At 35.6% G+C, this 144,179-nt stretch overlaps 4 protein-coding genes and 1 long non-coding RNA gene across 11 annotated transcripts; 1 reads left to right on the top strand and 4 right to left on the bottom strand.

Moving 5' to 3' along the window:
* Positions 1 to 4,204: 4,204 nt before the first annotated feature.
* On the bottom strand, positions 4,205 to 29,546 carry LOC115213211. The gene is made up of 9 exons (XM_029782146.2): positions 29,427 to 29,546; positions 24,265 to 24,324; positions 15,846 to 16,982; positions 14,674 to 14,853; positions 11,434 to 11,606; positions 9,942 to 10,160; positions 7,381 to 7,471; positions 5,766 to 5,893; positions 4,205 to 4,490 (listed from the first exon to the last, which is right to left on the bottom strand). Exons 1-9 carry the CDS (start codon positions 29,439 to 29,441, stop codon positions 4,283 to 4,285), a joined length of 2,211 nt encoding a protein of 736 aa, XP_029638006.1. The 5' UTR covers positions 29,442 to 29,546; the 3' UTR covers positions 4,205 to 4,282.
* An 11,553-nt stretch (positions 29,547 to 41,099) lies between these two features.
* Positions 41,100 to 74,038, bottom strand: LOC115212817 (syntaxin-16). 2 transcript variants are annotated; one of them, XM_029781550.2, is made up of 8 exons: positions 73,829 to 74,038; positions 63,704 to 63,798; positions 51,627 to 51,679; positions 49,781 to 49,887; positions 47,200 to 47,362; positions 45,289 to 45,398; positions 43,754 to 43,897; positions 41,100 to 43,164 (listed from the first exon to the last, which is right to left on the bottom strand). In XM_029781550.2, exons 1-8 carry the CDS (start codon positions 73,907 to 73,909, stop codon positions 42,982 to 42,984), a joined length of 936 nt encoding a protein of 311 aa, XP_029637410.1. In that variant the 5' UTR covers positions 73,910 to 74,038; the 3' UTR covers positions 41,100 to 42,981. The 2 variants fall into 2 exon arrangements, with proteins under 2 accessions (XP_029637410.1, XP_036359728.1); XM_036503835.1 differs by having other exon boundaries at positions 51,623 to 51,679; positions 73,829 to 74,026.
* Positions 74,039 to 78,867: 4,829 nt separating this feature from the next.
* Positions 78,868 to 81,518, bottom strand: LOC118763882. The gene is made up of 2 exons (XR_004999640.1): positions 80,392 to 81,518; positions 78,868 to 80,116 (listed from the first exon to the last, which is right to left on the bottom strand). It is a non-coding gene; the product is annotated as an uncharacterized LOC118763882 (long non-coding RNA).
* Positions 79,330 to 88,472, top strand: LOC115213494 (3-mercaptopyruvate sulfurtransferase). Its single transcript, XM_029782494.2, has 3 exons — positions 79,330 to 79,972; positions 85,806 to 85,964; positions 88,071 to 88,472. The coding sequence occupies exons 1-3, from the start codon at positions 79,390 to 79,392 to the stop codon at positions 88,196 to 88,198; spliced, it is 870 nt and encodes a 289-aa protein (XP_029638354.1). The 5' UTR covers positions 79,330 to 79,389; the 3' UTR covers positions 88,199 to 88,472.
* Positions 88,473 to 91,334: 2,862 nt separating this feature from the next.
* Positions 91,335 to 141,522, bottom strand: LOC115212758 (STE20-related kinase adapter protein alpha). Of its 6 annotated transcripts, XM_029781422.2 has the most exons (14): positions 122,944 to 122,992; positions 112,171 to 112,214; positions 108,185 to 108,240; positions 104,597 to 104,671; positions 104,228 to 104,324; positions 101,683 to 101,801; positions 101,360 to 101,468; positions 100,319 to 100,442; positions 98,168 to 98,339; positions 97,254 to 97,358; positions 96,215 to 96,302; positions 94,039 to 94,150; positions 92,727 to 92,851; positions 91,335 to 91,707 (listed from the first exon to the last, which is right to left on the bottom strand). In XM_029781422.2, exons 3-14 carry the CDS (start codon positions 108,194 to 108,196, stop codon positions 91,634 to 91,636), a joined length of 1,212 nt encoding a protein of 403 aa, XP_029637282.1. In that variant the 5' UTR covers positions 108,197 to 108,240; positions 112,171 to 112,214; positions 122,944 to 122,992; the 3' UTR covers positions 91,335 to 91,633. The 6 variants fall into 6 exon arrangements, with proteins under 6 accessions (XP_029637282.1, XP_029637281.1, XP_036359725.1 ...); XM_029781421.2 differs by lacking the exon at positions 108,185 to 108,240 and having other exon boundaries at positions 122,944 to 122,987; XM_036503832.1 differs by lacking the exon at positions 112,171 to 112,214 and having other exon boundaries at positions 122,944 to 122,961.
* Between the last annotated feature and the right edge of the window lie 2,657 nt (positions 141,523 to 144,179).

The following is a 144,179-nucleotide window of genomic DNA, read 5'->3' as shown; positions in this document are numbered from 1 at the left end:
GTGGTCCCTCGACCCGCGCGGAAGCCACACTGGCTCTCAGGGAGAAGGCCTTGCTCCAAGTGTTCCAGAAGGCAGTCAAGCAGGACTCGGGCCAGGATCTTGCCTGCTATGGAAAAGAGGGAGATTCCTCGGTGGTTGTTGCAGGACTGCCGATCTCCTTTCCGCTTATAAATGTGGACGATTGTTGCATCCCGGAAATCTTGAGGGAGTTATTCCCTGTCCCACATCGACTGGAACAGGCTGGTGAGCTGTTCGATACAGTCAGTCGGGAGGGACTCTGGAAGGTCATGGGAAAATTTGGTTGCCCCAGCAAATTTATTGCAATTGTCCGCCAGTTCCACGACGGAATGATAGCCAGAGTCCTTGAAGACGGCAACTCATCTGAAGTCTTCCAGGTGACCAACGGAGTCAGGCAGGGCTGTGTCCTGGCCCCAACACTGTTCAGCATCATGTTCTCAGCAATGCTGTCCAATGCCTTCAGGGACTGCAAGTCCGGTATCGACATCAAGTACAGGACGGACGGGAAATTTTTCAACTCCAGAAGATTGCAGGCCGTCACAAAGGTGAAGGAGACAGTCATCAGATACTTTCTCGTTGCTGACGACTGCGCCCTTAACGCAATCGATGAGCAGGAGATGCAGCACAGGATGGACAGGTTCTCATCAGCCTGTGACAACTTCGGTCTCACCATCAGTGTCAAGAAAACCGAAGTGATGTTTCAGCCAGCCCCCGGCAAACAATACCATGAGCCTCAGATAAAGGTGAACGGATGGATCCTACGAGCGGTGGAAAACTTCACCTACCTGGGCAGCACTCTCTCCTGCAATGCCAACATAGATGCTGAAATCATCAACAGAATCTCCAAGGCAAGCAGCATGTTTGGGAGACTGTGAAAGAAAGTCTGGGAGCAGAGAGGAATCAGCCTCAACACCAAGCTGAAAGTCTACCGGGCAGTCGTGCTTACCACCCTACTATACGGCTGCGAGACGTGGACTGCTTACCGAAGGCACGAGCGCCAGATAAACCACTTCCACCTCAGGTGTCTTCGGAACCTCCTTCACATCCGCTGGCAGGACAAAGTCCCAGACACGGAAGTTCTGAAGCAGGCAGATCTCCCTAGCACCATCACGATCATGCGCAAGGCCCAGCTGAGATGGGCAGGCCACGTCTCCTACATGTCCGACACTCGCATCCCAAAACAGCTCTTCTACGGTGAACTCAGCCAGGACAAACGCAAAGTCGGAGGGCAGAAGAAGCGCTTCAAGGACAGTTTCAAAGTCTCTCTCAATGACTTCTCCATCGGCACAGAGCCTTGGGAGACACTTGCTGCCGACCGCTCATCCTGGCGCAGCGCAATCACCACAGGAGCAAAGACAGCCGAGGAGAGACGGATTCAGTCAGCCGAACAGAAACGCCAGATGCGGAAAGCCAGAGCCACCTGCACCAATAGCACAGCCCCTACCCACTTCTGTGCCACCTGTGGGAGGGGCTTTCTTGCCCGGATAGGCCTCACCAGCCACCTCCGTCTCATAGCAGCAATTCCACCAAATGATGTCAATGGTCATCTTCGAACCCGAAGGACGAACATTATTATTATACAGTTGTACGACAACATCGACTCAATCGTTCGGGTGAATGGCTTCCTTTCGAAGCCGTTCCGCATCAAACGGTCAGCTCGTCAAGGGTGTCCGCTCTCCCCGCTTTTATATGTGATAGCTCTCGAGCCATTACTGCAAAAGCTGAGCACCATCCCGACGAATCCAGGAGGTGGAGGATCTGTTACAGCGTATGCGGACGACATCACCATCATCGTGACCAAGGTGGAACTCCTACAGAATGTGGGAGATACCATCAAGGCTTACGAGACGGTGACAGGAGCAAAAGTTAATCGGGAAAAGTCAGTCGGCTTGCAACTCGGCACCTGGAGGGGCATATCGATGCCTTCGAATAGCATCATGGGATGCTGGACGGAGGGCCCGGTTAAATTGCTAGGGATCTGGTTTGGTCCAGATCTCCAGATAGAAAAGAACTGGTCGGAGGTGACGAGCAAGGTGGCCCACGCGGTCAAGACTTGGTCTTGGCGGTGGCTATCCTTGAAAGGAGGGCAGAGGTGGCCAATGTGTTTATAGCATCAGTCATCACTTACCGCCTAACCGTCGTTCCTTGTCCGGATTCGTGGTTAAGCAACTTGGAGAGGCAAATCTTTCACTTTTTGTGGAAGGGTAACCCTCCTCTTGTGAGACGTTCTATTTGCTGTCAGAAGCTGTTAAAGGGTGGGCTAGGGATGCCTTGGCTGTTGATGCGCAGACATGCGCCGAGATTGAGGCATCTTTGGCTCTACCTGGATGGTGAACGGGTGTGGTCCCCGCTTGCGAGGCAGATGTTCCCCAGCTTTGCCAGTTTTGGTGGTAGAGAAACCTGGTATCGTCGCAGACATAGGTCGAGCATGTGGTATTCAGAGTGCCGTAAGGCCCTCTTCCACCTCCGCAAGTCGGGCAATGCCGGTGGCTTTGGTACCACCGCAGCCTTTGTAGTAGGTTGGTAGAGGCCGGAAATGACGATGCCCTGGGAAGGACTTTGGGTCTCGATAATAATCAGTTAGACAGCCTGTTCCAAAGGACATTCGGACCGAGGACACTGGATAACTTTCAGAAGTCTTTGGCCTGGCAATGTTACAGAGGAGCCTTACCCGTTCGGGATAAGCTCACAAGACATGGTCACGATGGACCATCGAACTGTCCAAGATGCGAGCGGGATGCAGAAACAGTCCCGCACGCTATTGTTCAGTGCCCGGAAATTTCGGACGTGTGGGTTTATGCAGAACACCTGTTGTCGGACGGAAGAGTACAGCTATCGGCTGAGACAATTCTAAAAATTGACTCGCCTAGTTTCTTGACAAATGAAGGTAAGCATTGCTTTCTCGTCATAGTAGCAGTCGCGAAAGAGATTATATGGAAGACCAGAACGAAAGGTATAATGACAGACACCATGATCTCTGGCCTCGCCTTGGTGAACTTCTTTAAGTTCCACCTAAAAAGAAAGGTTGAGTTAGAGAAAAGGTGTCTGTCAGTATGCAAGTTTCAAAAAAGATGGAAGTGTGTTGCACGATTGCTGGGAGTGAAAGTCACTGCATGAACATGCCATAAGTCAACTACCAAGGTTTCAGTGGGGAAAAACGGCTCGTGGAGTCGGCAATCCTGTTTTTTTCTGCTTCATGCGTCCTTTTTGTGTTATTTTGTCAAATGTGTAACATTCGATTTTCGATTTAATTGTAATTTCATTGTATTTTTACCATCATTTAATGTTTTACATCATCATTTTAACATGACTCCAATCATGTTGTACTGTCCCCCTCTATGTTGGCCCCTTGTGGGTAATAAAGAAATAAATAATTGTAAGATACCTCCCATCCCTTCCTCTTCCCCATACAATCTCGCAAATCACCCCATCCACTTCTCACCTCATACCTTAAGGGGCTACTGGGACATCTCATTGGCACTATCTCTCTGCACCTTCTACTGATCATTCTTTCCCTCCCCTACTGATTTACAAATTGGAGCAACTGACTGCTTTTTTCTACCTCAAAACACCCAGTCTAAGAGAATATATCAGGCCAGCAGACTGAGTCAAGTAGGGTTATATCTTGCTAAAGACACAACAAAACAAAACTCCACAGGCCATCCCTATGAAGATGCTCAACCTGCTAGAAATAACACCCAAATTTCCACCCAATCATTTCAAAGAATTAAAAAAAAAATTTTTTTTTTTTTAAATCATTGGACAAGTCCATGATATACCAAAAAAAAAAAAAAAAACTTATGATGGCTGGAATATCATTCATCATAAGACCGCTCAATCAAAATATAACCTGAATCTATACAACAAAATTGTTTTGTTTTTTTTAATGGTTCCTTAACAGTTTGAAATAATTACCAAATATTTGAATCTTTCTTAGTGATCATAATATTAAAGTTTTATTTAATTGTACTGGAACTACTGAAGATAAGTTCATTAGAAAACTAAAATTTCATGACACTAAAACAAAAACAAAAACTGTTCTAGGAGGAGGTGAAACTAACATTGCATTGCTGTTATATTTCATCCTCTGTTCTTTCTCCTCCACTTTCACTTACATATATCTCTATAAATAAATGATTTTATATATACAGAACTGAAATTCAGGAGAAATTGTAATGGTGAGTTCCTTTCTTTCTTGATAAAGAAAGAAAGTTTGCAATATCATATACCAGACACTTATGTCTTAAAACATTGTCAAAGTGTGCTATGAGCTATACCAGTGTATGCATCCTCCTTTCTGACTTGTTATAAGCCATAATTGATTGACAGAATGGAAAACTGTGACGCTAGAAATATTAGAACAATAAATAGATGCCATTAAATAACCAGAGAACAGGTCCCAAAGTCCAAGGATATTTTCATTAAATGACACAAATGTTTTGTCAAATACATGAGCTGACGTCATTTTCAAGCTAAAAAAAAAAGAAAAAAAGTATACTTTCATACTGAAGCAGACATTTTTAAGAGGATAAGAAATAAATTCAAGCAAAAATTATAAAGAAACAATGTGAATGTGCATAAGAAAATATCAGTTGAAATATACATTCTAATATGGGTCCATTTGGTAATGGCAGATAATCTGTCTAGGGCCGAGAGGAAGGGTGCAATGAAATGTACCCAGTCCAAACTGTAAAGTGGTTGACAATGGAAAGGTGGTAAAAAAAAAAAAAAAAACCCCATGTTAAAACATAACATGCAACAACATAAGTTAGCAGGTTTCTTTATTGTTATTGTGTGTAATGGAAGGCCACAACAAATGATGAAACCAGAACCAGATGGAGGAAATTAGGAATGATGAGAATATTTGCTGCCACCACCATCACCACTACTTTAATGTCTAATTTGTTTTTGCAATTCCTACATACCATATCTCCATTTAACCTCAACTTTTTCTCTTAATTTCTCCTGACGTCTCACATGATTTCAAATAACTACATTTCAAAATGCTAGTGGAAGAAGGGTGTGATCAAGCCTTATGACATCTCAATCTGATAAAAATAGGAGCTAAATTTCTCCCAAACCACAAACTGAAGTAAAAAATGTGTGTGTGTGTGTGTGTGTGTGTGTGTGTGTGTAAAATATGATCATATGATAAAGAATTTCACATTCAGATTCAGTTTCATTGAATGACAGCATGGTTGTATCTTGACCCCAGGTTGGCCAATAACTTGCTAATGGTAACTGGTTGATGGAAACAATGAGCACACCCATTCTGTGAGTGCATGCATGTACACACACACACACAAATATGAGCTCGAGAAACTGAATGACAAATTTTAAGATCTAAAAACCTACCAGAAATATTGATTGGTACATTCAAGAGGGACAGTTTACACTAAGTATGTATGTATCATCATCATGCTGGCATGGGTTGGACGGTTTGACTGGCCAACCCATATATGCATATTTTGCCAAATCAGTATCAAACAAAAAAATTGCTAATTAAGTTATATTCATTGATGTCAAGGTTGTATTAGCCAATCAATAAACAGAGTCCAATAAAAAACAAGAAGTACTAGAGAGGATTTAATTGACAAAAAGACTGAAAGTAGTGTTTCAGCAGTTGCTGTCTTAAGATCGAAACCGCAAAAGTCATGAAAATTTACATCAGCATCAACAAAAGAATAAAAATTGTAACATTTTAATTTTAGAGCAATGTAGTTGAAAGAAAAAGGTAGAATTCATACCTTGTATTGAAGTGTGGAATCTTTTCATATGAAAGTAGTTTGATGACCGTCGATGTTGTTGGATTCAAAGCAACAAAGCTTCCTAGTTGCAAGCCCTCTTTAAATAATACTGGAAATATTACATGACCCTTAAAAAAAAAAAAAAAAAAAAAAAAATTGTAAAAAATTTTGGTCAATATTCTATATGCACTTCATCATTTAACATCCGCTTTCCATGCTAGCATGGGTTGGACGATTCAACTGGGGTCTGGGAAGCCCGAAGGCTGCACCAGGCCAGTCAGATCTGGCGGTGTTTCTACAGCTGGATGCCCTTCCTAACGCCAACCACTCCATGAGTGTAGTGGGTGCTTTTTATGTGCCATCGACACAGGTGCCAGACAAGGCTGGTGAATGGCCACGCTCAGATGGTGCTTTTTTATGTGCCACCGGCACGGATAACTGTATATTTTGAAATAGATGGCTTATAGCTACATTGCAAATTCTTCCTGATGTAAGCTACAATTGCCATGGTGGACTAGTGCTTAAGGTGTTGAACGACTGAGCTTTGTCATCAATCCCCTTCCAAACACTAAACAGGCATTCAAGAAATTACATCAACATTATCCCACCATCAAACTGATCTCTCACTACATCTAATATAATGGGCTGTTCTTCATGATATATCAACCTGCACCTAAACCTAATGCACTTGACACATCTGTTCCCCAGCTTCCTCTTACCGCCAGGGTAAATCAACCTCCCTCTTTTACTTCAACAATCATAAAGAAGCTAGCCTCTACATGTTTGCACAACCTATTAGAAATAATAGCAAAATTTCCCCTAGCATCTTAAGATTTGTTAGATCATGTGGTCCTGAGTAGACTATTTTTAAATAGAAAGAAGGGGATGGTCAACAATTGAATTCATTTGAACAGAAGTTTGGTTACTCAGAAATAAATTGGGGCTAAATAGCAACAACTAATCACTGGACCAATCCTTTTTCTCTAGAAATTCATACTTTTGTTTTCTTCTCAGAAATTAAAGATTTAAAATATTAGTTGACAGACCCCAACTAAATAACACTATCTCCAGGTCATCTCTTCTGTTCAAACTATGTGAATTTTTATTAAACATTCTTCAAGTCAAAAGGTCAAAATGCATTGACAAAGATCACTCAAAAGTCACTTTATATGTCAAGTATACAATATATATATTTCTATTCCAACCCATATACAAACTGCTAATTTTGATGCTGTGTAGCCCTACATCAGCTCTGATAGAGCAAGCCTATGGCAGTCAGTCAGTCAGTCAGTAAACAAGGTGCAACACGCATACCTTCCAGATATAATTTCACCATGCTTTTGTGTAACTGAAAAACAATGCTGTTCACTCCAACATATAGTTGGTTTTTGAAAGGTATGCTCTCTCCCTTTTCCCGCACTGCTCTATTTCTGTACACCTGTACAAATTTGATGTGACCAAATCACAATAGCTGCTGTCCCACTACATTTATCAGACATACAGAGCTTTATATAACTATAGAGATAACAGGTAAGCCAGTACTTCACTATCAAACTGACAAAATTTTAAAATATAAAGTGTTTAATGCAAAATAGATTTTTTTTTTTTTACTTACTTCCAAATTCATAGCTGTTGGTATATTACAACAATTTTCGTTGATATCAGTCAAAGGTACTTTTATCAATAACAAGTTTGTGGTATGGTTCCTAGAAATAGAAAAAATCCCAACAATAATTATAGGTTATTGTATTATAAATTAGAAGTCATACACTATTTTAAATCAGGTATCATTAATACTATACATGGATTCTAGCACATGCAAAAATTTAAGGACAAGACAGCAAAATGACTTAGGATTCATTTGAGTTATAACAATATTAACATTCTACAAACATTAGTATTAGGATTATACAAAATACATATGTCATTAAGAAATTATTTATTTAGTCACCTGAATTTTCTGATTAAAATAAACATGACTGTACATAGCAATGTCTTATGTTACACTTTGATGAAAGTCGTAATCATGCTTACAATCAATCTAAGATAATGGCTTTTGTTCCTACAATCTTAATATTAGTAAATGATCATTCTCCAAGAACACACACCCATTGAATTCCAATGCCAAAATAATGTGTCCAACTATGATATTGCATACTAAACTGAAGTAAAATTATAACATTTTACCTAGACTTTATATTTTAAAGGAAGTTCTCTCCATAACCCTTAAAACCAAATAGTTGTATATTTCATTCTATCTTTATCATTAATAAAGGATAATATTCTAAATCATTAGAATTTTGTAAAATAAATTTACACCCTATGCCTACAGCAAGAAATTTTCTCCATGACAAAACACTGAGAATGGCTTGTTTACAAGTCCAAATATGCTTTTAGCATACTCAAACTGGTAAAAACATTGCATATTGTTTTTGATGTAAAATTCCCAAGTGAGGAGAGCTTGGTGACAAGATGCATTGTCTTGAAGAATCTAAACATTAGGATTGCTTGCATGAACCTATACAACAGACCAACATCAGCAATGTCATTGATTGTCCTCTGACAATCCTCATGTACAAGTTGTATTTTCTCCACATTACCAGGGGTGACACTTGTGGTGGGTCTTCCCCATTGTTCATTCTCTTCCAGAGATGTTCTTCCACTTTTGAAGTGCCCGTTCCACTTGTAACATTGTGTATAACACATTGCCTAGTTGCCTTAAGCTTGCCAAAACATGCTCAATATCTCTGTAGCAGACTTCCCAAGTTTAACTCAAAATTTCACATTGGCTCTTTGTTTCAACTTCCTGTCCATGACAAAAATCGCAGACTACAGCAGATGTGATCACAAAAACACATATTTCAAAACTTGTGAAGTAAACTCAGTAATGTCACTCAGGTACTATCTCATGAAGGTCACAGCTAGCTCTCATGATGCATGCAACCGTGTGCTATTATATGTTGGCACTCTACAGAACTAGTTCAGGAACTTTTTGATACCACCTCGTATCTGTTGCTCCCCTTCCATAAAAGGGGTAGACAATATTGAGATAACATGTTAATGGTCACAGTATCTCCACTGAGGATCATAATACCGAATATAAATGGATACAAAGGAGATAAGATTTTTTTAATCCTTCAATCAGCAATATTTAGTACCAGTGTCACAATAAATTGCACTCAGCCCCAACTACAAAATATCATGCTTTTTATGGTATCAAACTGTAAAAAAGTATGGCAAAAATGAAACTTAAGTGATCATTAATGCTGCCATCTGAATTGCAGGTAAACACAGTAACTTTGAGCAGTAATTGGTAGAGTAGAGAAGAACTTTTTAGTCTAGCTACAGACAACCTTCTTAAATGCTGATGGCACAAAATTCACCTAATCCATGTTGTAAGACACAGAACAAAATTGGACAGGTGAACTTTGTCTTGTTCTCATCAGCATTTCCTTGAACAGAGAAGAAAGCAGACAAATACTACCCACTGCAAGCCTAAGTACTATCTTTGGTTACATATCCTCTCTCATGGTATACAGTTCATCAAATGAGTGTAACCTGTTTATTTGACAGCCTCCTAATCTAAGAACAGACATAGGTTGCTTCTTATTTCTGGTTGAGATTTTTAGAAAATGGGAGAAGCAATTCCTAGCACTCTTATTTTCAGTGAGGCAGTTTAAGAATTCAAAGTTTAAAGGCCAAATTTCAGGAGCAAAAAGTAAAACACTACAAATGCAATAATTGAAGACTCCTTTAAAACTCACAGGTAGAGAGTTTCCAGAATTTCTCTCAAGTAAATTGAACACATGGTGAGGTGTTAACAGAATCCCTGAAATCTCCAGAGATAAGAGGCAATCATCTTTAGGGTCTTTACAGCTCATGATTTTTTCCTAAAATAAGTTTTACATACAATCTAAGAGTTTGGTTTCAGCTTACTCTACATACCAAAGCACCAATTTTGCATCTAATAATTTAAAGTGATAAAAGAAATAGGAACTATTACCAATATACATGCAACAAACATAACATGGTCATTTACTGGTAACCTTCTTTAGTTTGGTATCAAACATATTTACCCAGCTAAGCATCAGATAATGTTACCATATTAAGCTAATATAATTACCAGGACACTAGTATTGCCTAAATTTTTTTTAAAAAGTCAAGAGTTAAATTTACCATATCAATAAAACATTGGTAACTGTTAGTCCAATAAGACCAGCAGGCAATCTTTGAATAGTAGCTAATGAGAGAAGTTTTTCAGAAGTAGATTCTAAACTTTGTTCTTCTTTGACAGCAGTAAAATCTTCCAAAAGATATATTTTAGAGATTTTTGTATTCTCGTTGTTTGATGAAGCTACAGCAAGCTCAAAGCTGTTCAGAGAGCAGTAGATTATTCTGTAAAAAGTAAAAAAATCATTTATTAGCCACAAGAACTAGGATGAGAAAAAACATTTATAAGGATAAATTACATAAGCAATAGAGAGTTATACATAACTGGTTATGAAAAATAATGGTACATGAAAGGAATAAAATGAGACATTACAATAGGAAAACAGCAACTGAAGCCAATCAGAGAATACCACAGATCCAAGGTTAACCCTGACTATAAAGGGCAATTGTTTCTTCCAGCTGTGTACAGCCTGCAAGGTGCATGCTAAGAGTAAGGTGTTTACCTAATCCATTATTGCCCCTCACACCCACTCCACTACAAATTTACTAGAGGGATGAACTTCCATATCTCCCTTTACTTTCATCTCCAAGTAGAATCTGAAGTTTATGAAGACTTGGCCAAAGAAGAAACTGCCCTCAATCCTTTCAGTCTTGTCCACCATACAAACTCTTTTGTTATAGCTTTAAGCCAAAGGAAAACTGCTTGTCCTTTCTCAATAAAGGAAGGCAGCAGGTGATCTTCACAAAAGAATCAACAAATTGAAAAAATCTGTCTTTTATATGACTCCAATTGTTATACAACTCCGCAAGTCAACAATACTTGGATATTGAACAACTGCATGCACAAAAGGTTTTGTTGCTCTGCACAAATCTCAGCTGCAATTCTACCATGTCTGTAGGAATGCTTTTTACCCCAACATTTTTCAGAAGCGAAATTTTTGGAAATTGTCCCTAGGCTGAAAGTCTACCAAAATCAACTGACCTTCAATGCCCAAAGTCTCCCTATTAAATGGTTACCCTTGCCCACCATTAACCCACTACAAAATTCAACTGTTACCAAAATTTACATATTGCCTGATGTCATTAAAAAGAAAAATTTGATAACAAACCAGTAGACTCCCTTTTGGTTTATGTGGCCATTTAGTTTAACTTGTGCAACTAACCCAGAATAAGCTTTTTAATTTTCTGTTTTATATATTCAATAAATTATTGATTTCTAACATTGGGACAAGGATACCAGTTTTCAGGGAGGGTATTGTGGATTAAAAAAAAAAACAACACCAGTATTTGACTGGTAGTTTCTTTGATGATGATGACCCAAGAAAGATGAATAGCAAATTACTGAGCTCACTAATAACAGAAACAAATTAATAGGTTATGATATTTAATAAATCATTGCATCATCTACTTTATAGTTTATTTTTTTCTTTCTTACGAGATCAAAAACTACCAGAATATAAAAAATTGATAAATTAAAAAGAAAGTATTAGTAACATACTGATTGGTTGGAAGGGAGACAACCGATGTAACTACTACAGAAATGCTTCTTTTACTGAGGCCTTGGAATGTAGAAAGTATTAGACTGTGATGCATTTGAGCCTTCAACCCTAGAACAGCAACACACACAGCACTGTCATAAGGATGAAGACTTGCAGTGGAACATTCCTTGAGCTGAAAACAGAAGGTTTTTTTCAGTAATAACTAAATAAAATGAATAAGCAAATGGAATGGGAGAAATGGTGAAGTGCTGGATTAAATACTATACAACATTTAGTTATGCTTTTTTCTAGGTTCTAATTTCAAATCCATCAGGGCTGAATGTTATTCATCCCTCCAGGTCCCCAAAAAAGTACCAGTAAAGTGAATTGATTGATTCACCAACAACACCCTAAAAAATTGGTAGCCTTGTGCAAAACTGAGGACTACAAAAATGTAGATAAGTGGTTCCCAACTGATTTTTGGCCATGCCCCACTGAATCATTTCTAAAATCCTGATGCCCCCTTGTGATATCAAATTTTTGCTATTCAAAATTTTACTACTATTCACTTGGAGGAAGCTTAAAAGGCTATTAATTTGGTCTCTAAACAAGCTTCTAAAGAACATGGCATTCATGAAAGAGAAAAATAAAAAAAATACGGAAGGGCAGTTAAATAAAGTTTCTAAAGCAGTGTTGTGGAGGACACCCAAGCCAGAGAAGTGGCCTGTTCCACTACAAATAAATTGTTGACAGACATAACGAGTGGGGCAGTAAACAAGGACTTTACTTTTAAACTAAACTTGATAACACTAATCCACTGAGCCAGCAGTTCCCAACCCAGGGGTTCATGAAAATGGCACAAGGTTGGGTGGGAAGATCTAGGAACTGAGCTCAAAATTTGTCAAATTTATAGATTTTCCAAAAGCTTGGAGCCCCATGATGAAGTTCAGTGAAAATGTTGTGGGGCCACTGTGCTTGGTATATTCAGAAATAAGATACCTCATGACAATCAGAGATCTGTAAAATTTTAATTTATTAAACATTTTTCTATCACTAAAAAATGTTAATTATGGCACCCATTACACTCTCGGAGTAGTTGGTATTAGGAAGGGCATCCAACTGCAGAAACCATGCCAAATCAGACTGGTGTCTGGTGTAGACTTCCAACTTGCTGGCCCTGATCAAACCGTCCAACCCATGTCAGCATGGACAACGAATGATGTGTGTATGTGCACACACACGCAGCAAATGACTTAAAAACAGAGAATGTTAAAGTCAGCAGTCTATACAATATTTTCAAGCTCCCCACAAAAACTGTAAAATGTCATGAATGTGAAAAGATACAATCCCTAAAACATGAATTTAAAAACCAACATTTACTTACTCTGTGATATGACTTCTCAGTAAAAAACAAAACTATCAGAATATCTAATTTCAAGATAACTATTTCAAGGGTTAGTATGTACTTCTATAGATAAACAAACCATACCAGACAAGATGACAAAGGACTGAGATACTGTCACTTTGCTGTACTCAAGACCTGTCCTCCACAGCAGAAATGTTAGGGCTGCTCCTCCTTGTGAAGAGGACTGGCCTACTAGAGTCCTATGCCAGTGCCATGTAAAAAGCATTCGTGCTGGTATGTTAGAATCACCTAGCACAGATTATAAAGGGGTTGGCATTAGGAAGGGCCAAAGAAACCTAACCAAATAAGACTGGAACCTGGTGCAGCTTTCCAGCTTGCCAGTTCTGGTTAAACCGTCCAACTCATACCAGCATGGAAAATGGACATTAAAGGACAACGAAAAGGAAGGTTCTTGATGGAAAGTGATAAGTTTGCAATGCCCTTTAACTCAAAATACAATATAAAATTAAATGGGAATTGGTCTTGAATTACTACCCAATTACATATAAATGAATCAATAAGTACTATATAAAAATACTGAATTTTAAAAAATTTCTAATAGAACATGTATTAAGTTGTTTGATGCCGCAAACTATATTTATATCACAGCAGATTTCTTACCACTCAATCTTAATAGCATTTAGAATACCAAAACTTTCTCAAAATATTTGTTTTAATAGGTTATTAGATATGTTTCCTGCAAGCCAATACAATGTGTATAGTCAAACCGTTGAGGCCAAAACTGGCAGCCCCATCATGCTTGCTTAGTAGAAGGGTGGTTTTGGGACACCCTACAGGATAAAAATCAAAACTTATCAAAAAGGGACAAATGAATTCAGGAGTGTCAACAGCTGTGTATCTACTGGCCCATCACTAGTGATTGTAGAATCAATATGACTTGGCCTATCCTTGTCAGTTCTGCATACTATAGATGAGAAAGTGTTGCTACTAATTGCAAAAGCAACTAGTACTTAACCCTTTTGTTACCATATTTCTGTTGAGATACTCGGTTTCTTTCAATTAATTTTAAATATAATAAATTTAGTAAAATAACTTGGTTATCATTAAGCTAGTGTTAGGAACATAAATTGTGACTAAGGTATGGTGGAAGATTTTAATTTAGAACTTCTGTAAACAAGACATTTGTACTACAGAGCCAGAGGCAGTTTCGGGCAGGTTGGTATCAAACGGGTTAAAGCAATCCTATGAAATAATGCTGATAAGTCAAAAGTATATTAGATCTATTGCAACCTCAGTTAACAATGATTTCACCAGCTGTCTCCTGCTCTGAGCAACAGCAAAAAATTCACTTGGATGCAAGAAATCAAACCTAGCTCAATGTAATGTTAGAACATTAGAGGACAGCCTGATTAAACTAGAGAAGCATACTAGACTTATGGAAATATATATAACATCAATATAGCTGATCTTTGAACAACCAGACTGCCCAGTATCATCATCATCATCATCATAGAAAGAAAGGAGTAAATTGGGCTACACCACCCAACCACTGACTAAAAAGCAAATGGATAAACACAAAAAGATTGGACATTAATATCTGCAGCTGAGGACAGAGACCAGGAGAGAACAATCTCCTTTTATTACTACAACCAAGATATTTTCACATGGCAAATAATCATCAACCACCAACAGACTGCCTATGATAATGAGACATAGTTCGAAATATTTCCCTTATATTGAAATAACCTTGCATTACAGATACTTTTAAAGTGAATGAAGTATTGCAGCAAGTCAATGATAGTGTTTCAGAAAATAAATATGTCATTTTAAAGGCAAACGTGTGTAAACTGAAAGACTTCTCTTCCAGCTTCTTAAACTTAAAAATAACACTTACATAATCAGAAACTTTCCATTGATAAATTATGTGCCAGTCTTCATTTTTAGTATACGTCCAGAATAGAATTTCAGATTTGGTGACACCTACTAAATAATTCTCACATACAGTAAAGTCTCTATGAATGGAAACACTGCAACTTGTGTTCAAAAGACTAACAACTTCATTGTTATCAGGAATCTGTAAAAGTGAAACAATATGAAAATCAACATACACACCTTAAAAGAAACACGTTATTTATGAAATCAAAATATCCAGTTTTCTTTTTAAATGGAGTTTATAATTGTAATCATGCTTCAAACACTACTTTAGACTGATAATGAAAAGTGACTACTAAACTAATTAATGGCTTTGTACAGAACTAAACTGTAGTTAAAGTAAATATTTGTTCTAAGAAAGCTTTACATTGTATTTGATAGGATAAAATATGATTTGAAACATTTCAAGGAACCAATACACTGAGATATTTTCTCAACAAATGAACTAAGTCAACATTTTATTAAAAAGAAATTGTATTCCACAGTTACGGTATATATTTCCATATTGAGCCAATGAGGAGGCTCTACATTGTAACACGACTTGTTAGCAGTCAAATTTTACACTATCACAATAGAGCAATGGGGACAGTCATGGTTGGAATCCTTTTGATGATAGATCTGCTTGGTCAGGGCTAAACAAGAAACTTTTCAGCTTGATATTAAGTTTTTGAAAGAGAGCTACAAACATTTTGAAGTTTCAGATGGTATATAATCATATGCGCAGGAGTGGCTGTGTGGTAAGTAGCTTGCTTACCAACCACATGGTTCTGGGTCCAGTCCCACTGCATGGCACCTTGGGCAAGTGTCTTCCACTATAGCCTCAGGCCGACCAAAAACTTGAATAGATCTGGTAGACAAAAACTGAAAGAAGCCCATCGTATGTGTGTGTGTGTCCAACATCGCTTGACAACCGATGCTGGTGTGTTTACACCCCCATAACTTAGCGGTTCGGCAAAAGAGACCGATAGAATAAGTACAAGGCTTACAAAGAATAAGTCCTGGGGTCGATTTGCTCGCCTAAAGGCGGTGCTCCAGCATGGCCGCAGTCAAATGACTGAAACAAGTAAAAGAGAGAGTAAAAGAGATGTGTGTAGTTTTAGTGGGAAATAATACATGCAATAAAAATATAATTACCTTTTCAGTTCTCGTTAATTTTAAATCACAGATTGTTTGAAAATCACATACAGAAAAAGGATCTTTTTGAAACTGTTTTACATCTAGTTTATCCAGAATCTCAGTTTGCTCTTCTTTAGCATCAGAGTTTTTAGTATGATCTGAAGATAAACTACTCGTTATTTTAATGGGCTGATTCTCGCTACTTTGATTTAAGTGACAACATTGCAAAGACTGGGATGAAATTTTCTGATCCGAGTTGAAGAGAGAAGCTGAAGAGTTACTTATCTGGAAAGGGTCTGTATCATTATTTACCTCTTTCTGATTCAATAAAGCTGTTGGATTCTTTATGCAGTCATTACCAGTCTGTAAACCACTACTTACTTCCTGACACTTAAGTGGAATATTGACCTCACCACAACACAATGCTTCACTTGAAATTAGTTCCTCATCAGATTTTGAAATATGGTTGGAGTCAAAAGGATTTTCACTAGAATTTTTTAAACTGTTATCGGTTTCAAGTTGATTAGGTTTGAATTTATTTTGTTTTTCAATATATGATGATTCTTGTAATAAAGGAACTGCCAATCTTTCTTCATTAACTTGTTTTGAGGAACATACTAAATCAGAATTTTCCCTTACATTTGTAGAAATGGTTATTTGTGGTTTCATTGTTTCACTAGGAGTTATTTTCTGTGTAGATTCACCAGAAGCAAAAGAATTAGATAAACATGTTTTCCATTTATGTTGAGTGTCATTACTAGTTTTTAATAAGATTTTAGAGGTATTTAAAGATACAGATGAACACTCAGAATTCCCAGATGTCTGACAATCACTTTCAACTCTTTGAAATGACTTTGTGGGTAAAGGAAGACTAGTTTTGAAATCAGAAGTAATTTCAGTTTTAATGGGATCAGTTTTTTGCTCAAAAGAATTGAAAGGAATGTTCAGTAAATTTTTAGCTTTACATGAAAGTTTTAAACTGTCCTCAGAAACACAAATTTCATTTATCTTTTTAACCTGGGAACTATTAATTTTATCTTTTTTATCACAGAATTCTTTATTTCCCATTTCACAGGTGGCAGGGTGTGTTTTTAATTGTGTTGATATTTTTTTCCTCCATGGTACTTCTTGAGAATTCTTGGCTTGAATTGCAAGCTGCAAAAGAAATTTAAAAAAAAAGAATTTTAGTCGTCATTAAAATACAAAAAGAATTCCAATACTAAGTCAAAGGTTTTGCAATAATTGCTGGACCTTCTTACTTTGTTTTTTATTATTATAAGCTTAACGTACTGAGTCCAAATTCCAACCAGGTTGACTTTCCCTTTCATCCTTTCAGGGTTGATAAAGTACCAGTTGATCACAGGGATCAATGTAATCAACCATGAGGAGGTACTTAAAAATAACTGGAAATGTTCTATGAAACAAGCCCGTTGTAGTTCAGGATCCCACAGCTAGAAGCCACTTGATGCAACCCTCAGGCATCAATCTGCCAGCCAGTGGCATCATGTGTAGTCATACTGCCACATGGTGCATCTGTTTGGCAGTGATTCTCGCCTGTTCACTAATTTTGGGGTTGGGTGAAAGGAAGGGACAGCTTGCTTCCATGAAATTCTGTTTCCTGCTGGGGAAAATGGCAGCCAAAACAGGCTTACAAGTGGTTTTCACACTTTAGGAATGGTCACTTGAAGACCAACTTCCCAAACAAATGAAAACATCATGAAAATTCATGAACTGGTCTTAGAAGACTGTTGCTGAACAACTGACTAACTTGTTGATATAACTGGTGTGTCTTGGAGCTCCTGCCAATGAATTTTGAGCAAGGAATTTCAAATGAAAAGAGTTGCAGCAAAATTTGTACCTCACTTGCTCACGACAAAATGCAGGCCACGAACTGAAAGAACAGTTGGAAGTTGATCCAAACCATTTTTTTGAAAGTTATCACTGGTAACGAAAGCTGATGCTACAACTATGATCCAGAAACAAAGCAGCAATCAAGCCAATGGAAACATTCAATGTCACCATACCCCACCAAAAGTGCGTCAAGTGAAGTCCAGTATCAAGACAATGCTGATTTGTTTTATCAATAAAAAAGGAATTGTTCACACAGAATTTGTTTGTTCTGGTCAAACTATTAACCAGACATTTTACTTGGCAGTTCTGAAGTGTCTGCAAGATGAGGTGATATGAAATATGCCCCAATCAGTGGCAAAGTGGAGAGTGGTGATTTCATCACAACAATGCACCCGTGTACACTGCCTTGAGTGTGAGACTGTATTTGACCAAAACTGGCATGTGACCCCAATCCCGCTTACCCACCCTTCCTATTCACCTGATCTTGCTCCCTGCAACTTTCTTTTGTTCCCCCGAATGAAAGTCCTTAAAGGAAAATGCTTTGCATATGTGGAAGAGGCATTAAAAGGCATCACTTAGCAAAAGATCCAGAACTGCTTCGAACAGTGGAAAATGCTTCTGGGCCAAGGCATTGCTTCAAAAGGAGAATACTTTTAAGGTGATAAAAGTGTAAGCATACAAAACTAAGTGAATAAAATATTGCAACATTCCAGTTTCTTTCAGGTACTCCCTCCCACAACATTGCAGGACTAGTGCCTGTAGTAATAATAATAATAATAATAATAATAATAATAATAATTGTGTACAGTGCTCAGGTGCACTACAACTCATCTAAAGTGTATATATAATCAGGTGTAGTTTCGGCGGATTTCGGAAAGCATGAGGGCCTTAAAAGATGCAGTGTCATGGCAGTCAACAACTGACGCAGGCAGTTTATTCCATGCTTCAGCAACTCTGAGCGTGAAAAAATGTTTCCGAAAGTCATGGGAGCTGTATTGTTTTCTGACTTTGTAGGCATGTCCACGTGTGTTAGACACATGGAGATCAAAAAGGTGTTCAGTGTTGTTGTTGGTGAGGTGGTTGATAACTTTGTGGGTGTTTACCAAGTCCGTCGCCAAACGCCGGAGCTTCAGTGAATCCATGCCCAGGGAAACAAGGCGCTCAGAATATGGTAGGTGTCTGATGGAGGGTATGCGTTTGGTTGCACGTCTCTGGACAGATTCCAGGAGGTCAATGTTCTGTGCAAGATAGGGGTTCCAAACTGATGATGCGAATTCCAAGTGTGGTCGTACCATAGCTGTATACAGTTTTAAATAGATGGCTGGAGAGCGGCTAACAAAAGACCTGCTGAGTGATGCCAAGACACCCTCGGCCTTCCTGACAATCTTAGAGATATGCTTTGACCAACGCAAATCACTGCTGACAGTGATGCCTAGGTCACGCTCGCAAGAGGATTTCTTGATATCAGTGTTGTGGAGGGAGTAAGTGAACGCAGGGTTTTTTCTCCCAAAATGCATGGTGGTACACTTGTCCACAGCCAGTTTCAGTTGCCAGTCTGTGATCCATTGCTGCATTGTGTCTAGGTCTGATTGCAGGAAAGAGTTGTAGACATCAGGATCTGTCCTCTTGATTTCAAGGTACAGCTTGATGTCGTCTGCATATTTCAATACTGTGGCATTCTTTAAATTGGCATCTATGTCGTTAATGTATGCCACAAACAAGAGGGGACCAAGGACAGATCCCTGTGGTACACCCGATGACATCTCATATGGTGTAGAGTGCTGTCCTAGAACTGTGACTACCTCCTTTCGGCTGAGGATGAAGGATTTCAACCAGTTAAAAAGGTCATCCCCCACACCCATTGCAGAGAGTTTCACCATAAGCCTTTTGTGTGGCACAGAGTTGAAAGCCTTAGCAAAGTCAAGGTAGACAACATCCACCCATGAGCCACTGTCAGTAATCTGAGTAATGTCCTCAAGGAACTCGACAAGCTGGTCACTGCAGCTGGAGTTAGGGACAAATCCATATTGTGAGGGTCGGATGAGACTGTGAGAGCTCCAGAAGTTCCAGAGTGTTTCTCTGACACACGATTCCATCAGTTTTGCAATACAGCTAGTGAGACTGACTGGGCGATAGTTGACAGGTGATGTGCGGTCGCCCTTTTTGAACAGAGGAATGACACTGGCAGTTTTCCACTGCTCCGGAGTAGCACCATTGTTGAGACAGTACTGGAAGAAAATAGAAAGCTGGTGTAAAAGGAAGTGCCTGCCACGTTTGAGAAGCAGGTATGTAACTCCATCGAGACCAGGGGAGGCATAGTTGCGCTTATTTTGAAGGTGACGTCGCAGCATTGCAGGTGTAAATTCCATAGTTGTTTTGGAGTTTGCTGTTAGTGATGGTGAAGATGGTACATTTTGACTTTCAACAGTGAATATGTTTGCATAGCACTCGGCAATGAGTTCTGCGCATTCCTTGGGGTCGTCAGTGATCTGGTTTGTGTGAGGGTTGCGAAGAGGGCCCACTGGAGAGTGAGGTCTCTGCTTTGAGTGCACATATTTCCAGAAAACCTTGCTGTCAGGATTGGCTGCTATGCACTGTTCAAATTCAAGCACTGCTTTTTTTGTCACTTGCTTGAGATGGTTGGAGGATTTATTCCGCTTCTTCCTGTTGGTGTCTGATTTATGCAACCTGTATTCCCGTTCAGCAGTCCGACATTCCCTCCTGGCAAGTCGGACCGCTGAAGTTTCCCAAATTGCCCTTTTGGGGCGGTGGTTCTTTTTTTGTTTACGTGGCACTGATGCTGCACATGCTGCCCATATTGAGTCCAGGATACTCTGGAGTATAGTATTCACATCTCCAGAGTTGTAGAATTCACGCCAGTTTGGGTGCTGTGGTTCAGTGTGGTACAGGTTCCAATCTGCTCTCTTCCAATCGAAGGAAGCAGATTGTAGATGGTTCAGGTTTTCGTTGCCCGCAAGAGCCAGATTGGCGATGATCATAGCATGATCAGAGTCACCTAGAGGTTCCTCCGTAGTGCAATTGATAACCGCTTCAGGAGTTGTGGTGAAGAGCAGGTCCAAGGTGTTGTCGCCTCTTGTTGGAGAGGTGACTACTTGTGACCAGTTTGAGTCCAGCACAAGCTCAACAAAATCGTTTGCACTCTGTGGCCAATGGAAGGTCTCCCAATCGATCTCAGGATGATTGAAATCGCCTGCAATAAACACATAAGTGGCTGTTTTCCTGGCAGCAGCTCGGAGGACATTGCAAAGCTGTGTGTCCCGATGGTAACTTGGGGGACGATAAACAACGCCAAGCAGGAGTGTTGACATGGTCATACGCACGTCACAGAAAAAAACTTCTTGTGATTCGTTCAAATCGGCACAAGGAATTACCAAAAAATTTGAACGAACGTAGACCATCACACCACCACCACGGCGGTTAGTGCGGTCCTTACGGAAGAGGTTGTACCCCGTAATGTTGAAAACCCCATCACAGAGTAAGGAATGCGCCCATGTTTCCGTGACAGTGATGAAGTCAGGGTCAACACTTCTGACGTAGGCGTTGAACAAATGTATTTTGTTGCATAAACTGCGAGCATTTAAGGACAACAATTTGTACCCTGCTCGCAGTTTATGATGGTGTGTAGAGGATGGCAGGTTGTTCTGGCTTAGTTTCCCTGAGTTGCTGTAGTCTTTTTAGTTATTGTGGGTAGAGAGCACTCAGACCAGCTGGTATCTCTCTTCCACGTTTCAGCAGTCTTGACAAATCTCCAGATTTGTCCATCTTCCCGAAGACTGAAGCTTTCCTGTAGAGCTGAGTTCCTATTCAGGGCAGCCACTACACGTAGCTTCGGACATACATCGGACGGTAAGCCTGGGCGTGTTCGGAAGGTGGTCCGATTTTCCCGCCCAGCTTTAACTGAGGCCAGATGGTAAGAGGTTGCCTCAGTGGGGTCCGTAAAAGACAACTAGGTTTTGGGCCAGGTCGTCCAAGGCGGATAGCACCCGTTGGGGGAACGTAGCCTAGGTCTTTGGCTGAGTTGGCAGCAAAAGCCTGAAGATCAGCCATGTCTTCTGGTACCCCAATGGCAATGACTTCATGGGTGGCAGAATCCGCGGTCTTAAATGCGACAAGAGGTACAGGTACAGGGAGGTTCTTTAGCAGAGCATTCCGATAAGACCCCTCATTGTGGAGTCCAACCTGAATGGTTGCTTTTATTCCTGCTACTTCCCCTTTTAAAGCACAGATCGATTGTTGCAGTTCTGCAAGAACCGCACTGGTCAATTGGTGTTGTTGTAGTTGCTGCTGTTGCTCTGGTTGTGGTTGATTTTGTTGTTGTTGTTGTTGTTGATGTTGTTGCTGCTGCTGCTCTGGTTGTGGTTGATTTTGTTGTTGCTGCTGCTCTGGTTGTGGTTGATTTTGTTGTTGCTGCTGTTGCTGTTCCGCCTCCTCCCAGGGAGTGGCAGGGGGAGACAATCGTCGGTTGTGGAGGCACGCAGGCCTGACACTGAAAAGTCCAAGACTTAAGCTGAACCATCTTCCAGAGTCTATCCATCATAGCATTATGATGGCTCTTTTTTTGGCCTGGGATCTTCTGAAAGTCCGTGGCACATTGGAGGCAGACAGAGATGAGACATGTCCCACATTCGACCCAGCGATTACGGAACGTATTTTCGGGTTCCGTAGAAAGTATTATTGATATTATTAAGTGGTAGACAGGCAGTGTCAAACAAAATCCTTTGTGATATATGTTACACACATGCACCTTTAGATCCAAGAAAGGTAGTGTATCAATCCAATAACTAGGGGTGCTGAGGCTATTATGTGGCCATGGGTTGGGGGCTCAAAAGTTTGAGAATCTCTGAGCTATCACAGTAATGAAAACTTGGGAATCCAAAATTTCAGGATTGTGGGTCCAGATTATGCCTGGAATGTTTTCAATTTACTCACAGGGTGGGCCCAATTCCAAAAATGATATATGTTGGGCTAAAGCCTCTAAGAGTAAAGCTGGAAAAGCGTGACACACTGACATTCACATTTATTATATCATATTACTATATCATATTAAGGTGGCGAGCTGGCAGAATTGTCAGCATGCCAAGCAAAATGCTTAGTGGTATTTCGTCTGCCGCTATGTTCTGAGTTCAAATTCCGCCTTTCATCCTTTTGGGGTTGATTAAATAAGTACCAGTTATGCACTGGGGTCGATATAATTGAGTTAATCCATTTGTCCTTGTTTGTCCTCTCTGTGTTTAGCCCCTTGTGGGTAGTAAAGAAATAGGTATTTCGTCTGCTGTTAGGGTTTGAATGAATTCCACCGAGGTTGATTTTGCCTTTCATAGTCGATAAAATTAGTACCAGTTACATACTGGGGTCGATGTAATTGACTTAATTCCTTCCCAAAATTTGAGGCCTTGTGCTTCCAGTAGAAAGGATTTATTAATGTTGAAAAAGTGTGACACACTTGACATTCACATTTGTTATATTAAATATGTTTAATTTTAGGGAAACTTATTTCAATTAAAGTGTATTGGATGTGTATGTATTAAAGAAAGCAAAAGATAAAACAAAAATGATGGTGCTCAGTATATTGGCAACAGGAATTTCTGTCAAAGAGACATGGTTAAACAAAGTTGTACATCATCTCCCTCTCTCTCACATACCCACTCTTTCTTTTATTATCCCCCCCCCCACTGCTACCATCAATATACTACTTTTAATAAAACAACTTTCCCTAAATTTCTGCCTCCCTGTTTTCCTTTATCTGTTTTCACCACCACCCTCACCATCTCTGCCTACTATTACTCTTATCCCATCATGAGGAATAGAAGTGCCATTAAATAGTGAGAGAGGGATCTAAGTGTGACACACTGATACAGAAAAATAAATTCTTGCATTTATTATATTAGATTTCAACAATATAATTATTGGGATGACTAAACTGTATCCAGGGTCTTGATGAATGCAGAACCACTTCTTAGCCATGATTGTTCCCAGATCTACTCTGACCTGGAGTAGTAGCACTGCCAGGATCCCAACTCTAGAATAATTAGCATGTTATGAAAAAATCTCTAAACACACATCCTCCCTGCATTATGAGTGCCTTGGGAAAGGAAAAGGGGAGTTAACCTCAACAGCAAATCTAGGAGTGGAGAGTCCTTCAGATAGTTCTGTGCCCTCTGACACTCTTCCAGCAATTCCAGGTTATGTGAAGCTTTCCAGCCCTGCATGGCAACTCACCAAGGAGAGGAGCTCTCCAATGGAAAATCTAAAGCTCGCTGATCACTGCAGCAGTCTTAGCTTGCTGAACCACTGTGGTTAGATCTCCAAGTTTAAAGAGTGGGAACAAATTGCATAGACTGACTCACTTTAGAACTACTAAGTGCAGGTAGAAAGAAAAGGAATACAACATCAATGATTGGGTTACATAGGCACTTAAAAGTGTACTGATCTTCCTTATGATCTTTTGAAAGAAACAAACTATCATCATCATATAATCATTAACATAAATCTATTAAAAATCAATTCTTAAAAAAAAAAATCAGTCAAAATATAAATAAAAAGAAACAGGTTTCTGCTTGCTTACTTCAAGTCTCTTTTTCTTCCGGGCATACTCCTTTTTCATAAGTAATAGCTGTTTATAAAGCTGCAACAAGAAAAAGCATTGCAGGATTTGAAAAAGATTCATAGATAACAGAAGAAAACAATGTTAACAGAAACACTTCCTTTTTCTTAATTGGTAGTGAGAGTGAGGAAGACAGAATTGAACGCGATTCATTGCATATCAGAAGAGATCCAAAGAATCAATTGAGAATTAGGGTAGTTAAGAGAAGTCCTAACTGTGTACCCATATTAACCTGGCTGTCTATTAGCTTTCTAGCAGTACCCAAAATGGTTTGGAGGCACTGCCCTTCCTCTTCCAAGTAACTTTAAAATTTAAATTAGAGAAGCAATTATCACATCTTGGATATTAGTGACAATATGTGCTAGAAAAAAGTGCTACAAGCTGTTTATAAAGCATGCAGTGCAGATTGAACAAAAAATTCAAGTACAATGTAAATCTCTGATGAGTTAAGATTATAATTGGTCTATTAAGCTCAACTTTATGAATAAATTTACAGTATATTTACAAAATTTCCAACTGCCATCAAGTGTCCTCTTCATAGATATTATACACAATATCAGACAGGAACCAATTACATATTCAGAAACAAAATATTTGACAATGAACACAGTAAGTTAACATATATTAACCTTTTCAATACCAACCTATCCATGACCAACCTCTAGTTCTGGGATACAAAACCTCTCATTTTAAAATAGTATTTTAAATTAAAACTTTCCAGCATATGAATGGTGAATACAGGTGGAGGGAGGTGTTATGAAAATGAGTTGGGAGGAGGCAAGCCTTTGGTATTATTATACGGTGTCGGCATGAGGAGACGACGTCAGTCATCCTCTGTTTCAGCCTAGCCTCTTTATCTGTCATGAAGGAAGGTTGCGTGGGTGAATGATATCGTCTGCTAATACCGAAGGACTGTTGAGGACAGACATATACGTTGGGCCTCCATTTTATCAAGATGAACAGGTATTTTCAAGCATAGTAAATCGCCAATTTGATCATGAAAACAGTATGTGTTTCAAGTTTTTTTTTTAGTGAAATGTGTGGGAGTCTGATTGTAAAAATTTACCAAAAAGCATGCCCTTAATGATGCTAAAAAGGTTCCCCTAACGAGGTCTATCAACATGCTAGAAAGAGCAGCTAAATCTTTAACTTATACCAGTGGTTCTTAACCTTTTTACAACCATGCCTCCCTTAGGAATTTGTCCTCTCCACACCCCCTTGCATCTATGAATAAAATTCCTTCCCAGATTTTAAATATGAATTGGTCACATTATACAAAATATGTAGGATTTTATATATAATCACATTATACAAAATGTGGGGTACTTGACACTGCTTCTTAGCAAAAAAAAGTTGTTTTTTTTTATTGAATATGAATTAGTCACATTAGTGAGATACTGGACACCACTTCTTAGCAACAAGATCTTGAATGTGTGGTTGAATGCCAGAGAGTGCACCAATGTAAGTCCCTTTCAACGTTCAGCCTGTTTCTGTACTTGGTCTTGGCAGCAACGAGAATGGAAAATGCAGCTTTGAAGTCTTCCTTAGCTGGGGAGTTGAACTTCAGCTCAAGAAACTACTCTTGCACTTCATCCAAAACAGTCACTTCACACAAATGGGTTTCTGATGAATTTCCAAGCTTCACGCTTTTCATCTATATCTGGGAAGTATCTGATAAATTCCATTTTCAAGTCAGTTAGATGAGAGATTGTTTCTTAATCCAGAATCAAGAGAGTAGAATCCAAGTAACAAGTATTTCCCTGCTGAATTCGACATTTCTCGAGGTCAAGTTTGGCCATGAAGGTTCGAATGGTGTTGTGATGCATGAGAATGTTTATGTTCAAATTCCATATCTTTACACAACAGTTTGAAAAGATGACTGTTTAAGGCTCTGCCTTTAAAAGTTGACAACCTTGATAACACATTCAGGACATTTCTCATTTCAGTAGATAAGGTTCTGGATGCTGAGGCTTCGTAATGAAATATGCAGTGTGTACCTACAACAGATGGATTTTTTTTTCTTTCACCCTAGGCTCCATCAGAGCACACTCCTACCAGTGAATCCCACGAAAGTTGGTTTTCCTGAAAAAAGTTTGATACATCATGAAAAATAGCTGTTGCACAACTATCCATAGGGTGACAGAACAACATTTCCTCTTTTACCCAGTTGCCTGACACAAAATGAGCATATACCAGTAGCTGAAAACACTGAGCGATGTCAGTCGTTTCATCACACAGGATGGCAAAAAACAGGAGAATCTTATTTGGTCGAGAATTTGATCTTTAGTGTCTTGAGATAAGTCATCAATCCTTCCCTAGACTATATCGTTTGATGGTGAAATCTGAGAAAGCTTCTTTGCACTATCTTTCCCCAGAACAAGTTCTGCTACACTGAGTAGACTTGATTTTATGAGAGACTCTCCGATGTTATGGCTCTTCTTGCTCTTTGCAGTCAACATGGTGATCTCATAAGAAGTCTCAACAACCATTGAAGTTTGTTGCTGAAATGCCCCATTACTGTCCAACTCAGCTTGCTTCAAGGAATGTCTTTTTTGTTTCAAAGAATGCCTTGGGCTTGTCTGCAAGACCAGGAGGTGTTGTCCTCAAGTGGCATTCCAAGCGTGAGGGTTGCATTCTATCATTGCTAAAATTTTTGTAACACATCACACACTGGGGGACTTCTGTGTCACCCTTTTGGGGGGACATGAATCCAAATTGAATATATTCAAGATACTTGGATTTCTTTGTACTCATTGCAAATTAGTTGATGTGCAGTAGACAACACAAATCTGTGAACAAAAGCTGAGGCACGTGTAAGGTAATGTCAAGGCCCAAGTTAAAATGCTAGCCCCCAAAATTTTATAATTTAAAATAAAAGTTATATGAAAAATTTGTACAATAAAATATGGTATTTATTTGTACAAAATAAGAAACAAAGTTTCTTTAACCCATTCGTTACTGTATTTATTTTGAGATGCTCTGTGTTTCTTTCAATAACTTTAAATATAACAAAGAATTTAGTAAAATAACTTTATCATTCAGCTAGTGTTAGGAACATAAATTGTGACTTAGGTTTGGTGGAAGATTTTAATTCAGAACTTATGAAAACAAGACGTTTGTACTACAGAACCGGTTTCAGCCGGGTTGGTAATGAAAGGGTGAAAGAAAAGATTTTGCATAGCTTTAGTTTTTTTAGCTAGTGCTTTCTGGAATATTTAAAACTGAATTTTAGTTTAACATTTTTCTTACAAAAAAAAAATTTAAGAATAGTTTTCAATTTTTTAAATTAAGTTAATATTTCTGAGTATGTTACTATAATGATTTGATAATGCTTCAGCACGTTTCTTGATTTTTAAGAAACATTATTTCATATATATGAAAACTGTGGATCAAACTTGCTTATAATCTATTAAGTGAAAAAGATGTTTGTCTTTACACGATAATACATAAGCTTTTATACTGGTGGTTCTTAACCTGGGTCTTGCAACAAAAAAATAATAATAATTTCGTTAAACCGAAAAGATCCCAAAATAAAAGCAAATGTTAAAGCTACAATTCAGAATTTGTGAGGGTTTTGTGGGATATAAAGGAGGGGGGTCAATAAGTACAAAAAATGGTAAGCGGCACTAAGATAGCAGAATAAGAAAACTCAAGGTATAAGGCGATACTTTTGCATTTTTTTTTCATAAACTTATTTGACCATGCTCTCGTTAAGATAATAACAAATATAATTAGAAGTTACTGCTTTTTCTCAAGGGCTCGCGCATCACTTGGAAATTACTGATCCACCCCCACTTAAGTTAAGAACCACTGACTTAAAGTGGATAAGCATGTAGATAATGTGGCCACAAGTGTACTCTGCCTTGAGAAGAGAATGGTCACGGGTGAGTCCCTTAATTATAATTTTTTTTCAAGCAAAGATGACCTATGGTTACACATCTACAGTTTACACTCAACATGTCTGAGCGCTCGACCATCTCAAACTCAGCTCGTTTGTCAGTCTGACGTACTGACGTTTCACAGTATCTTTCTCACCATAAACACATTTATTGCTGTCGGACTGTAGGATTTAGAAAGAAAAATTCAAAAAAACTAACCAAAAAATTATTTTAAGTTTCGAAAAGTTTTTTTAATAATTCTTCATAGTCGTGTGAGCTCTGAAAATTAATTTTTTTTTTTTCAAGTTATGAGGGGCTATATGGCGTGCGTAAAGCAGAATTCCGCTCTTGCTTATTATTATATACAAATAATTAAAACTTAAATAACTATAGGCAACCTTTCAGAACAAAGCAAAAAGTTTTTTTTGATAATGCATAGCTACAAATTCCTAAAAACTAAAACTTATTGAGAACTGTTAATACAAGTCTATCGAACTCATTACAAACTCTAACAAGCATGTACTTGGGTTCGTTCATTTATTTATATTTTTTCGTGTTTTCTAACTCACCCACCCACAAATACACAAAAATTACTTAATGCATATCAGAAGAAATTCCATGCAACAAGATTCGTTCAATTAAGACTATTTCGAATTTCTACATATTCTTCGTAAGATGAACGTGGTCCAGTTCGACTGTATGTTTTTTTTTTTTGTTCTTTTGTTGGTTTTTTTTTGCAAGTTGGGTAAATAAATCAATTAAAAAGTTTGACATTAAAGAAAAAAATGTTTGAGCATATAAATATTAAGTCTCCTGGAATACTTCCTATCCTTTAAATTGAAATTTTAAAAAATTAATCTACTTTTTCACTAATTACATTTTCTTCGTTTTTATTATTTTTATGTTTATTCTCACAAACTGAAAAGCAGACTATAGACATTTGAGAGCCAGACGATATTTTTAAATTATTACAATTTACCAAATGCTATGATTGAAAAAAAAAAAAAGAATTTATATTAATAGTTATGTAGAAACTACTGACAAAATTAACAAATTAAAATAACTGTCAGAGTTTTTCAATGATACACGAGTTTTATTAAAAGTCAATATTGTGACAACGTGCGTAATGAAACAAGTGGTAAAAACAAACTTTATAGAAGTAAAGAAAAACCTACAAATCTTTAAAAAAAATATGAAAGACGAGAAGAATTCTGAAAATGAATTTCCTTATCTGAAATGACGTACCTCTTCTTTCTCCATAAGCACAGGTATATTTTTTTAAGCAAAGTTCATAATTCCATAAACTTCGAAGACGTTTCATTCAATACCGCCAATCCAACAGGAAGCGTTCATGTGGGACGGGTGTCAACACGATTTATATAGATATAGGGGGAGATAATTATGGAAGAATATACTTGAAACCTCGCCAGAGAAACACTCATTCATACTGTTCCATTGACAAACGAAGGCTATCTGTATGGGAGGCTCTACACTCGCCGATATTTGGGTACTATTTAAGAAGAGTGGTCCCGGTGCGCGTACTCGCGCATCCGCACTAGCTAGTCGTTACTAGTCGATCCTCACTTTGTGTTTTTGTATTTTATTTACTTTGTTTAAAAAACTTATTTACTGTGTTTTGTGTTTTATTTACTTTGTGTAAAAAAATTATTTATTTTGTGTTTTATTTACTTTGCTAGGTAGTCATAGGATTGACTAGTCAAGACTAGCTAGTGCGGATACGCGAGTGCGCGCACCGGGACCACTCTTCTTAAATAGTACCGATATTTGTACATTGGTGTGTTGTTTTTTTTATTATTTATTTTTCGAATGAATCAATTCATAGAGTTTCTTGAGTTTCTGAAACCTATTAAAGATTTCTAAACTGAAAAAAATTCCATAAATTTAAATAAAATGTTTTAAATTTATTGTTCATTAACTGACATCTTCAGGTGGATATTTCCAGGCCTGACTTTTAATTTCTTTATGTCTTAAAGCAAAAAAATCTTTCGGTCTTTGTGTTTTGAACAGTAGAGAAACGTTTACTTCATTCCTTAGAAACTTTCAGAGATTGTGGGCATCTGCATAAATTTTAAGCTCTGTTGCTTTGTGATACTTCTAATGTTTTAGTATTTCTCTAAGTTTGGTTTGACTTTAGTGTTTGAACTTTTGACAGCAAGTCTTTTTAAGTCTTGACCTTGGGTCTTGTTCAAATGATATCTGAGTATTTTGTTTTTAATGATGTATTGAACGATTCAATTGTTGTCATCAAACCAATCTTGGCTCATCCTTTTGGTGAAACTGTTGTGTAGGTTTGCTTGTCACTGGTCAGCGAAGATATACTTCAAAAGTATGAATTGCCAATGCAGAAGTGAATGGCTTTATTAACTTAATTGCCATGTATGTGTATAGATGTTATTGTTGCTTACATGAATAATAACTGAAGCAAACTCAAACATTTATCTGTAATATTTATTGCTGGATATGATGATATTTGATGTTGACAAATCACAGTGAATTATATTAATAATTGCCAAATGGGAGGAGAGAAAAACTGCTCTGAAAATAAAGAAAACTGAGTGACACCATGAGGGCAATCCAAAAAACCCCCAAAATGATCCACAAAAATTTTTGAGGAGATCTGTGGTGTCGGCAGTCAGTCGACTGTCTGCCCCTGAGTTACATGCCAAATGGTTTGATGATAAAATTGCAATGGACCGCTACCAAATTGGTTGTAGTCTTGAGCAGCACCTTCTTAGTGTGCCATCTGGCATTGACCTACCATCTAGTTCAAACATTATTGAGATCAAACTTTGGTGATGTCTACAACCAGTAGTTCATTCAGCCACTGAGGCCTTGAAGGATGGTTAGTCATGTTCAGTCTGGGACCTCTTCTTCAATGGTGCAACCATGATACATATCATCATCATCATCATCATCATTTAGCATCCGTTTTCCATGCTAGCATGGGTTGGACGGTTCAACTGGGATCTGTGAAGCTGGAAGGCTTCATCAGGCCCAGTCAGATCTGGCAGTGCTTCTACGACTGGATGCCCTTCCTAACGCCAACCACTCCGTGGTTATATATATATATAATCTGTATTGGATGTGTGCATTTTCAAACCGTGTGGTTTTGTATTCACCTTAGGTAAGTGCCTGCTGAGTAGTAGGAAACTGAAAAAGTTCATTATATATCATCATCATCATTATTATTTAATGTCTGGCATGGGTTGGATGGTTTGATGGCCAGGTAGAAGACTACACCAGGCTACCATATCTGTTTTGGCATTGTTTTTATGGTTCGTTGCCCTTCCTAACACCCAGCTGACTTGACTGAGTATTTTTTACGTGGCACCAGCACAGGCAAGGTCAGTCTTGGCATGGTTTTTACAGCTGGATGCCCTTCCAAATGCCAACCACTTTTCAGTGTGGACTGGATACTTTATACATGGCACCAGCACCAACAGGGTCACCAAGTAACTTGCAAGACACAAAAGTTTGAAAGGGGAGGGGACATTGGAGGAGGTGATCTTGTGTCAGATGAAGATAGATTTGAGTGTGACAGAGAGACAGAGAGGCAAAAACAGGTGCCTTGTTATGGAGGAGGAACATGGTTAACCAGCCAAGAGAGAGAGGGAAAGAAAAAGAGAGTGAGTGAGATGGAGAGAGAGGTAACAAGAAAGAGAACAAAAATAGATGTGCTGCTGTAAAGGAGAGACTTGGTTACCTAGCCAGAAAGAAAAGCAAGAGAAGGAGAGAGAAAGAAAGTGACCAAGAATGAGGGCAGAAACTGGTTTGCTGCTGTAGAGGAAATACATGGTTACCCATTCAGAGGGAAGAGCAAAGGAATGAGAAAGAGGGAAACAGCAAGAATGTAAAAGAAAGCAGGAGAGAGATGATGGTGAAGAGCCAGAATATATTCACAAAGAATGAGGTTCAGAGCATAGATGGGATGGGATGGTAGAGTAAGGAAGAGAGAGATAAATGGTGGAAATTACCAGGACATGCCCTCAGGATGCAGGATCAAAATATACGTGGCCAGGTTTTGCCAAGAAAGCATGAGTAGGGAGTGAGGAAGGAGATTGCAGTGACTAGTGAGAATCTGGGTTTAAAGAGGAGGATGGAGAAAGCAGGGATGGACAGTGGGAAATAATCATAGTATATGAGGAGGAGATGTAAGTATTATGCGACAGTACGATGCCTCCTGGCGAGAATGGACTGGACCCCTACAAATACATAGTAGCGGTCTGAGTAAGTTAGGTAGTTCGTGCTCGTTCCACAGTTCGTGAGTTGATAGTTCAAAGTGTGTTGTGAGTTGATAGTACAGTTCGAGTTAGCGTGTTGGAATGTTGGTTCTTAAAAGATTGTCGTTATGTTCCGTGTGGTTACTGCTATTTGTTTCAATTATATTGTTATTACACTGTTGTAGTGTATTCGTTTATCCATAAGGATATAACATTTGGTGACGAGGATCGTTTGAAACTCACATTGACAATTTCTGCATCATGGAAAACCGCAGTAGTACAGCTTCAAGAGAAACAACAGGAACAACTACAAGAGTTGCAAAAACAAATACTACAACAACAATTAACTGAGTTACAGTCGGCAAAGTCCGAAAATCCAGCAAGCTCATTTACACTAGACAGCATGGCAAATGCAATTTCTGAATTTATGTATAATCTGGAGGAGGGCATTACATTTTCCACGTGTTATAGAAGATACAAGGAAATTTTTAACAATGAGTGCAAGTCATGGTCAGAGGAGCAAAAAAGTAAGGCTTGTACTACACAAGGTAGCTCCTGCGGAACATGAGTGTTATTTTAACTTTATTCTGCCCAAAAGGTCAAGTGAGATTGGCTTCCAAGAAACCATAGAACTGCTTTCAAAACATTTTTGTGATACAAGTTCATTATTCAACACCAGAATGTTGGAACTTAACAAAAAATAAGTAGGAGGATTTTATCACCTATGCTGGAGTAGTCAACTAGATGTGTGAAAATTTCAAACTCCAGGATTTCACTCAGGATATGTTCAAATCACTTATCTTCGTGCAAGAATTTATAGCACCTGAAGATAGAGAAATTTGGGCAAGAATTCTCTTGAAAATGGAGTAAGCAAACCAGGATTTATCTCTCCAGACCATTGCAGAAGAATGCTGATAGCTGAACCTTCATGGACACCTACTTACACACTGATCTCATCATCAACTCTCATTTCGCTGACTGTATCTCTATACATTTCTTGCACTGCTTTCACAAGTCATTTATCTACTCCTAGTTTTCTTAGTGATCAACAAACTACAGATAGTGACAACTTGTCAAAAGCTTTCTGTCAATCAACAAATGCAAAGGTAGAAAAGTTGACTCTTAGCTAATCATCATTATTATTTTAATGTTCAATTTCCTTAATGTTCACATGTACAAAGGATGGAATTTGTTGAGGCAGATTTTCCACAGCTAGATGTCCTTGTTGCCAACCTTCACTTGTTTCCAAATCAGGTATTATTTCTCCATGACCAGACATGTTTCAGAAGATTGGAAATTAGGGAAGCCACTTGCATGATGGTAACATTTGCTTACACAATGTCACGGCAAATAGACAGTAACGTACACAATCATTTTGTATCAATGTTTTGAAATCTTAAGTTGGCTGGCTGAAATATTATATGGAATATTACAAATCAGGCGAGCTGGCAGAAACATTAGCACATTGGGCGAAATGCTTAGTGGTATTTTGTCTGTCTTTACGTCCTGAGTTCAAATTCCACTGAGGTTGACTTTGCCTTTCATCCTTTTGGAGTTGATAAATTAAGTACCAGTTGCATACTGGGGACAAGCTAATCGACTGGCCCCCTCCCCCAAAATTTCAGGCCTTCTGCCTAGAGTAGAAAAGAATATTACAAACCAGAGCCAGTATAAAAATTTAGCTCACTGCATAAATTATGATGCATTGTCTGTATGACAATAAGTCTGTTCGGACTTAAATGAAATGTAAGGAAATTAAAAAGGTTTGCAACTGAATAGTCAGTTTGATGGTGAAATAGGGGATTAATTTATAAAGGCAAGCCATAAAGTTAACAAAAGCATATGAAATAGTAATTTATAAATTATAAACTTAAAAAAATAAAATAATTTAGAATGTTATGTATGTTTTAGATTTCTCCTATGAATATAAAGCTAGATAACATTTCAGTCAATCATATAGACCAATTGGTATTGATAAAGTTTCACTGTAGGTTAGTCTTTATTGAGCAAACCTGTAATCAATGACATTCTAGCCTTGACCATTCTATCTTTTTTTATAGCCAGGGTAACATTATCCAGTCTCTATGACTAACCACATAGAAACCTCCTCTATTAGCTCAATTAATCAATGAAACCTTTCGTGGTAATAAAAAACTCAATGTCAAATACAGACTCATATTTGAATCCTTATCTCACTTATGTAACTAATCCTTAGTTTATTCATCTCAAGATATTGATAGATTGTGACTATCTTTTTATCTGAATTTCTGAGATAATGAATTATAATTATTATACACTAACATATTCAGACCTAATGTTCTCTCCTTAGTTGTTGTAGTCTGTTTTGACTATCATATTCTCTGGCCTTCTTCAAGTGCCTGTCTTATTCAGTAACATTCTCAGAATTTTGAACTAAACTCTTTATTAAATCCACAGATTGTTTTTATTCTATTGTTCATATCAGTTATTCTCCTACTTGCAATGTTGCTTGCTCGCTCTGACATAGAATTACATGTAGAAAGACTGACCTAGGAAGTTGAGCATATGCCTACAAGGTAATCAACACTTATATGCAATATCTCAATGGGACAGAGAATATCCCAGATATAGACAATGGAATGAGAGAAATCTACCCACAAATATCTAATTCAGTTTGAAATTCTGAAAACATTGCTAAATATGATAGGCATCTTAAGAAGATTGGATGGTACAATAACTGAAGCATGACAATAATAACCAAGATGAAAATGCTAGTTTGATTATATCAGTATACAATGATGGTGACTATCGTGTTAAATTGTTAAATTATGCAGCTGTCCTACATTTTTAATTGATTATTTCAGTTATAACTACTGACAGTATCTTGACTCGAATGAATTATGATGCTGCTTTAATTTTATGAGTAGATAGATATATTAATATGTCATGAATTGGCAAATTAATGAAAATGAACAATGTTAGTCTAATAGTCATTAAAAATAGTATATTTATTGGCTCTAGTTAGAATGACATTGATTTTTTTTTTTCATTCTTGTAACATTGGCAATTTGTTCCAATAGAGACATTCTCACAACACTTCTTTTTCTTTCATCTCAAACATGGAATTAATAACAACAAATAGGAATGGATTGAAATAAATAACAAAGAATTCTTAACAATAAGACTGAAGTGAAAAAAATATATGAAATGTTGGAAAAAAAAAATTTTTTTTTCAAAGTATCCCAGGCAAGTTTATGTAAAATCTCTAGAGAAATATTAGACATGCAATGCATATATGATAGTTTTGTGTGTGTGCGCATGCATGTATGTGTGTGTGTGTGCGAGAGAGAGAGAGAGAGAGAGACAGCCTGTTCAGGATGTACATATACACTGTTCAGGATGTATGTATACATTGCTTTCTGAAAGTAGTTTAAAAAAACAATATCTTATTGATTGTGAGGACTGGATTTCTGGCATTATATTCCAAGATTTTCATGAAATTTTCTACCACCAATTTAAGCCAAAACACTAATGTAATAATTTTAGATAAAAATTATACCAACATTTTTTATGAAGTTTGAAATTATATTTCAAAGCAAAGATTTCAGCTGTAGTCATTTAACTTTTTATTTTGTTCCCTATTCTTTTAGCTATTTCTTTTGCAAAGAAGAAACAAGCAGCCAGTTTAATAAAACAACGGTTTCATATAGATAAGTTCTAAAATGCAATGATAATAACAATGATAATAAATCCTTATTAAAGAAACAATGACAATGCATTAACCCTGTAGCTTTTAAACCACCCATATCTGGCCCAAATAATCTGTTTTATCTTCAAACTGAACATGTCCAGTTTCTTAATCTACCCTACTTTCATCATCATCATCATCATCATCATTTAGCGTCCATTGTAAAATTAAACAATCACATCATTGAAATCTCAAAGCTATGAGAAAATGCATGATTAATTCAAAACAATGTGAATAAACAAGCATTAAATTCAATAGAGAAAGCTGAATGCTAAAGAGTTAAAAGACCAACAAGACAACTAAAGGGTAGAGAAAGAAATAATAAAAGGATCACAACAGCCATAGCAAGGTATTATTTAAGGCAATCATAAAGACTGTTGTTAAAGTATAAAGGAAGAGTAGGGATGGTTATAGTGTAGACTTTAACAGTTTTGTTATTACTTATTATGTCCTACAGATGCTGTCAGTAGCCATGTTGTTTATATTTTCACATATAACAATTCTAATGAATTAAATCCTCTCACCAAGGAATTAAAATGCAAAGAATCACACAAAGAGAGAACTGAGAGAAAAGAATTTGTTGCTAATTGTTCTAGACTCTCCTTTACATTTAAAAAAATTTAGACCTTTAAAATGATAAGCTTACAATATAAGTGCATGTACAGCCATGTGGTTGAGAAACACACTTTGCAATCATGGTTTCTGGTTCAGTCTCACTATGTGGAAACTTGGGCAAATGTCTTCTACTGTAGCCCTGGGTTGTCCAATGCCTTGTGAAGGAATTTGGTAGGTGGAAACTGTGTAGAAACTTGTGGCATATATATATGAATGATATGTGTGTGTTTGTTTATGTCCCAGTAACTTTACAGTTTGGCAAAAGAGTGTGACAAAAATAAGTACTGCAGTCAATTTGTTCAACTAAACCTTTCAAGGTAGTGCCCCTTCATGGTCACAGTCCAATGACTGAAACAAGTAAAAGATAAAAGATATTTTACATTAACTTCTTTCAAATAAATCAATTTAGTGAATGAGCTCCATTGCACCCACTTGATATACTCCTCCCACAACACACTACCGTTTTTAAGATATGGTTTCTATTCATACTAAAGTGTTAATGAAATGGCCACAGCTAGAACACTGAAGTCCAAACCAATTTTACATGCTACATATATCTACATGTGTAGGGTACTGAACCTCTCACTATTCATAAGTGTGTGATTGACTACCACAGATCTACTTATGTAGATCAAGCCAGAGCTATTAAACAAGAACATTGAATAAACACTGCAATAAAATCTCAGCTGCCATCTGATATTAAAGAAAACAAATACCAAAGAATTCATCAATATTTATAGAATTATTCAAGTAAAATTACTTGACCACATCTATAGTGTATATGATGAGGAAATTTACTATAAAATCTATTGCGAATATAATTTACAAAAGATTACAAAAATTGCCAACAATTTTAGCCTTGAATACATTACACCCAATATTAGACAGTTATTTAAGAAATGTGTAAATTCTTAAATAATGATTTCTTTGACTTGGCAAAATACTGATTATTTTCGAAGAAGGAGAGAGATATACTTGGTTTTATACAAGGAAGGAAATAGATATATTTGGTTGCAACCATGAAAGGATAAAGGGCAAAATTAATCTCAGCTGAATTTAAATGCAGAACCCACTGTGACAGAAATAAATATTGTAAAGCATATAGTGAAGTGTTTCATCATTTCTACCAGCATTGGGAGGACAGCTCTGCTTTATTTGACTACACTACATCTTTTCTTAAACTGATAATTAATAACTTACATTTGAGCAATTATAAATTTAAATATTCTAACAAATCAAATGAGATATAATAGGTTATGAAAACACTGCAAATCAGTATGTAGCTCAAGAATAGATGCCTCTGTAAGAGGGTGCATATCTCTGACAAACTTTTGCTAGTCATAATTCCCTCAGGAATTATTTGAAAAATACTAATAAACCTAGACACTTACGAGAAACAAACCAGATAGATGAACTCTAACAAAATCATAAGGAAAAAAATTATTAAAAAAATACATACTGAATCAATTCATGCTGCTTTAAAATTTGATATCTTGCCAAAAGAGAAGAGTGCTGCCCATTTTCCTTTAACTAAGTCATTACCTATCATTGATTTATTTCAAACTTGGATCTGATTCTTTTCAGTAGCATAAAGTTGTAAATATTAGCTGCAATGCCGAGTGTAATGTCATGGTAGTTCTTCATAAAACCTAAGTCTCTTTTCTGAGCACTGGTATGATACAACCTTCTCTACAGCTAACTATTGCTCTTTGATGGTATACAGCATTGCAGGCCTCCAAGAGCACATTGTTGAATTTTACCAGTTTCCACACCTCTACAGACATTCCATCCGGACTGCATGCTTTACCATACTGGATTGATTTAAGGGTACCTTGCAGTTCATCGATGGTGAAAGAACCCTTCTTTATGTTGAGTTCTTCAGGAAAGACAAGATCAATATTGCCCTCATTGAAGATGTGAAAGAAAACATACCCTCTGTTCTACTTATCATTGATTTCACAAAAACCTATCGTTCAATTTGTAGAGGGAAATGAGAGATATTGCTACCTTATGGCATTCTTAAAGTAATTGCGAATGTTATATCAGAACATCAAAGCTAAAGTTCATTCAGCAGATGGAGACAGTCGCATTATTCCTTTTCATCATATGCCTTAACTATGTACTAAGGAAAATACTGGACTCAAACAAATTACCTGGGTTTGACTCTTTTATAGAGAAAAATAGATATCCTACCAAGAAAATTGTGGATAAAGATCGAGTGGCATTCTGGTAATAATCAGTGATCAATGTCCTCTTATATGATCTGGAGAAAAATACCAGTGAAAGTGGACTATTTATTAGTGCTGCAAAAACAGCATATAGATCTTACAATCAAGATAAAACAGAAAGCTTGCACTCTCTGAATAGAGAAGAAATTAAAAAAGGTAGAGAATTACAAATACCTTAGCAGTGATATTTCCAAATCCAAGTGTAATATGAAAATCAGTAAAGCACGAGGAGTGCTTAACATTTTTTTTGGATAAGATATAGAAATTTGATCTTCAGCAAAGAACTAAAATAGACTTCCTCAGAGTTGCAGTTGAATCTATTTTAACTTATGGTTCAAATAACATGGATACTTACAGCCCCTATGAAGAAAACTCTAAATGACATGTACATTAGAATGCTCCACATGACTGACAAAGAGCTATACCAAGACAATATATCTCAGGGACAATACAAAAATAAAGGCTGAGATCTATTGGTCACTGCTAATGTAACAAGAAGAAGCTAATAGTTGAAGTTCTGTGACAATCTTCTCATGGTAAACAGGGAAGACATAGACTATCAAAAATCTACATCAACCAATTACTAGAAGACACAGGATGCACAAACCAAGAGTTTAAAAATGCCATGGATGACAGAAAGGGATGGATGATATGTCAGGAATGCTGAGAAATTCTTGATTTACTAAGTAACTATATTAAACTATATTCCTACTGAGACTGACTTTACTATTCAACTTCCTGAAAGTAGGAAGGGGCAATAAAATAAGTACCAAGTACTAGGGTTAATTATAATCCATCGATAATATTCATCCCCAGAATTTCAGGCTGAGTGTCAATGTTAGAAATCATTATCATATAATTAGTTGTTGTTGCTTAGCTTTTGGACAATCCTAATCAAGTAGACCTATGACCATAGGGCATCCCAGACATCACCATCCAGTCTTCTTTATTTTTTAAGTTGATAGGATGTGATTTGAGGGAAAGCGAGCTTCTTTTTTATAGAAGAACAAGTAACCAAGTAGAGGCTCTCTTATTTGGTGCCAATTAGATTGTAATTGAATGTTTCCACTGAAAAGGAGTCTGAGTATGGTGCCAATAATGTTAATCACATTAAAAAAAGGAGAGAACATAAGGATCACAACTACTCAGTTTCCTTTTTTTCACTTTTAGTTCTAAGAGCTTTTCATTAAATTTACAAAAAAAATATCATTAATAAAATCCAATTTTATTGGTCTTTAAAGAGATTAATTACTAAAAGAGAAAAACCAAAATGAGAAACAACTGTTCCTGACTGATTATTAAATCAATAGTTGTTTATTTTTTAAGTCCGGCCGTGTTAATCTGTTGAAAATTGATAAAAGCTTCAACCTGTCAAATGTATAGTGACAGCTGTTCCATTTTGTAACCATTGCAAAATTAAGCAGGTTTTACACACACACACAAACAAAGTTTACAACTGACACCAATCTACATGGAAACAATTGAGGACAGGGACATGTAGTCCTACACTACAAATAAGTACTACATTTTTGATGACTAAGTTCAACGAAATCTAAAATTGCTCATGAATCTTGTCTTGGTATAAAATATTTCTGAAAAGTCAGAAAATATATTTCCGGCTTTAAGATGCAAACTATTTCTTCTATTTAGAGAAAAAAAAAAAAAAGAAAAAAAACGTGTATGTCTGTGTACATGAACAAAACTTGGAATAAAATGAATTTCTGTTATTACTCAGCTTTCATTAACAATAATTTCTTCTGAGTCCTCTGATTATTTTACAAAAAAAAAAAAAAAAATGCAGTTGAATCTCCCAACTCTACCCTGTTTTAAGCTTTTGTTATTTGCTTGAGGTCAGCTTGATTTATGGAATGTATGCACATATACACACAAACATCTGTGCCTGTGTCAAAAGACAGAGAAAAGAATATTGTAACAATTTATACTGCTTTAGTTAAAGAATCTTTGTCTCATTGTTCTATCCAAAAATAAAATCAAGCTAAAACAAAGTGCAGGGAAATCTGAAATACAATATATATTTTACAATATATGTTTGATATTGTCATCATTATTTTTTTAAAGAAAGAGAAAAAAACAAAACAACAAAATCTATGATTAAGATTTAAAATTCTTCATTTTCATAAAATCTTCATTATTAAATATGGTACATCACCCATGACAATTATATACAAAAATATAGAGAAACGATGAAGATTTTTTTCAAAATAACACCCACTCACATTCGCTATGCTAAAGTACTTGATTACATGTGCAAATTTAGATGCACAACATCAAGATATTTCTCTAGCTCAAAGTTTTATCCAGTGGAAAAGGAAAACAAACACTAATCTTACACTAATTCCTTCAGTTTTGGGGGAAGGCTGCTATTCAGGATATTCAATAAGTTTCTTTTTAAAAAAAAACAACAAAAAAACATCACTGTAATCAATCTGAATTCACCAGGTTGGTGTACTCAAAGTCTTAAGTAGATCAGTAATTAGTTGACTGTAAAAAAACAAAATCAGAAAAGAAACTTCTGACATTTACTCTACAATAATGATTATATATATATATATATATATATATATATATATATCCAGTAACTGCCAGCTGTTGTTATCACATTGCTCTTACCAGTATAGAGTAGTACAGTTCACCAATCTAAAGTTGTGTTGTTTACTAAATGGTAGTTAATATTTTCTAAACCAGCAAAACAGTTTACTTGTTGTTGTGTAACAATACTGCTTATACCAATAAGTGGTAGAGTTTATCAGTTGTTATCTAACCAGAATACAATGCCACTAAGGAGTGGTAACATTTACTAGCTGCTATTTAATACACTTTCACAATACTAGAAAAATTAAAAACAAGTTTAAAAAAAAAATGTGTCTGGAAATGTCAAAAGTTTTTGCTAATTCTTCATGTGTACACTTCACCTTATACACAAGTAAACAACACTCTCACTTCACACACAAGTACATAACAACATTCTTGCTTCATGCACAGAACCACAGCCTTTCTCTATAATAAAATTTCTCAAATATAAAAAGAACAAAAAAATTCTAATTCACAAAAATGTAAGCATGAAGTTGGTGATTCAGTAAATTGTTCATCCAGCCAGTATTTCACCTTTACAGTTTTTTTTAGGTGACACATATGTATAATAAATAAACTGTTGGTCCCCCAAACCAGCATGTTGGTGCACCATTTTTATCTTTTTTTTTTTAGTAGAATAACAAAAGAGTATCTGTGTATTCAAGCAGTTGCTTTTTAAATTCATTTTCAAAATCTTCAGATTTTTCTACATTTTATGCAAGAAGTTTAGCACATATATTTTAGCTGATAAAATGTTAGCATTTTTGTAGAAAATTTCGCATTTGAAATGTAACAATACTATACTATAAATTAATAAATAAATTATCTTATATTTGAGAAATATTGGATTAAATAGATTGAAGTTTAAATAATATAAAAGGCAATAATTTTTGAGATGATATAGAAAGCCAGAAGTATATATTATATACACTTGTTTCAATAATCATGCCTTTTTGCTGTGCTTACAATGTGAAGCCTGGTGGAATCAAACTGTTGTGGATATTCCCTTCACATTTATTTAAAAATATTTTTCGCTGTTGCTTTGTCAGATGTGCATGCACATATATACAGTTAAAGTGTTATTTCAACTGACTTTAATTTTCCATCCCACTGACTGGCAACTGGCTTGTTTTAGTATGACAATGAGATCTGTGTACCCAGTGGGAAGACAATGTTTCTGGCTAACTCACCGATATTAACCTCAGTTTATGCTGAACATAGCTAATTGCATAAGCAGATATAATAGGATTTAACTATTATTGAAGGAAAGGGTATGAATTAGAAAGACACACAGCAGTAAATGGTGCCTTGTAATGTAGAGTAAAAGATATATAGTAGAAAATAAATCAGTGTCTGTATGGAGTGAGTTCAGCAATGTGATTGTCTGCAGCATTACCTTAATGTTTAACGGCAATCAATATAATGACGAGAATGATAATGATAATTGAAAGAACAGTTATTATTAGCATTTTTCTGCTCTTCTTTTGATGTGTCTCAGCCTTCTTTAGTTGTACCAAACCTTTTTCCACCTGAACATTGGCCATTTCTACATTGTAGTCAATACGATCTAATATAGTACCCTGAAATAAGAAAGAAACAAACATGAATCAGAAATTCAGACATGGCAGTAATGCAAAACAGAAATGACATCTTGTATGATTGTCAGTAATATGAAAAAGAAACAAAAAAAAAAAAAAGGTAAACATTGAAACATTATTCAGCAATGGTATACAATTAACGGTTAATGAGCCTTGATAGTTTATAACATCAAGTTCTAATCTTACCACATTTACACTGCATTAAACAAAGAAATGCAAAGCTTCATTGTTAAGTCACCATTCAAGTTTGACTTGACATTTAGTTATTCCCCACTAGACTATAGAAATGTTTCATTAGAATTCACTGAAGCTTTGTGTTATGAATTTAATAGGTTTTATAATTTTTTTTTATTCAGACATTTGTTCTGCATTCTTGGAATATTTCTTTTTAACTTGCCTAACACTGAAGATTGATAGCAAAAGTCATAGAGAGAAGTGAATACCTTACACAAGCACACAAGACAATGCTTTAGAATAAAACAGAGCCCTTAATAGAATATCTTAAGCAATCAACTATTATTCTGATTTAAATAAATGTCAAGCTATTAAAAAAAAGTGGAATTTAACTGACCTGATCCACTATCATAGTGGATAAATCTTTGAAAATTTCATTCAAGTCTTGGATGGATGAGACAATTTTGATGATTTCGGTCTCTCTTTGCTGGATTAAAACACTGTTGTCTTCAACAAGCTGCTTCTGGGCACTTGTGAAACTCTACAAATATTGACATTATATTAAATGAGAAAGTAATTTAATATAAAAAAAATGAAGTGTTAAGGAGTTACAAACATTATATAATTTTCAACTTGTTCCAATTTATTTTTCATCCAAATGTTTGAGAATCATTTTAATGACAATATATATCAACCTGTTAATTGTTAATGCACTCATTGTTCTGCATTTATTAAGATTGCACTATCTAAGAAAAGAGAACAGAAGTCATTAAGATATTGTTTTTACCAGCTGAATGCTCTACATATCACAACCTAGGACCATCAGTGCACTTTCTATTGACATCCATTCCATATTTTTGCTATTATCACCTCTTCCCTCATTCACCATAATTATTATCATTGTTCACCCTCACTCTTATTTTACCCATCTCTCTCTACACTTGCAATCCTTAACCCTACCTTTCATGTCACATATCATTTATCCTTCCAGTAATTTCCTAACTACTGTTCCATTCTGCAGCAGTAAGTAATTAAATTAGAATCTTACTACAATCCATATCATATCCACCCTCCTCAAGCTTTTCCCAATTGATAGACACTCATCATTTTTACCATCATTCCCCCATTCATATTTAGCAATGACCACCTCTACCTCAAGTTTATATTGCTCTCTCTCTCTCTCTCTCTCACTCCATACTGAACCCTGTGGATTCTCTGCTTTTTCATTCACCTTCTTGGACAAGTTATCTTAAGGGTACAGTCTGATAATTCATCACCACTATATTCACTCCTCTTTCTGGTACTACTCCAGACACCACTCTCACCCATATAAAGTATGAGCTGTCCATGACCCCCATCCTTACAACAAATCTGTCCTTTCTCTTCCCACCATAATTTATCCTCTCAACATCTTGCATAAAGCAACCATTCTAGCTCCTAGTCTTCCTTCCAAATAACGGGACTCTTTAGTCTTGTGAATTTTGATTTTATTAGGTATGAATTCAATACTAATGTACAGTAAATATAATATATATATATAAAATATTTTTGTTGCTTAGAATGATTTAAAATTAATTAAATAACACTATATCTAATAAGTAATCTGATCTAAACAGGTCTAAGCTACATTTCTTGCTTTTCCAGGTGAGAGTTGGTGACAGGAACTGCATATGGCCATAGAAAATCTGCTTTAACAAATTCCATCTGACCCATATGAGAATGTAAAAGTGGATGTAAAGCAATGATGATGATGCATTACTATCTGTTAAGCTGTCAATCAGAATAGACCATTTATATTTGCATTACCTATAAATGAAGATGTCAACAGACCACTTTTATGAATCTCAAAACAAGTGAAAATATACTTAAAGGTAAAAAAAAAATTATGACTCATCAAAATAAGTATAACTGAAATATATGAGGGTTTCTTACCTTATCATAAATCTCTTCCTCTAGTAACAGATCATCATTAAAAAGGCCAGAATCAGCATTGATATTGGCATCAAAGTATTGCTGAGATCGGTCCTCTCTCATCTTTAGCCCTGTCATTTGTGAAAATATGATAATTACAAGTGTAACATAGTTACAGCAAAATATTCAACAGGTATATATATTTGTGTGTGTGTGTGTGTGGTGTGTGTGTGTGTGTGTGTGCATGTATATATGTATGTGTGACTGTTTTTGAGTACTCTTATCTTGATACCATATGATAATTGTAAACAAGCATCACAGCAATACAAAAATTGTCTGGTTATGGGAAAATACTAAATTGCTTGGAGACAAGTGAGGGCCCGCAATAGAAAAGGAATCTAACTGTGGAAAAACCTGCCTTAGCGAGTTCCTTGCAAGCACGGAAAAATGGACATTAAACGATGAAAATGATATATAACTGCGCAGAATCCATCACATACCTGCAATTCAAAGGTCCAGTCATGTCACCTGACTGACCCTGATTTTACTTGAGAATTAAATTAAGGGTACACATGTCTGTGGAATACTCAGCCACTTTTCATGTTAATTCCATGAGAAGGTCATTCAGTTGATTGAACAATTGGCTATTTACGTGTTAATTCGGAACAGAAGAGTGCATAAACAGATGCACACACACACACACACACACACATTCTATTTTTGGCATAGTTTTTTTGGCTGGAAGCCCTTCCCATTATTATCAACTATTTTACAGATATTTTCTGCTCCATCAGCACTAAAGGAACTGGCTTGTTTCTAGCAAGCTTAGGGAGTGTTCTCTAGCCTGTAATATCTCTGTTCATATAGAAACGTTGTAGGTTAGAGGCATCAGATGCAGCTATCTCTGGTGCCTCATACACATGAGACACAGAGCAGTTGTCTCAATCTTGACAAGACAATAGTCCTCTCTTCCTTGTGTTAATTTGTCCCAGTCTTTTCCCGAAGTGGATGTATGGGAAGGACAGTTTCTATCACTTGTATCACTATATGCTGTTATCTCATGGTGTAGTGGAGAAAAAGAAAGAGTGACAGGAAAAAATCCCCAGAGTGATAGGAGTGAGAGAGTGATAGAAGAGAGAGTAAAAGAATTGGGCCTGAATAAAAGGAGAAAGAAGAAATGGTAATGCAGGAAAGAGAATGTATGTTAAGAGAGGCAGAGTGAAAAGAGCAGGAGGGAGACAGAGGGAAAGTAATGAAGAGAGTGTAAGATAGGAGAGAGATAGGATGAAAAGAACAGAGATAGCAGAGAGGCCAAGAAAGAGCAATAGAAGTGAGGCAGGTTGATAAAAGAGAGAGTAATAGGAGAGAGAGAGAGGTGTCCCTCTCTCTCATGTAGTTTTTAAAAAAATCAGCAAAAGCCCTGTATTAAGAAATTTTAAAACATGAAAGTAAAATAGTAAGCAATTTCAATACCACATAAGAGAACCATCTGAATGTGGCCGTTGCCAGCGCTGCCCCAACTGGCCTCCGTGCCGGTGTCACGTAAAAAGCACCATCCGATCGTGGCCGTTGCCAGCCTGGCCTGGCCTCCGTGCCGGTGGCACGTAAAAAGCACCAACCGATCATGGCCGTTTGCCAGCCTCGTCTGGCACATAAAAAGCACCCACTACACTCACGGAGTGGTTGGCGTTAGGAAGGGCATCCAGCTGTAGAAACACTGCCAGATCAGACTGGGCCTGGTGCAGCCTTCTGGCTTCCCAGACCCCAGTTGAACCGTCCAACCCATGCCAGCATGGAAAGCGGACGTTAAACGATGATGATGATTTAATAACTGGAGTAGACACAGACAGACATACTCACATGCATGCTGGCCACGCGCTCTCAAAATTGAAAAAATGTAAATAAAGAATAAGAGAAAGAAAACAAACTTACGCTGCAAATATGATGACTGACACCTTTTAAAGTTGGTTGACATTTCTTGAATAGTTCTGGCTAAAGAAGAAACAATATTTTTGCACAGTTTAATCTCTTGTGGTGTTCCACTTTTACTGCGCCGGCTAATTTGATGAATCAGATTCTGACAATGAGTGAAAATCTGAAAAAAAAAAAAAAATGTTTAAAAATGTATAGAGCTGATAGAAACACACATTATATTTTAATAAACTGCCTACAGAATCCTCTTTATTTGATATTTCAGTTGAGGTCTTTCAAATGTTCATAATCTTGTTATTTAACTACAGGTTAGCACTGATCAAGCAGTTCTATGATCAAATGTTTCAGCCATGACCATCCCATTTTCTTTCCAAACACAGTATCTAGAACTGTATAATTCAAATGGGTCTATTTTTTTCTAATGTGGTAAGTTGTTGTTTGAAGGAAATTTGGTTGCATTATCTAGCAGGTGAAGTGGCTACTTAGAGGCTCACTCCAAAGAAACTATGATTTAATTTTGAATTAGGTAAGAAGCTAATGTTTGTCAATGAGATATAATCTTTTGAATCAGTCATAGTATATCCTAGTTCTTATTTCAAAGATTTTGAATGAAAACTTGCATTAGAAGTAGAACCCAGAGTACAAAACAATAAAATTGAATACTGTAAGGCAATTAGTCAGGTGATTGACTCCTTTTGTTAAATTCCTGTCATTTCATCATTAAATATCAGGAAGAAAAAAATGGCTAAATTTTAAGTCCAGTGTAATTACAGTTCACAAACCTCACTATATAATACAAGGGAGCCACTACATGATAGCCCAATGTAATAGAAATAGCAACCAAATCTCCTTTGTATCACATCCTACTGTTTAAAACAAGAAACGTATGCATTATGTAATGTAGTGCAGCATGCCTCCCTAAAACAGTGGGATGATCACAACTGAAATGCTTTTAATCATAAGTTTGCTTAATTGGGACTAAACAACAACTCCCTTTCCTGAAATAGTTCATCTAATTTTGTCACCAACATCAGTGTGAGTCTCCCTTGCTATAACTGCTTTGCTTCTTCATACTTACTAGCTCTCCCATTTTTCATTCCATTTTTAAACTCTGTGTAGAGATTACTTTGGACTCAAACCAAGAATTTAGAACTGATTCAGTGCTGTCACCACTGCTATCATTATCATTTAGCATCCATCTTCCATGCTGACAAAGGTTGAACAGTTTGACAGGGTCTTGCAAGCCAAAGTGCTGTGTCAAGCTCCAATGCTTGCTTTGTCATGGTTTCAATGGTTGAATGCTCTACCAAATGCCAATCAGTTTACAGTGTATTGGGTGCATTTTTTTTGTAGCACTGGCAGTAGTGATGTCATGAGATAACTTGCAAGACGAATAATCTGTAATTATTTCCATTCTGATGGAGACAGTATGTGTTTAGGGAATGATGACTGGTACATCAAGGCACAATAGCAGTAGGACAGGTATGCAACTGTAAGAACAATTACTTTAAGAAAACACCACCCCAATCATGTAATCTTGAGTAAATAGATCTCAGTTCCTCCATCTTACCCCCAAAACAGAATCATCATCATCATCATCATTTAACGTCCGCTTTCCATGCTGGCATGGGTTGGACGGTTCAACTGGGGTCTGGGAAGCCAGAAGGCTGCACCAGGCCCAGTCTGATCTGGCAGTGTTTCTACAGCTGGATGCCCTTCCTAATGCCAACCACTCCGTGAGTGTAGTGGGTGCTTTTTACGTGCCAGACGGGGCTGGCAGACGGCCACGATCGGAAGGTGCTTTTTACGTGCCACCGGCATGGGGACCAGACAAAGCTGGCAACAGCCACAGTTGGATGGTGCTTTTTATGTGCCACCGGCACGGAGGCCAGTCGGGCGGCACTGGCTACGGCCACGTTCGAATGGATCTCTTACGTGCCACTGGCACTGGTATCACAGCTACAAATTCCATTGATGTTGATAGATTACGGTTTTGATTTTGATCTTCACTTGCCTCAACAGGTCTTCACAAGTGAAGTTTTGTGTCCCAAGAAGGAAAGGAATGCATAAGTGGGCTGGCTACATCCCAGGTGTAGGCCACGGGATTATGGCCTCACGTGGCCTTAATATATTTACTAAAAAATACATGCCACATGGGAATTAAGGTACATTTTATAGTTATAAGAGTTACATAAACTACATTTTATGTAACTCTTATCAATGACTATGAACAACTATACACCATTTTTTGGCTCTGATTGAGCAGGTCTTTGATCAAAAGCATTCCAGTAACAATTATCATAACTACTTTTCCAGTAATGTTTCTCAGGATTATATCATCTATATCTTTTTTTAATGCTGGTTAGGGTGTGATTTGAGAAATTTTAGTTGCTATTTCTAGCAGGTCATGTGACTACAAAAAGATTATGCATGTGTATGTGTATGCATGCATGTGTTTACATGTATGTGGTGTGTACACATGATTTCCTGTTAGGGAAATGATTAACAACCATATAAACAACTAGGTTATATAAGAAGTAAATATAGCAACATGAAGACTGGGAAAATAAAAAAAACAGACCTGGGTGATTTCCTGCGTTTGGATTTGTATGACATGCTCCTCATCAATACTGTCATCCATGGTGGGTAGGTTCAAGTGTCTGACCTGAAGAACTGTCAGTTCCTTCACTACAATAGGAAACAGAAAAGGTGAAGGTGAAATCTCTACTTGAGAACATTCTGAGTCACAGACACCAGTCAACAAATAAAAGTAATCTTAAAGATACAGTAAATAAAATAAATAATTTTGGAAATATTTCTAGATTCAATTATAATGCATATTTGAAACCAAAGAGTGACATGAATTAAAATTTCTGCTGGGAGCCAGAGATCAACATTGTTGTCATTGTCATCCTCCTCCTCCTGTTCACCAATGTCAATCTTCCATGCTGCTATGGATTGAATTCCACAGGATCTGGCTAGCACTAGTAACATGCAAGACACGACCCCTACACAGAGTGGGGGTACAGTATTGAGGGAAGAGGCATTGTACCAGGTGTAGAAAAGAGGGACAGGAATAGGTGTCTTGCTGTAGAGGAGATACATGGATACCTCAGCAGGAAAGAGAGAAAAGATGGTGGAGATGAGATATCAGAGTGTACCCTCAAATTACTAGAATTGGATAAAGAAAGAATAAGAAAAGGTAGGGCAGAGAATCAAGGATGGCTGATGAGTAGGTAGGTGGGATGAGGTGAAATGTTGGGAGACAGAAGTGTACATAAGGGTGGATATATTTAGTTACGAAAAAAAAGGGTATCAATGGCAAGGATGAAAGGGCATTCAGGTGAAATAGGAGTTCAATGGATATACAGTGATAAGGGATGACATTGGGCGTGTGGGATGGGTGGCAAGGGGGGTAGTTCCAAGAAGAGGAATTATTGTTAACACAAAAAAGAAGGCATATGTATAGTTCAGCTCTCATATAACTACAGCAATTGAGCAATAGAACTGTAGTCAGAGAGGTGAGAGTGGGGTGGATGTTACAAAGATGATGATTCTTGCATGAATTTTTATTTCAAGCTATAAATATGTCATAAACAAATTCTCTCAGGGAATGTCAGAGTTAACTAAATCTTCTATGTTTACTGTGCTCATAAGGCACAGCAAGATGCAAGGTGCTTTTTAGGCTGTTAATGAGAAGGCCATATAGATGTATGATCAGCAGACTAAGTGGCTAAAAAGAGACTTGCATGATATGTTGGTGCAAGTATAAAAAGTCTCTTTAACTTTCAGACTGTTTACCATCATGCTATGTTTTCATTTTGCATTTTTTTTATTGTGATTGCAATTTCTGCTCTTTATGGCTATGTTGGGGAGGAGTGTAATTACCAGGGGGATGATGGAAAACATGAAGATTATATATACAACTTTGTTAAAAAAAGAGCTATCATTTAATAAGCACAGAAACATTACTATTGAGGTACAAGATTCTATTGAATAAATTAGTGAAGCTTAAATGGACTATTCAGGTTAGAAACAATATTTATTTTTGCAAATTATTCAACAGCATATATATTGATTACTTACAACACTACATTACAAATATTACATCAAAGTCAATAAATTACCTTTCAACAGACTTTACCTAATAAAAATACATGAATGATAAAAATATAATAAAGATATAATATAATATAATTCCAAATGGGCAAAATACCAATAACTTAAACTAATGGCAAAAAAATTACACAAGTGGATATGAATATAACAACAACACAGAAGCTAAAAGTAGTATAGGTAGCTGGTAGAACTGATTCAGAGTAGAAACTTAAGAGAGACAAGTTATACAAGAGAACACATCATCTGATTCTAAAACAATATAGCTTCTCTTTTTAATCACAATGTATATCATCAATGTTTGGACTTACTTTTTTGTTTAATCCGAGATATTTCATATTGTACTTCTTCAACACCATCAACCCTGATGAATGAGAAATTTAAAATAATTGATAATTTGAAGTGGGAGATAGCACCCATAATCTAGTATGGTAGATAGGAATAATTAGATGTATTTAGATAAAGCTGGTTCAATTAATATTTAATTTGTATAATTTTCAGTAAGAAATTAGATGGTAAATTTGAGTTAAAAGGTTATTCTGAAATGTTTTGAGAAAAAAACATGGAGTACAGATATGAAACTGTGGTATTTAATTATTTCCAGAAAATTAATAGAGAAGGTCAGGCAAATACATATAATGCTCTATATGTAACAGAAAAGATGGAATCTGACTCGACTGAAATTTCAACAGAATTACTCAAAACAATTTCTCTAAAGAAGTACTGATATAAATACAAGGTATGTTTCTTCATATTACCTGAAGATTCTTGATCTGATGGAAATTAGTGTGTGTTTATTGCTAAAAGCATGAAGAGCAAAGAAATCATAAGAAATTCCCAGATAAGCTGTAACTAGCCAAACTTGTGACACAGAGAAAAACAGTTAAATATTTGGCAGCAATTTCCAGATGTATCCTAATTTTAACTCTTTACCTTAATAAAAAACTATTTCATTTTAGCATTTACTAAAAGTCACCAATCAGTTTGAGGCCTCTGTAATTGTCTCCCAGTGCACCTCTTTTATCTTTGATGTTGTTGATGCTATGCTAGTCAGCAATGACAACACCTTCCAACAAAACTTGATTTACTAAGAAAGTAACTACTAAAATATTAGTTGATAGCTTTAACATCTCAGCAACTGAACCTGAACCTGCTGTTTTCTATATCTTCATATCTTTAAAGCCTTACTAATTATACTGCAGTTAGCCTCAGAAGCTGGTCTGTTTGTTAGTCCCATACGGAGTAGTCTTACTCTACATTCAACATTCTCTTGTAATCTCTTTTATATTTCCACTTCAACTCTTCATTCAACAACCTCTTATTGTAGCACTTTCCATATCTATTTTCATGATCACTGAAAGTAAGTTCACTATCTTCATTACAAATACATTTTTCCCAACTGACATTCGAATTTATATGATAACTCTGCTTTGGAATTTTGGAACAGTTCATGCTTCTCAATTTTATATCACAGAACTTTAGTAAACCTCTTACTTTTAGTTTCTATCCAAGCTAAATACATGTGACATATTGCATTCTATCAGGCTTTCTTCCAGAAATGTCAGTTTGCTTCTAGCATAGCAAGGATTGTTAGTTACAGGGGAAAAGTATTTTCTGGTATGAAAATCTGGAGAAAATTTTGTGTCACTTCACACTTGACCCAGGAGTTAATTGCTCTCCTCCTTTCCTTTTGCTATACCTTGCACATAGTTCTTATAACACAATATTGCCTGCTGCCTGATTGGGCCATTAGTCCATCCACAAAACTGGTTAATGGCCTGCAGTGGTCTATCTAGTATTTGCAACCAGCTCTCATCTGTGTCATGGTTCTCTTTTCCCTCCTCTCCTATCAAAATATGGAACCTTTACTGCTGTTTGGAAGTCACATCTAAAAGAGTTTAAATGAATTTAAAATTCAGATTGAATGTATTGTGAATGGAAAAACTGGATAGAAGAGTGGCAGAAACAAACAATTATATCTTAGTTTAACCAAAGCAAAAGGAGAAAGTCTTTAAATATATAACTATGTATATATCTCTACTTCATTTAATTGATTCTGATAGATGGAGAAGTACTAATTCTGCCTTTTAATTTCCACTTCAATGGGGAGAAAACATTGAGTGCTAAAGAGCAAGCCATTACAGAGACTGTTAAAGAAACAAGTGGAGTGGCTATGAAGCAACCTTATTGCAAATATTCTGATTCTATCTAAGCTAAGAGTGGATATCTATTGGATGCTGAGACCTAAACATACTCTGATTGTTACAAAAGAGACTGCTATTCATAAAACCATGCAAAAAGTAAATAGCAGAAGATTGAGTGACTTATTGATTATCTAATGACCAGCTATTTATGATTTTCAATACAAGCATTGGAGATCTGTATTTTCAGAAATACTGCTATAAGTAAGATACATCTTTCAGAAAAGATAAGAGTAGCATTGATTTTAGAATTTTTTTAAATAACTACTAGAGAACCTATTCGCTGGTTAGTTTTCTGTTAGTCATAATACACACACACACACATTTCTTGTTGCAGGTAGAAATTGCCTTTCACTTTATTTCACGTTGCTCCAGTTCACTCAGGTGTAGAAATGAGTTGTGATGTCACAGGTGCCAAGTTGTATCAGCTTTTGCCTTTCCCTTGCATAACACTGGTGGCATGGAGGGGAGGCCGGTATGTATACCACCAGTGTTGATCTTCCATAAACAACCTTGCCTGGACTTGTGCCTGAGAGGGTAACTTTCTAGGTGCAATCCCATGGTCAATCATGACCGAAGGGGGTCTCAGCATATATATATATATATATATATATATATATATTGGTGAATTGAAGAAATGGAGCTGAACGCAGATTGAACAGAAATCGTTTTATTTCATTCTACACGTGTTTCGAAAGGCACAAATTACCAAAATCCGATTGAATAATGGGACCATATTGTGTCTTTCTCTTCAGGAAGAAAAAAGGAAATCCGTTGGAAAAACAAAAACAGAACAGAGGCGGAGCTGTTTACTGCTGTTTACTGCTGTGATTTTTGCTACTAAGGTATCGGTTAAACTTTTGATTAATCTACTACAAGATTATTCATCTTTCTATTTCACATAATATATATATATATATATATATATATTATATATATATATATTTATTTATATACACATACATATACATAAAATGTTAATATGAACAGAATAAAACAAGGTTTGCATAAATTAGACAAGTAGTTTTTAAGATATTAGAGGCCTTCAAGGTATAAATACCCGAAACAGTGCATAATGGGAAAATATTCCAAAAATAATTTTAATCCTGAAAGGGAAGAAACTCTTATCTTTCACTTAGAAACAGTGACTAGCTTTTTTACATTCAATGTTTCTATTTTCGTTTTTGTTAATTCATATTTTAATCATTTAGAAACATTTTTAAGTGAATGTTATTTCAAAAATGTAAGCCATTTGTACAGTAAGTATTATATTTTAGTTTTCTTTAAATAGACAATATTCGAATGTTTTTAGAATTATTTTCAAGCGAATATCATTACAAAAATTTTTTTGGCATATTTTAAAATATTTTAAAGTGAAAATGACTTTAAAAATATGGTAAATATTTCGTAAGAGTCCCATTCATAACCTTGATGTGAAATAGTATTTTTTTGAGTGCATTCAATGTTTCTCACCTTCAAAAAGATTTGGCTGCCATTTCTAACTTGCCCTGCTACCACATAACAGCTATTTGAAATAAAGGACCTCAAATATCTGTTACATGGCAGCAGGGTGTGCAAGAAATAGCAGCCAAATCAATGATTTTGATGTCACATTCATCGAATTAACCTGGAAAAGAAAAAACCCCACAAAACAAAATTATGTTTTTGGGAAACTCAGAGTAGTGTAGTCTAGTCTAGTATATATATATATATTTAATTAGAGGTTGTGCTATTCTCTGCTATTCTCTCTGCCATTCTCTACTGCCCAGGGAGAAAATGCTCATTCATAATGTCCACTTCTGGTCATAGTATATATACAAAAATACCTTTCTCACATGTTTCCCCTCTCAGATTTTCATTGCAACTCATTCCAGTGTTGGTGTCTATTGGCACCTAGTTATGCACTGCTAAGCAAAGATATTCTCTCGTTTTCCAGAATTTTTCAGGTCTTGTGCTTGTGTGAAAAAGTATTATCTTTACCATCAAATACTACTGAGGGAAGTCAACTTTGCCTTTCATCCTTTTTGGGTCGATAAAATACAGTAATAGTCATGTACTGTAGTCTATGTAATTGACTGACCTCCTCCCTTTAAAATGGTTAGTTTTGTACCAAAGTTTAAAAGAATTATTGTTATAATTAAGGTGGCAAACTAGCTGAATTGTTAGGATGGCAGACAAAATGCTTTGCAGTATTTCTTGCAATTCATTATGCTTGGCACTCAAATCTTGCTGAGGTCAACTTTGATTTTTATGCCTTTGGGATCAATAAAATAAAGTACTAGTCAAGTACTAAGGGCGATGGTATCAACTAATTCTTGCCCCTTGAAATTGCTGGGCTTTTGTCAAAATTTGAAATAATTTCTATTATTATCATATGGTGGATGAATAATCATTGGAGCATGGAACAAAATGCTTCAGAATATTTATTCTGAGTCATTTTATATTCTGAGTTGAAATCCTGTCAAGATCAGCTTCAACTTTAAATCATTCTGGGGCTGATAAAATAAAGTACCAGGGTCAATACAACTTGCTAGAAAATTTGAAGCCTTCTACTTATAATCATCATCATCATTATAAGTTTTAGTGGTATTGTTTCCAACTTGATGTTCTGAAGTCAACCTTGCTTTTATCCTTTGAGGCTGATAAAATAAAGTACCAGTTGAGTACTGGGGTTTATGCAAATGACTAACCCCCTCATCTAAAATTTCAGGTTTCATGCCAATAGTAGACAGAATTATTATCACTTTTAGATGTATGTCTTGTATTTCTGTCACCCCATAGGCCAGAAAACAATTGTTGATAATCTGCCCCTTTCATGGATTTGCTTTTTTAATTTTCGTATTGCATCTTGTTGTAATCTGACCAAGACTATGGTGGACCAATAGATTCTATTGTATCTTAACATGTTGTGGCTATATCCCAGAGGTAAAAAAAAAATTATCAGAAAGTTTCAAAGCATATAACATAATGGCAATTTTGATAACCAAATAGGAGGAAATAGAAGCTACAAGGACAGGTTGCTACTGAAAGCCTCTTCCTAACTCGTTGTTTCATTGAGGAGGGCTTCTCCCTTTCTCAATCTCAATCAGCAATGCAACTACTACCATTAACACTGTCTTAGATGCTGATAAAGAAAACAGGGATGATAAAATCAACAATTTGTCAAGCAGCAATGAAAAAAAATGACCTGTGAAAGAAAGAGTAACAACACCAACAAGCCAAGTGATGAGAGCAGCAGTAACAACAATTCTACCACCTCCATTTCAAAGAGAAGTCAATCAAATACCTCAGCACAAAGCAACACCCTACTACCACTTCCATTGTGGCAAAGAGCAACATCATAAAAATAGATTAAAAAAAACACAGCAAAAGTCACAGAGTGAATAAAAGATCAATGAAGGAAGAGTAGAGAACTGATACAGAGGGACAATAGAAAAGCTATATTAGCTCCACTTCTGGAGGTGATGGAAAATGTGAAAAAATTCATGATGACATACCACTGCATAGGCAGGTAAGGTTAGTAAATAATAAGGATGACATTTGCACAGATGTGGAACTGACTGAAAGTAGTGTGGAACTTAGAAAAAAAATGAAATAGGACATCAGATGTCTTCTCTAAAAGGAGGATGAAGACATTCCATTGCCTTGATTAAGATTAAAGAGAATTGCTCAGAGATAGGAGTGGAGAGCCTAATCCAAATGAGTCATGAAAAGTCAAAACATCCCAAACCTGCTCAAGTTACCATATAGCACTCACCTGACAATAGAAGTAGAAGGGATAAGTGCTAGATGTCATATCTAAATATTTAAGAGTCTTCTGTCTATATCAGAGGGCAAAATAGGGAAGGCCTGCACAGCACAACTCTACATCAAAACAGCAACAAAAACACCACCACCCCACTAAAAGCAACTACAACCAAAATAAGCCAATTGTAGTACCCACAAACATATAAAAACTTAACTTCTCCAAATCTGAGACTTTCTGATATAATGAGGTTGAAATGAAAGATCCATCAAGAGATCTTTGGATGATGTGAAAAAAAACTGAAGCAAATAAATAACAAGCCGCCAGAAGCCAGAAGATTTGATGGGGATGCAAAAAGCCCAGTAACCTGTCACAAAGCTACATCACTACCACTGATAACAACAACAGTAGCAGCCAAACTGGCAATAACACTAACAATAAAAAATTAAAATAGGAAAACACGCAAACAAAACAACCACAGTAAAAACATCAAAAAACAACATTACCAAATACAAAATAAATAAATAAATGACATTACTGAAAATAGAAACAATAGTGAGTTGATGAGGATCATAGAAGAAAAGACACAAAAAAAATACAAAGGAAGTGACTTTGAGAAGCTCATCTTCCAAGACACTGCCGAAAAGACAGATTAGGAAAGAACTTTACATTAATATGCCAGACTTGTCCAAGAGCTTTCAGTAGATGTCTGCCATCTAGCAGCAGAACAGTAAGTGGCAGTGTTGCTGAGGAAACATGCAACTGAGGGGAACATTATTAATATTTTTGACTCACAACTTCTGTTGAATGCAGAGTTTAAGATTTTGACCAAGGTGTTAAGAAAGAAGTTGGCGCTGGTCATTAGTTGTATGGTCAGAAAGTGCAAACCTGTGTGATTGTGTGATCTGCCCATGACAACCATAACCATGCAATACATCATAAAGGGAATGGATAACTAACTTGGCTGTGGTAGGCTTAGAGCAGTTTGGATTCATCAGAAGCTTTTGGTAGGGGACAAGTGTCACTACATGGCAACTGCCCTAAGTTTCATTTTCAGTGACATTCTGTTTGGTCAAATTATATGGTCACCAATCAGAACTGCTTCAAACCATATGCCTGGTCCATCAAAAATATCTTCCCACATCTCTTTTGTATGCACAAACTCAGGAGTTACTGTTGCAGAAATTGTAGGAGTTGAAGAGCATTTAATTTAGACTGGAATACAGAAGAGCAGTGTCAGGATATGTAGACAATGCCACAGTGTGACATCTTGGAGGTTGATATAGTGACAGGAGCAAAAATTTATTGAAATGTCAGTGGGCTTGCAGCTTGGCATCAGGAGAGGCAAGCTCATGCTGTTGCCAGTGTCACAGAGTGTTGGCCCAATGAACTGGTGAAGTTGCTAGAAGTTTGGTATAGTTCTGACATCTAGTGGGACAGGAAATGGGACTAGGTTATGAGTAGTGTGACTAGTCTTCCCAGAAATGGGTTAAAAAGAAACTATCCCTGAAAAGTAGGGTAAAGGTCATGAATGTATACATCATCTCTGTCATATATTGCCACCTGATCATCATTCCTTGACTCAGTTTTCACATGACCAGAGTGGGGCATCTTTTCTTTTACATCTTGTGGAAGGGATGTCTTTCACTGGCCAAGCAATCCATCTAATGTCAACATCCTCTGAGCAGAAGGTTCAACCTGTCATGGCTGATACAGACATGTGCCGATGCTACAGCACTAGCAGGGTGTGCTGGACAATGAACAGATGTGGTCATCTTTTATAAGGCATGTTTTCCTTCAGCTTATCTCTTTGACAGGGCTGAAGTCCTGGATCAAATGAAGACCGAGATCTGAATTTGAAATATCACCAGTTGCTCCAGCTCTCAGCCAATTGGGGAATGTAGCTAGTGGGACTTCTATATTAGCTTGCTGTATGGAACTATTGGAAAGACAATGAGGTTCTTGGGGAAACTGAGCATTGTTGAAACACAAATGGTTGGCCTGTTTCAGAGAACTTTGAACCCCAAAATTATAGATAACTATCAGAAATCCCTCACCTGGCAATGCTACTAGAGGCATTAATGATTTGAGATAAACTCTACAAGCACAGTTGGTCATGTCTGAGATGTGTACTGTGCCACATTTCATAAAAGGATGAAAGGTAAAGCTGACCACAGTGAAATTTGAACATAAAGAGCTAGAAAAAAATGCCACAAAGCATTTTGTCTAATGCGCTAACAATTCTGCCAACTTATTGCCTTAATAATAATTCTTTCTACTAAAGGTATAAGACCTAAAATTTTGTGGAGAGGGGGCTAATCACTTATATCAAACCCAGTGTCAACTGGTACTTATTTTATTGACCGTGAAAGGATGAAAGGCAAAGTCAACCTTGCTGGAATTTGAACTCAGAACGTAAAGCCTGAAGAAATGCTGCTAAGCATTTTGTCAGGCATGCTAATGATTCTTCCGGCTCACCAACCTATTTTTATTGTTATTATTACTATTAATAATAATAATAATCCTTTCTACTAATGGCACAAGGCCTGAAATTTTGCAGGAGGGGATTAGACAATTAGATGAACTCTTTTTCATTGGTACTTAATTTATCGAGCCTGAAAGCATGAAAGGCAAAGTTGACCTCAGTAGAATTTGAACTCTGAACATGAAGATGGACGAAATACCACTATGCTAACAATTCTGACAGTTAGCTGCCCTCCTCCTCCTCCTCCTACTACTACTACTAGTACTAATAATAATAATCTGAGATATGTCTTTCATGTTACATAGCAGTGAAACATGGGCTGTGATTGCTGAGGACATGCATAAGCTTGCAAGGAATGAAGCCAGTGTGATCCAATGGATGTGTAATGTCAGTGTGCATACTCGACAGAGTGTAAATACCTTGAGAGAAAAGTTGGACCTAAGAAGCATTAGATGTGGTGTGCAAGAGAGACGACTGCGCTAGTATGGTCATGTGGCGAGAATGGATGAGGATAGCTGTGTGAAAAAGTGCCACACCCTAGCGGTTGAGGGAACCTGTGGAAGAGGTAGACCCAGGAAGACCTGGGATGAAGTGGTGAAGCACGACCTTCGAAAATTAGGCCTCACCAAGGAAATGACTAGTGACCAAGACTTTTGGAAATATGCTGTGCTTGAGAAGACCCGGCAAGCCAAATGGGACCATAACCTATGGCCTATGCCAGGAGTGTAACCGGCCCGCTTATGCGTACCTTTTCCTTCTTTGGTCACTAAACTTTGCTTGCGAAGACCTGTTGAGGCAAGTGAAATCGAAATCAATATCAAAATAAATTTGATGACTGGCATCCGTGCTAGTGGGGTGCAAAGAGCACCATACGAGTGTGATCGTTGACAGAGCAGCTAACTGGCTTCCGTGCCAGTGACACATAAAAGGGCACCATTCGAGTATGATCATTACCAGCGTCGCTTTACTGGCACTTGTGCTTGTGCTAGTAGGGTGCCAAGAGCACCATCCGAGCGTGATCATTGCCAGAGCAGCCAACTGGCTTCCGTACCTGTGGCACGTAAAAGGGCACCATTCAAGCGTGATCGTTATCAACATCGCTTCACTGGCACCTGTGCTGGTGGTACGTGTAAAAAGATTCGAGCGAGGTCATTGCTAGTACCACCTGACTGGCCCCCGTGCTGGTGGCACGTAAAAAGCAGCCACTACACTCTCGGAGTGGTTGGTGTTAGGAAGGGCATCCAGCTGTAGAAGCTCTGTCAGATCAAGATTGGAGCCTGGTGCAGCCATCTGGTTCACCAGCCCTCAGTCAAAATCGTCCAACCCAAGCTAGCATGGAAAGCGGTCGTTAAACGATGATGATGATATAATGATATCTGTGCTAAAACACTGATTTGAAAAATATATGACTTCTTATATAGCCAAACCACCACACATTTGTGGAGACAGAGCAGTCAATTTAATCAGCTCATGCCCCCAGTACTTGGTTGGTGCTTATTTAGTCAATCTGAGTAGAAGGAAATACAAAGTCAAATCTGGTGCGACTTTAACTCAGAATGTAAATCAACATCATCATAGCATATAAATGTTGTAAGGCAATTCTGTCATCACTCTACCAATTCTATCATCTACAGTGGAAAATAATAAGTTATAACATAGCATGAGAAATGATAATCATAATATAGGTGTAAGACCACACATTCTGCAAGAGAGAACAGTTGATTAAATTGACTCCATATATAAGTGGCACTTATTTTATTGACCTTGGAAAGATGAGAAACAAATATGACCTTGCTAAGATTTGAATATCAAACACAATTAAATACTGTAAGGCATTATGTTGTTAATATTCTACTTTTTCTGATATCCTCTCTGAATAATAACATTCTAAAGTTACACATTTGGGAAACCAACCACAATACTGGTCTGATACATATATACAACCAGTTTAGCTCCAAAACCTACAATTATTTACAGAGACGATTATAGTAGCAATAGAATAGGTAGGGACAGCATGCCAGTGTACCAATGGCTGGAGCATGGCAATCAGTCAAGTGGCTATTCTCTAGCTGCAGTCTAAGATGTTTGTGTCATACCCAGAAAAGAGAGTTGCTATAAATTGTTGCAACTTAATTAAATCTTCTATAAGTACTCAACAAAGGCAAGTGGTGGTGTTAAATTGGCCAAGAGATTAGGCCAGAAAGGAAAGAAACCACAACAAACAGGTTGCTGTAGTAGGAAGCAGGCATCATCACATGAAGCTATCTAGTCATTTTCATTCTAGAGACTTGGTCAAATGTTTTCAACAGACAGAGTGGACTAAAAGTACTCAGGTGGTGATGTTAAACTAAACGACGAATTCAGTCTTTAAAAAGATGATTAAGATGATTAACCAAGTGGTTAGAGTGTCAAGCTTACAAGCATGATGTAGTGAATTTGATTCTCAGACTGGACTCTGTATTGTGTTCTTGAGCAAGACACTTTATTTTGTGTTGTTCCAATTCACCCAGCTGTAGAAATGAGTTGCAACGTCACTGGTACCAAGCTGTATCGGCCTTTGCTTTTCTCTTGGATAACATCAGTGGTGTGGAGAGGGGAGGCTAGTATGCATGGGTGACTGCTAGTCTTCTATAAATAACCTTGTCCAGACTTGTGCCTTGGAGAGGAATTTTCTAGGTGCATCCCTCCTTCATGACTTAAGGCAATGAATTAACAGAATAGCAACAGTACAGTATTGAATACCTTGCAATATTTATTATGCACGGAGTTCAAATCCATCTAAAGCAAACACTGCCTTTCATTTCAGGATTGATAAAGTACCAAACATGTATCTGGGTTGATTAAACCAACTCTACCCCACAAACATTTCTGGCCTTGTATCTATGTTAGATATTAAATGGGGTGGGTGGATTGGCAGAACTGTTAGAATGTTGGGCAATCTTATGGTATTTGTCTTAGCTGATATCTTTTGAGTCCAAATTCCACTGAAGTGAACTTTCCTTTAATCTTTTTGTGTTCGATAAAATAAAGTATGAGTCAAATATTAGATCGACAGTACTGAATAATCCACTCCCTCAAATTTCAGACCTCATGTCTTTTAGGGTCGACTTTGCCTTTCATCCTTTCAGGGCTGATAAAAATAAGTACCAGTTGAATACTGTGGGGGTAACTAACTGATTCCACTCCCTTCAAAATTGCTGGCCTTATGCCAAAATCGGAAATACTTATTATTAGAGCTGATAGAATCATTAGGGCGTTGGAAAATACGCCTTTCAGAATTTGTTCCAGTTCTTTACATTAAGAGTTCAAATTCTGCTGAGGTCAACTTTGCTTCTCATCTTTTGAGGGTCAATAAAATTGAGTATCAGTCAAGTACTCAGGTCAATGGTATCGACTAATCTCCTCTCCTTAGAGTTGCTGGTCTTATGCCTAAATCAGAAACTATTACTATTATCATTATTTAGGGGAAAGATTGGCAGAATCTTTTGTATTGGATATTTGCTCCCGCTCTACATTTTCTGCCATTCATTACTTTTGTAATAATGTTAGCTAACATAGGCAAAAGTTCTCAAAACTGTGAAATTATACTGAACTCAATTCTTGACTAGATTATTTTATTGACCCTAGAAGGACAAAAGGCAATACTGATGTCAATAGGATTTAAACTCAGAAAGTAAAGGGCTTAAACTATTATATCACAAGGTCCAGCACTCTATCAATTCTCTATATAAAAATGGTTTATAACATAGACACAATGTGGCAAATTTGTGAGGAAGAGTATACAGTGACCCAATACTTGACTACTACTAAATTTTATTGGCCCTGGAAGGATGAAAAACAAATATTTACACTGGCAGATTTTGAGCAGTAATAGCAATATTACAGATTTCTTTATCTTTGATTGACCTAATAATAGCCGCACCCACACACACACACAAAAAAAAAAGAAGTGTTTACCATACTGGAGGCAGTCGTGCTGCCTTAGTGCTGTTGAGACCCAACTCCAAATCCATTTGGGAATTGGCCACAAGGGCCATCCGGTCATCAGCAACCTGTAAAAAGACATTTTCAAATATTAAAAATAATTAACAGAAACAAAAGATAAGAGAGGAACGGGATAGAGAGGAGATTGGGAAATAAAAGGAGAGAAAATGGATGAGAATAGAGAAATGGAATGAAAAAAATGTAGAGAAGAGGAGGGAGGAAAGAAAAGAGAGAAGACAGGATATTTTTCCTTCAAGGCAAGGAAATATTTTTCTAACATGCTCTCATCTACATGCATGTAAAAAAAAAAAAAATTCTCGAAATTTTTATTAGTACTAGGCCTCACAATCTCTGATGTTCTCACATGGCAATACAACATATTCCAAAGTTGCTTGAAAGAGAGTGTATGCAGCTTGAAACAAAGAAAGGACAAATTGAAGTATTTGATAAAATTAATGTCACCATAAAATTTTAAAGCATGTATAACACCATATGAACAAAGAAGGATTAAATAAAATCTATTTTGTCTACTCATTAATGAAAGAGAGGTAGCAATAAAATTTATTAGTATTTGGAGAAGGGGACTAGGAATTGCCAGACAGATGACAATTGACCAAGACTATCAGCAAAACTAAGGTTCTTCATTAGGGCCACAAAATATTTCATCCTTGATCAGTTGCTATTTTCTATAAAGCTCACATAAGATACCCACTGGAGTCTTTTTCACATTTAACAAGCAGTGAGCTGTCACAAACACAAACATCCAATACTGCAACCCCAAATAAGGTCATCAACTAACTGACAATGAATCTCTCATCAACAATACTCTTCAAGAGGCACAGCTTCCTCTCTGCCTGTTATTCTATTACTGCAGCCTCTGTTTTCTGAACTAGCCATCTGCTAAACCATCCCCAACAAAAATCATCTTACTCTCCTACTCCTCCAGTCAACTTTACTCAGATCCAGCACAAAAAACTTTAGCCAGTCCTTCCTCTCCAGGACTACGATACACTGGAATTTGCAATTGATCAAACAGGACACGAACAATATAAATTTCATTATATTTAGAAGACCTTCGAAAATTGAAGACACTGTCCTCTCTTTTTTTGACTAATGACTTGTTCTGTCTTCATTGCCATCATACACACAAGCATTCTTCAATGTTCCAATTGTTACTAACACAGATCATCACCATTTGCCTTGACTTCTGGATTTTACTCTAAATACAGAGTATGGAGTTAAATAGACTTCCCCAAATCCATGGATTTGATATGAAGTTTGATATGAAGCAAGGACAATGCTTCATTGAGACATGTTCCAACAGCAACAGAATATGAAAGTTGTTTCAAGATTCTCTATTGCCAACTTAATCTCCCTACATGTGACACAGAGTCACACATAGTAGAACTGACAGATTCATCAGTCACATACTCTCATATTACAAATATGACAACAGCAAACAAAGCAGACTCTCATCCGTTGCCTCATGAGGATCTTCCGCTCCCTTGGAATCTTGTTTCTATTTGTTGTGGCCTTGTGCATGCAATCAAGCCCTATGCATAGCACTCATGGAAACTCACCTCAGCCCTGATATAGAGGATGCAGAAGTATACGTAGCAAAATATGACATACTGTGAACAGACAGAAGGGAAAGGAGCCATGGTGGAGTTGCTGTATACATCCGTGATAACCTCACACCCCAGGTTTTACTGTCATACTCAAATTCAGTATGTAAAACTCTAATTGTATACATAAGACAACACAATATAGTTATATGCAATACATATTGCCCACCGGATGCTCCAAACCACATAGGCAAGTTTGAAGACTGCCTCACAAGAATTAAAGAAATCCTCATGCAACTGGAGCACCATGCAAGTATATTTCTTATGGGTGATTTCAACTTCCCCAACGTCAAATGGCCTGAAGGACTCATGCTCTCAGGAATGACTCATTGCAAACAAACATAGTTGTGATCTGACAGAGTTCCCTGGCTTTTCAACAATCTAATTGTTGAGTTTGGTCTCCTTCAGAGCTTTTCTAAATCTACAGGCTAGTTCTCCATGGGCTGTGGCCTCTACAAACATCACTCCTTGATATTTTTCGGTTTTATACCACGTGTTCACCCTGTTTGCTTCATCACAAGTTCTTTGTATCCTATTCCATTCTTTGTTTCTATATCTAGGGCAGGTACCACTGGTATCATTACGTACAATGTTATCTAATTTCTTTCTAGTCCCCCTGTATACTTGAACCCTATCTTTTTGATCATATCCAGAGAACTGCATGTGGTGCATGAAGTTCCGTATATAATTTTTCGTTTCATAGGGTTCGCATAGTGGGGACACATTGTTCATTATCCTAAGTCTGCTATCAGTATGTTAATTTTCATGTTGTGTGACAAAGCTGAGTTCTTGTGAACAACATATTTTGAAGTTATGGGTTTCATGTAATAGGAGTGGAGGAGCTGCACTCTATTGTTCAGTCTCTAACCAAAGTTCAGTATCAAGTACAGGGAGTCTATTGTTGAGATGCTTAGTGGGGTAATCTATAGTTACCTTGATACTTTGGATTAAGTTAGCTATTTGCTAGATGCTCTCCATTACATTCTTCTCAGTTTCTACACTACCATCACTAGAGCTGGCCCTAACTATGATATTAATGTCATCTAGATATCAACTGTAGAGTAGGAGAGTTGTGGACTGTTCTGCTAACATTTGTTTAAGTTTTCTGTCCCACCAGGTCATGAAGAGGCTGGCCACATCTCCAGCTACACCAACACCAATGGCTACACCTTGAACCAGCATGTATAGTTTTTTGTTAAAATTTACTACGTGGTTGTTCAAGGTGGTTTTTACACTGGCTGCTGTTGCTTGTGCAATCATTTCTTTCACCTGATTGTTGTTCTCAGGATTTTGGGTGGGTGCAGTCCAGCTACTCCAGCGCTCTGTGGTGCTTTTCTTCACTGCTGAAGTGATGGTGAGTGGTCTTCCCCTCTGTGACCTGGTGGGGCAGAATCTATTCAGGTCATGGTCATCTAAATAGTTACTGTCATAGCTTAGTCTGAGGAAGAGGCCCAGCTCCCTTGTGTTGACCTTACGCAACTCCACTTCACTCTCACAGATTACCTGATATATATATATACATACATATCATCATCATTTAATGCCCGTTTTCCATGCTAACATGGGTTGGGCAGTTTGACTGGGGTCTGATATATATATATATCAAATATACATATATGTATGTACATATATATATATATGTGTGTGTGTGTGTGTGTGTGTGTGTGTATATGTGCATATATATATATGTCTATCTCTCTCTCTCTCTCTCTATATATATATATATATATATATATATATTATATATAGTAATGTAATATTTACTATTAAATGTAATAGTAATATTTACTATTTTGCACATTACTTAATCATTGTAATATGTTTTATCTTATATTTAATCTTTCTATAATATCTAATCTTTCTAAATAATATAATTTAATTTTTCATTATTGAATTGATAAAAAGTTTTTTTTTTCTAATTTTATCATCATCATTTAACGTCCAATTTCCATGCTAACATGGGTTGGACAATTTTTGACTGAGGGCTGGCGAACCAGATGGCTGCACCAGGCCCCAATTTTGATCTGGCAAAGTTTCTACAGCTGGATGCCCTTTTTAATGCCAACCACTCTGAGAGTGTAGTGGGTGGTTTTTACGGAGGCCAGTCAGGCTGTACTGGCAATGACCTCACTCGAATCTCGATATATATATATATATATATGTTGGATCGTTAGCCCCTACACGCATTTTTTTCTCTCCTTGTTTCTTTTCTGTGTATCTTTCTGTCAAAGAGCGTAGGCTTGAAATGTAAAAGACTTGTTCTATTCCTGAGCGCCATACTAATACATTGTTTGTTTGTACTTCACCTGCCTTCGTCTTTTGTTTATTTTCGTAAACCTTCCCGTTATATATATATATGCATAGAAGTCAGGCAGTAGTAGCTATGAAAACACAAATAGTGAGCGATGTTCCACAAGGCACTCTCTTGGGACCACTGCTTTTTATAGTGGCCCTCTCAGACATACCCTCAAGAACTCAGATAGCCACTCTTGCAAGCTATGCAGACAATACGAAAGTCTCACAGAAAATACATAACCCCAGCGATGTTGCACATTTGCAGCAGGAGTTGGACTCAATTTACTGATGGGCTGAGGATAATAATATGCAGTTTAATGCTGAAAAATTCCAAGCCTTGTGCTACCAGCGTCCAAAACTGAATATGAAACTTACAGGGTACACTGGTCCACAGGGAATTTCAATCCCAGAACCTAAATCAGTGAGGGACCTGGGTATTGACATGAGTGATGATACCTCTTTCCAAGTGCACATTACCAGGATGGCGACAAAGTGCAGACGACTGCCTGGATGGATCCTGAGAACATTCAGAACCAGAGATAAGGAAACCATGATGGTCCTCTGGAGGACATTCGTCCTTAGCTGCCTGGATTACTGCTCACAGCTATGGTCACCCAACAGTGTGAAATTAACAGCGGACCTTGAAGCAATCCAGAGAAGATTCACAAAGAAGATCGTCCCTTTGCAACTGCTCAGCTACTGGGAAAGGGTGAAACAGCTAAGACTCTACTCCATGGAAAGAAGGTGGGAGAGGTATGCAGTAATATACATCCAGAAGATCCTGGAAGGAATTGTGCCAAATTTAGGCACTGAAAGCTACACCAATGCCAGAATGGGACGACAGTGCATAGTGCCAAAGATCCCAGCAACGCCATTGCACTTCAGGACCAGTTACTACAACAGCCTGGATTTCAAGGGCCCACAGCTTTTTAATATTCTCCCAAAGTGCCTGAGGAACCTGCACAAAGTAGATGTAGGCATTTTTAAATCAAAGCTGGACCTCTTCCTGTCAAGAGTCCCAGATGAACCTACATCATGGCAAGAGGTGCAAATGAGGGTAGCTATATCAAACTCCATTCTTCACCAAGTGCCACATTTTGGAGGAGGCTCTCAGTAATAACATTGTAGCAAAACGGCAGTGCATTAGCATGGCCACAGCTCTGAGCTGCAACTACAGGAAAGAAAAAATATATATATATATATATATATATATATATATATATATATATATATATATATTCTTTTATTTGTTTCAGTCATTTGACTGTGGCTATGCTAGAGCACCGACTTTAGTTGAATGAATCAACCCCAGAACTTCTGGTGGGGTGACAGACCCAGACACACAAACACATACACACACATATATCATCATCATCATCATTTAGCGTCCATTCTCCATGCTAGCATGGGTTGGACAGTTCAACTGGGGTCTATGAAGCTGGAAGGCTTCATCAGGCCCAGTCAGATCTGGCAGTGTTTCTACGGCTGGATGCCCTTCCTAACGCCAACCACTCCGTGAGTGTTTTTTACGTGCCACCCGCACAGGTGCCAGACAGAGCTGGCAAACGGCCACGAACGGATGGTGCTTTTACGTGTCACCAGCACGGGGGCCAGGCGAGGCTGGCAACGGACACGAACGGATGGTGCTTTTACATGCCACTGACACGGGGCCAGACAGGGCTGGAAAACGGCCACGAACGGTTGGTACTTTTACATGTCACCGGCACGGGGGCCAGACAGAGCTGGCAAACGGCCACGAACGGATGGTGCTTTTACGTGTCACCGGCACGGGGGCCAGGCGAGGCTGGCAACGAACACGAACAGATGGTGCTTTTACGTGTCACCTGCATGGGGGCCAGGCGAGGCTGGCAACGGACACGAACGGATGGTGCTTTTACGTGCCACCGACACGGAGGCTAGACGGGGCGGCGCCGGCAACGACCACGATCGGAGCTGCAATTCCCACTGATGTTGATCGACCTCAATTTGGTTCTGCTTTCTGATATATGAATTGATTTGGTTTGATTTTGATTTTGACTGTTCTCACTGGTCTTGCCGGGTTTTCTCACGCACAGCATACTTCCAAAGGTCTCGGTGTACATATATATTTATATGACAGGCTTCTTTCAGTTTCCGTCTATCAAATCCAGATACAAGGCTGTGGTTGGTCTGAAGCTACAGTAGGAAACACTAGTCGAAGGTACCATGCAGTGGGACTGAACCCGGAAGCACATGGTTGGTAACTAAGCTAAGCAAGACTTCTGCCCCACCCCAAAAAACCACCCTACAGTGAATACAGATCTGCAAAAAAATTGGCAAAAATCAACATTTCTAAATTACCACCCCTCACCCCCATTTCCTTCGTTTTTCACTTTTTCAGAATTTCTTTTTTTTCAAAATATGAGAAACAATACGGAGATTATGATTCGGACAAAAATTTCCCAAAATTTTTGTAAAATTTTTTTTTCTAAATTTGCAGAAAAATATGGACATTATGATTCGGACAAAAATTTCAAAACATTTCTGTACTAACGGTTATGGGTTTAGGACCAGGGTTTTAGGGTTAGGGTTTTAAGGTTAGTGTTGAGGAAAAAAGTCAAAATTGAAGTTGGGGCGGGGGGAACTTCACAATGCCGATTTTTGGCAATTTTCCGGGACCTTTGTATCAGAAAACGGGGATTTTTGGTAAAAAAAATTTTTTTTAAATAAACAAATTTGGGAGAAAATGGGGGTGGGGAGGGCGGAAGTCTTTCCGTAACCTACTTACCATACAGCCACTCCTGTACCTATACATAATATATATTATATATAATTTATATATGTATATATATTTGTATATATAATATATATAACCGAGAAGTGGCTGTGTGATAAGTAGCTTGTTTACCAACCACATTGGTCCCAGGTTCAGTCCCACTGTGTTGCGCCTTGGGCGAGTGTCTTCTACTATGGCCTCGGGCCGACCCAAAGCCTTGTGAGTGGATTTGGTAGACGGAAACTGATAGAAGCCAGCCGGTGAAGACATTATTTCGGCATAGCTAAGGCAATCTCGCAAATGTAAAACTGCTGTCAGAGAAAAGTTCTGTTGTAGTGTTAATTTAAATTTGGCTATGGTGGATCGAATCCGCTTCATGCCTGCAAGATCCTACATATCTATGCCTGTATATGCTCGTGCGTGTGTGTGTGTTTGTCCTTCACCATTGTTTGACAACCGATGTTGGCGTGTTTACCTCCCCGTAACTTAGCGGTTCAGCAAAAATCCCGACAGAATAAGTACTAGGGTTACAAAGAATAAGTCCTGGGGTCGATTTGTTCAACTAAAAGCGGTGCATGGCCGCAGTCAATGACAAACAAATGAAGGAATATATATATATATATATATATATATATATATATATATATATATAAGCTTGAGGGTAACATAACCTTTGAAAATATCAAATATTGATTAAATAACGTGAAGCAGCGGTTTAACATGGCAAGCGCAACAAAAATGCAGCTCTTTAATTCCTGGAATTATTGTTGACTAATGTAATTTAGATCATAAAATAAGAAAGATATAAGAAATATTTCTTTTCAAATCAAGAAAAAAAAAAGAACATACACAAATATTATTGCGCATATGTGAGTAACAGAAATATTTATCAGATTCGTTATAATATATAGCAAATGTTTATAACACAGAGTGCCTCTACGTGGTCGCTTAAGCTTTTGAAAAGAACAGTCAAACTCTCCAAATGAAACACTACCTAGAAAAAAATACAATAAAATATAAAATGAATAAATAATAGGTAACATTAAATAATGTAGTCCTACATATCCTTCAAAAAACATGATGGTCACGGCAAAAATGTCTTTCCTCATATCGTAGTTATTCGATCAGTGTTGATTGTGAGCTAAACAACTGTTTGATAGAGGGTTAAAAAAAACAAAACAATTTTTTTTATGTCTTACGACTTAGCATATGACTTAGATTATTTACTATCGTATGTGATCTAGGTTAAACAGATCTAGTCACACTTATGAATATAATTTGCTTAAGGGCTAATTGCAACAAGCTGTTTTAAAGAGCTCTGCGATTTTAAATATGTAGTGGTGTTTTTTTTAATTATCACACATCCGTATTTGTGCGTGTATATATATATATATATGTTCATTTTGAATTGATAAAAGGTGTTTTTTCTAATTATATATATATATATATATATATATATTATATATATATATATATATATATATATATGCATACACATACACACGTAGGAGATTAGTTACCACTGAAGATTCGTCTATGACAAAATTCATAGAGAGTAACGATAACGTTGAAAACAAGGAAATAAATGGTATTTAGGCAAGAATGATATCCAGGAAATATCATCTCTACGCAGTTCCTAAAATCCAGGTAAATTTCCATTACAAAATCTAAAAACAAACAAAAAAAAATCACACCTAGTTTTGTTCTTATTATTTCATCTTTCTTCCTTAACACATTTTCTCAAGTCAATAAATAATACATAGAATTAATCGAAGAGGGGAACACTACGTAGATAGATATCTAGGAAGGATAAACCAAAGAAAAGCAATCTGCTTCCTTTATAATTAGACAATTATGCCTATATATATATATATATATATATATATATATATATATATATATATATGGGTAATTTTTAATAAATTATTTTACTAATCTTTATTTGAAGAAATAGCAAAGCTGTTTGATTAGAACAAGTGTTGCAGCTTAGAATATCAGAACGTCACACATGCCAAGGAAAATTCAAGCGTTCGACGAGGAGAATAGAAACATGTTTGATTTAAATACAATGTATTTATATGTTTGGTAATCATGGAAGTAAACTTGACGGTCTGTTTTAATATTTACCAATGGATCAAATAAATTTAAGGAGAAACAAGTTCGCTGGATTAGACATTGCTTTTTATACTTTCAGTATCAATAACATTTTGAATCTATAATTCAATCGACTATAATATTTTACCTATAAAACTGGCTTAGAAGTAGGTTACAATAAATCATCATCGTTTTTATGCTATGTTATCGACACACCTTTTCGACTTTCTCATAGTTATTAATTTTGTTTTTCTCAGAAAGTTTATTTAAATTTGTAGCCCTGTCCCTACTTTGGAATATTTTTAAACCCCTAGAAAATCATGTAAACTTCACAATTAATCTGTTGTGATCATTATTATTAGGTGGAAGATTAATCAATAGTCAAAATACATAGCGATATTTGCTCCAGCTCTTTACGTTTTAAGTTCAAATCTCGCTGAGGTCAACTTTGCCTTTCACCTTTCCACGGTCGATCGTATGAAGTACCAGGCAGTTAATCATCTAACTGATCCTTTCAATTATGTGGCCTTATGCTTATGTTAGAATGGATTGGTACAATCGTTAGGGCGTTGGTTTTTAGTTTATTGGCTCCCTAAACTCTGAAATGAAATCCCGACGAGGTGAACTTTACTTCTCGACTTTTGGGGGGTTGATGAATTAAAAAAGTCAAATACTTAGGCAATTTAATCGACTAACTTTCACCCTTCGCAGAATAGTTAAAGGAATCGGACAAAATGCTTTTACAATTATTCCGGCTTTTTACGTTCCAATCCTGCAGAGGTCAACACCCTCATTAAGTACCAGTCTCGTACTGGAGGCCATTTATTGGACTGACCCTCCTCCCAAATTTCTAGCCTTGTGCCTACATTAGAAACAATTATTACTATGATTTGCAATTAAATAATTATTTATTGTTATTACTGACCAAATTTATTCACGCAATTAGAAATATTGCAATGGGTCCAACGTATATGAACATTTAATTAATGTAAAAATATATTTTTAAAAACCATATGGATAAGCTATGAGAGAATTATAAGGAAAATGCTAGTGAGTGTTATGTTGGTGCAAAAACTGAGTTACAAGCCTGTTGTAAAATGACAAGTACGGATTATAAAGTTGCATGTAATATGGAACTGCAATGATCAAGATGCATTCACTGCAGGCAGCAACAGCAACTAATGGTTGCTGAGTGTATGATAGGGGGGTAAGTGGGTAAGGGAAACTATTAAATTAAGTTCAAGCGTGTTGTCATCAATGAGAGAACAAGAGTAGTTGGGAATCATCACTGTATCATAAGCAGCAAGAACTGGAGGTTGAATTACTCACTTGTTCGGAAAATATATGTCGACTTTGAAGTGCATTATTCCGCATTAATATAAAAACTTCAGTTAAACTCCGAGTAGCCATGGTTGGGCGTTGGGGAGGTTTGAGAAATGGAAGAATTTAGTCGGACTCAAGTGTCACCGGTAAACAAACAGACATCCCATATCCACCATGTTTGCTGACGTCATGTATAAGCGTAGGTGGACAGACAAAACTAAGCTACACACATCTGCTATTCTGTGCACAGCAGACGTAGCTAAACGATAATGTTTATATGCCGGGCACGTGGGCGGGCACTCACCAGCTGACATTAATGCAAAAAATGTTCTAATTTATTCAGTGAAAAGACAATCCCAAGTACTGTAGTCGGGATTAACCTTGAGTTATTTAATAATTCTAGAACATCACATCACATTACATAATTGAATATATATATATATATATATATATATATAGTTTCCTGTTCCGTTAAGGTAGGATCATAAAAAAAGGTACTCCATCCAGTGAAAGATAAATATCATTTAATATACACAATATTAAAATAAGAGCGACTAATAGTTTCTTGTCATGGAGACACCGTAATTAGGCAAGCAATCTTTAGGCACAGGGCATACCTAATTACAGTGTCTCCATGGCAAGAAAGCATTATTGGCTGCTATTTTATATTGTGTACATTAAATTTGACATACACATACGCACCACACGCACACACATATGCGCGCACAATACACACACGCATATATATTTCCCTTCAATCTGTTGTTGACACTTCTCGCGAACAATATCTTTCTCGTGATATTTATATATCAGGGGGGAAAGGTCTCCTGTATTTATATTAGGATTGTGAATTGCTTTTAAAAGAACGATTTGAGAAAAGTAGCTGATATTCGAAATATGATACAAACGAACCCAAAGGTTCAGTCTACACTAAACTATTCCAATAACAATAATAAATTTCTTCTTTTAGATATAAAATCACAAATCTATACAAACGGGAGTGACGCGACTGATACAATATCAGCCTATTTCTTGTATTATGTTACTGAATCTTGAAGTATCAGAGAGAAATCAGCAACAGGATGGTTTGAACAGGATACCGATGGGACAAACTAGACTATAGTAAAGTATTTAGTCCAGCGCTCTATCTCGGACGTTTTCACTAACAAATGCGGATCCACAAAGGATTCGAAATAGAACGTAACCATGTACATTACAGAGCTGCCTTAGAAGCATCTTAAGCCCTCGGGCAAATGAATCCCTGGGCCCTGTAGTATATATTTATTGACAGCAAATCACAGCATATATATAGAGCCCCTAGGCAACTGACCTATGAGTCCATGCCTTAAGATGGCACTGTGATAATAGTTCACACAAATACAAAATAGGAATAGTACAGATCAAGCATGGGTAGCCTTTTCGGGATGCAGTCCGCATGAGATATGGAACATCAATCTGTTGTTGACACTTCTACTAACACGTACTACTAAAAAAATTTCAAGGTAATTTTTCGTTTGTTTGGCATTCAGAAAGTTCCGCGGGTCACAGTTTGCCCATAACTGGTATAGATTAACATTAAAACGGTTTTAGAAAAGCTGGAAGTAGCTAGGGATGGTTCTACAAAACTCGACTCTGCCAACGATATCTCATCAGACCAGTGCTTCTCAAACTATCTGAAGTGACGTAGTAGTAAATTTTTTTCCAGTGTGCCAGGGACTGGTAATATTAATTTATACCGGAAACAATATATATAATGAATATAATAATTTTTAAAAAAATCTTATATATATTTTGTAAACAAATAATACAATATTACATAAGCATTTTATAATGTTTTTTTTTTTTATCTGGAAATTGGCCGCGTACCGGCAGCTGATGGCTCGCGGACCATCACTTTGAGTAGCTCTGCATTAGACAACATAATCCTAAACATAGAAAAGAAGCCAGAGTCTCTTTAATTATATGTCCGCTCGATCAGAGCTGACATCAATTTTAAACAACAGTGCGATATAAACATATCCCAAGCAGTAAGAGGATTGTCATCAATGAGAGAACTTTCTCCAAGCTGGATTTTAAATGTATCAATTTGGCTGCTATTTCTTGCATGTTGAGTAACTACGCTGGGACCTTCCTTTGCTGGCTCAAAGTAAACTTGGTTTTTATTTATTTAAGCCCCAGATCAGCCTTGGTCGAACAGACTTATAATAATAAAACTTTCCAAACGTGACCATTCTGTAGAAACTACATTCTATGCTATATCCCCTATTTAGTCTATAAGGAGTATCTAGTTGCTATTTCCCGAAGATCATGCAACCTCTTAGAATTTCTATTGGGGAACACCGATCGCGACAAGCCGGCACCCAAGAAGAAATGTTAGGAGCGATACAGCAGCTACACAACAATACTCTCGTTTCCTAAAGAGCAATTCATTCATTCATCCTCTCTCTCTCTCTCTTCCTTCCTCCCTTCTTCTCCTGTCTCCATTCCCCTCTCCCTTCCTCTCCTCTATCCCTTCTATCTCTCTTCCTAGAGACCCATCGTATACACGCGCGCACGCACATATATTTGTGGTATGTGTCTATTTGTTCCCTACCACCGCTTGACAACTGGTATGGGTTTATTTATGCCACTGTAATCTTGTATTTCAGCAAGAGAGACCGATAGAATAAGTACCAGACTTATAAAATAAGCACTGACGCCAATTTGTTTGACCAAACCAGTGGTTCTTAACCATTTTTTTTGCCTATGGACCCCTTTGATTCCTATCTATAACCATTCAATGTTTAGAAATAAATCCTATTATATTTTTATCATTAAATATTATTAGGAATTGTATAAAAAAATATATTTTGTGTATTGTAGAGGTATAACCAATTTATTGCAGATAAATTTTTAATAACAAAATCTTATGTGGAATCCCAAGGACCTTATGTACCCCAGTTGAGAACCACTGGACTACACCCATCAAGGCGGTGCTTTAACATGGCCGCAGCCCAGTGACTGAAACGAGTAAAAGGTAAAATATACCTTGAGATAAAAAGAACAGATCCTATACGCTATAAATCTTTTCTGCAATTAGACCTGGACACAATGCAGCAATGGATTACTGAACGGCAACTCAAGCTAGCTGTGGACCAGCGCATCACTATGCATTTTGGGAGGAAAAACCCAGCTTTTACATACCCACTCAACAACACCAATCTTGAGAAGATTGTTAGAGAACGTGATCAGGGTATTATTGTAAACAGTCAACTGCGTTGGACAAACCACATCGCTAAGATTGTCAAGAAGGCTGAGGGTGTCTCAGCATAACACAGTAAGACCTCTGTCAGCCGCTCTCCGGCTATCTTTTTAATACTGTATATAACTATGGTACGTCCACACTTAGAGTTTGCATCACCAGTCTGGAACCCCTATCTTGCTCAGCATATCAATTTCTTGGAAAATGTTCAGAAACGTGCGACCAAACGGATATCTGCCGTCAGGCATCTACCATACTCTGAATGTCTTGCTTCCCTGTGCATGGACACATTAAAGCTTCGACATCTGGCAACTGACTATTATCCACCATCTTTCCAACAACAACCTTGGACACCCTTTTTGAATTCCATATGTCAAACATTCGTGAACATGCTTACAAAATCAAAAACAACACAGCCCCCGGAAACATTTGTAACAGAAATGTGTAATGCTTTTATTACGTTTGATTGTTTAAGCTTAAATACTACAGAATAGGCTCAACAAAGCTTTTCTTTACATTGAATCACATTACCTAGTGGCTTGCCAAACTAGTTGCATGTATTGTCGGTTACTAACTGTTGAATCGCGTGTTTGCAACAGTTTGTTTTCAACGCGGAAAAGATCACTTTGTATCTGGAGCCTACCCAGGGTTATAAAAACCCTTGTATTCTATCTCCCTTGGTCTTTGGCAGCAGCTATTGGCCACGCACATCACGTCTCTTTGAGCTAGCGTCGATAAACCAGAAATCCAGCTTGTCTCACACTTTCTTCAACCAGCCTTCTCCGCGGTCTTCATCGTTACCACAACAGACAGCAGACCACAGCCACGTCAACAGACCCAGCAGAACTGAAATCATTTAAATCCTTGCCCCAGACTGTAACATGATCGGCATTCTCTTTTGGCAATCGTCGCTTATTCAACTTACCCAAGTCTATTCGTTCACGTCTTTCTCCGTTATACATTTTTTTTTCACGCTCAGAATTGCTGAAACATGGAATAAATGTTTATGTTAATTCAAAAGAGAAAAACAATTAAGTTTTAAATCTCTGAGCGAGTTGTTGGCAAATAAACTTTAATCTAAAATATTTATCCAGAAAATCTTATTTAGCTGTTATTTTTAGCACACTTCACAGCCATCTCAATGCTCAATGACAAAAGGAAACAAACATTAACCTAAACGGAGACGTTGTTGTTTGCCAGTAGAGAGGGAAAGAGTAAAGAATGAATGGTGCTGACTAGAAATGAAGAAAAGATAAAGGTGGCTCTGCTCTGATTGGCCGCGAAAAATTTTCCCCACGAGAGTTCCGGATCCCAGTTATGCAGCCTTCTGTTTTTCGTTTTAGTAACCGGGCGCTAAACTAGATCCTGAAAGTTATAAGGGAAAAAAACCCGATCGTGTGAACTTTCCGACAGTCCTCTTCCCACCCTTTCGGAAAACCTTTTCTCCCACAAATTTCTTTATAATCGTAATCTATGCTGTTTGAAATGTATTTCTGTAAAATTTCATTAAAAGATATCCATTTTCTTGAAAGTTATGAGCAGAAAAAAAAAAAAAACGGATCCTGTGAATTTTCCAAGTCCTCTCCTTACCCCTCCGGAAAAAATTTTCCCCAGAAATTTCTTTAAAATTGTAATTTGTGCCATTTGAATGGCATTTCTATAAAATTTCAATACATATCCATTTTCCTGAAAGTTGAAAGAAAAATCGGATCTTGTGAATTTTCCGAAAGTCCTCTCCCTACGCCTCCGTTCATATTCGTTTTCTACACAATTTTTTTTTTACATCTAGTAGGCTGTTTTTTTCTTTTTTTTTTTTTGCTTTCGTTAACGGGCCTCAAACTTTATATTGACCGAGAAATAAAGAACCTAAAGGATAATGAAAGGGAAAGGAAGAAAAAATAAATGGGGGGAAAATGGGTAAAACGGAGGAGAGGGGGTCGAAAAGGCGAATGTGAGATCATATAAATTAACGTGTAAGTGGATGAGTACCCCACAGACATGCATATCCTTGACGTAGTTCTCAGGGAGATTCAGTGCGACATTGAATGTTGCAAGGTCGGCCATTTGAAGTACAGGTACAACTCATTTTTGCCAGCTGAATAGACTTAAGTAACGTGAATAAAGTGTCTTGCTCAAGACAAAACACGCCGTCGAAATCGAACCCGCGTCCTTACGATCGCGAGGCGAATACCTAACCAATAAGCCACGCACCTTCACATATACACAATCTGTATTCATTGGTAGTTTTTTCAGGGGTGATAACTCTTAAATTTGACATAAAATTCTATTTTGAGTGAACTTCTTTCTAACCAGGAAGGAATTTAACATGTTGAAGAACTCAGCTGTTGTATCAGTAAAATGGTTGGCATCAAGAATAGCCTCAAAAGACCCATGCATTCGTATTCTGGATGGATCTTTTCATATGCCAGCAGCTAACCGTGATCAGAAGGCAGAGTATGCAGTGAAACATATTCCTGGTGCTCTGTTTTTCGATGTTAACGAGTGCGTCGATCAGAATTCTCCATACCCCCATATGTTACCATCACCTGAAGAATTTGAAGATTATGTACGTCGAATGGGAATTAAAAACGACAGTCATGTTATTGTCTATGATACCAGTGAAAAGTTCGGGCTTTTTTCTGCAGCCCGTGTTTGGTGGACCTTTCGAGTATTTGGTCACGATTTCGTGTCAGTGTTAGATGGAGGATTACCTAAATGGCTTTCACTGAACCAATCGGTCACTGATAAAGTGGAGACATTCCCACCGTCTAAATTTATTGCCAGATACCGCCCCGAACTTGTTAAGAATTTTAACGATATCAATGATAATATCGAAAGTAAATTAAGCCAGGTTGTTGATGCACGTTCCAAAGGCAGATTTCAAGGAACTGCTCCAGAACCCCGCGCAGGTAAATTCTTTCGGTTTGTTTCGTGTTATTTTAGGGTTAATATAATCAACGGAAAAGTGACCTTTAAAGTTATGTATAAATGTACTTTTATTCTTATCTTTACAAACAGCTGATGTAGTCAAATTTTAAACATTTTTAACTGACCTACACGATCTTTGAGTTAATTTAACCGACCTAAATATAGTGGACTTTATTATTATTTTTACAAGCAGCTGATGTAGTCAAAATTTTAACATTTCGGTTTACTAACCTACAGAAGGACGTTGTAGCTTGCTTGAATCATTATGATGAAGTAAAATAACAATATAAATGGTCCGTCATCAGGCATAAACATACTTCTGATGATGGGCTTTGGGTCTGAAATATATAAAATTATTAAACTTTTCTTTTTCGTATTGTAATTTTAATTTTTAACTGACCTACACGATCTTTGAGTGAAGTCCTACATCTTTCACTGCGCAGCTAATTTAACCGATCTAAATATAGTGGACTTTATTATTATCTTTTTGATCTTTACAAACAGCTGATGTAGTCAAAATTTTAACATTTCGGTTTACTAACCTACAGAAGAACGTTGTAGCTTGCTTGAATCATTATGATGAAGTAAAATAACAATATAAATGGTCCGTCATCAGATGTAAACATACTTCTGATGATGAGCTTTGGGTCTGAAATATATAACTGTTCAGTGTAGGGAAGTAAAAAAATACTGGGGGAGATAACTACGTTCTCATTCTTTACTTACACCTAAATGTCCTTAATCGTGAATCAACCTTAGAGGAATCTTGGAATATCATTCAATTAGCCGAATCAGGAGACAAGATTCTTCAGTGGTTGGAACGGCGTCAACTAATTATGAATATGTACACTTGCGAAAATTGTAATTCACCATGTGGCCTTAATACGCGTGGTGACGCTATTGATGGGAAAATGTTGGTGTAAAAAGAGGAAATAAGTTCGTCACAGTTAATTCTTTTGATCATTCATTGCTGGTCACGCGATATGTCGCAAGAATGTTCATAAACAGTCGGACTACATTCGTAGATTGGTGTAATTTCTGCTGTAAAGTATGTGACGTTTGTATGAACAAAACCCGATGCAAATCGACAGTGTTGATAGTAATGGGCAACCACTAGTTGTGGGAATTGATGAAAGCAAGATTTTTCGTCCTGCAAATAAGTACGTTCCCGCACAAAATGTTGAAAGTATGTTTGTTGTTTAACAGTAAGTTGACTTATGTTCCTTTACTAGTTATCTCCCTCTTAATTTGTATTTACTTTTATAAATTTCCCATGCTGAACAATTACCTATAAAAGGTTATTAAACTTCTCTTTTTCGTATTGTAATCTTACTTTTTAACTGACCTACACGATCTTTGAGTGATGTCCCATATCTTTCACTGCACAGCTAATTTAACGGATCTAATTACTGGTGCAATTCTCAAAATTGTGTGAAGGTCGAAAGTTCGGCGAACGTAAATAATGTGGACCACACCCACTTTCATTATTATTTTTTCTTCTTCGGAATTCCCCATTTTTGAGTACGGATATTCTGATTCTGTAGAAAATAAAAACCAAAAAAACCCCGGCATTTTAACATTTTAAATTCTTCAATTTTCACGGCGTAACTTCGGTATAAGTACCGGAAGTACCAGATACATTTCAAGAAAGTGTTTGTTTTTTTATATATATATAGGGGTGGTAAGGTTAGGGTTTGTGTTATTCTGAAAAAAGTGAAAAGTGAAGAATTGGGGGGTGGGGAGTCAAAATTTTAAAATGTCGGTTTTTTGCAGAATCAGAATCTCCGTACTCGAAAATGAGAGATTCTGTAAAAAATAAATAAATAAAAATAACGTCCGCCGAAAGTTCATCACTTCATGTACATGTGTCTCTGTCTGATCCTTCAAGCATACACACTACGTTTGTTTATGTGACATGCGGAATCTCGTTCGGGGAGGAAAAAAAATTAGTGAAACAAAACAAAATTTGGATCTTATTGGTTTTGCTGCCAGCATTTCAAAAATTTAAGTTTACCGAAAATTTTGGTTAATGTTTACAACTTGACCTGGAAACGAAAATCAGAAACAAGTTGTGCCATGGGTGTAAAAAAAATGTGTAGGAAATGTATATGAATAAAAAAAATGCGCGCAAAGCAACGGGAGGATGGGGAGAGGTCCCCGGAAAATTCCCAACGTCCGAGTTTTTCCCTCGTAACTTTTAGGAAAATATTGTTTTTTTTTCCATGAAATTTTGTAGAAATATCTTTCAAATGGCATACATTAGAATTATAAAGAAATTTGTGGGGAAAATCTTTACCAAGGGGGTGGGGAGAGGACTTCGGAAAATTCACAAGATCTGAGTTTTTCCCTCATAACTTTTAGGATAATGGTGTTTTTGCAATGTAATTCTATATAAATACCTTTCAAACGGCATACATTACGATTATAAAGAAATTTGTGGGTAAAGTCTTTTCCAAGGGGTGGGGAGATGACTTTTTTTGCAGATTCGGAATCTCTACAGTTGAAAAGATGGGTTTCTGTAGAAAAAAAAAAAAAAGCCAAAAGGAGGTGCGATCCATGTCCTTTACCACCGCTTCATTTTTCCCGGAAAGATGTTTTTAATAAGTTATAGAGGTTTAAAGTTTAAACTCTAGCTGTAATTGTTAACGATTTTCAGATAATTTTAAGAAATTAAGAATTAATTCCCCTTTACATGCTAAGAGGAATGCTTGATCTGTGTTTACAAACAAAAGACAGAGCTATGGATATGTTTTGGTCTTTTAGATCTGATCAGCATAATATAGTTTAGACAAATCAGCTAGATCAGTAGATAAAGATTTACATATGTTGAAAAGAGATAAAAACAATTGGCATAGTTAAAGATAAAATGGGCTAAGGGAAATAATTGAAATGAGCCAATGGCAGGAATTTGGATAAGTTATAACAAGGTGGGAGAGGGGGAATGTATTGGATGCCATAACATCTCTTTTCTGTGAGAATTGCCATTAGTATAGCTATGTGACTAAGAACTTCGCTTTGCAACCACGTGGTTTCAGGTTCAGTCCCACGTTGAGGCACCTTAGCCATCTTCAACTATAGTCCTGGGCTTGGCCCAGGTCTACAGAAGACATTTGCCTTGTAATTTGGTAGGCAGAAACTGTGTGGAAGCCCATCATATGTATGTGTGTGTGTGTGTGTGTGTTTGTCTCCCACATTGAGAGAACAAGTACCAGACTTAAAATAAGTACTAGGGTTGATCTCTTTGACTAAACCCTTCAAGGCAATGCCCCAGCATGGCCACAGTCAAATGACTGAAATAGATAAAAGGTATTGCAGTCAGCACATCGCCCCTTAACTTATTTATCCAGTTTGATGCCATTGGATCAATTCAGTTATTTTACTTAGCTCATTGTAATTTTTGTTTGTTTGTTTATAACCATGTTGAACATCAGTCTATGATAGGTCAGTTGAATAAATGCAAGCAGTAATGATTCCAACTACACTATCACCCTATCTACGAGATGCTTTGTGTTATTTTTAGTTCAAATTCAAAAGAAACATTCATATTTCGTGAGTTGATAAAATGTTATTGTCATCACGTCAGCTGATCTACACACACACAAGTTTTGCACCAAGTGCAATGTAAAGTATTTATTTAAAAAAATCTACAAAAGTGTGGGCATGGATATGTGGTAAGAAGCTTGCTTCCCAACCACATGGTTTCAGGTTCACTCCCACTGCATGGCACCTCAAGCTGGTGTCTTTTACTATAGACCTGGGTCAACCAAAGCCTTGTAAGTGGATTTCATAGATGGGAACTGAAACAAGCCTATCGTGTGTGTATATGTGTGTTTGTATGTATATATGTGTTTGTGAATGTGTGTGTGTGTACCCTTGTGTTTGCTCTCTGCTGCCACTTAGCCACTGGTGTTGATTCGTTTACATCTTCGTAACTTGGCGGTCCAGCAAGGGAGACAAATAGAATAAGTACCAGGCTTAAAAATGAGGACTGGGGTTGGTTTGTTCAACAAAACCCTTCAAGACAGTGCTCCAGCATGGCCACAGTCTAATGACCGAAATAAGTAATGGATAAAAGATTTAAAAAAATCAAGAGGGCCATAATGTAATCCTGCTGCCACATTTGGGATGGTGCTGCTGTTATGCATACAAATATCCTAGACTACTCTGAGAATGACCACTTGATTGAATGGCATTAAACCACTAACAGACATGCCCCAGACATTGGCTTTCAAGTGTAATGTCTTCTCTCTTTGTCTTTTCTGTTACTACTACAGTGACTTCTGTTCCATGGAGCTGGCTAGTTTTGTACGTTCTCCAGTCAAGCACCCTTGGCCCACTTGTTTCTTTATTTTTCATCACTCTTTTTGCATTCACTCCACCCCACCACTTTGTACTAATCACAAACTCAGTCCTTCCTAGAACATTGCACTTCTGGACTCTTCTAACTGCTCATGTTTTTCCTGCAGGTGTTGATCTACAAGAATATTAATAGAACACTAACAGCATCAAGGTTACAAGTTGCAAAAGGCACATGAAGGTCATGGGCACTGAACTGTCCCTTCCTCCAAGACAAAGCATCTAAATAACATAAAAAACATTGGAGTGTAGATTGGCTCTCAACCAGGGCTGCTATAATTCCTGATAGGTTTTATATATTGCTGTAGACTCAAATATTTCATAATGTAAGAGTCCATAATTTAAATTTTCTGTAGCATTAATCAAATGAGAGAGAAATATTATTTGTCTTGACAGGATGCTAGTCTGCTACAAGAAAATTACTCAGAAGTTTAATGACTATTCTCAATGAATGGTTGTGATGAAACAAAGAGAACAAAATGTCATACTTTGAATCTGCAAATACACTTTAGAGGGTGCAATTTTGCTTGATTGTACCCCTGTAAGATACAAAAGAGTCACATGGTTTAGTGTTAACGGCTGAAAATAATGTTTCCATTAATTAGTGAGCCATAAACACAAATTCATGTAACCACCTGCTTTTGTGTCTCCCATGGGCAGAGTCAAATAAAACTGACCCCACTAAGTCTGTTCACAGATTTTCTTTTTATTTTCTGATTACTTGTTTTTCAACCTCTGTAACATTACTGTTTTTGTTTTATTCCTACCCCCACACTTACACAAGGCATAATATATTCAGAACTACATTGTCCCATGTGTGTTTCCTTTTCTAAGACAATAGAGTATATTCTGAGGGCAATTCACAGTTGCTGTTTTTTTTTGCAGATGCAGTGACTGCATGGAGGTTAACTCATTTGCTCATTACTTACTGTTGTTGCACCACAGCTCAACTCCAGTTAAACAGATCTATAATTGACAGTGTTCCAACCATGACCAATGATTATCTTTTTTTTTTTAGCATAGTATACAAGTTTAAACTTTTTCAGGAGAGACATCTATTAATTTCAATTAAGTACAAAACTCTAATCTCCTTCAAAGTAGGATCCTCAGACTTTAGTACATTTATTGTAGTACTCATGAAGGTCCCATGCAAGTCCTCCTGAAGAGGAGGTGTCCAGGACCCTTGTCACTGCCTCCATCTTCTCAGTATCTTCAAAACAACTGCTCTTGAGGTTCTCCTTCAGCTTGAGAAATGACAAAGTCATAAGAAGCAGTTTTGATGCCCATCTCTGTCAAGTAGTTAGTTACCAGGATGCTCATCACTTGGTATTTTGTTATCAAAATGTAACAAAACAGTCTGCTTCCTGCCTAATAATTCCTCTTAATTATTGTAATTAAAAGTGGCTGCTGGAGAGTCTGAAGTTTGTAATGTTTTTTTTTCTTTTTGCTTTCTTGTAGATATCAAATCAGGTCATTTTCAAGGTGCAACCAATATTCCTTTTACTAGTGTTTTGGACCGTGAAACTAAAACCATACTAAAGAAAGAGGATCTCTTAAAAGTATTTGAAAATGTCAAAATAGATTTAAATAAACCACTTATTGCATCCTGTGGGTCAGGTAAGATTCTGTTGATAATAATTCTGAACAAGTAAAAACTTTTTTTTTCTCAGATTTCAATATGAGCATGTATGAGTTGTAATAAAGGTTATACTTGTTATATTTCAAAGATCATGTGAGCAAAATCAAAGAAAGCACATCAAAATGAAAAATAAAGACCATTTCTATTTCATAAACGATTAGCAATAAGATGTTCATTTGTGGTCTTTTAGCTAAGGTAGACATTGACTGAGCATTTCCTTGACTAAAGACATTTCAGCTTGTCCAACAAGACTTACTTCCTTCTTTTTAGGATGGTGGGGTGTGATTGAAAAGGTAATTTGGCTACTGATTCTAACAGATCAAATAAGCACATAGACGCTTTTTAATTCATATCCAGTTGTAATAATGTTGTATCAACTATTCCTGTCTGGTTAAATCAACTCCAGTAGTTGACATATATTTTATTTTACTGCCCCTTGACAAAATGAAAAAAAAATTTATCCATAGCAGGATTTCAACTCAGAATATAACCAAATATTCCTTTCAACTATAGGCACAAAGCCTAAAGTTTATAGGGATGGGGTTAGTCAGTTATATTGACCCCAGTGCTTGATTGGTACTCATTTTATTGACCCCAAAATGATGAAAGGCAAAGTCAACATCAGTGGAATTTGAACTCAGAAAGTAGAGAGACAAAATGCTGCTGAGCATTTTGTCCGGTGTGCTAAAGATTCTGCCAGCTTGCTGTCTTGTTGTAATATTGCAAAGCAGTTTTTCATTGTTATGCCACCTGTATCTCTTTTTAATAGTAATAACTATTTTTAATATAAACAAGTACAAGGCCAAACTTTTCTTAGGAAGGGTATATTTGATACAATTAACCATATGCTTGACTGGTGCTTATTTTATCAAACCCAGAAAGATGAAAACCAGGTTGATTTAGGTGATAGTTGCACTAAAGAATATTAAGAAACATTATCACTTATAGTATGGCATTTTATCTGGTGCTCTTTTAATCAGGGTGATTGTGACATAGAAGAAAGGTTAACATATTGAAGGTAAGATAACCAAATGTTAATGTATATGCATAAGTTGAAGCTAATCTTAATTCTTACTACTCAGTAAAAATTTCTTTGTATTATTTTCTATGCAAGAATGCAATCATCACAAATGCACAAATTGAGTTGACTGGCTTTAGTTAAGGCATTGCACCCATATTAGAAATCAAAATTTAGTTACACCCCTATACATTCACTCCTGCCAATGTTGACTACCTTTCTGGTTTTTGAAGTTGTTAAAATAATTTCATCAATTACACCTTTCTTGTTAAGTGTTGACAATCAGAAGCATAATTCATTTTTAAAAGAGGAGGTGCAGCAATAAATTCTTAGCAAAGTCAAATATAGATTCATATGACTAAGCCAAAACAAGTCTGCATTCTAGCATGTAAAAATTGATAAAGAACACTACAAATAAATCTTTACTGAATAATAAAAATTGACCAAAATATTAACCTCGTTTTACATGCTTTTATTTGCACCTCTTTCGGCTCTCCTACCTTCAGTATACCAACTATAAGTTTTCTTCAAATTGTTTCCATGGTGCTGACAGGGAATAATAAAAGAGAGGATCTAACATTTCTTGGATAAATTCCACATAATATAACAAGTGTTGCAATGGTTCAGTTCAATAACAATGAGGTTCAGTCCCACAGCATGGCACCTTGGGTAAGTGTCTTCTACCATAATCCCAGACTAACTAAAGCCTAATGAGGGGATTTGGCAGATGAAAGAAACCCTATTGTATATATATATATATACACAAACACACACATACATACATATGTATGTGCCTCCTTGTCTTGACATCACATGAAAGTTGTAAACCAATGTTAATGTAATATAAACAGAGGCATTTGTTTTAAATCTGATGAAAACAATACCTTGCTTGGAAACAATGTGAGAGTTGATGACAGGAAAAAATTTACAATGAATTTTCTTAAGACCAATGCAAGCATGGGAAAGCGAACATTGTGATTTTATATATATGCATGTGTATGTAATAAAAGCATTTTTTTCCTTTGATAATTTACCATTTCTTGATTCTCTTTTCCAACTTTTGCAGGAGTGACAGCATGTTGCATTGTATTAGCAGCCTATTTATGTGATTATGAAAATGTTTCTGTCTATGATGGTTCTTGGACAGAGTGGGCAATGAGAAGCAGTGCAGATAAGATCCTATCAAAGGACTGAACTAAATTTATTTTTAATTAACTTTGCATAACCTGTGTAGAATTTGATTTTACTTCAAGTGTAATTTCAGAAAATTGGTGTAATTAGTGTAATTTCAGAAAATTGGATATTCATGAGTAGAGAATTAAACTTTTTAATCATAACAACATAAAAAAAACTATCAGTTTCAAAGACACTTTTTCTAGATAAATTGTTGAATTCTTAAATGAATTGTCTTTATACTTTATATACAAATTATGTTCTTCAAAATACATAAAGTGCCTTAAGAAATCTGTGTTAAAGTTTTATGGTTGATATTTTATTAATTCTAATATTTTAGTATTATTTTAAAAATCTTTGATTAATTGCCAAAATTAATCAAAGCTCTTTGAAATAAGTTTTAAGATGTATCATGAGGAAGATGTTACCAGGTAATGTAATGTTGATGTACTACAGTGGAGTTTAATCCAGTTTATTTGCAATTATTTTTACTAGAGCAAAGGGTTTTGGTTCATGATTTGGTCATGAGTTCAATTCTCAGTAGCACATTATGTCCTTCAGCAAGACAATTTACTTCACATTGCTCCAGTTTGCTCAGCTGGAAAAATGAGTAGTACCTGTATTTCAAAGGGCCAGCCTTGTCACATTCTGCATCATGCAAAATCTCCCTAAGAACTATGTAGAGTACTCAACCACTTGCATGTTAATTTTACAAACAGACCGTTTAATTGATCATATCAACTAGAACAATTGATGTCATAACTAATAGAGTGCCAAAGAAAGAAAACATTGCACTACCTCTCTCGTGATATTTGTTTACTGTTTGTAAACTGAACACTTTAAAGTTAAAGTGTTTGCTGAGGAGACAAAACATTGATTCATCATCTAAGAGACAGGCATACAAATGATATGTTAATTTTAATTTTATTTAGATGAGTCATAGGCAGACTGCAACCTACAGGACTTTATGAATGACATTACTAATGGAAAACTACTCTAAATTTTTTAGTAGTGTGGCCCACCTGATAATGAGCCATGTCTCATGCTTGATTTAGAAGAATAGATTCCTACAAAATTAAATTCAATATAAAGTCTTGTGTATTCCTTAGGGAGCTGATAAAAATATAATGAACTTAGATAACAAAACAAGCTGGCAAAATTGAAAGGTTTTAGTCAAAAATGAGAATATGATCAAATGATTTATGTTTATTTATATTTCTGAATATAAATAAAGATCAAATGAAGTAATAAAGTTGAAAAAAAAATTTTTCCACTCAAAAAGCTGAAAATTTTTAGCAAACTGTATATTCTGAAAGAAGACATCATCTTCACAGTAAAAAAATTTTAAAAAATTAAACTGAAAGCAGGTGCTGTAATATTTTTCATTTCACCAAATCAAAAATAATATACTTTTTAAGAGTCATCATCCAAAATTTTATACAGAAAATAATATCTACTTGCATGAAAGATAGATACTCTTTCAAAAGCTATCATCATCGACGATGACCACCTCTGGGTTTAAAATTACTATAAAGTCATTAACAACAGTTTTTCTTTTGCTCAACTTCCTGATTTTTAAGTTAGTGTCCCATTACTGTCACAAAAACTTACTGTAATTTAAACTGATTTTGTAATTAAGTAATTAAACTTACTATAATTTAAACTTTGTCCCTGGTGAATGAAAATCTATCCTCACTCAAGACACAAATTGTCACTGCAATCCTTCAGTTCTAAAGTCACCACTGGATATATGAATATATTGAGTCATCACATAATTAGTGCGGTTTTTTTCAATTGCATTAACTAGAAATTGGAGGGGGATGGGATAAACTACTTGCATCAACTTGCTATAAAATCAGGTAGTAATTTTACTTTATTCTTAGTGCAAGTTTTGAAGAGTAGAGTTTGATTTAACAGTTATATTTTTCAAATCTATAATGGAAGTGACAAAGGAGCATATTCAGTATATTTTGTTTTATGAGTTCAATAAAGGCAACAATGCATCAGAAAGTGTGAGGAATATTAATGAGGTATATGGAATCAGACAATAAGTGTAAGCTAATGTCAACAGCGATTCCAGAAATTCCAAGCTAGAAACTACAGCCTAGAAGATGAGCCTCATCCTGGAAGATCTGTAGAGCTTGACAAGGACGCCTTGCAAACCCTGGTGGAACAAAATCTCATTTTAACTGTTGAACAAGCAGAGAAGCTTGGATTTAGTCATTCAACCATTCATCGACACCTGTGTGCCATCGGAAAAGTCAGCAAATTGGGTTAATAAGTTCCTCACAAACTTTCCAAGTCTAATCGTGTGCAGAGAGTGAATATGTGCTCTTCTTTGCTGTCACATCTCATGAATAAACCTTTTTGGACCAATAGTGACTGGCAACAAGAAACAGGCTCTCTATAAGAATGTCAAGAGCTGAAGACAGTGGATAGGGAAAGAAGAAACACCCCAGGCTAAAAAAGGTCTTCCTATGTAAAGTGTTATCTGTTTGGAGGGATATGAAAGGTCTAGTCCACTTGGAACATTTAAACCCAAACTAAATAATATGGGAGATCTACATCAAGCAGCTTGAGCAGCTTAAGTCAGCACTAGAAGAAAAACAAACTTCTTTGGTTTCAAGATGAAAGGTGTTCTTCCATCAGGATAATGCTCAGCAACATACAGCAAGGATGACATTCCAAAGGCTAGAGCAGTTTGAATGGGAAATGATGCCCCACCCACCATATTCACTGGACATTGCCTGATCTGATTATCATTTATTCCACATTTTTCAAAATCATTTGGATGGAAGAAATATGAACTCAATAGAAAGGTCAGAACAGTACTGGAGGAGTATTTTCTGTCATGGCCAAGTGAATTTTGGAAGAGGGGCCTTGCAAGTCTACCAGATAGATGGAAAAACATTGTAGAAAATGAAGGAGAGTATATTTAGATTAAAAAAGAACTTTATCTTAACTGAAAAATAAAAGTATAAAAAAACCCACATTATTTATGGGATGACCCAATACCTCTTACTTTCCACAAATGCAAATATTACTAAAAGAGAGACAGAAACTCGTACACAATCAAGGACACATGTCAGTACTTGTCAGTCTTTGAAAATGTTCTTTATTTTATGCAGTAAGAGTTTTAAAAAAAAAGTCATCAAAATTAAGAATTGATTGGATATTTATTTTATGTATAAAAACAGACACTGAAATCAGGAATCTATTTGAATATATAATAGACAAAGATAAAGTATTGTTCAACAAAGATAAAAAGTTAACATAGACAAAAAACTTCATAAGCCTCAAGAAATGAGAGGAGTGAGACACAGGAGTTGCTGTTTTTTACTTTGTCTAGTATAGATCATTTATTTGAGCTCTTTCCAGAAGAAACCTTCATGTGATATGTCCACCAACAAGGCTGAATAATAAGTAATTTTAAACATTTAGCTGCTCAAATAACTGTCAGAAAATCCACTTATCTTCAATACTTATATCCTCTGTTGCATCTATCAACTCATCCATTTCTGAGCCATCTTCTAAAATAAGAAAGAAGGGAAATATTAAATAACTTTTGAAATAATGTGTCATTCTTGAGTTTCTAAAAAGCAAATCAGGAATAAGTTAAAAGAACTGTCACCCACATAAACATTGCAAATCAAACATTCATATAATAGTAATGACAGAAGTGGGGATGTATAGTATAATTTAATCTGAGTCTTTCATCCAACATGTTCTTGTTAAATTTCCATCTGCTTCCCCACTCTTCTTTGAGACCTCCTCATTTTTAACTCTTTTTCTTCGTCCTAGACTCGTCTTTTTGCCCAAAGTAACAAAGGATGTCAATACTCATTCACCCTTACCACCATTCCTATCACATTACCTCTCTCCTGTTGTTATGCTTGCATAACAAGGGATTTCATCGAATCTGTTTGTAATCAATACGACCCTCGTCATCACCCTTCTGTACTACTATCACTCCCTCTCATCTAGATTGCTTGTTAATATACATCACTCTCTTTCTATCACCATCTATTTCTAAGATTATCACATACTATCTCTTATCATCAAACATCACCTTCCTGTATTGCGAGCCATCACTCTCTCTTCTCCATATCACTCATTCTCTCTTTCTAACTAGTAAACAACAGTTTACCATGACTTTATGTCACCACTGTCTCTTTCCATGATACCCTCCAGCATTATCTTCTCCATTACTCCCACCGCCATCATTATCATCATCATCGTTTAACGTCCGTTTTCCATGCTAGCATGGGTTGGATGGTTCAACTGGTGTCTGGGAAGCCCGAAGGCTGCACCAGGCCAGTCAGATCTGGCAGTGTTTCTACAGCTGGATGCCCTTCCTAACGCCAACCACTCCGTGAGTGTAGTGGGTGCTTTTTACGTGCCACCGACACAGGTGCCAGATGAGGCTGGCGAACGGCCATGCTCGGATGGTGCTTTTTACGTGCCACCGGCACGGAGGCCAGGCGAGGCTATGAAAATACATATACACATGACTAAAGAAAATGCATTAAAAGTCGAAAGATTCTCTTACGTTTTGGTAGTTTACTGATATCTGTGAGAGGAGTTACAGGATGTAGTAAACCAGGTAAGATATCTGCTGTATTCTTGCGGAGGTTCTTTAGAAATGCGTGATTCAATAAACTGGAAAGAGGCAACCTAAGAGAAGAAGAAAGGAAAAAGGATAAAAGAAAAAGCCTTTGAATGTCTTGCAAAAAATTTTATTTAAATATCATTCTTTTATTTTCAAAATGGAATGATGAAAATATCCAGATTTAAGAAACTATTCTTATTTATAAATTAAATCTCACAATCAACGAGAGTGAGTTTCTCAATTGTAGATTTCTAAAACATACACACGCACAAATTTGTGTTCATGTGTATACATTTATCTATCTATATATTATACATGCATTAATGCTGTGCAAACATAAAAAAAAAAAAATAAACACTAAAAATATGCTAAGTATATTAACTTAAAAGATAATGATTCACTCTGCCACTAATAAGTTGATGGGTCAAACACTGAATAAGAACAGAGTGAATCAGTTTCAAATGAACAAATAAAATACAAGTTTTCTTTCTCTTGTTTATGGATTCAAACATGAATGTGTGCATTTGTTTGTGTGTGTGTGTGTATCTAAAAATATATGTATAATCTCACGCAAAAATACAGTCTATGCATTAAAAGTTATCCTAGCATTTGTCTAATCATTGTTTCATTCCTTTGTTTGAAATGTGCAACATGTTCATGCATTTTGGTCTTTCAGGAAAGGTCAAGGATGAATATCACCTTGGATAGGCTCCATCTGGTGCACCCACCTTTTTCCTTCATATCATTCCCTATTGAGTTTCACATCATACCTAACTTATGTAAAAAAAAAAGAACACCCCCACCAAAAAAACTACTTTCTCTTCAACTGAAATGTATCCTCCTGGAAATTTCTCCCAACAAATTTTATTGCTGTTGTTTAACCACTAGATCAACTTCAAGAAGATTCATTAATTAAAGGCATTCCAACAGTGACCGTCCCGTTTTTATGAAGTGTGGTACATCTAGGATAACATTATCTAATATGTCTTCCCATTTTTTAAATGGTAAAGTGATTTGAAGGAGATGTGGCTATTTCTAGCAGGGCTTAAAACTACACAGATGCTACATCATTGACACAAACACTAGCTTCAACAATTTTCATACATGATTGCAGAATATCGTTTTCAATCTCAGACAGAATTTAAACTGAAACTGTTAAAAGCTAACAGCTAAATGTTGTAAAGCATTTAGTCTGATACTATCATTTTGGCTAACTTGCCAACATGATTTTTTGAAATGTATTTCTTTTTACCTCATGTGAGCTTCTTTCTCCAGGCACATGTCAACAAAGTTATGAAAAGCATAAGAAAATGTTCGGGTGTAAGCTGGTGACTCTTTGGCAATGTTTGTACTTAGCCGATTACCTAAAATTAGAATAAAATCTTTTAAAAAATAAAACTACAAAAAAGAACAAGGATAATTTTTACTAAAATGACTAGATTCTTGAAAATTAGATTTCCAAACATTCATATTAAATATTAAAAATTTAATAATATCACAAATTATCATGTCACACTACCTATTGGGAGAATGGGATGAATTTTTCTTGTTTGAAATTTTTTCAGAAAAAGAAAAATACTAAGAAAAAAAAAAATTTTAATTAAAAAAATTGAAATTCTGATGTCCTAACTGATACAAATTTCAGCCAGAATACTGGTATACCAAAGATTTTCTTTCTTTTTTTTTTGTTATTTTCATAATTCTGAAGAGAAGAGCTAGAACCTATTGCCAATTTTTCATGCTCCCTTAGACTGTAACAAAGAAACAACTGGGCCCCATCATACTGCTCACAAATTCGGGCTGGTGTAACAGCAGTAGATCCATACAAAACATTCAAGACCACCTCCACATAAAATCCAGTAGATTGGCAAAATTTACTTACCAACATACAAGTGAAGTAAATGCACAGATGTGTTGTTCTCTGTTTCTTCCATTGCTTCTCTGAACTAGTAAGTTGCATCCACATCCACTCAAGCCCACTTGATGTATTCACCTCCCCCACCCTACTGTTTCTCACATAGTATAAACAATGCTTTCCAAAACTAGAATGCCCTCTCTACCCATGTCTTCCCAGTTCAAGCTGAACATAAGCAGCATCTGGGTGTGCTGGTAAATTTCTTTTCCAGCTTATATAAGAACATTAGTGCAGATAGTGTTCAGTTTGAATTGCCCCAGGTTAGTGATTGGTAGTGGGAAGAGTTAACATATAACAATGTTTCAAAATGCATGCAATTTGGGGGATGATATTTAGTATGGTAGTATAATAATGTGTTGGTAAGTGAAGATCTAGATGCAGATATTTGCACTCAATGTACTATTCCAGAAAAATTTGAAGAAAAATTTCAAAAACTTTCAATGATGAAACATCAAACAAAGATTAACCCAAGCTAACATGAAAAACTGATTATGACAATAGTAACAATGTTAAAATTCAATTGTTTTTCCAAATTTTTTAACATTAAAAAAAATTATCAAAAAATATTTATTAAAATATCTGAAATGAAGATCTCTTAAAATAATAGTTTTACAAAACTATCTGCAGCAGGCTGCAACTCAAACATTTCTAGTCTTAACATGTACAATCACTCCAAAACAAACTAGCACCTTTTACAACTATTTCAACTCTGCTACAACAATAGCCTAAGATATATATTTCTTTCCCACAAACATAACAAATACATGCAAAAACAGTAGTAACACTGTCCTGTAATGCACAATCCTCAATAATAAGTGTAGAGTAACTTATTGCAGATGTGTTCAAATAGAGTTCACCTTACCTTCCTCCACACTGTAACTACCTCCAGAATCTAAAGCTATACAGAATAATCAGGTTGGATAGTGGAGAGAGTACAACACTCTCAGACTTCAACACTGTATAAAATGTAATTAACTGCTGCATATCAGAATATGCAGTATGGTTCTCAACTAGATGGAGGTAGGTCATATTCATATATATGGATCAAAACAAGTCCTTCAATTGACGACCTACAGGTGTGCTCAATCAGGTTTGACCCGAGATTATGCAACAGTTTTCTGAGTAGAGGAACAATATAAGATTATTTAGCACAGTAATGAAAGTGGAAAATCTAATGAAAAGATACTTATGTGCAGTATGTACAGTGGGACTTAAAAATTGAAGTGGACAAGATATGATATAATGGGTTTAAGAAGATAATTATAATAATACAAAAGGAAAAACAGTATTAAATCAACATGTAGCTGGATCACAACTTTAGAGATAGAAGAAGATCCAATAATTGGTATTACAAAAGATAAAGTTTACAAAATAAATTTGTGTAACCTTTCAAGGAAGGAAATAGTTTCATAAAAATTTTAAAACATATGCTTTAAAAATAAACTAAATATTTCAATAATTCTGAAAAAAGACGTATAATTAGGGCAGTTAAAATAAGAAAATGATATATTACTCATAGTACTGTGGACGCCACCAAATTCAATGATAGTGCGAGAATCAAGTAAAACTGGTTTGGTGCCATTTAATTTTGCTAAAAGCATCTGAAATAAAATTAACATATTTTAGATTTATAATTGTATTAAGTGGTATCTTTAACTACAATATGAATTTTGAATAAGTAGGAAACAGCTTTTTGGTCTGATTGAAAAGATGCCTTAATTTTTCTATGATATATAATGTTCATAATTGCACTGGATTAGAAGAATGTTCTATTGGTAACAACATCAGTAACTTTGGCAGAGAATATCAAAGAGGAAATAGCTTTCTGCTTTGAATCCAGTCTCATATGTAATCTGACCAAAAAAGAAGAGTATATTCTTGAAAGAAGAAATCTGATTGAATAACACAAGATTTCAAACAAAACTTGTGTTTAAATAGTTACAAAGATGAGTGAGAAGTGGCCAAATCTTTATTAAAGCTTTCAATATTAAGTTTTAAATATATATTTTGAGCTGGAGCCACTAAATATGAGTTTGAAATTAAAAAAAAAAAAGTGAGGGTTAATCTGCACTAGAGGGCATACATTCTGTATGGAGAATACACATTTAAAAGGAATCTCTTACTGACAAAGCAAAAGAACTGTTATACTGAATATTAACTAGTTTAGAATGGAGACATCCTGAAAATGAGCATATCTAAAATTAAAGCAGAGCAGATGAGAAAATGAATTTATAACAGAGAAATTTGTTTCCTACAAAATCATAATTGTTTTATTCTTTAAAAAAGAGAAATGGTCAGAAGCAGCAAGAAAAGGAGTATTGTACTAATAGTTAGTGAACAAATGAGTGATGAAGGCTATAGTGACATCCAAATTTTAGCCGAGACACATTCAACAAGCCATCAGACAATATAATTGCTATCAAAGATTTTTTTATATATATTTTGACTGAGGATATTTTGAAGATAGAATATGTTCAAAATATCTAGCAGGTTGTTAATTTTCACTATATACAACAGTATCATAAAAATAAAAAAAAACCCCAACAGCTTACCTGTGTTACTGGCATATCAGCAAAAGGAGCATAACCATTTGCTAATTCACATGCCAGAATGCCAATACTATAGATGTCAGAGCGAGTATCATAACCAGCCATATTCTGAAAAGTTAAAAAAGTATGTCAAATGATTCTAATAGGATTCAAATTTTAAAATTCTCTTATGAAATAATAATTATATACATATAATGTTATTCAATTTTAATTGTCGCACTACTGGCACTCGAGCCCCGTGCTAGTAGGGTATTAAGAGTACCATCTGAGCATGATCGTTGCCAGAGTGGCTATCTGGCCTCTGTGCCGGTGGCACGTAAAAAACAGCATGAGCATTATCAGCATTGCCTTACTGGTACCCGCGCCGGTGGCATGTGTAAAAGATTTGAGCTAGGGCGTTGCCAGTGCCGCCTGACTGGCCCCGTGCTGGTGGCATGTAAAAGCACCCACTACACCCTTGGAGTGGTTGGCGTTAGGAAGGGCATCCAGCTGTAGAAACTCTGCCAGATCAAGATTGAAGCCTGGTGCAGCCATCTGGTTCGCCAGCCCTCAGTCACACGTCCAACCCATGCTAGCATGGAAAGCAGACGATGATGATGATGTATATACTACTGGAGTGGATGCTGATACAATTGATATTCAATTTTATGACAAAGATTAGTGGTTAGGAGAAAAAAAATAAACTTAAGCAAAAAGAGAATTTGAAAAGGTTGCTATTTCAAAGAAGAATTGGGAAAACATGTTTAAAGTGGCTTGAGGTATGAAGTGGAAAAGTGATGGCTGCAATACGTGAGCTTAGTTGAAAATGCTGTCAAGTGATTGTAGAAAAGAGAAAACTATAAACGAATATTTTCAACTAAGTCAAAATATAAAGCTAGAAATAGAAGGAAGGTATTGTATAAAGCAACGTAACTAACCTGTTCAAGTATTTCTGGACTAAGCCAAAGTAAAATGTTAATGGCAGCAGCAGGATAATCATGAAGTCGCCGGAGTCGCTTGCCACTTTGGATCATAGAGAGAGCATTGTGTAATCCAGAAAGCTGGACAGTACCACTGGCTGAGATCAACACATGACTGGCTTTCACTGCACTACAAATAGAAATGAAATGCTCACACTTACTCTTCAGCAGATTCAGAGTTAAAGGTTTTCACTTTCCAGCCTGCGTATTCTCTAATCTATCAAATTAAAAAAATAAGTTATCTTTTTCTTTGACAAGGGAACACTTTTTTCTTTTCTTTCCTCCAAATATTACAAAAAAATATATAAATTAAAATTCTTTTAATGTATCATACAATGATACTTTTTAAGATATGTAAATAAAGGAAGAGAAATTTTTCTATAGACGATGTAATTCAAAGTTATAAGCTTTCAAATGAAAATAATATTAAATTATAGTGTGTTGATTGTGGGAGTCAGCAGCTGAAGTTAAAAATAATGTTAAACCTTGTTTAACTTTAGTTTATGAAACATTAAATGATAGAGATATTCTCAATAAATTGGATATATTTATAATTTCTGAAGGATGTAAACTGACAGGCTCATTAACCTTGAAGAGAATTGCTTGCAGTATTTTTCCCAGCTCTCTGCACTTTAAATTGAAATCCTGCTCAGATCAACTTTGTCCTTCATTCTTTTGAAGTTGGTAAATACACTATCAAGTACTGGAGTGCATTCTTTTCTCTCTTTTTTTCTCCATCAGCTAAACTGTACTTTAAGAATTGTTTTAGATCACTTACAGTATCCCTTTCTCCAGAGAAAAAAAAAAGGGCTAAATGAGGAGTTAGCAACTTCTCGTAGAAAAGCTGATATATCCTGGAACATCCAAGGACAGTCCAATGTGCAATACATAAGAGGTTGAAAATAAAGAAAAAGAAATATTCAAGGTAGCTTACTACCCAATCTCCAGCTAGACAAACTAACACAGAATTGTCTTGCCAAGAAACAGAATGAAATTCCTGCAGTAGAGATAAACTCAATACTGCCATGAAAGCTGACAGATCAATATTTATCCACTTAAACATTTTACTTGTACAGCAATAAAAGAAGGAAAATATAACAAATAGAGAAAAGGAAGAAAAAGAGATTTTAAAAACAGTAATTAGTCGAAAAACTATAGGGACTCTGATAATGGACTACATAAAAAACTTTTAAAACATAGAAAGTACTAGAATATATTTATGATAGAACTGAAAGAAAATGTTCAATTACAGTTTTCATTTCAATAACTACAATCCTTTTTAAAATAACTGACAAAGATACAGGCTTGAAACCTATACAATGGCTAAAATACTGTTAATCATGATATTTATTTTTTTTAATGATTAACATGTCAGTCATGTCAATTTCTATACAAGTACTTCCATTATGGAATTACTACATCATAAAAAATGCAAAATTCAAATCAGACAAGTTATGAAAGTACAAGGTAGTTTTCCTTTTGGTATGCAGAAGGAATAACCAACATCAACTTGTCAATTTTTAATTCTGCACTCGAATGGCAAATTGAAGGAAGGAAGAGTCATCTATTTATTTCTAGTTAAAATATCTGAAACTAAATTCAAACCTAATCAACTTAATATTAGTAAATAATTGAATTTAACTGACCCTATGATTTAAGTACTATCATCATATTTCAGAAGCAATGCCCCTGTGTAATGAAAAAGCTTGCCTTTGCTACATTTTAATATAGACTTTATTGATAGAATTTTACAGTCAGAAGTTCACATTGACTGAAAGGTAGCTTCCCATGAGTGATACAGAAGACTAAACTGGTAAAGCAAGGATTAGATACTTACAGCACCCAGTTAGTACACAGGTGAACTTCTCAAAAGATCTTCAGGTTTGACATTGCTTAACTTCAGCAATATGACAGGAACAGGGGTTTTCAGGGTCAATTGGCTGTTAATGGATTTTAACATTATAAGCTTCAGATTATCTCAGAATTTCACAATGATCCCTTCTATTGGCTCTGGAATGTTGTTGAGATAAACTGAGAATTAACTGACAGGAAACACGCACAGCATGTGGCAAACCTTAAAGTGTTGATGGAAGCAGTATTCATACTTACCGATGAATTATTCCCCGGGAATGGAGATATTCTAGTGATTTGATGGTATCTCGTAATATGTAAGCTATAGCTTGCTCGGGCAAGCCAGATGTGAAATAAGCATGGAAAATATCTTTGCAGGATCCTGGAATAAATTTATAATAAACAGAAGTGGAAAAAAATATTTTTATTTTTGTTAGTTACTATTAACATACACTTGTGAACAGAAACAGACAGTCAATAATGTCATTGGTTGTTTAGCAGTAAATGTAGTAAGACTTGCAGACATGTAGAAAAGCTAATGCTACAGAAACTGGTTAAAATGTTGAATATAGAAGTCATGTGATAAAAGACAAATGGAAAATTCAAAAATCTGTTTCAGAATGACAGGAAATGATGCTAAGTGGGGGAGGGGGGAGAGAAGATAGGAATCTTCAAAGCTGTTAGATGACTTAAAGTACATTTTTAAAAATATTTTAACAGTGTTTTTACTTTACTGCTTCATTAAATAGAATTTTCCTATTCAGTTTCAAAATTACACAAATGTTCAACTTATGAGAAAATATTAATCTAATATAAAAATTAAAATATATAAAGCTTTAAGAAACGTAATAGATATTCATAGGTATGAAAACAAATTCTTTTGTTAATGTTATTGTGATCAGTAATGAAGATTAATCATCTGACAGTAGGTATCTAACTGAAAGGTCCAAAAGTGAAGATTTAAACTAAAACAAAGCAAATAACAGAAAATACGTTTCACTGACCAAAGTAATAAAGACAATTTATTATGGGTAACTAGTAATGCTATTTAATAATTTTTTACTGGAAAGTTACAGAAATTTATCTCAAAATATCACATAAATTTGTTCAGTTTGAAAATTGGTACAAATAAATATCAGTAAGCAAATACAGTGATACCAAAACTAAAATAGTTATATGCAAGGACATCAAAGTCGTAGATATACTATGTAAAAGCCTATTGTCACACACCCACACATACATATATGAACATGACATAATAATAGAATAAACACAATAAACTATCAAATTAATACATACCATATGCCATAAATGGCATTATAATCCAAAGTTCATGGTCATAAACAAATGTAGTGTAAAATTTCAAAATTTTGTCATGTTGTAGTTGCTGAACCAAGGCAATTTCTTTCTGTAAAGAACAAAATATCATTTAGAAAGGAATCTTACTAACAAAAGCAGAAATACAGAAATTTTCATAAAATAAAATATAGTTTAGATATTCCAAGATTTAAACAGGTTATGTTATAAAATAGTTAGTCAAGAACTGTAAGCAAGATATGGAATGATAAAGACAAAAAGCTAAAGAGTTTTAATGTATTACATCAAAGATAAATACAATTTACCTGTAAATCTGCAATATCTGTAAAAATATTTTCTAAGTCTATTTTTTTGATTGCAACATTTGTTCCTGATGGTCTATGTTTTGCCAGATAAACAGTGACTGCATCACAGAACCCATGACCTGAAGAATGTAATAAACATCAACAACTTAAGTATGTAAATGAAAGTAAATTCTATATTTATAAAGAAAACATTTGAAGCTACATGTGAGTGTGTGTAGGACCCATGGCCTACTGGTTAGGGTGTTACTCTCATGATTACAAGATTGTGGTTTTGATTTTCAGACTAAGCTATGCATCATGTTCTTGAGCAAAACATTTCATTTCACATTGTTCTGCAATCATTTGGCACCCCATGTACCTGTACCAGATAGATGTTTGACTACAGGTGAATTATCTGTGCAGGTTGTTCGATAAGAAATTGCGGAAAGCCTCATTTGTTGTCTACAACAGGACAGTCCACTATATATATATATATACATATATATATATGATTATCATAGTTTAGCACCCACTTTTACATGCTTGGTGAGGCAGATTTTCTTTGGTTGAATACCCTTCCTGTTGCTAATCCTCAACCATTTTCAAGCAACATATTTCTCATGGCCAGACAGGAAACACACTCATTTACAACTACCATGTGATGTTAAGACAAGCATACACATACACACAAACTGCCAGATGATAGATCCTCTAAAGTATGTCTGATTTTAAAAACTCAAAAATTTATGCTGTATAGTATTTGATATAGCTGTATTTGTTTATAGGTCACTCCTAATTATTTCCCTTCGTTCATTTTCTGTCTAAATTATGCAAATTACCTCGGCTATAAATATGTTCTCTTTTTTTCATATACGTCCCTTGGTTACAGGAGATAGGGTGGGACAATTGTTGTACTGAAGATGACTAGTGAGGCAGAATGTGACCATGACTGTCCACTTATCTCCAAACAAAAAGCTTATCCTTTTTGTTAATAGCATGTGAACTTTGGAAACTTTTTGACACTTGGAGTTATCACACCTTTTCCAGGTTTTATTGCCATCTGGTAATAATGATACATCCTAAAGAATTTACAATGTACAGTGTTTGATATACATTTGTCTGTTTCTCTCTCTTTCTTACTATATATATATATATATATATATATATATAGTGTACAGAAAATAGACTCCATCAACTGCTGGTAGTAGATAGCTTCCATTATCTAGGTTGCCAAGTTAGAAGCAGAGGTGGATGCTCTTAGAGCATAGATGTGAGAATAAGAATAGGCTGGGTAAAGTTCAGAGAGCTCCTACCTCTGCTGGCAACAAAGGGCCTCTCTCTCAGAGTGAAAGGCAAACAGCTATGCTACACAGCAGTGAAACATAAACAGTGACAGACAAGGACATGCATGGGCTTGAAAGAAATGAAGCCAGTATACTTCGCTGGATATGCAATGTCAGTGTGCATATTCAACAGAGTGTAAGTAACTTGTAAGAAAAATTGAGCATAAGAGGCATCAGATATAGTGTGCAAGACGACTGCACGGGTATGGTCATGTGATGCATATGGATGAGGACAGCTGCATAAAGAAGCGCTGATCTCTAACTGTGGAGGGAACCTGTGGTAGAAGTAGACCCAGGAGGACATGGGACGAGGTGGTGAAGCATGATCTTCAAACTTTGAGCCTCAGAGGCAATGACTTATGACCGAGATCTTTGGCGATATGCTGTGCTCGAAAAGACCTGTCAAGCCATGTGAAATGGTAGTTGTGGTTGATGCTGGTGTCTTGTAACTAGCACCTGTGTTGGTGGCACATAAAAAGCACCTTTCAAGCATTGGGCCTCATGGAAGCAAAGTAGCCAATACCAATGGCACGTGAAAAGCACCTTTTGAGCATTGGGCCCGGAAACAATGACAAATGACCGAGACCTTTGGCATTATGTCATGCTTGAGAAGAAGACCCATCAAGCCAAGTAAAATACAATTGTGGCTGATACTGGTGTCATGCAAATGGTACTCATGCCAGTGGCATGTAAAAGCACCCGTGACACTCTCAGAGTGGTTGGCATTAGGCATCCAGATGCAGAAACCATGCCAAATCAGACTGGAGTCTGGTGCAGCCTTCCAGCTTGCCAGCCCTGTTCAAACCGTCCAACTCATGCCAACACGGACAACAGATGATAATGATGATGATATATACACATGCATGTACACACAGAGTAAGCTTCTTTCAGCTTCCATCCACCAAATTGACATACAAGGCTTTGCTTGAACTGGAGCTAGAGTAGAAGACATTTGCCCAAGATGCCATGCAGTGGGACTGAACCCAAGACCACATAGTTGGGAAGCAAACATCTTAACCACACACCCACTCCTGCCCCCTATATACATATATATATTAAAGATAGTATTTAGTGAAATTTAGAAATATATAAACATATACAGGCATGGCATGTTTTCATGAGTACCATTTGTATGACACTAGTATAATGGGTTGACATATTTATTTGGTACTTTAGAAAAATCAAAATAAAAAAACAAAATGCTATCCAGTTATGTTTCTTACCTATTAAGGAGTATAACGTGTAATGTGACCGATTTGGTTCATACTTCACCATTTCTGCATTGTTTTCTGGAGAGGCCTCCAGTTGGTTCTCATTTGACTGAAATAAATAATTGATCAACCAAATTTTACAATAACATTTTATGGCTTAAAAAAAATACAAAAAGCAGCCTTTAGAAATTGGAGGTTTCAACAAGACAGCATAATGGAATTAGAAAAATATACTTGGTCTAAAGACAGAATATATTACATTGTGAAACATGCCAAAGTACAGCCTCTTAATAGAAGGATAATTGTTAGAGTAGGACTTCAGAGACTTTAACACAAACATTAAACTACTGCTGAAAAAAAAAATGAAGAAAGATAACTTACTGGATATTGTAGATCACGATCAAAAGGTGCTGAAACAGGTGAATCTCCTACTCGTGCCTTTGTGCATGCACAGTGCTGAAATGTAGATAGAAAATAATCTTCTATTCTTACAAGCAAAGAGTAAACAAGATGAGGGCTGTCAAATTAAAAAAACAAAAGAAATACAAACCTTGTGAAATGAGTAAACAAACCCTTTATATATTTTAACGAAACTTTCATTTGTAGATATCATTTTTTGTATCTATCAGTATGATTTATTCTTACTAGCCATTATCGCCATGGAATTAGTCACAGTAAACAGATCTCATTTATTTCCATCATCCCAACTCTTGATTTGTAGACAAATATATGTGGGCTATATATGTAGAACAATATCAAGGATGAAATCATTGCTAATGACCTCAAACATAAATATTCTATTTTACCTTTGGACAAAATATACAATTTAAAGCAATCTAATTGCATATTACCATGAATGGCATACACTTATCAAACACCTTCAAATATTTAATATGTAGCCTTTTTGAAACTCACAGAAAAAAGCAAAAGTAAAATGAATATATACAAATAGATCTTTACTGATATTTTCCTTAAGTGGGTTTAAAATTAAATTCGCTATATCACATCTTTAATCAGATATCTTTTTTCTAAAAAGTCATGTAATTAGCAACCAAGACAGAACTGAATTCATATGTATTACTCATAAAATCCCTGGCACCCTTTTAAAACTTGAAGAACAATTTTTTTTACTAAGTGAGTATCTATTTATTCATGACTTGATATATATTATATAAAGAAAAATAGAAAAACACTATTTTAAGCTTGTCAGTTCAAAGATAATCCTATATATTCAAAGAATACTTTTTCAAACATTAAAATTCTATTGAAAGTCTAAGAATGCTTTAAAAATTGCATATTTTGAATTATTTAAGAATCTATCAATCAAAACTATTAATACTTGGAAGCTACAATAATAACTTATAAGAAAACTAATTATATGTTTCAATTTTAATACCTTTCAGAAGTAGTATTAAAATGTTTAGTTTTAAAATATAAAATAATAAAAATGACTTTCAAGGATATTGGCGATAAAAAAGTAATTTTAGTAGTATTTTGTACATTGTAAACCAGCCCCTGAGATGTATTTCAACTTATTGGCATTTTTAAGAATAGTGGACAAAAGCTGTTGAGCAGTGAAAAATTTAAAGAATTTTAAACAAAACCAGGTTTTGTTTTCTTTTAGAATAGAATATCAAGTATACTCATTCATACTACAAACAAAATGTTTTCATGATAAATGGACTACCAGAACATCACAAAATATATTAACCAACTGAACTAAACATTTTGAGAAGTCAGATTGGAGAGGGGAAACCAGGAAAAAAAATCTATTCAGAGCATTAACAATTTCATGAGATAAGCAGAAATATAAATTAACTGTGCAAACCATTACATGTGTAAAGGTTATCACATTTGCCTGTATTTGTTCTTTTTCACACTGAAATTGTTGTTACAAATGAATATCATTTAACAGATTCATTTGATAGAAGCTAAAGCTTCATTGTTCCTACTCTGAGTTTCTTACCAAATGTTTATATTACATACAAAACAGTAACCTGATAAAATCACATATACTGGTATAAAGCTTTTATCTTTTTTTTTTCACACAATCTTAAAATATGTTTCATATACATACCTTCGTATTTAAGTTGCTAAAAAAATTTTTTTTATGCAATGTCTATATTTTGTCATTTCACTTGTCAAGCATAACATCCACTGTACAGATTATGCAGATAAGTGTGCACCCATATTGAAGATAGAATCACAATGTAATTTTAAAAATATATTGTAATATATAGATTAGTGATTAATAAAAAAAAATCATGATGCATAAAACAATACCTAACAATAAATATACCAAAAGCAAGTGTCACTGTATTTCTAACTTGTTTCTGCACATCCACAAACTATTCAAAATTCCATGGAGTTAATCTGTAAATTCTCTACCATTAGAATTGGAACTTGTATCTAATATCCTGAAAGTTTAGCAACATGCATAGCTCATACTCTCAGTCTTTGACTAGTTCTTGCTTTTCTTTTAGCACAACACTTCCCTTGATCATTTGCATGTACTTGCCTTACCTAAGTTGGAATGTATTACGTTTCATTTACACATCCAAACTAGCTATGTTTCCCTGCCACATGACCTACCTTCATACACACTATATTTCATGCCAAATATTTCATTATATGTTGTTACACAATTATCCAATATTTTCTGAACACTTAATGCACAACAATCTTTAAGTATCATAATTAACACAGAAACATCATATATGGTTTCAAAATTTGACACAATGCCAGCAAGTTTGGTAAATTAGTTACATCAACCTCAGTGCTCAACTGGCACCTATTTTATTGACCCTGAAATGGTGAAAGGCAAAGTTGACCTCAGAACATAAAGAAGGATGAAATGCTGATTTTGCCAGGTATGCTAATGATTCTGCCAGCTCACCACTCTAGAACCATCAAGCACCTGAGCCAGTGCCATGTAAAAAGCGCCTATGCTGGTGCCACATAAAATGTATCTAGTACATTCTGTAAAGTGGCTGATGATAGGAAGGGCATCCAGCAGTAGAAACCATGCAAAGACTAACAACTGGAGCCTGGCACAGCTCTTCAGCTCTGATCAAACCATCCAGCCCATGTCAGCATGGAAAACAGATGTTAAATGATGATGACACAACCTGTTTAGCCATTTGTCAGTCCTGTGTATCATATGTAATACACAGGATGTATTATACATATCCCTTATTTTCTTCAACCACCAGAGTAACTTGGGACTTACGAAAGGAAAGCTTTATATTATTGAGAACATATGGAAAAACAGTTCACTAAAAGTCTGAAAACAAGCATGGATGTTTTTAACAAACTTATGAAAATGCTTTAGACAGGCAAAAGATTAAGTATCATACAAAAATAGATAGATACAGACAATCCATTAGATAACTGCCAAAACCCTCATTCATACAGACTTTCAGTTCTCTAATATCTAATTACAATGAATAATGGAAATGGTTCAATTTCCTTATTCAGTAATTTTATGTTATTTGTTTCACTATTTAGCATATTCTTAAGACAAAAGGTACTAAGTATCATTTAATATTTATGATAGGATGAGTTTTTAATATAAATTTAGTAATATCCTAGCTATACTCCAGGCACAAGGCCAGATATTTGTGGGGTGAGTATAGTTAATTATATCAATCCCAGTACTTGACTAGAACTTCATTTTATCAACCCTGCAATAATAAAAAGCAAATTGACTGCAACAGGATTTGAACTTGGATTGTAATGAGACACCATAAAGCATTTTGCCCAATGCTTTCACAATTTTGTCAATTCAATGTCCTCAAAGTAACATCTTATTTACTTTTATACATAAAATTTATCCTGGAATTAAAAAAAAAATTTTCTTGATTATCAAGATAAGAATTAAAATGTTAGAATATTTAACACTGGTATTAGTAGTAAAATGTTGCTGCCAATGCATTTTTTTAAACAGTTACATGTTGGCATGATACTCACCAAAAAAGACATTTATGGTCAGCCAGCAAGCACTACCAAACAAAATCCTGGAAATTCTGAAAATGAAGACTTCTTACTTTAATAATATCTGACACTAAATCTAAAGGCACTATTAAATGGTAAAATACTTCACCAGCTTGTCAGCAGAGAAAAATGTGTTCTTGATACTTATTTTCCTATTAATGCTCAAGTTTCAGTAATTTTATTAACTGATCATTTATTCAACAACACCAGTTGAATAAATCTTCTGAACTAACAACAATCTCATCCAATCACTCAAAACTCAGGTCCAGTTGGTTAATTCAATTATAAAATGTCAACCGTTGAAAGAATATTCTACATTATAAAAAAAATTATCAATACAAAACTTGAAATTTTAAGCTCTAAACATTCTTGTTAGTTGTAACTATAGAAGCTTCAAAAGGATATTCTTGATATTTTTGAATACCTTTGGACCATTAACATCTGTTTGTATTTATTTATGAATTTCAACCATTTTTTTTTCTCCCAATACATGTCTAGTAATATTACCAGGTATTGAACTAACATGTTTTATTCTATATCTTAAATAAACTATTCTATATTTGCAACTTTTGAAATAACTTAGTTTAATTTAAATAGAAACTAAAGTTTACAATATCTTTCCATTAGTAAATATTCTAAAAATTACCAACCCAAATATGAATTAATGACCTAGGGGATTTTCAGTTTAAATACAAAATTGACACCTACCAAACTATTTGAAATGTAGTATAGGGATAGTGCCAATTCAAATACTTGTCATCATATTTAATGATCTTTTTGTTTTTACAAAACAATATCAAAGAATCAGAATTATAGGAAGACAGTTTATAGGCATTATTAAATTAGCAGCAGAATTCACTAGTGCCAATAACAATTGAAGTTTATGCCAATGTCTATGTTTCAATAATATTAAAAAGAAAAAAAAATTACCATAGGAAGGGAAAAATGGAAATGATATAATTTGATTGAATTTTGCTTTCTACTAAAAAACGCAAAAAACTACGGATTTTAAACTATATCCCTAATACCTAATGAACCTTAAAATGAATAAGAATTTAGAAAACGCCAGCAGAAGTTTTACTTCATACTGAATAATTCAATCTAAATATATCTTTCACAGTCTGGCAACTTCAACTACACTAATTAAAATCAAATAACTTTTCTGCTGTCAGAACAGTAGTCAGGATTTAGTTAGAGAGTGTAGGAGAAAAAAGCAATGCATTCAATGAGAGAGTAGGAGAAAAATGCAATACATTTTATTTTCAGATCACTATTAAATATTGGCAAACATAAAAAATAGTAGTTAGTAATATAAGTCTTAAGTGGAATACAAATGGCTCTAACAACTATATCAAGATGTTTATTGTCACAATGCAAAAAAATCCATAATTATCGTAGATAAATTTAAAAGTTATTTCACTTGCTTTAGCCATTATAGCAAAGACTATGCTTGAACTGCAGTGTCATCCCCTTCATTAATGTTTGTAAGATTTGAACAATTTAGAATTCTAAATATGGAGAAAACTGAAAATAGAGCCCAATTTTTACGCAAACATACCTATATGTGTATTTATGTGTAAATACATATATTTCTTTAACAAAAATAGAATTTCTTATTTGTTAGGTCTTTTATTAAGATGCTGATATCCCAAGCTCTTTTCATTTACTCAACAAACTAAGAAAGACTTCCCCTTGTTCTAAAGTGTTAATGAAATAAATTCATTACACTCCACATTTTGGAAAGTAAATATTTTCCAAGTGATAAAATTACAAAGTGAAAAATATAATTCCTATACAAATTATATAAAAAAGAATGAATGTTGATAAACATTTGCTATGGTATATATATCTAAATATGTATATGGTTAATATCTATATATTTGTTATGGCATGTGTCTATATATTTAAAGCATCTATCTACAAACATGTACAAGAATTCATGAAAAAAAAAACATTCTCTCTGCCCATAAATCAAAGAAGGAACAATGCATAAATTAATCTTCAACAATTATAAATAAATGTACTCAAAATTCATGACAAAATGCCAGATCTTATAAAGATAATTTCTTTGTAAGAGCTTTATTAATATTAAGCCTTATTAGAATCAATATCAAAACAATTCCTTTCATAAAACATTTTGACTGCATGAACAAATATAAGAAAATTTCATAAAGTCTTCTATTTATTGTAATTAAATTATTGTCAATGTTACATTTTTATAATGCGATTATACTTAAAGCAATTGGCTAAATGCTCAGTGATCATGCAATGAAGTTCAAAATAACCATTCGTATGTTTTTATTTACTCTGAAATTGTTTTAGGAAAAACGTGCTTGATGTAGGCTTTAAAAATGGAATGTGTTTTCTCTAAGACTTAGTCTTTCTATCAAGATGATATTAATGGGATGGGATATTTTCTTTCTCTCCCAAATATCTAAAATGCACCATTTAAGCCAAATTATATAAAGCTAAATTAAAATATAAAATATATTTTGTGATTAATAATAAGGGTTTCTAACATGGGCACAAAACAAATTTTGGAAAATAACAAGAGAACTTAACTGATACTAATTTTTTTTTAATTCAGGAAGGACGAAAGTAAAATTCATCCCTGTCAGCATTCAGATCACAATAATAATCATTATTTCAAGCTTTGAAACAAGGCAGGCAATTTTAGGAGATGGGAATAAGAATTTGAACTCAGAATTTTAAAAACTAAGAGAAATGCAATTTGTTGGACATGTTTAACAATCCTGCCAGCTCACTGCCTTAAACAATAATGACAACTTCTTGTGCACATGACAATTTCATGTGCACAGAATGTTTATTCTGGCAGTGGATATGAGGCATTTTATATCACAATAAAATTATAACAAAACAGGATTTTAAGTGGTTGAGAAATGGGAATCTGAGAGCTTCATAAGCATTAACAACATATATAAACTTTATACAAACAGGGGTCAAACTGATCTATCAAGGATTGATCCTAGCAACTTGGGGCTCCCTATATTAATGATTTCTTAGGTTACAAAAACAAGGTCAATATATTTTGTGACTCTATAGCTGTTACCAGAGTCTATAAGATCTCAATTCATCAGCTTAGGTATCTCCACTAGCTTACACAATACTATAGCTATTGAATTATATTATTATTATTTTTTTTTTTTGCAATTAGGCACAAGACCAGTTCTTAATGAGAGAGAGAGAGAATTTGGTCAATCAGGAATACTTTTTATATCAACTTGCCTAAGACTACCCTTGGTTCTATAATGAAAACTTCTTGTTTTAAATTAAAAGTTTCCATTAAAGTTTTATGTAAAGTCAAATTCCAAACACCAAATTAATAAAGACAGAGTTATTTTACTAAATTCTTCATTATTTTCAACAAAGGCAGTGCATCTCAAGAGAAATATGGTTACTGATATATCTTTTTATCAGAAAAGCTTAATCAATTCACCTTGTTAGAATCTAAACTCAGAACATAGAGGAATGAAATTCAATCCTGCAGAGCTTGTGTTCAACATTAATATTCCTAATAATAATTGCTTACATTAATATTATGCCCCAGATTTATAGGCAAAACAATATTGAGAGTGATAGTCATCTTTTTTCAAGGACATTTACAAAATAGGTAAAACTTCTAACTGGGAATTAAAGCAGGATTATAAAACTAGCTTGTGAAGTACCTACTATTGCACCAGAATATTGTTCATGACAAGTAAAATAATACCAACACATGGTAAAAACAGTGCCCAAATATTTCAGAAGCAAAGTTTAGCTGGAGTGAAATGTGTGCAAACTACGTATGTCTAAAGTGACCGCCATACTTAAGTTAGTACATTATGTTGTCTGAAGGAACGAACTGCTTAAAATGTTCAGGTTAGTAAAGGTGATCAGATATATTTTAATCACATCTAGCATTATTAATTCTCAAACAAAAAGCATTTCCAAATTGTACTCACTGTTGAGAAAAATTCCAACATCTCCAAATTGCATAAAGCAATATCTAAAATATATGATAATAATCACATAATCAGAGTAGTTACAAAAAAACCTTGCGAAAAATTTTTGTGTCTTTGGTGTCAGTTAATACAAAGAAAAAAAAAAAAAGAAAACAGGTTAAGGAAAAGAAATTTTCAAGTTTTACTGTTATAATTTTACAACTCTTGTATAAATAAGAAAGCCAACTGGATACATAATGTCATCTACATTAAGCCTATTGTGACTGTATTTCAGTAAAAATTACCCTCTCTGACATATTTAAATGATGACCTTACATTTGGAAATATGCTTAAGTCAATGGAGAAATTGATCCAGATCATTCAAAATATTCTATGAACAATTCCAAGAGAGACAACACAAACCATCATATTATGTAATGCATCTAAAAATATTTAGAAATTATCACTTAAAATGTTGAAAAATAAAATGAAGGATCAATAAATTGATTGAATTAAGACTTACTAAAAGCCCAACTGAAATGCTTATTTTGTTCTATGAAGGATTGATGAAGTATTAGAGAGATAAATGTTTCTTATGGGGGCAGGAGGGGCTGTATGGACTGAAGGTGGGAAGACAAATTGCCATGTTTCATGAAATTAAGATTATTTAAATTGCCTAACACCATGATGAAGATTCTATTTTATCTTCTCATTACTAGGAGGTGGTGCAAAAATTTTCACTATTTTTGTTTGTTTTTGGTGGAGGTAATAAATAATATTTATCAGTTTGAGAACCAGTGTTATACACAACTAGAAATTATGATAACCTTTCAGAGTTGGTTGGCAGTATATTTGGGTGTCTATGTGTATGTATATGCGTGTTGATAAAGAAATTTCTTAGAGTGTACAGTAATATTCTAAGAATGCACTATGCTATTCAGTTTAAATGTGTAGACACAAAACATACAAACACATTGCTAGAGTAAACCTTTGAAGTCACTAATACTCTGTTCAGATGCATACTAAAGAAATCATGCAAGATAGAATCTAATATGAATAGCTGAAACTATAGCTAAAATTTAAGGCTACTTTCTTACAGTTAACAAGCATGCTGGCATAAAGACATTTTTTATCTTAACATTATTCAATATTATTTCATTTTTCTTTTTTCAATTTTAATTCATGGTAGCATTTATTTTTTTCAAATATCTAATTTAGAATTATTTGGATAAAGCAAAATAAATTCCCCTGTTATCTTAATATTCATGAAAAGGAAGATATAAAAGGAATGCATTGCTGAAGAAATGAAAACGTATATGTTTATTTCCATCTCATAAGGATACAAGAAAGTACACATTAGATGGGATAGTTATTGATATAATATGTCTGAAGAAAAGATGAGATGGTCACAATTGGAACAACTACACCTTTGATCATAGATCTGTTCAATCAAAGCTGACCTGAAGTTTTAAACAAGAAGAAAGTAGCAACAGATGAAACTAACCGAACAAACAATTTTAAAATAAGCAGAGTTTATTTATTTAGAAAAAAAAATGTCCTAGAATGTAACAATTGTTTTTAATCCAAAATCATATTGCTTAACCTTTAGCATTTAAACCAGCCATAACTGGCCAAAATAGTCCAGATGTTTTATGTTCAAACTGGCCAGATCTGGCCTCTCACACCAACCTTACAATATCATTCTAAAAATTAACAGTTACCTCATCAAAATCTCAAAGCTAAAGGTAATGCATGTTTAATTCAAAACAGTGTGAATAAATAAACATTACCTTTGACAGAATAATCTGAATGTTAAAAGGTTAATGCTGCTTCTTCAGGTTTGTGATCCTGAGAAAATATCTTCAATGTCAAAATTGTACATCTTCAGAAAATTTTTTACCATAAGCACAGACACTGCAGCATGGCTAAAAAATTTGCTTCACAGCCACATATTCCAGGTTCAATCCCAGTGCATGTCACACTGAGTTAGTGTCTTCTAGTATACCTTTGGGTTGACTAGTACTATTTAAATGGAATTTGGCAGATGTAAACAGTATATTTATCAAAGTATACGTGTCTGTACACCGTTACACACACATGTATGTATGTGTGTCAGTAGTTATGTTTACACTAGTCTGAAAACAAGTGCTTATGGTGCATGTAACTTAACAGTTCAACAAATAGATATCAGTAAAAAAAGTACTGCAGTCAATATGATTGAATTAACTCCTGAAGATGTTGCAGTTCAATAACTGAAACCAACAAAAGAGTAAAACAATAACATACCAATTAAAAAGACATTATGCAATATATATGTCTCCATACTAAAGTGCTAACAGAAACTAGCCTTCACTAATGGGATACACTTAAGCCAAGTAAAAGTCACAAGCAGAGTTTTCCAATGTAAAGTCCTGTATGCCATTGTTTATTTTAATAATCAATAATGCAAGGTTTATCACAAGATGCATTTCATAATGGTATAGCAAACAAGAGTTCAGCCTCCCAACTGAAGAACAATTGGGTGTATTCTATTATTGACAGTAAACTATGTAAAGAGAAAAGTAAGGAAAAATCTCAACATCAATGCAAACCAAGCTTGAAAAAGGAAACAAAACTCGGTGGTGGAACACCAAACTGGAATTTGAACACTGGTGATATACATTACTGAATATCTTATAAGAATTAATAAACATCTTCGAGATGACACTAAACTCAAGAAAGATACCATATAATATCAGAAAACTGTAGCAAGAAAAAAATTTTAAAAAAAGGTAGCTGAATTAGAGATAAAATTTAAGATTTTACATTTTAAAAATAACCCTTTCTACTATAGGCACAAAGCCTGAAATTTTGGGGAAGGGGCAAGTCTATCACATCAACTCCAGTGCATGACTGAAAGAATGAAAGGCAAAGTTGACCCCAGAGCAGCATTTTGTCCTCCTATATTCTATTTTCAACCTGCTGATTACTGTTGTTAATATTTAAAAAAAATTGAAATGAATTACAAATGAAGACTATTGTTGCTTAGTTCCAGGCCAAAGTATCTGAAACCTATATTTATTAAGGGGGTAAAATAAATAAATAAATAAAAAATTTTAAAAAAAACCCATCTTAGCCTTTAGACTAAAGCATTAGTTTTCCCAACATGCATCATTCCCAAAAGTTCTAATACACTAAAAATTCACTTCTAGTATTAAAAAAAGTTCCTCGCCCCTAAAATAAAGGGACCCCTCATTGGCTAGTAGGTTAATAGTATAATTTGCTTTTAACTGTTGCATGTAAAGGTATTCTTTTTAACTAATGCATAAACATTTACTTATACAAACAAATCAACCAAAAATACTATCCCAGTTATGTTAATTTCTACTAAAACAAAGGAGAAAGCATAAAAAAGTGTGACTGTAACTATGATACAGTCTTTTCTAGTGAAAAATCTTCAAATATGCAAAAACTTTATTTCATTATTCTTCTATATTACTCTTCAAAACAATTAACAAATTTCCCATTTAAAGTATATCTTCACATATCCCTCCAAATATTTTCATAAAAATAATTTGCACTAAATCTATGCCTATAAAAATTAAGAACATAACATTTAAAGCTGTGCTGTTTTAAGGAATAAATTATATTTGCAAGTACATCATATGGACCAAAAAATGGTGAAAAGCAATTATCTCATTCTAAAAGTAACTTAAAGGGATATATATCTAATAGATGAAACTACTCCAATCAAGTCCTCACAGTATACATTCAATAGTTTTCTAATACTTGACAAAAATACATCAGACTGCTTCCACCAAATCAACAAAAGTCATGTTTAATTAAATAGTGAAACCATTCCTATAGAAAATTTTTCCAGCTTGCTTGCAATTTTTGAAAGTGTGACTAAATTCAATATTTTTTTTTTTTTACTAAATTTCAGTTTACGAGCATCACAAGCTTGAGTTTTAATTCACCAACTAAGCTATTCTTGTAATAAATAAAAAGCAAATAAGATAGTATTGCCTAAAATTCTACAGAAATTGGTCTTCACTATTTTTTTCAGAGTTATGACGGTTCTACAAATTTAGGATTACTAGCATAAGTTTAATGCCTTTTTAACTCAACCTGTCGAAAATTTTTAGTTAAAAGCCAGCCTGATAACAATTCTGTTACAAAACTGAATGAGAGCAAAAGGGATTACAGTTTTCTCCCTTACATTTGAGGATTCCTCACCAGCTTCAAAATGAATGTAAATAACGTTAGTATAATTCTTTTGATATTGTGCATTTCAGGACTGCCTTACAAGAAATTAAGAGTTAATGAGTAGAACAAATGTAGCATGACACATGTTCAAACATCCTTGTCAGCCAGCCATAGCTGCCAAATAAGATTAAGGTAAGTAGGTGGGAGCCTTACTACTACATCTTAACACAAATTCCACAGAACATGGAATAATAAAAGAATCTCATGTTGAAGACTTTGCACTTAACTCCAACAATGGAAAATATTTTATAGAAATGGGACACAAATTTAAAACTGTAGAAATATAAGGGGTTTCTATATTCCTTGAAAAAAAAATTGTAGGTAATTATGATTTTTGTATCTTAATATATTGTTACAAACATAGATTATAAATGTCTTAAATATTTTTTTAAAATTAGGACATTCCCTGCCATATTAAAACTTCATGAAATAGAAAGATTCTGAATGAAGGAAATTCTCTACAATAAGAGGATAAAAATTTTTTTTTTTAATTCCTGACTCTTAAACATGATTTTATTTTTGCATTAACCCATAAAGTGCTAGACTGCTGAGCACATTTTATGAAAATGAGACTACAAAGCACACACAAAAAACAAAACAAAAAAAGCTAAAATATCTTCTTAGTATATAATGGTGGCAAGTTTTACATCATTTGAAAAGTCATTAGTTGAACTATTAGTCCTCTTGCATTCTGCGGGTATTGGAGTGTCTGAGTGACATGAGGCCCCAACAAATGCCCATAAATTAAATGCATCTATCTGGGCCACAATTGTGGCCTGTCGACCTGTGCCTGACAGCCATGATCATGATCTATTGCGCTTTATTTGTTAAATGAAATTAATCCATGTCATGGAAGGTACAACAAAAAAAAATTACATTGTCTTTTCTCTCCAGACAAATGAACAATAAGAAAAATATCCTGATCTACAATCACTTCTATTGATGTATTAATACTGTCATTTTTTTTGTAACAAAACAGGTAACCATATTCTAGAAGATATTCAATCTTACACACCCCTCAAATGACAGATGTATCTAAGGACTATGTAATCGAATCCACTCTACACATACATTACATGGATAAACCTCAATAAAAAAAAAATGACTCTACACAGATAAAACAGATGTATGTAAACACTATAAATATTATCTTACTCTTACTTATAGAACATAGAAATGTCTTGACTCACATGATGTGAAGTTGTCTAGAATTAAAATTATCTGAAGCATATAAATCAAAATCCAATTCCTACTATATTGTCAGTAATAGTCTTTTCAGAAGACCACATTAGCCAACCTACTATTAAGAATGTAGGTTCCAATTTAGAGTCAAAACAAACCAAACAATTCATTCACTACAAAGTCCAAACTGACACATTCATTGCTTTTCATTCCTGCAGACTGGACAATGCTCAGAGAAAACTTCTTTATTTTATTAATGAATCCTTGTTCATTAAAGATGTTCTATTATAGTAAAGAGTTTTTTCTATCTTATACAAAATGCTTTTACTTTTATTGAATTGGCCTTGCTGACATGATTAATGTTCCACTTAAATAATTGTAAGTTTGCAAGAAAAAAATTGGTAGGAAAGATATTTCAACAGGCTGATGTTGTGAGAAAGAAAGACTAGGCTTGTTAGTTAGTGTAGGATGGGAACACAATATGGAGAAGTCTTTGTATTGATGGAGACAAGATTGGCATGATATCACAGTACAGTGTTTCTAAGTTCTCTATTCAAAGAGTTAGTGTAGGTTTGACACTTGAATGAGGAAGATTAAAGAAGAATGAAGGGTGGTATGATATGCACAAGAATATGCACTAATGGATTGACAGCAAATAGACTATTCATGAGTTGGAGGAAGAATGTGGGAGGACAAAACTACCTTGGGGTATAACAGAGCTGGTAGAATGTGAATCAGACAAAACTTTACTAGGACATGCTGTGATCTGACAGGAAGCAAGCCACCAATCCAAGAGATGATAGTCAGATGTACTAATATAAGCAGGCAGTTTTACTAGCAGATTCATATACCAGACACAAACGATTTTGCTGATATCAAGTACAACTACTGTTTTCATCTAATTTCTCAAAGGTAATGGCCCACTGCTGTAGGACTTGAGTAAATTTGGCTTTACAAAAGCCATGCTCAAAATATCTGGTGGTGTCAGCTATAGCCTAGTCACCTGTATAGTTAACCAGGTGATACATGAAGGAGTCATACCCAATGACTGGTGTAGCAGCACCATAGTCAATTGCTACAAAGGCAAAGTTGACACTTTAGATACAAATAATTATGGAGGTATCTAGTTATTGGATCAGATAATGAAGGTCATGGAGAGGAACATAGCCCAAATAATTAGAGAGAAAGTCAGTCTAAATGAGATGCAGTTTGGGTTCGTGCCAGGGAAAAGCACCACTGATGCTATATGTCTGGTAAGACAGCTGCAGGAGAAATACCCAGCCAAAAATAAACCTCTGTACCTGGCTTTTGTTGGCATAGAGAAAGCCTTTGACAGTGTCCCCCAATCCCTTATCTGGTGGTCAATGAGGAAACTAGGGATAGATAAATAGTTAGTGAGAGCTATGCAAGCCATGTACAGGGATGGTGTCAGTAAGGTGAGGGTTGGCAACAAGTACATTCAAGAATTCTGAGTAGGGGTAGGGGTCCACCAAGGATCAGTCCTCAGCTCCCTCTTATTCATTATAGTCCTGCAAGCAATAACAGAGGAATTCAAAACAGGATGCTCCTGGAGCCCCTCTATGCAGATGATCTTGCTCTAATTGCTGAGTCACTATCAGAACTAGAGGGAAAGTTTCATGTGTGGAAGCAAGGATTAGAATCGAAGGGCCTTAGAGTCAACCTAGCTAAAACCAAAGTCTTAATAAGTAGGAAGGCAGACAAATCACAAATCCTGCTCAATCTGTAGAAAAGGCATAGGTAGAAACTCCATAAGATGTAACCAGTATAAGCTATGGACACATAAGAGGTGTAGCAATATCAAAGGGAAGCTGCTAGAGTAAGAATAGCCTGGACAAAGTCCAGAGAGCTCTTAGCGCTGCTGGTGAGAAAGGGCCTCTCACTCAGAGTAAAAAGTAGAGTGTATGACACATGTGTGCTAACAGCCATGCTACATGGCAGTGAAACATGGGCCGTGACTGCTGAGGACATGCGTAAGCTTGCAAGGAATGAAGCCAGTATGCTCCGTTGGATGTGTAATGTGAGTGTGCATACACGACAGAGTGTAAGTACCCTGAGAGAAAAGTTGGATTTAAGAAGCATCAGATGTGGTGTGCAAGAGAGACGACTGCGCTGGTATGATCATGTGTGTGAATGAATGAGGACAGCTCTGAAAAAGTGTCACACCCTAGCAGTTGAGGGAACCTGTGGAAGAGGCAGACCCAGGAAAACCTGGGATGAGGTGGTGAAGCACGACCTTCGAACATTGGGCCTTACCGAGGCAATGGCTAGTAACCGGGACCTTTGGAGATATGCTGTGCTTGAGAAGAACCAACAAGCCAAGTGAGGCCATAGCCCATGGCCTATGCCAGTGGGTGTAACCAGCCCATTTATGAATACCCCTCATTCATTGGATAATAAACCTTGCTTGTGAAGACCTATTGAGGCAAGTGAAATCAAAATTGCTGACGTGGCCAATGACGGTACTGCCTGATTGGCACTCATGCCAGTGGAACATTAAAAGCACATCCGAACGTGGGGTGTAACCAGCCCACTTATGAGTACTCCTCATTCATTGGATAATGAACTTAGCTTGTGAAGACCTATTGAGGCAAGTGAAAACAAATCAAAATCGCTGACGTGACCAATGACAGTACCACCTGATTGGCACTCATGCCAGTAGAACGTTAAAAGAAGCATATCAGAGTGTGATCGTTGCCAGGGCCAGGCTCCCATGCCTGTGATACATGAAAAGCACCATTCGAGTGTGATTGTTGCCAGCGTTGCCTTACCGACATATGTGCCAGTGGCACTGGACTGGCTCCTGTACAGGTAGCACATAAAAATACCTTTTGAGCGTGGTCGTTTCCAGAACTGCCTGACTGGCCCCCATGCCAGTGGCATGTAAAAAGCACCCACTACACTCTCGGAGTGGTTGGCATTAGGAAGGGTATCCAGCTGTAGAAACTTTGCCAGATCAAACTCACCAGTCCTCAGTCAAACCATCCAACCCATACCAGCATGGAAAGCGGACGTTAAATGATGATGATGATACTAGTGGTAATTAGGGAAGGTGTGAGAGATTTCAAGTGTTGAAGAAGATTGTTGTTAATGGCCTCCTTAACATTCGAGATGTTGAAAGTGACCGCAATAGGGAATGAGACACACTGTAGTGTGTTTCCAGAGAATAGGATATGTCCCTATTGGGAAAGAGAGACAGATTAAAGAGTTGAACAACAACAGAAGCTAATTGAGGAATGTAATTTGGGAGTAATTTCTCATAATCTAAACTATGCATTCTATCTTCAGTTTTGCATTAAATAAACAATATGCCCAAGCTTTCCACTCAGAATCTATTCCAGTATATATTTCTCCAATATTTTGAACTCATCAATTATCAGTATAGCATTATTCCAAAAGACAAAATAAACATAAAGAAAAGATGTATGGAAATCAAGCATAAAACTAATTTCCACCTTACACCAGATGAGTTTGCTAAACCACTTTATTTATTAAAAAGTAAATCTAAGAGAAACATAACAGTTTCTATCTCTTCCTCATCTCTCCCATTAATTCCAATAAAGTTATCCTTCAACAACAATTAGCATTTCTTTTCTCTCTCTACCCAAAACAGAGTTTTTATATTCACGAGATAAAATTTAAACCACTATATATTCTTTCAAATGTAGCAGGGATTTTGTATGAGACAATGAATTACTCACAAGACACTTTTTCACTCTTGAATAAGTGTTAATTCATTAGGTTTAAATATGAATCTACATAGCAATTATTAGAAATGATTTCAATCCTGGTCAAAGCACAGGAAATAAATTAATTATAGACTTTCAGAAATCCTCTGATACTTGGATCCCTTGCTGAACCAATGTCATTGCAATGACAACAGTTCAGCTTGATTGAATTGTTTATTCCAAGGCCTAGGTGAAAACTTTTACTGTTATTGTAGTACTTAATCAAACTAAACTCTACAGATTCCTTATTCCTTTCGGATATTGACAATACTCTTTCTTTAATCTAACCTCAAATTAAAAATTTTTCTGAGTTCGGATGGTTACAAAAAATACTCACTTCAAATTGAAAATTATTTGAATAAACTGTCGGCTTCTTGTTGCAATGTGATATTATATATATTGACAATTTAAAATACATGACAGAAATAATTTTAAAATGATAGAAATAATGAGATCATATTAAAATATACATATTTTCTATTTCAAAAGTAAATATCCTCTCCAGAAATTTATATATTATCGAATTAAGCATAGCTATAGTTGGATATGTTAACTTCTGACGCAACAAACGAACGAAAATGACCCTTCGAATACAAAATTAGAAATTAGCTTTAATGTGTTTACATACAGAACTAGGATTGACATCAACATTGGTCCCCGACGTTGTAACAAAGTCAATAAGAACCATTTACTCAGTTTTTTTTTTTCTTTAATCTTTTGCTTCACCTTCAAACAAGCGTTTTGCATGTATATAGCCTCTTGGTTCATTAATATTAATGATTAGTGCTGCATTCGGATGGTTATTTCCATTCGTTACTTCTAACAGGCAAAACTAGAGCTTTGCAGTCTAAGAATAATTATTATTATTAATAATCGTCATAATTATTAGAAACGTTTTGATGCCACGATTAAAACGTTTTCTTCATTTAAATATTTTTATCCTGAAGAAAGCGTAATTTCTAATTTGAAGCGACGAAGTCTATATACGAAACAAAACAAGGCAAAAAATGGATATAAATTTAAGTATCAAAACGAATGTTATAAAAATGATGAAATATTCATCATTATGTAAATTTTGTTAATTTAGGAAGTTTTCTTAAATTGATGCAAACTAGCTGATAGGTTTGAAATATTCTAAACTGCGTAAAAATCAGTTTTATACACTTTTAATCAAGTAAATCGTCAGATAAATAAAGGTTGTGTTTGACAACATAGTAGCGTCGGTAAAACAAACGATATTGACCACCGTCTCAAAATACATTTTGTTATATAAATAGTTTTATCAAAAAACAGTACTTACATATTAACTAACTATTAATATCATAATATTTAGTGATGAATACATATGTTTGTTTGTCTTTATTATTGTTATTAAAGGCGTTGTTGTCTGGTACGGAATTATAAGCAACAAACGCATGGACAGAACTGGCTTTTACTATCAACAAAACAGAGCACGTTATGAGGCAGAATAGCAACAACTTGCACAAGACCCCACAGTTTCACATGCATAGGATGTATCCAATGCTAAGCCCGTTAAACTAATGTTGCATACATCCATATACAAATTGCAAGTAAAACAACAAAACAAATTATGAAGAGCAGAAGAAATAAAAGACTTCACCTTCTCCAGAAACTCCGACGTTCACTTCCTCTTAGCATTTATTGAGCAGGCGCAAGTCAATCGGCGAAGTAACTTCCGCTCAGGAGCTGATACAGTTTGAACTTACTTGACAGGAAAACAACCTGTCTGATTGTCATGTCTATTGTCACTCGGGCGAATCTTTGAACTGTACTTTTTATTTATTGATTTTTATGTCATGCAATGTAAGGATACATTTGTCTTAATCGATTGTGATTGTTTTCTGTTAATATGGAAAAGAAAGTGATTCGTTTGTTGACGAAAATTCTATCTTGTCATGGTACGTCAAAAATTCAAGCAGAAAACTTTCGTCTTTCAAAATTCAACAAACCTGAAGCAGTGGTACCAATGTTATGTTTGCTGTGTGATGTAATACACATTTATAAATTTGGAATGCCCCACCAGCCTTGTTGCAATTGTGAATTAGCAATCGATTCTACCAAATCTTTGGAACGTATACCAGACTGTACGTATCTAGATTTCGTTCAGCGGGAATTATTTAAACTTGGCTATAAATCATGCGATCTCTTCAGTATCCCCGAAGACCTGTCTTCGGGAAGTAGAGAACTGTTGTTAGCTCTTTCTTGGTTTATCAGTAAAATAGATTTCATGTCTATACTTCTGGAAAAACACTTCATCGAGACTACTGACCAAATTAACATTGATGTTAAACCTGATATTAATGATAAACAGGTGTCTAACGACAGAGTAACTGATCAGTTAAAATATCTTGTCATGATAAATAACAAGATCAGAATGACATCCAGACTTGTTCATGCATTACAACAAGAGTGTAATTCGTCTGTTCACCATCTCCATAAAGAAACACAGATGCAGTGTGTGCAATCTAATATGAACCATTTGACCATGCAAGAAGCCAAAATGTTGCGATCTGAACCTGAAAAATTACTTAAAAAGTTAGAAAGCGATAATGCTACGCTTCAGGACCTTCTACTATGGAGGGAACAAGAAGATATTTTTTGGAATTGGATGAAGACTGTCTTGGCTTTAAAAATGCAATCGGTCCCGGAGGAAAGGGCAGACCCGAAGTCTTCAATGAGCCTCACTTCTAAAGATTGCCAATTTCTTGTTGAAGCAAAGACGAACCTTGAAAAAGCCCTCCTTCCTTACAATGATATAATCTGTGATTTAGATAGACTTTGGATAGAAAAGAAATTACAACTGTGTGAAAGAGACCTTAATGAATTAGCCAAAGAGCTTGACTTAGAAATTGATCAGTTTCATAAAAAACACAGTATTCTCTACAGATCGCGCACACTACAACCTCAACAACATTGCTATTTTTATGCATCACCTCATTCCATAGATGCTGGAAATCAGGCTAGTGGTTCAAAACAATTCACGAAGAAACATTTAGATGAAGGTGTTGGTCTCATAAATGATCAAATAAAACTCTTAGAGAATTTGATTTATGACCTTGATGAGAAAATTGTACTCAAACAAGAAAGTTATCAGAAACAAATTAATCAAGTTGCATCTCAGTTCAAAGAATTTGCATGCATTCCAGTATCTCCTTCATAGTATTCATTACCAATGATCTAATATTAGTAGCCATATTCATTAAGTTTTTATTTTATTTGCTGATATACATGTGTGTGTGTATTATATATATATTGCGAATTTGAAAAGTAATGTCACTCTTGTTTTAGCATCTGGTTGATCTTTTCTGAAGGAGTTTGAATTTTTAATTCTGGGAAGCTCTGAGATTCCAGAAGGCTGTTTGTTGTGAATCCACATCAATATTTATCATCTTAGATAGCATGTGACACACATAGAGGCTGTTCTGTTACTGTTTGCACTTGTTGTTTAATTTTAGATTAAACAGTCTTTTCCTAAGTATAATGCACCTAGGACCACATTAGGTAATGTCACCATACTTTTTTTTTATAACAGTATGATGTAAGGAAGAATTGGTTGCTCTTTCCAGTTGGTTGAACCACTGGAACCCTAGTAAGTTTGAGAGATTGGCAATAGTTTGACTATAACTTTTGCTTCAAATACATCACATTCGATCATCAGTGTCCATAGTTCATTAGCAGTCATAGTACTGCTGTCCTCAGTAGGGCTTTGACCATGGATTTGTAAGGACACCCAAAGCTTATCCTCCCCAAGGTTGATTCTGAGACGATGTCTGGACTAGCAAATAACTCTTGATGTATCAGATTTCAACCCTGCACTCATTTATGCTGAATAACTTCTTTACATCCATGTCATAAATATCAGAGGTATGATGAATAGAATCTGTCCCAATTGAGATTTTTACAGAAGTTCAGTTAAACTTTGATTCTGACTGGATGTTATTTCTCCAACCCTCATTTGTTCTCTAAAGTATTTCCAGTTGAGCTACTTACTGTTAATATTACAACAGGCTAGAACTTCAAAAATCTAAGCTAATTTACAATCATCAATCTAGAGTTACACACTAAAAACCTTCGTTGGGGGAATAGCTGCAAGTGTCTCTTCCATGGACTAAACAATAAAAGATTTATCTCATCAATTTCCTACTCTCCAGAGGCATACATTGTTGTTCATGTCATTACTTTATTTAAAAATGAAAGAGAATACTTTGGAGAGAATAGGAAGTTTTCTTCTAATTTTACAAGAATGATTTTCAAATGGTGTTTATTTGTCCTATTAATTGCCCAGATCTTTCACCTGAGATACTTTGCTAACCTTTGCAAAATTAAATTTGTAAGGTCTGGTATTCCAACTTCAAATAGTCTTTCAGTTCTTTTGGTAGTCTATAAAGTAGAAATTTCAGCAACAAAATGTTTCATTTCATTTCTACATAATGATTCCTTTTGCTTAATCACAAGAGTCAGTAGAATGAAGTGGTATTTTATAGGCTTTAGAAGGGTGTGGATGCAGAATTAAGAATCAAAATGCTCCGGAATATCTAACCTGGTTCTTTAACATCTCTGCTAACCCACATGATCTATCACAAATATAACTTTTTGGGGTTTTTTTTTTTGTCATTTACTTGTTAAACCTTGATTGCACAAACTTATGGTCAAAGACATTCCAGCAGATTTATTTTCAAAGCTTCTCTATCTTTTTCTCAGCCAATCCAATGTGTCCTTTTCAAAGATGGTAGAATAAAATGTGATTTCATGAAATCTTGGCTGCTATGTCTAGCAGTACCACCTTTAGCTCATTTACTAGGGTGTTATGTTGTATCATTAAATAAGGCATTTATGATTTCAGTAATTTTTCAAACATTTTTTTAAAAAGCTGGTTTCTTACTTGTCTGCTTATTAAATTAGATTAACACTCAAAATCTTTTGTATATATTCTGTTATAGACATGTAACATCAATTTGCTATTCTAGTTTCAGTTTTATGGTCTGAAAATAGGACCTAATTTGTTCTAACAGCTAGCTTATAAACTGCTGGTGTTTCAGCAAAGTACATTACATACTTGAAATAGCAGCTGAATCTTTCACAAACAACACTAGTTCAAAAAGAAAAAAAGTCCATTTTGAAGAATATAGACTTAGAAATATTAATTATGAAAAAGAAATAAGATGGGGTGGTCTTCCCTGGAATACCTTTAATCACAGTTTAGCTTGGGCAGGACTGACTTGAGACTAAAAAACTTATTGCACTTTCATATTACTGATGGAATTCTCTTCGACTTAGGCAGTTTTCTTTTGTAGTGGATTTAATTTGATTAACTACATTAAGTTTTAGGTGGAAGCATGTGGCTCAATGGTTAGGATAAGATTATGGTTTTGATTCCTGGACCAGGTGATATGTTGTGTTCTTGAGCAAATCATTTAATTTCATGTTGCTCCAGTCCACTCAGCTGGCAAAATAAGTATTTCTACGACAGACCAGCGTCTCATCCAGTGCAGAATATATATGCTATAGAAACTGGGAAAATGACCCTATATGTCCCCATGACTTAGGAAGGAGCTTTATCCTGTCATCAAGCCAAGATATTTTGGCTACTTTTCTACTCAACTACATAGCAATTACAGTTTCATTCATATATTACTTTGTTGGTTGTATTTGTATTGTTAAAGACACTACCAAAAAATTAATAAATATATATATGTGTGTGTATATATATATATATTTATGATATAATACATAGACTCTACAATGAAAAAATATGTGCTAGTGAATACTGTTGTTAATTCATATAAATGTATCCTCTTATGCAAAAAATTGATATGTCAAAAGAAATTTATATGCTTCGGAAAAATTTTATATAAATCACTGTTGCATGGTTATTATTACAATGTCCATTTTTCCATGCTGGCATGGTTTGGACAGGTTTGTCACACAATATATTATCGTTCATCACAATCCTTTTTCATTTCATCAGTGAGGGTCCAGTATCTTGAGATTTTGGTTTCACCACTTCTCATTTTTTTCATTACTACAAATACCTGTTATTTTATTAAACTTTAATTCTTAATAAATTTTGTATTGAGTTGGCTAAAAGAAATGTAACTTCTTTTATGAAACAAAATGATTTGTGATAAATGTAAAAAATCCTATTAATAAACAAAATACTTTCGCTGAATTACCTTATCTATTGTATTTTTGTTCAGGAAATAAGTCACTGGAAATGATACTACCTTCACTATCACACATTCAATACATGTTAACAATCTAAACAAAATATATTTTTATTATTATGTTTGTTGTATCTAATGACAACTCCAAGCATTACACTATATTACTTTATATGACTTATTTTAATGTAATTTGTTATTTTTGGGACTACATGTGAAAATAAACTGAATTGAAATTGAAACTGTGAACATACAATACTTTTTCATCACTCATTTGCAACACATCATTACCAAGGAAGTTGTCTCAACAGCATATATCACTCGAAACCCAGCAACTTTATACTTCTTTTCATACAAGTTAATATATCACATTCAACAGATCATATTTCATTTCTCTAGCATCATCATGTTTTCTTTTCTATAGTCAGTGCAAAGTTTGACTTTGTATTCATTCAGACTTTATTATCTACTTTGTACACAGAAATCCTTAGATTCAACTCTGATTGAGGAGACCTGTGATGAAAAGCATTCTTGCTTTTGAACAGTCTTTATGTATATCTTATGATTTAAGATGCTAAGGTATCTTGATGTATATCTTTGATTTAAGGTGGTAAGGTGTGAATGGAGGGAAGGTTCAGTGCCTGCATAGAAGCTCCCCCAGCTGCACACATAGGTGACAGCCCCTTGAACATTGTACACTCTAGCTATACTGCTCCTGGGTTCACAGTGAAAATATTTTGATTTAGGATAGGATACTGAGTTCAGATTAATATTTTTCAGTTTTTTCTGTTTTTATTAGCCAAAATCAGGTATGGGTAACCTTTTTTTCAGAAAGTGGGTTGCACAAGACCTTCCTCATCATCAGATAGGGTGCACTACTAAAAAGCATTAGACATGCCATTTAGAAAGTCCTGCAGTTTGCCAATGACTGACCTAAATATAACATAGCCTGTGTCATCAAAACACTATCTTTATGATAGCGAGTTAGATATAGTGTATAATTAAAACAAATGACTGTATCATAACAAATTTCGTATGGCCTACTGCCAAACGTGTTTTCATTTACCTAATATTAACTGAATTAAAGACATCACATTTTCTTACATCAACTGACATTTTCTCATATTCATTCACATACTATAAGTATAATCCACAATTTTTTTTAATGCCAGGCGTTCGTGTAACGTCTTTTGAACAAGGGACATAACTCTATTTCTTTCTACCGTTAGTCAGAAAGGTTGTGGGGACTTTTCGCTTAATAACGAATTGACTGTCGTTTAGAAAGTATATTATTAATATTTACGGGAACACTACTTCGTCAATGCAGTAAATGCCTACGTTTATCAAAACATTAATCAGAATGCCAATAAATGGAGAAATAAAAGCAAAAAGTATGATGTGGCTTCCCTTATAGCTGCCAATAAAGAACCACTATGTGGTTGATCAATCATCTAGAAATAACAGCCAAATTAACCCCTTCCCCCATCACACTCACCTCTCGTTATAATGTTATATACAAATATACTGAAGAAAGAAGGAAGAAAAAGGATGGGACAATCACGGCTGCAAAGCCTGTTCGATCAAGTTTAAAATATGCTTCTAAAGCAACCGGCGTTAGATTAGCGCGTTACCATATCCAACAAGAGGATCTTTTCCTTTTGAACGGCAGATGTCAATACAATTTCTAGTTAACTAAACACTTTTAAACTTCGTATACTGGTATAATGTGTTTATAAAACATTATTTTTTCTTGGCTTTATTGAGAAAATTCTATATGTTGTAACATATTTCGACTTTAAAATCGAGCATTTCGGCAATTTTAACCAATCGCTCACCTCCATTTGGGGTGAAAAGATTCCGTGCTGTATGAATATGTCCCTTGTTTAAGAAACAGATTAGGTTTATTTACATTTGCGAAGAAAAAAGATACCCTTCCCCCCACCCCTAACCCTAATCCTGAAATAGATTGAAATGCAATAGATCGATACTAGGGTCATAATTATAGGTAACAATTTCATACGACACCGCTACGGAAAACGGGATTTTTTTTTCTAGCGGTGTCAAATGAAAATGTCACCCATATTTATGGCCCTAGTATCGATCTATTGCATTTCAATCTATTTTAGGATTAGGGTTAGGAGTGGGGGTAAGGGTATCTTTTTTCTTCGCAAATGTAAATAAACCCAATCTGGTTCTTAAACAAGGGACATATTCATACAGCACAGAATCTTTTCACCCCAAATGGAGGTGAGCGATTGGTTAAAATTGCCGAAATGCTCGATTTTAAAGTGGAAATATGTTACAACATATAGAATTTTCTCAATAAAGTCAAGAAAAAATGATGTTTTATAAACACATTCAACCAGTATACGAAGTTTAAAAGTGTTTAGTTAACTAGAAATTGTGTTGACATCTGCCGTTCAAAAGGAAAAGATCCCAACAAGATACTATCTCATCTGCCAAATGCAAAGACAGTCAGTTTTAAGCATAGGCTCTATACATCCTTATAATTCCTGAAAGAATTAAATTTCTAAATTTATTTCACAATTTTAAAAGAAAGAGAGTTCTTAGGGTCATGTATTTTTTCTGAAATCTTGTTTGGTCAGATCTGTGATCAAAGACGTCTTAACTGTGACCATCCCCCCTTTTAGGAGACTCTAGACATTGCATATTGCGGTCCGAGCAACTGCGTAGAGGCTCTGTGTTTGGTTTGTTTCGTTATTTTAATAAGGGTAGCAAAGTAAAACATTTTCTGTAACAACTCTTCTCTCTACAAATTATCATCATCATTTAACGTCTGTCTTCCATGCAGGCATGGGTTGAACGGTTTGACTGGGATGGGCAACTCGATTAATTAATTTTCTTTAACTAAACACTTTCAAACTTCGGATACTGGTAGAATGTGTCATACAGGACATCTTTTACTCTTAGTGTTGTTGAGAAAAGTTTCTATTTTCAAAGTTACTTCGTGTTAAAGTTGTCGTATTTCGGTAATTTCGACCAATTAATGATGTGTATTCAGCTGAATAAAATTACTGCTGTTGTTTGTCGACAACTTCCGACGGTGTGTTTGTACTGCTTCTAGCTTATTCAGTTTTTCAGCTACTATTTTCAAGTCGCTACTCTGTATTTTTTAAAATTATTTTTGTTACACGTTTGTATAATTTTTTGATTAAAATTTTTTTTGAAAATCGCCATCATAATCGTTTGTGCATTTGTACTGCTTTTAGCTTTTTCGAAATTGCTTATGTTTTGCAGTTTTTCGGCTACTATTTTCAAGCCTTTACTCTGTATTTTGTTTGTTTTCTTATTGATAAATTTTTTGATACAGTAAAAACGGAGGAAGATGCGGAAGCATACTTGATAGAGAAGGGTATTATACCTTCTGTTAAGAAGTGTAAAAATGGGCACTTCATGAAAAAAAATTTGTGCAGAAGAATGTTTGCTGGCGGTGCACTCGCAAAGGTTGATAGGAGAAAGTGTCTCTCAGAAAGGGGACATGGTTAGAAGGTAGCACACTTCCTTTTGGGACTGTAGTAATTTTTTTTTTATTTTGTATTCTTGGGTCAAGAAACTGACTACTGTCTGTTATTGTGTAGAAGAACTGGGGATGAGCCACAATGCAGCTGTGGACTATAACAGTTATGTGCGAGAAGTATGCGCACATGACTTGCTCATGAACCCAGTTCAAATAGGTGGTCTTGGGAAGACTGTCAAGATAGATGAGACAGTCTTCTCTAGGAAAAGGTATAATTGAGGAAGGGTGCTACCTCAGCACTGGGTTTTCGGAGGAGTGTGTTGCGAGACCAGACAAGTATATCTTTATGCAGTACCTTGTCGGAATTGTGACACACTCGAAGAATGCATCTGCCATTCAGTCCTCCCAGGTACCACAATATTTAGTGACCTGAGGGCGGGCATATTCACATATTCCAGAGATAGAGGGATACAATTTTCGACATCAAATGGTGAACCACAGCATCGAGTTTAACTTTATAGATAATACACAACAAATAGAAAGTACTTGGGCGTGTTTAAAATGGGGTAACAAGCGACGGTGTGGTATACACTGTTCTATGATTGACTCCTATCTCTGCGAATTCATGTGGCGGCGCAGACATGAGAAAAGTGACCTTTGGGAGAAATTGCTGGAAAGCATTTGAAACTTCTCAAATGGTAATTAACCCATTCGTTACTATATATCTGACCAAAATACACCCCTGAGTTTAAATTAAATTCTGAAATAATCATGTTTCATTAAACAACTGTAATTTTTTTTTACTTATCAACATAATGTGATATTTGGAACATAATCAGAGAAATGGTTCTTAATTCTATTACATAATTTTGTCTCAAAGTGACTCTAATTACAGGTAAACTGAGCAAAATGTAAAAATATTTAAATTTTGTTTAAACATTACCATAGAAAATGAGTCATCAGCTAATATTCAATTGGGTATGCAACAAAATTTTGATACAGAAGAATTGTGCTCATCACTAGATTATCAGAAGAACAGGTGTACCATAAAGGTAAAATCAACTGAAATACTGGAATTTGTTTTTGAAGAAAACTAGAAAATTAAATACATCAACTAAATGAAATATACATGAATACACAGGAACATATATAACAATGATTTACAACAGAAATGAAAAATCAAAACTGGTCACTCACCTTACAGGCAAATTAAAATTACAGGTGAATTAAAATAAAAAGTAAATCTAAGTAAATTTGAAAAATATTTATACAATCTAATTATACATATATACAATATTCACATATTTCTATCATGGAAAGTTGTAAAACATCCCTCTCTACATACTGCAACGTTGCAGAATGCACATTGGAAAGATGTTTCAACTGGCCGTCCACTGGGAGTTTTTCTTTGTTGATGTAGACATTCATGGCACTGCCCTTTGTGACCCCTGATTTTTTTCTAATTTATGTAGATCGGCTGAACTCTGGCAGGCTTTGCTTTTCCTTCCTGCAGTTAATTTTTTTTTTGAGGAATAACCTGCTCTCAAACGTGTTACTACATCTGCTTGGAACTGCAGATGGTTGCACCACTTGCGAACCCCTCCTGATTTGGTATATAATATAAATGCATTTACAATGCTCATGTTTACTATATACCAAACCAGGTATCACCACCATTTATTACCCGGTGTACCAACTGGATAATAACTCATCATCTGGTTCAGCCGATCCACACCACCTATGTACCTATTGTAATCAAGGTTCACAAACGGGGCTGTCATTTTCATCTACACATGGTTGTGCACTGGCAGATAGAAAATTTATCTGCTTCTTATCTCTGTATGTAGTTGCTGGCAGATTTCCTTTCTGCCATTGGATTATTTCACCTCTTTTTTTATATCCAACAGCAGCCCTATTCTACTAGCAATTACTGTAGCACATGTATACATTGCCACAGCTTCTAAATCCACTGCAAGTTTGACTGAACTAAAAAATCAGTCAAATTGATATACAGCCCTGGTTATGGTTTGGAAGTGATAAATTCCAGACCACATCGTAAGGTAGGCCATGCTGACTAACATTATTGTCTCTTTTTCCCTGTATAAAAACTAAATCCACTGCAGCACCCATTATTTGCTTCACAAATTTTCTAAACTTTGATCCCCCATTTCGTGGGCTTTCCTGGTATATACTGTCGGAAGCATACCCTTCCTTTATACCCCACCATGCCCTCATCGACGGATAAGTATCTCTCAGGGTACTAAAATGTTTAATATGCATTTTGAATGCAGTCGATGAGGAGTCTTATTTTAAATAAAGGATCAAAGTTTGGTTCTCCACGAACTGGGGCACTGCTAGTGTCTCTCACATGTAAATACTGGATCAGTTTTACAAATTGTGTTCAGGTCATAATACTGGAAACATACTGATTGTCAAAAGGTTCCTGCTTGCTCCAGTAGTTTGTAATTCTGGGTAACTGTCTAATACCCATAATAATATTTATGGCAATAAATGCCCGTATTTTTTCTAGTTGTGGGAAACCACGGGCTGTCTTTTTTTCCAGCTTCTTTACATTCTGCATAACGGTTTGTTTCTGCAGTGATTGCTTCAAACAAGCATGCTGGAAAAAATAAGAAGAAAAAGTCTATTTCGCTTCCTGAGAAAGACTATGGGTAGATACTGGCTCCTCAGAAAAATTCTTAATAAAAACATTTTAAAAGTTTTTGCTCCATTCTGATGTAAAATCATCCTAGATGTCGCTGTCACTGCTTTCAGTTTCTTCAGAATCGCTGCTTTCAGTTTCAGATGCAGAAATATGCGATTCATTTACGTTCACAACGTGCTTTTGTACCTCATTCATTCTTTTAAATATATTTGTGTAGGAATTGTCAATTTCTTTCTGCATGCCCTTAGTTACAATTATTAGTGCAGCCTTTGTTTTCCTTTTATTTTCTATGCTTCTCTGCCTGTACTGCCACTGGGGTCGATAAATTAAGTACCAGTTGCTTACTGGAGTTCATCTAATTGACTGGCGCCCTCCCACAAAATTTCGGATCTTGTGCCTAGAGTAGAAAAAAAAAAATTAAATTGATTTAATCTCTGTTTGTATCTTTCAATATAACTTGCTTTGAAATTTGTTGCACACCTGCATGACTGTTATGTAATTTCAACCTCTGCCTGAATTCTATGTATACTCCCATCGAATGAATGTCATATTAGCTTTTCAAAATGTAATATCCTGTTTGTATTTTTCAATGTATCCTGCTTTGAAATTTGTTGCACACCTACACAAATGTTATATAATTTCAACCTCTGCCTGAACTCTATGTGTACTTCCATGGAATGAATGTCACATTTGCTTTTCAAAGTGTAATATCCTGCATTAAAATTGATTTAATCTTTATCCGTTTGTTTTGTTTTTCCTTTTGTTTACATTGTGTGCATGCCTTGTTATGGGTTATGTTAGGGTTAGAGCTATGGTTTCGAATTGGCATTAGATAGCATGCTAAAGTGTAAATGGCCACGTATACTGTATGCTAAAGTGACACTAAAGATTTATTGAAACAGTTTACCTATCAGAAATTAAGTCATGAAAGGGTTAACAGTGTCAACACACTTCACATTTCTATATTTCTGAGGGCAATGAAATAAAATACTAGATAAGACCTGTTGAGGCAAGTAAAATCGTTGTACCCAATGTCAGTGCAGCCTGACTGGCACCTGTACTGGTGGCACGTAAAAAGCACCATTCAATCATAGTTGATGCCAGTACCGCCTGACTGGCTCCTGTGCCGGTGGCACGTAAAAAGCACCCACTACACTCTCAGAGTGGTTGGCATTAGGAAGGGCATCCAGCTGTAGAAACTCTGCCAGATCAAGATTGGAGCCTGGTGCAGCCATCTGGTTCGCCAGCCCTCAAATTGTCCAACCCATGCCAACATGGAAAGCAGATGTTAAATGATGATGATGATGATGATGAAGTACTGGGTCAATATAGTTGACAAATTATGTCCTCCTATAAAATTTCTTGCTTTGTGCCTTTGTTAGAAATTCTTGTTAGTACTATTATATAGTGCGAGCAAGAGAAAAAATGATGCTCAGAGAATGTCTGTAGGCTTTCCCAAACTGTTAATGTGACTGTAGATGATGTCTTTTTTCAACTTCTGTAAATTAATGTCTGATGAGAAAGTGATTCCGTGTAGAGATTGCCATTCTGGAGAGAAATGATTGGATAAAATATTTGGTATAAGGTTTGAGCTGTGAGACATGTTAAAGATGATGATGTGGGCTCAGTTGGATATAGTATACAGCTTATTAATTCACAGGAATAGCAGTGGGTGTTGTTTTTTTTGGGGGGGGTTGTTTTATTTGAACAATTTGGCTGGATAAAGGGGGCTGCATCCTTGGCTTTTGCATTCCTTCTGAGATGAAAGGCAAGAGCTGTGCCTTCAAAACCGGTAAGATTGACATAGTTGATCTTGAATATGTGGATGGCTGCAGAAGGAAAAACATGGACAAGGGAATTTCATAAGACTGACAATCTGGTAAGAAAGGATTTAATTCTTCGTTTGTAAGTGAAATACAACCTACATGAGCTTCAAATCTCCCGTCGCCAGATGCTGTAATGTGGTTTGTATCCAATATAGTAGTACCACCACTATTGGGATAATGGCCTACAATACACGGTACAAGTGTGATATAATCAATTGTAATGCATGATATTACTTTAATCCAGATTTTCACTGTATGTTTTTGTTTTATTCTTATTCTAGTAAAAAAAATTTGCCATATCAATCTGAGAAAATTATAAAATGTTGTGTTTTGAATTTAAATATGCTGTTGCATTTCAACATAAAACATTTATTCTTTATTGGCCTTTCAAATCATTTGGGAATGTACTTGTAAAATTACGTAAATCCTCGAATATAATCCGCATTTTTTTCCCAAAATTTAAAGGTCAAAATCCCTAGTGCGTACTATATACGAGGTTAAAAATGAAAAATATTTTCTAAGCAATGTCTGAGTCTCTATTTGCTGTCCGGCAATGTTTATTCAGATGCATTTTGTGATGTCGGGAGCGAAAATACCTTAAGCTAAGCCTGAAAGCAATGAAGTCATAAAAGAATCATCTGTAAGTTGCAGTAAGCAACATTTATTAAAATAAAAGTATTCAGAACACAGAATAACATGTAACAAAAACAATTTGCAAACATATTTACATTCCCATATAACAATTAAGAACATCACCATTATTGTATTATGCATGTGCGGAAGTGTTTGTTCGACTAGGTGCTGCTGGCTTAATTACACACGAATTGTGCTTAATAGTTTAGCACTAAATAGTTCATCTTCATCCTGCCATTTGTAATGGCAGTTTGCATCATTACTGTGGCAAACAATAGATACTTAATTAAATGTGGGTCTTTGCTAGTCTCCAATAAAACATTTTATACATTACATGCCCATAAAATGCCTCGTAGATCTTATTCAGCTATGTTTAAACATGAAGTTATATCATATGCTGAAGAGCATGGTAATAAGGCCGCTGGAAGAAAATTTGATGTTGACGAAAGCAATGTCAGGTTATGGAGAAGAAATAAAGATGAAATTAAGCAGATACCAAAGATAAAGAAGGCAATAATAAAGGACGTTACCATATACATTTTTACAAACCAAGGACGTTATATAAACCTCCTTGACTCAAGTTAGAGAAGGGGTGCGTATTATACACAAGGTTTAGGTTTTTCAGAGGTACAGCCCCCTAGAAATCCCCTGCGTACTATACTTGAGGATTTACGGTACTGGTGTCTTACCTTGAGAAAGCTCTATGCTCTATCCGGTTTATAGCCTAAAACTGGAACTATGCACCATTTGACTAGTAAGTGATGTTTTTTGTTGTTGTTCTTTTAATCTTTAGTATAGTCATTGCCAATATTCCATAATAAATGGTTGATACTCTATTGTTTGGAGATAAGGTATGCTATTCTACTTGTTTCAGTTGACTTGATTGGATAATAGCTAATAAGGGAATCAAGCCAACAAAATAGTTGAAACAAAGGGCTTCCAAACAGTTGCTTCACTTCCTAGAAATAGCAGCCAAATCTTCCTCAAATCAAACTACCATCATTTAGAAAATGTGCTACTGAGTACGCAGTACCTATAAACAAATTGATACTATGATTTACTGATGAAGTCTAATAATTCCAGAGCTTTCCCAAAGTTATAACCCTACTATTGAAGAACAAACTTACCCACTGTCTTTATTTATTTATTGTGATGGTAGCTAGCCATATAAATTTCCATTTTTCTGTACTTTTAATCAGAAATTCTTGGTAAACTACATTAAAAATGCTAGCCTACTTAACTAACCAGGTGAAATTTTGGCGATTTGATTTTTTTGAGTGGTACAGCAATATTTCCAAGGAGAAGATACAACAAATCTATTGATCACATTTGGTTTTAAGAAGATGAATTTCCAATTCCAAAATTTAAGATAACCAGGGGTGGTAAAAAGAAAATCATATAAATAATGATTTCTACCTACTTCCTGCATTTAATATGTTGTAGTTGATCTTGCATGCATGAAGTGGATTCGATCCATCATAGCCAAATTTTAATTAACACTGCAACAGAACTTTTCCCACGGTGGAACAATAGTTTTTCTCTTACAGCAGTTTTATATTTTCCAGATGCCTTTAGCTAGGCTGAAATAATGTCTTCACCACTTGACCCTAACCTCTTCTACTTCACCAAAAGCTAGAATAGAGATAACAAGATCACCAACTAAATCTATTGTTCTCAATGATATATCTATCCTTCTGGATAGTTATAAAAGCAAGAATACGCCAAGCAAAAATCAGTTAGTCACAGTCGGTGATGACTCAACGAGTCCAGTCACATGGTGACGACTCAATGAGAACGAAGCCTGTCTGACCAGCTAAAACCTTGGTCAGAGGGAGAAATGAAGTTTACTGTCAGCAACTGTGAGACAACATCCTACGATTCTCTCTAACTCTAATTCTGTTCTCTTACAACAGCATTCTATCGCTATCTGCAGATTACTACTAATTATTTGTATATGCCAAACTATGTAAAGAAACATTCTACTGCATCTAACTTTCTTTCGCATGCTTTTGGATTTATCATAACCTGCCTGTCGAGGCATGGTATTTTTCAACGTAATGGTAAATAAATATTTCCTTAAAACTTCATGCATTGTTCATCTTTCACATCCTACAGTATGCAATTATAACAACAAATTTTTATCATTACAACTGGTGACTCTGACATTTCATAATATTGTTTACTAATCAATTTCTCCCGCTATAATTGGTGACCCTTGACTTCAACTAAAAACTTTATCGTTACAATGTAAGCAACTAGTGCTTTTTAAGCGTAATTTATTATCTAAATATGTGTTCCGTGTATAAAGCCTTCTTTTAAGTGTCTGCTTCATTTTGTTTACAGTTTAACAGGTTCAAAAGAAAACAAACAAAATACCAAGTAAAGACTTGCCAAGACTGAAAATAGTAGATGAAAAACAGGAACCCCCCCCCCTAAAAGCAGAAATGCACGAATGATTATGCTAAATGAAATATACACCACCAGAAGTTGTTGACAAACAGCAGCAGTAATTTTATTCAGCTGAATATATGTCACTGATTGGTTGAAATTACCAAAATACAACAATTTTAACATGAAATAACTTTGAAAATAGAAACTTTTCTCAACAACGCTAAAAGTAAAAGATGTTCTATATGACACATTCTACCAGTATCTGAAGTTTGAATGTATTTAGTTAAAGAAAATTAATTAATAATTTGTTTTGGCTTGGTTTCGATGGCTGGATGCCCTTCCTGACGTCAATCAGTTATGAGTGTATTGGGTGTTTTTACATGGCATGTGAATTGCAATGATTGATGCAAAAGATTACTTATTCAAACTCATGGATGATTATGAAATAAACAAAGCATTAGGTTTTACATTAGTTAAATGAATAAGTCAAGAAGTTATCAACAATTTAAATCCAGACAGTTAAGATAGTAATGTTATGAAAGAACATGAAATGTTTCTGAGAGAGTAGAAAACTAGACTCTGGATACGAAAAATCATTGCATTTATTGTAGGAGCTGTTTTAAGGAGTAAGTTATTTGCGAACTGAAACTGCGATTTGGTTTTAATCTATGGTCGAAATCATTCTTATACAGGAACAAGAATACATTATCCAACACCTGTATAATTTGAAGATCTGTAGGTAATTCTAGTAAGTTGTAAAAAAGAGCTATTGGCCCTTTCATTAGCTCAATACATCTAATCTTTGTAACATGGTTTGTTAGGATCTCGACCAATTATGTTCGCAAGTCATTTATGATTCTCACGTGGAACATCTACTTACACGTACACCAATGCCCTTCATAGAGGAAAACTGTCAAAGCTTCTTATCTCTGAGGTTTTTTGAAAAGATTGTTCGACAGAATTGTTAAAGCATTGAACTTCAAATCTCACTGAGATCAGCTTTACCTCTCATCTCTATGGCGTCAACTAAGTACCAGTTAAATAATGAAGTTGACGTAATCTACTAACCGCCTTCCCTCAAGACTTATAGCGTTATATCAAAATTTAAAAGAAATAATTTATATAACGCACAAACATCTTGATTTTTTAAAAAAGAAGGAAATGAAGAACAGTAATGTTCAAAATTACCCTTTTAAAATTTATCAATACATTCCAATTGTTTTGTTCCAAAGTAAAGAATCACTTAGAATTACGTATCCATGGGAAAAATCAGGGGGTTCGGGAAGTTCTGATTTCGATCCCACGGCGCAGTACCATCAGTGCGTGTCTTCTATTATAACATCAGATTTGTTAGTGAAAGTATGTAAATGAAAATTGTATGGAAATCTATTGAATGAGCTGTACTTGTAACCCAGAGACTTCGCCATGTTACCCATGAGTCTAACAGAACATTCTGTTAGAGTGGAATATTTAACCAATTACACTATAATATAGTAGCTAGTTCCGTTGATCAAATAACTAGAACCCCTTTTTCGCCAGGATAGACATAATTATATATAATCTCTATAAATGTGTTTACTACACATTTTTTCCTTCCTTAATGATGATACCAATGGACCACACTCATGCTCCATTGGTGGAATATAAGCATTAAAATTGTATTCTATGCTGTTTGAAAGTATTTATATAAAATTTTATCAAAAGATATCCATTTTCCTGAAAGTTATGAGGGGAAAAATCGTATCGTGTGAATTTTCCGAAAGTCCTCTCCCTAACCCTCAGTTGGTTTGTGCAAATTTGGTTTTCAGATTCGTTTACTACACATTTTTTTTACACCTATTACACTTGCTTTCTTTTTTTTTTCTATGGTGGCCGGGTGTTAAACTAGATATTAACTCATAATTATGACCCTAGTATCGATCTATTGCATTTCAATCTGTTTTAGGGTTAGTTAGGGTTAGGGATGGGAGAGGGTATTTTTTTTCTTCAGAAATGTAAATAAACCCAATCTGTTTCTTAAACGAGGGACATATTCATACGGCACAGAATGTTTTCATCTCAATAGACATCATTGATTGGTTGAAATTGCAGAAATTGAAGAAAAAACAACAAATATCTTACAAACTATATAATTTTCTCAATAAAGCCAAGAGAGAAAGATGTTTTATAAACACATTCTACCAATATACGAAGTTTAAAAGCGTTTAGTTACGTGGAAATCATTTTTAAAAACTGCCGGTCAAACCGAAAAGATCCCATTATTTTACAATATTTGATAAAAAGTTGTCAAGTAAAAGAGAAAAAATTACATAGACTCTAAGGATCTTTTCCGTTCAAATCGAAAGATCCGACTCTAATTTCTTTCAAGTAATACTATCATAATAACCACACTTTTAATGAGGGAAAACATTTTACAATATCTGAAGAAAAGCTAGATAATGAAAGATAAAAAAAAAAGTAACATATACGAGTAATTTTTTAAACAGTTACAATATCGTAAAAACCACGATTTGAATTAGGATAAATATTATTTTACCATATATGATGAAAAGCTTTTCATGAAAGGAAAAAAGTTTTAAGCCTGTTGTCATAGTAACGTAACCGGCATAGTAGTATGATGTATCTGAACTGCTATGGAGAAACTTTCGTAAATAATGCAATCTCACAAAACAGTTGAGTAATATTGACTTTGTTTCCATTATTTACTGTTTCATCTATTTACCTATATTTTCCATTGTTCCTTTTAATTGTATTATGTTAATAATATATAATTTTTTATGTAATTTGTTTTGCAAACAACGGCCACTGCCAACTGGTTGGAACTTGTAAAAGGGAAGTACAATACTTTTTTCTTGTAATCTGAAAAGATTATAGTCAATCGAAGCTCAATGTATTAAATAGCATACTTACTTGTACTGATGCTAAAAAGCAAGGTCAATCTTAAATCGTAAAATTGAGTTATTACATGGGCATGGCTACTTACACTTTCTTCTTTAAACCTGCTTGACATAGCGATTTTTTCAAGTGCATTAGGAAATCAAAACCAGTTCCTAAATTTCAATTTGATGAGAACTTATCGCGTTTTTATCAATATTGTTTGCTTGTTCCTTTTTAACAATGATATTGCTTTGCATAAGTGCTCTGGAGACAGCCTATAGAGCAGTATGTCCATACTATTTCCTTTCGGTGCTCGACGTTCGAAGTATAAATTTCAGCTTTTATCTGTACTTGATCATGGTGGATAAAACAAAACAAAACAACAACAAATACGAAGTTTCAAATTGTTTAGTTAACTAGGAAAATCTGGCTTTCAAAAGGAAAAGATCCGAATTCTTTTTATGATTTTTTGTGGAGGTGTGTGTGTGTGTGGGGGGGGGTCTGTGAGTTTGGAGAAGGGAAGAGAGGAGAAAAGGAAAAATAAAAAAATAAATAGGCACAGGAGTGGCTGTGTGGCAAGTAGCTTGCTAACCAACCACATGGTTCCGGGTTCAGTCCCACTGCGTGGCATCTTGGGCAAGTGTCTTCTACTATAGCCTCGGGCTGACCAAAGCCTTGTTAGTGGATTTGGTAGACGGAAACTGAAAGAAGCCCGTTGTATATATGTATATATATATATATATATATATGTATGTGTGTGTATCTGTGTTTGTCCCCCTAGCATTGCTTGACAACCGATGCTGGTGTGTTTATGTCCTCCGTAAATTAGCGGTTTGGCAAAAGAGACCGATAGAATAAGTACTGGGCTTACAAAGAATAAGTCATGGGGTCGAGTTGCTCGACTAAAGGCGGTGCTCCAGCATGGCCGCAGTCAAATGACTGAAACAAGTAAAAGAGTAAAAGAGTATATATATGACCAGAGCAGCGCTTCTATATAAATTTTTCTTGAGAACATTTCTTAGTGGTAAGACCATAGCGGATCTATTTCTAGCATAAGGGTGTCCACATAGTGGTTTCCCTCTAATATATATATATATATATGATCAGAGCAGTGCTTCTATATATATATATGTGTGTGTGTAACAACAACAATAGATTTACTGATCCTTTTCAAGTGGTGATTTGATTTATTTTGCAGATCGACAGACATTTGTTTTTAGACGAGTCTGTCGCTAGTCGAGCAGACCAATAACCAACCCGTTTTTTTCAGGTTTTCTGTAAAATAGCCTGTAGTTTCTTTTAGATGGAATTTTTATAACGAGATTTATGTATCGAGGGGGAACGTAGCTGCTGTTTCTAGCATGTTGGATGAGTACACACACACACATATGTATATATATATATATAAGTCGTACTTATCCAGTAATAAATTAATGTATGCAAGAACGAAGCTTATTATCATAATATATTAATATTTGTTTCATATCAAAGGACTGCAGGTACTACTTAAGAAGAATGGTGCCGGTGCGTGCACTCGCGCTAGTTACTCGTGACTAGTCGATCCTACAACGACTACCTAGCAAAGTAAATAAAACACAAAATAAATATTTTTTTTACACAAAGTAAATACTTTTTGGATCTTTTCCTTTTGAACGGCAAACAATTTCTAGTTATCTAAACACTTTAAAACTTCGTATACTGGTAGAATGTGTCAAAATAAAACAATAATACTTTCTGTAAGATATTTACAAACCTTTTTGCTGGCCTTTGCAGCAACCTCAGCGTATCCTTTTAGGACATTTTTCATTTGTTCGATGGCATTGTCGCGCGAAACCAAACCCATGGATGATGTACTTGGTATTGTCGGTTCAAAAACAGCGGCCGTAAAAGTTTTCTCCGCAGACAGCAACATGGGTAGTTGCAAGAAAAATATAATAGTATACACGAAATTCATTTTAGGAATTTGTTTGTTGTGGATCTTGCAATCTCTCAAGTCCTTTCAGTGAAAGCCCAACTTCTCTCATAGTAATTAATAGCTTGTTTAACAATATTGGTTCAAAATCTGGCTGTCTGCCTTGAAGCAGACCTTTCCGTTGCCACTGCCTGATATTTATGATTGATCTTTCTAAATATTTTATTTCTCAACTTACTCAAGATCTTCTGTTGTTTATAAATGGGAGAGGGATAGATAAAGATAGAGAGTAAGAGAAAGCGAGGGAGAGTCCGAGAGAAAAGAAAAGTAAGAGAGTGGGAAAGTGAGAGAGAAAGGAGAGAGAAACAAAGACGGAGAATCATCATCATCATCGTTTAACGTCCGTTTTCCGTGCTAGCACGGGTTGGACAGTGTGACCGGGGTCTGGGAAGCCAGGAGGCTGCACCAGGCTCCAGTCTGATCTGGCAGTGTTTCTACAGGTGGATGACCTTCCTAACGCCAACCACTCTGTGAGTGTAGTGGGTGCTTTTTTCGTGCCGCCGGCACAGAAGCAAGTCAAGGCGGCGCTGCAATCGGCCACATTCGGATGGTGCTTTTTACGTGCTGAAAGGAAGCAACAGAAAGTAACAACCACACTCTTACCCGCGCGTAGAGCGGGTCACCTTCAGCTAGTCTTCTTCTTCTATATATAAAACTGAAATGCGTTTTTACCACTTGGTTCGCTTTCAATGCCACTACGTCCCGTCCGATTCGCTCCAAAATTTACAGGGACATGTAGAATGAGGTGACGATGCCCGTGGGCTACCTTAGAAATCCCTAGCTTAAACGGTGTGGTTGCTAGGGGCCATCTTCCTCACTCACGCTATTTCCTC

Source organism: Octopus sinensis, linkage group LG6, assembly GCF_006345805.1.
Source record: "Octopus sinensis linkage group LG6, ASM634580v1, whole genome shotgun sequence".
NCBI classification, from domain to species: Eukaryota; Metazoa; Mollusca; class Cephalopoda; order Octopoda; family Octopodidae; genus Octopus; species Octopus sinensis.
Note: the sequence above shows the minus strand (reverse complement) of the source record. Positions and strands in the feature narration are given on the sequence as shown.

What these genes read in the sequence shown, in the direction of transcription:
- LOC115213211 (XM_029782146.2), bottom strand. An exon ending in GGAAGAAAAAGAGACTTGAA is followed by an intron (nt 16,983 to 24,264) that starts GTAAGCAAGCAG and finishes TTTCTTTTGCAG; the next exon opens with CTTGCAATTCAAGCCAAGAA. An exon ending in ACCAATGTTTTATTGATATG is followed by an intron (nt 7,472 to 9,941) that starts GTAAATTTAACT and finishes TTCTATTTCTAG; the next exon opens with GAACCATACCACAAACTTGT.
- LOC115212817 (XM_029781550.2), bottom strand. Translation starts at nt 73,909, where the DNA reads ATGGCTACTCGGAGTTTAACTGAAGTTTTTATATTAATGCGGAATAAT. An exon ending in GACATATATTTTCCGAACAA is followed by an intron (nt 63,799 to 73,828) that starts GTGAGTAATTCA and finishes GTCTTTTTACAG; the next exon opens with GTTGCTGATGACCGGATGGC. An exon ending in TCAGTCATCATATTTGCAGC is followed by an intron (nt 45,399 to 47,199) that starts GTAAGTTTGTTT and finishes CACAAATGACAG; the next exon opens with GGCTAAAGATGAGAGAGGAC.
- LOC115213494 (XM_029782494.2), top strand. Translation starts at nt 79,390, where the DNA reads ATGTTGAAGAACTCAGCTGTTGTATCAGTAAAATGGTTGGCATCAAGA. An exon ending in TGCTCCAGAACCCCGCGCAG is followed by an intron (nt 79,973 to 85,805) that starts GTAAATTCTTTC and finishes GCTTTCTTGTAG; the next exon opens with ATATCAAATCAGGTCATTTT. An exon ending in TATTGCATCCTGTGGGTCAG is followed by an intron (nt 85,965 to 88,070) that starts GTAAGATTCTGT and finishes CAACTTTTGCAG; the next exon opens with GAGTGACAGCATGTTGCATT.
- LOC115212758 (XM_029781420.2), bottom strand. Translation starts at nt 122,010, where the DNA reads ATGGTTCTTATTGACTTTGTTACAACGTCGGGGACCAATGTTGATGTC. An exon ending in GTCCAGAAATACTTGAACAG is followed by an intron (nt 97,359 to 98,167) that starts GTTAGTTACGTT and finishes TTAACTTTTCAG; the next exon opens with AATATGGCTGGTTATGATAC. An exon ending in TGGCGTCCACAGTACTATGA is followed by an intron (nt 94,151 to 96,214) that starts GTAATATATCAT and finishes TTCTAATTTTAG; the next exon opens with GTAATCGGCTAAGTACAAAC.